Source organism: Halictus rubicundus, chromosome 6, assembly GCF_050948215.1.
Source record: "Halictus rubicundus isolate RS-2024b chromosome 6, iyHalRubi1_principal, whole genome shotgun sequence".
Lineage (NCBI taxonomy): Eukaryota > Metazoa > Arthropoda > Insecta > Hymenoptera > Halictidae > Halictus > Halictus rubicundus.
The window spans coordinates 11714552-11815649 of NC_135154.1; the positions used below are offsets into that span (position 1 = coordinate 11714552).

Genomic DNA, 101098 nt, shown 5'->3' on the forward strand with positions numbered 1-101098 from the left:
CTTGGATTGTTTTAAAAGTTAGGAATTAACAATTGTATACAACTTTTTTACATGGGCCTATGTTCAAAATTTTAAAAATACTTTTTTGCAGATCTGTGTGTCAATTATACATATTCTGAAAATTTCATCGAAATCGGTCAACGGTTACAATTAGTTACAAAAGTTTGAAAATGATGAAAATTGCTGTTTTTCGCAATTTTCTATAGAGGGTCAGGAAAATAGAGGGTCACGTTTTAAAAAATAAGCTGCACACTTTGTAAACAAGTTTATTGCAACCTCACCACTTCTCAATTCAAATACGCTTACCACAGTTTCGTTACGATACTGATAAATGAAAAATGGAAAAATATGATATGAACGTTCATTTATTAGAAAAAAATCAAGCAGTAATGAAATGTTTACCAATGCGTACATACTTTCAGTCTCCATGTATCTATTTACAACCATATATACAAACACGTCTTAAGGTAGTTAGCAGTCTATATGAGGAAGTAGTCCGGGCCAACGAAAGATCCACACCTGGGGAAGTCTTCTGGAGCGGCTACTACATCGCTCGTCTCTCCAACTTTGAGAATCACGTCCAAACCGCGAGTCCAATCAGTAGCGTGCTCGTCTCGCAGCATCCAGTAACCTATATTGAAGTCGATAAGTATGTAATAAACAAACATCGAAACGTATGTCCAACAAGCACGGGAATATAGCCAAAAAGATTTTTGGTACTCGGGGAACTGCCGCTAATTTGTTTGCAAGTGTACGCATGAAGGACACAAGAAGGTCATCTTCATTTTCTTTAATGGAATCGTATAATCTTGTACTCGGTATTCTTGCTTTAACACTGCACAATTAAAAACCGCGGTGTTCCATTAAAAAAAAAATCATAGTGACCATGACATGACCTTTATCCCTTCACTCAAGGTGAAATAAATATTTGGTGGAAACATTTCTTTAAAAATTCTTTGTTTTTTTTTATCGTTTCATGACTTTCAGAGGACTTTAAATTTACTTGAATTGTACAACTTTTTTGTTCGTTTTATTTGTACGGTGCTTCCATTCGCAACTGAACAATTTGGATAATTGCGTTGGAAATCTTACCTGGATTATCTGCTTTGAATCGAATAGCCACAGCACCGAATTTTGGTACAACAACCGTGTCCTTAGCTACCGCGCAGTCCAAATTTCGAGAGAACAGCTGTCCCTTGTTGTCCAAGTTTTTCATTTCTTGCAAGCTCACGCTGCGTCCGAATTTTCGCGCGCCTACCACGTAGAAAGTGTATCCGTGCAAATGGTACACTAAATCGTCGAGGCCACCTTGAACAAGATGTACGTATTTACCACAAAACTGTTAGAAATGTTTTGCTATCTGCTTGACGTCTTAAAGACTTTGAAAAAGTCCGAACACGATGTACGGGAGAATAAACTGAACATTTAATAAACTAGTTCACGCATGAGATCTCTTTTAAGATCGAAGATTTTAACGTGAAATACTGTTCAGTGAAAACATGGAGTAAATTAGCAGATGAGAAATTAGATAGTAGATGAGAAGAAATTTTTCGAAAATTTTAACGTGAAATACTGTTCAGTGAAAACATGAAGTAAATTAGTAGATAATTTTTCACGCGTTCAAGTGGTTTTTTTTCACAATGTTCGTGTCTTGTTTATTCTGAGGAGTAACGCTCGGAGTTGAAATAAAGATCAATGTTCCCGGGCTCTCCGAGCAGCTTGAATATGGATCCAGTTCCTTAACACAAGGTTACGCTCTAACAAGGTCACGCGACTGCGACATCAGTCGTTTGCAAATTGCTTTGTAACTGACGAGAGTTTATAATTAAGAGGATTTACAGTATATGCACGTCTATAATTAAAAATATGTAATTTAACCTTAAGATTCCCGAGGAACATTTTTGCTGAAGATAACGAAACTGTTTTACTTGTTATTCGACATAACCAGATCTCTATCTCTACTTTATAAAACATAACAGCCTTCTACAAAATTATTCATACAATGAATAAAAGAAAATAGTCAAAAAAAGAAATAGTCAATTTTTAAAATCGCAGTCGGATCCGCACGTGGAATAAACCTGATGCGATTGATCGTTCATTTCGATTCACACAGGTGCACTTTAAGTCTAACAGGGTTGCGTCGACCGACCAGAGCGGTGATTGTTGCAAATTGCGTGTTTACCGCGGTGGTAATTGAAAACCTAATTTCTTCTTTCGTTTCATCAGGAACGAAGCCGTAGAACGTTACACATATGAGGTCTCTTAAAGATGACGCGTTAGCTTCTGGATACGGTGACGTGATTCCAGGAGATACGTGGTTTATTTTCTACATTTCGGTACATTTCGGTTACCTTGATCGAGGAGAATAATTTCCACGGTCGCTCCAAGCGGTATGTGTCTCACGTGAACACACTCGCACGTGCTGGCCACGTTGCCATTGCCGAGCCGGCAGCTTGGCTGCGATGACAATAAAGTTGTTCCCTTGTTTTCGTTGTGGGAGTCATTGTCGGCGTCGTAGAGACACAGGTTTTCCTTGGAGACATCATCGCCTTGAGTCAACAGAGGCGACGATGGATACGTGAAGGTAACGTTGTTCACGTTAAGTACTCTCGTTTCTACACCGCTGTCGCCTAAAATAAGAACAAACAATATTTCCTCGAACACGTTCCCGTTAAGTATACTTGTACTTAAGCCCGGCGACACGGTTGGCGATAATTCGATTACCAAAATAAGAAACGTGGTCGTGTCACTTGATGGCAGAAATATTGTGGGAAAAAAGAATTAATTATTAGACGTAGCAGTATCAGATAATTTAAATATGCTACATAATTTACATAAAAGTACATGTAGGTGAAAGTACAAATAATCTGAGGCATAAATGAAGTCCACCTCGGAAAACCGAAACCACTTTGTGTTGGAACGCGTGATACATATTGGAACCGAACCGTAGGAAAAATTATGATAATTATGCTTGGATAAAACAACTAAAGAAGAATTGAAAACTCGAACTTTAAATCGTCTCAGTTTATAAGTATAATAGGACCATTTTCTGCGTTAATTATATTTCCGCAATTTACGAACAAGATGTAATTTGATCGCATTACCAAAACAACCTGTTTCAGAGCTATCGACATGCATTAATGATACCTTCGGACAGATTTTAGCAATTACGCTGCCTCCTGCGAAACGATCATTATATCAGAGACTCTATTTCAACAGCAACAATTGTAAAAGAAACTAATAAATGCAGCAGTGAAAGTCAAACCATACGACTGGCGCAGAACACTCAGTGGATGCGAAGGTATTCAAATATTCGACAGATCGGTAACGTACCAATTATATAATTTGTTTGGAGCTTGTAATTTATCGGTAAGTGTATCGTGACGTCCATCCTCGGCGCAGAGAGAGAATTCGGTATCTTCCGGAACGCCTTCAAATCCGTGACGCAAAGGCTCTCGGGATTTCCGCATTTCTCGGCCGGATTCGTTGTCATAGCCAGCCGTTTGGTCGGTGTCTGCTGCTCCTCCTCGATCTGATCGATAATTTCCGACGCAGATAGCGGCTCTTCGCTCGAGCTTCCCGTATACTTTAAAACCGCAGCGCCGTTTATAGGACTGGCCCCGCACTCCTTCGACGTGTGCACGTTTATCCAATAAGAGCCGACGCGCTTGTTCGCTTTCAAGATGAAGTCTGCCCTTTCACCTGCGTAGACAATGACGATGTCCTTAAGTGCGAGTTCTTCGTAGCAATATTGTCATGTTCATACATTAGGGGTACCCGTAAGTAATCAATTATGTGCAAAGAATTTGTTTTGCCTTTAGTTCTGTACCGATCGTTGAAGTTTTCGGTAAAGCAGCCTGTGTTCAAAATATTCTAAAAAGTACAATTTTCTTTTACAACCCTGTAATAAAATGGCCGCGTCCGTACCTTCCGAGGATCATATTCGTCATTGCATACTTTTTCATTTTCATGAAGGATTTAATGCAACGGTAACAACAAAGAAAATTTGCAAAGAAGGTTTGCTTCTGGTGATTATGATCTCTCTGACAGGCCTCGAAGTGGAGGACCAGTTGAATTTGATAATGACACCATAAACTCTCTAGTGGAAGCTGATCCGAAATTAAGTATACCAGAATTATCGAGAAGCCTTGGGTCCACATGGTCAACTATACAAAGGCACCTCCACGAAATGGGAAAGGAATATGGGTACCGCATCGATTATCTGAGACCAACGAGAATATTCGTCGATCAATTTGCACTTCATTGCTACCCAAATTTCGTAGAGATCCATTTCTTCGCAGAATCGTTACCGGAGATGAAAAATGGATTCTTTATGATAACATAAAGCGTTCCAAGCAATGGCATTCCGCAAATCAAACCGCAATATCAACCCCTAAACCTAGCTTATCACTTAGGAAGGTGTTACTGTGCATTTGGTGGGACTGTCGTGGCATAATTCACTTTGAGTTGTTGAAACCTGGAGAAACAGTTACTGCTGAGTTGTATTGTCAGCAATTACAACAGCTGTATTCAGAACTACTGAAAAAGAGGGCATCTTTACAGAAAAGGTGTAATACTGCAAATTGACAATGCCCGGCCCCATACAGCGAAACTCACTCAGGAAAAAATCAAAGAACCCGTACTCACCGGATATTGCTCCCTCTGACTATCGTCTTTTCAGATCTCTGGAGCATTATTTAAGAACTAAAACATTCGCTTCTGTAGAAGGTGTAAGGAGGCACCTTGGGTCATATTTTGCTTGACGAACCCTGGATTTCTATAAGAGGGGGATTGAAAATTTGCAGGAAAGATGGCAAACTGTCCTTGATAATGATGGGGACTATATAATAAATTAAGAAATAAAAACTTGAATTTACTACAAAGTTTTTTTTTTAGATTTCAAAATAATTGATCACTTATGAGTCCCCCTAACACATCCTTAAACGGATAAGCTTGTGCAGGCGTACCTGTAGCCAGAGTGATCGATGTAAGTTGCCGCGGGTCCACCGGGTGCCCATCGAGGGCAATCAGCAGAAGGGGATGAGCATCGATCGAAATAGTTATTGGACAGGTTCCAGCACCACCGGCGTTCGCCAAACGGAACCTGTGACGACGGCCGGGAACGACGGCGAACGTTGTAAACGGGACGCTCGGTCCGTTTGGCTGACGTCCTCTCCCGTTGATCAGAAGCATCGCCGGTTTCGTGTAACCTTGGCTGTACGTGGTTTCAGTTGTATGCTGCCATTGGGTCACCAGGACCACGTGCTTCGGATCGTCGATATCGAAGAGGGAACGGTGCGGGTCTCGAATGTCTGCTTGCTTCACGATCAACGCGCCGAAAATTCCGTTCGCAACGTCCGCACCTGAAAAGTGTTCGGCGTCCATTATTTTTCACAAATTCTGTAAAATTGATAAACCATGATACCCGGGCACGTCTTCGCCCATAATACACATCAGGGAAGAAAATACTTATGACCGATACCAATATAATCAGTTACAACATTTTATACACTGGGTGTTCCATTCGAAGCGAAATGATGAACGGTATCGAAAAATATTCCAAACGAAAGTTGCATGATTTCAAGGGCGATATGATTCTATGTTAGTGGATTTTTGGTAAATGGAGGAGTAGAGGACATACGAAGGTCACTTTCAATGTTTTCAATGGAACAATGTAGTTTTTAATACGCAGATCAATATTATTTCGATGCCTGGTGTAAATATAGATTGTGAATTACCAGCGTGAGCATGCCATAGATGCGTTCCAGCGGCTGAAGCCCGGAATTTGTACTGGAAAGTAGTGTAACTCGGTATCGGGCATTGTGTGATCAAAGGTGCTCCGTCCATGTACGGTGTCTCGACTTGCGATTGTCCGCGCCAGTGCATCGCAGCTGCTTTACCCGGAAGCCGATTAATCACGTCCACCACCAAGATGTCGTTTTCACAAACCTGAATGGCAGAAGAGCTTGTCGTTCGTGATTGCGGTCAACCGAGCATATCTCGCTATTATAACAACCCGCGAACATTCGCTAAAGCATCGCTGTCGACTCGTACACACAAGCCTGATAAAACGAAAGAGAAAGCCGCTGAAGAATCTTTTATAAGCACACGAGCGCATCACTCAAAAAGACGACCTACCTATATGGAATTTTGCTCGACGAAGCTCGTAATCGTTAGCTTTTTTATTCTGGCTCGTGTCCAGGCAACATTTCAATAACATTGTTTTTACATTTTTCTGCTGAATTATTTTTTACCAACATATTCCTGACACTCTTCTGATTCGAATAACACCAAACGCGACACAAAGGAAACCGTCAGGGATAGAGAAACTCTAATCATCGTAGCCGCGGAGGAAATTATACGGCAAGGGGTTGTTGATACAATATTATCTAAGCGAACAGAAAGTCTGTCAAAATAGCTTGCCGGTGAACGCATTGATGGAAACTTCAGAAGAGGAAAAACGAAAGTGATCTATATGACTCACCGAAATGAAACAAGAACACGAGTTGCCTTTAACGTGTATACGAAATTAGAACGGAGCACACCATATAATCCCTCATTCTTGGGTATTGCAACATCGGTGACAGGTTATTTAAATACGTACTCGTATTATGTAAGTCGGTGTACAGGGTAAAAGTAAGTAACACGTGTTCATCAACGCAGAGAACGTAGCGAAATGTGCATTACGCGAATAACTCCTATCGGGTTTTCCATCTGGAAAATTCGATCCGCTCGCCAAGTGGATCTGCATTTAATATCATGTATGTATAATCTTCCATCGAAACATTCCAAGAAATTTTGCAAAATAACGCGTTCAATGTTGCACGCGTTTTTCCCGATAAAACATCGCTTTCTAATTTCTGCAAAGGGTATTAACATCGCGCAAATTGTTCTTCCAGCGAAAGTTTTTGTTAATATGCCACCATTACTCTTAATGGGCCATTTACGTTTCCAAGTTGTTAGTTAGACGATGTGGTAAAAAGATATTCAGCCAACGTTTATTTTATCGCTGGAAACTGTTTACGGAACCATCCGATGTATTAATCATTACTTGAGATACGTTCAGGTTCTTTCGATTATGTAAAAAGTCACGATGTCGTGAATCGGTGCTGTGCGCGATTTGTCAGGAAACATAACATTTTATATAATGTAACAGGAGTATAAGCGGTTTAGAGATGAAATAATGCCGGTGATGATCGTTAAAGGTGCTTTACTTAGGTGACTTAGGTGACTTTATTTTAAATCGTCCCTATTAGAGATTTGTTAATTATTCGTAAGGCGGAGTAAATCCATAGAAAGCGACGGAGATTATTTTCAAAAATGCATACCCTCGCGGAGTATGCCCGCCAGTGGAGGGGATAGTATTTGGTTAAACAACACAAGGATGTTTGGTTTAACAACACAAAAAGGTACAACTTAAAATAGTACAAAAGTTAAGAAAATTAATTGTTTTCAACTTATTTAGATTATTAAAGAAAGAAAGAACTTTGTTTATTGTGCATAAAGATCCGCAGTCCAAAAATTATTGTAATACAATTTCAGCATTGCTTGCGTAAGACACTTGTGTTTTGTAGAACTTTTACTTAACTCCTCGTTATTGTTGCATTAAACGACTCGTATGGGAGCATAATAGAGTTATGGCACGTTGTAGCAAGTTCTGAAATGAAGGGGGGGAAACATTTCAGACTGTAAAGGGTCAATGTGTACATGAAAAATTTGTAACTGGTTATCTCGTGTTTCCCACGCCTGTTTCGTGTCCCTTGGAATCAGTTTCCAAGTTTCGCTACGAATTCTTGTCTTACCTGAATAGTAGGGCCGGGTAATTGCCGATTGACCGCCAGGATCCCTCGTCTCTGTCCGTCGGCCGACACACAATGATTCGACAAGCATGCCGTCTCATTTTGCGGACAATCGCCGCATGATCTGGGCAAAAAGTTCACGTGTAAGAAATTGAATGGATTACCACCGTGCCGTAAACAGACGTTCGGATAAAGCCATGGCCTGCTCGCTCGGCAAGCTTCCGCGTTTCGACTCGCGGAGAAATTACGTAACGGTTGTTAACTCGATCTATGATTCCAAATAGAGGCGTAGTGGTGTCCAAATTTATATGAAGTTTCATTATTTCATTTGCGAAGTAGGAGTCAGACTAGACCCGCGCTGGGAAACAATTGGAATGGTTCGCGACAAAATACTAAAACTCGGATGAATTCGGACGAAAATTGTAAATGTCACTCCACAAATTCTTTGTCACCAACAACAATTCACTACTGTGCCCCTTTAAAAGTCAATTTACACTAGTAGTAGGGTATTGCAATAAGAATAAATGCACCGCAGTAGTCATAAAAATTGAAAATGTTAAAAATGTTGAAAAAATACTGAAACAATAAGTTGCAGTATAAATGAAAATGTCACGTTACTTGCTAAGCGACTGGAAAACCTCGAGAGTGAGTTTCACTCGGCAAATCATCGGCCAATCCAAGTGATGACATGGTCTCTCGCAGGAAAGGAATATTTGTTCTGCAAAGAAACAGTAAAATATAGTAAATGAACGTGGAAGAGAAGCTATCTTTATTCTTAATGAATAGGTCTGAGTGTTAATTGAATTAATTCCCAGGTGTACCACGTGCCCTGGTCTGAATGAGACAAAAAATTCTGAGAGAATACACTGACCAAGGAACATCGGCCAACTGTCGATCACGGATTTTGATGAAACTTTGCACATTTATAGTGTTCGGCAAAAACTATTTGACACGTATTTTCTCTCACTGGCGGATAATCTGGTTTAGGGGATGAAGCCCCTCAAAGTAGGGGTTCGAAAACGCTTCAAGCTCAATAACTCGAAAAGTAACAGACATATAAAAAAAAATAATGAAAATGAAAATTACTTGGTCTTTTTATCAGGAATAATAATGGGGCATCGATTAATTCAGTTTTTTTTTTGCTATTACAGCGCCACCTATGATTTTACTCCAATTTCGCCTCCGCCATATTACTGGTTATGAAAATCCAAGTAATTCTTATTTTCTTGTGTCTACTGGTTTTCGTGTCGTTGAGCTTGAAGTGTTATCGCGCCCCTATGCCCCACTTCGAGGGGTAATTTCACCCCCTAAACTTGTTTATCCGCCGATAAAAGAAAATACGTGTGAAATGGTTTCTGGCCGAGCTAACAAACGTGGAAAGTTTCATAAAAATCGGTGATCGATATTCAGACGACGTTCCTCGTGAGATGTAACTGTTAGTTCGTGTCTAGTCGCGATAGTCGCGTGATGATGTACACTTACTGGGCCTGTAATTATTAACGTGCAAAAAGGTCGCCGCAGCCGCGATCATAAAAACGACCACCAGAAACCGTAGGCCGTAGGTGGCCGACGTCATCGCGCAATTCGCACCCTTTGCAGACTGCATCGTCTAACCGGTTTGTTATACAACGATAACAAAAGGTGACTGCATTCTCGGTGACAGCAACTCTCTTCCCAGAAAATCTCAAAAGCAACCTTTAGCTGCTTAGACCTCTGAGAATTATGTTCGAGTTCTCCCTATTCCGCAAACAAGCCAGAATCACAGGTTAAACACGGGATGCAAGAATGAACCGTCTGACGGTAAAACTGGATCAACTTTTATCAAATCCATTTTATGTCAGAATTATATCAGTGATTTTCTAAGTTTACATGTATCATATTTTTTTTTTTTTTTTGTTTCGGCTGAAACGAAACATAACCAGCACCTGCGCAGATGGTGAATAGTACATCATTTTCTATACATTCCGCGTATTCCTATATGAGTAAATGTTATATTTGTGACGCCTGGTATTTCCTCTTATTTGATCAGTGTGATTATGTATTAACGGAGAGAAATGGTTCCGGCAATGGAGTTTAACTTGGCAGGATAGGACATGTTAGGAAAGATTATTTACCTATCTGCAGTAATGGCTCGATATTATGCGAAAAAGAGTTAAAATAATCACACAACTATTAAGGTTTTTTCCTTTGTGAGACTTTTACCAACGTATTTGTGGCATTTTTCTGTTTAGAACGAGACCAAACACGGTGCAATTTGGATCGTATTTACTTGTATAATTCACGATTCAGTGTAACCTCGATTATCCGAACCGATGGGACTTGAATTCTCTACATGTAACTAGCTCCATTCAAAGTAAACAAGTTGAACAAGTAAAAACAATTGAAATTGTGTCGTGCTTGGTATCGTTTCAATCAGAAAAATGTCACAAATACGTTATTACAAATTGTATAAAAAATTATTGGAAACTAAAAAGTTTTATTCTTGGTCAATTATGAATGAACCGTGTCTGTACGCTATATCGAGACAATACTGAGTGCAAATAATAGGATTACGAGCCCGCAACGATCCAAATGACCAGGCTTTGGTTCGACTGTTAGATGTTTCGCAATTCGATTATGCGACAGGAAACGGTGACAATGTCAAGATAAAGTCTGACACGTGAGGGATGAGCAAGTTTTGTGTGCTCGGTTGAGAACGCCGACAAAATCAGCGCCGAACGCCGGCGTTTTGACGTCACGAAGTGAAAGTTACTGCCGAAAAAAGCGAAAGTAATCGCTTTGCTGAAGATGAAAGTCACAATAGTTTAATACTTCGATCACCTCGCGACCATACTTCACGGGGCTAGGCGCATTAACCTGCACTCGTTAGCCGCGTTTTACGCGACGCACAAAGAAGTCTTTCGAACAGAACAATTTGCGAATCGAGTAAACGCTTGTGGTGTAACGTTTACGGTGTAACTTTACGTTAGAGCGGCGAGGTCGTTGCCACTAACGGGAAACGACACCATCCTCTCGGAGACGAACTCGAAGATACGACAAAGCGATAAGCAAATAACCATTAACGCGTAACCGAACCGGTAAAGATTTTCTGAGAAAATACATTACAACTAACAGCAATCTTGTCCCCTTTCGTACAGAAAAATTTTCAGTCTTCCAAAACCTGTACGTACTACAAATTAAGACGGCATTAGCATACTCAATTTCACTGCGAGCTTATATAAAAGCGTAGCATGTTCATAAATTTTTATTGCTTCTTTCATTGCTCACAAAAATAATGTGCTCGTTTGTACCTGTCTTTCCTGTAATTTTAATGGTGCATAAAATTTTCATGAATAATAATCTTAATATTTGCTTAATTTTAATATTGAAACTAGTTTGTTGTGTATAGTGTTCAGTACGAGAAAGAAAGTTTATATTCATTGCAGATTTTATGAATTTCTAACAAAAATGAGTAAGGCACGATTTAAAATAGAAAAGAAATGATTAGCAGTTCGAAATTTTCAGATTCCTCGGGTCCATTTTGACTCACAATTAAACCCGTTCAATCTAAATTCTAATTTTCTAGTAGCAAATCATTAGCTTTTTATGTTACGCCCAAGAATAAGAAGCAGTGAAAACTGCTTCACTGATCGGTTGCGGAATTGAAGCGGATCGATCTTCTTATCGCGAGTGAATGATAAACTATCATGCGCCACAGTCAAGCCATGAATGTTCTGTGGAACACCGATGACGTAAGGTTAATATCAGTTTTCCCCGGATATTCTTTCGCGAACTATCGCGAACAAGGGGGCAGGCTGAGCGAGGTTAAATAATGTCTTCTAGGGATGCATGAAGGCCACGCAATCTCGTTCCTGTTCTCCTTTAAACGGTGTCATTAGGATTACGTAAAATCTTGTATAATCCTCGCATAATGCACCCCAGTGGCGTGATTCGTTCACATGGCCGACGCAGAATCACTCCTGGCGCCAGCGTCACGGAATCCTTGCGGCGATTTTAATTAGCCCCGTGCCGTGCCACTCGGGTTGCAACGCTCCTGTCCACACGTGTACCGCACCGCAATTAAAACGAAAATTGTCACACTCTAACGCACAAGGTCGACAAAACGTCATTCGTAAACGAGAAGCACAACACCACGGTCGAGGCAAACGATGGAAACGAGTGAGAATTTCGCGAAATCGCGAACAAATATCGAAAATGAAAACACGTGAAATTCATGTGAAAGAAAATAAGCATAAGGATAGTAATAAATCCACTCGCTAATTGCGTATGGTAAATAGCAACTACGAATGGTGGCTATTAACCCCCGCACACCCCCTCTCTTGCTTTACACTTTGAATCAACTAATTCTGTATTAATGTGATAATTAGACTGCGGATCTTTCAAGACAGAGGAGCCTAAATGTCTTTAAATATACGTCCTTTAAATTGTACGTATTTTTGTCATAAACGCACAAAATCCGCAGTCCAGCGATAATGAAATAAATGGATGAGTTTTCACCCTGAGGTACATATAAGGTTTAAAGGATCATATGATCGAAAGGAGCATCTTCTTCAGCTTGGACTGTTTCGAGAAAATCAGTTTTGCGAAATAAGTGCACAGAAGAAATTCGAAATGGATGATAATAGTACGTCTATGGAAGGAAAGTAGTAGAAGCTATAATAAAGGATACATTCAGTGATATAGATATGGTAATCCACTAGTTGAGATACAACGTTTGTCCAGTTAATTAACCACAGCGGAACTATACAGCTAAATTTTGCCGTCGTCACAAGAATTTGTACTCTCTGTAAATTCACTGGAGCGAATTGTTTAAACAAACTCTGAAGGAAGAACCACGCTGTTTTGGAAAAGACAGAGAGAACTATGGAATAGTAGCTGGCGAAGTACAATCACAATTGATAATCAATTCTTCGGAGCAACACGAAGAAACTGATAATGGAAAACTACTTATTATTAATTGCGTATGATATAGCAGCTGTAAAATATGATCCATAAAGCCGAAAATAATGAGGAATGCCATATTCTACTTCATCACAACTGCCCCAACCTGAACCCAACACACGAAACTCGTAAACACTTGCGCTTTCTCATGAACAACTGAGCCGGGCAACACGAGTCCGAAATTCGTTGCCAGAACACACCGATGGTGTCCTCTCCCGCTTTCCCTTTCTCCTTCGCGTTCTCGTTCTTTTACCGCCGTGATATGCACGACCCGCTAATGCTTCTAGATCGATCATCCGTGGCCAGTCCAATCATTTTGTTTTTTTTTACAGAGAAAATCCGGTCACGAAAGGAAATAAGTTACCTAACTTTCCTTTTCCGCCCTCGGGGCTAATGACTGGCAATTATCTAAGAGAATTTCGATTACTCAGTCTTATCGTAATAATCTGAACGCAGTAATAATCCTACGTAATCGCTAGATTGCGTTTGTTGTGGTAATTAATAGCTGCTGAATTAGAGACAACGGAAAGATTAACGTGTTCGCAGGAAGCATGTTTTAAAAAATTGTTAATTATGCATGAGAATGGCCCGCTGTCCGAGGGTTAAACGTGACACCAGTACGTAAACAGTATTTTCATAGTTATCCGAGGCTGTCTGCGTCCGCCAGAAAAGTTTTCCCAAACTACCGCTTTCGTTGCAGTTGATTTCGTGAGGGGTCAAGTGCAACGAAGGTGTCGGTGCGTGTTCGGCCCCTGGAAACCTCAGACAACTATGTTACATGGACACCATGATGTATGCTGGAAAGTTCTTCGTATTTTTTCTGTTTCGTCCGTGTTTAGATTCAACTTTCAAGACGCCTAGATGTTCCTTTTCTTCCCAGAATGTTTTATTGTATATCGTCACTGAAGCTCACCAATGGCGCGTCCGTCGCGCGACAACAAAAAGAAAAAGCACCTTCTCGTCAAAGTCAACGATTGACAACGGATAATCCAAACCTCCCACCGTAATATATAGCTTGAAAGTTGAGTCGTGTTACACACCTCGGTGTTTTCTCTGACGACCACGTGTACGCAAACAAGTTGCAAATTTTTCCAGAAAATATGCACTTAAAGCCAAAGACAGGTGAAATTCGAAAGAGAGGCTCGAAGGCATTAGAAAGCGTATGCGATAACTTTCAAGAAAACAAAAAGGAAGAGTCTCTAGTCATCCTGCGAAGCGTCGGATGACGATGTCCTATGTGTCCTCGAGCGTCCGTGTTCTGCGCTTAAACTCTCATCGAGGAATAATAATATTCTCTATAATTTAATCGATTATTTCCAAGTATCTGTTCGCTAAATCACTAACCAGTGACGTCGTTTACTTACGCATAAACCTGCACATAATAATTACGATATGAAATATTAAATGAACTCGATCGCATAATTTCGTCACATAGAATTGAGATATCTCCCTTTGCTATCAGCATAATGTCCAAAGGACTCTGAAGGAAAGTGTCCAGTGTGAAATCATGTTCGTCCCCGTCCGCTAAGTTTGATCGATGTCCACGGTTAACCAGCACCAACGGGGGAAACGATTAAAGCAAGCATGGCATCACGAAAGCCGCGGCGAAACGAGAGGAGCTCGATTCGACGGGTGAAAACTGAACACGTCGATCGATCGGGCGAAATGATTCCGGAATGAAGATCAGTAGGGGAACCAGTTTAGAATTTCACTGCACCGTGTACCTATCGACTGCACACGTGTACTCGAAACGATCCGAACCAAGTCACTGTCGCGGTTTCCGTCGACGACTGAACATTTTCGCCAAAATTTCGTTGCCAAAACTGGAGGCGACCTTTCTCTCTCTCTCTCTCTCTTCCGTGACACCGACCCTCCCTTGTGGCTCTCCCTCTAGCCGTGTATCGCGTATATATCGCGAGCTTCCGTGTTCTAGCATTTCCTCCGGAACAAGATTCGTTCGCGATCAACAACCGGTTCCGATGACAATCGACCAAGCCAGCCAGCCAGCCAGCCCCCCCCCCCCCCCGCTCCGTTCGCTGGCAAAACCATGTTCGAAATATGTGTCAGAGGCGTCGAAACGACCGAGTGAAAGTTGCCCAGAGGGCTCGCAGACGGTTCCACACACCCGCGTATCTTACCTTAGGCTTTTCGTTACGTCTAGCAAGAAACTGCACGCATACTTTCATCTCCCGACATTTCTGCGGCCACCCTTTCCCCTCCCTAACCCCCGCCACGTTATCTCTCTCTCTCTCTCTCTCTTTCTCTCTGGCTCAGCCTGCCTCTGCTTTCCTCTGGTTGCACATTATACACCCAACCTCTCGCCGATGATCCGTGGTCCAAAAGATTTCACTTTCGCTGAGAGAGGCTCTATTGATCCTCCCCGACTGGAGAACGGGTACCGTTCCCCTTTGATCAGGCGACGGCGCGCTTTCTAATTGTCGCCAGGATTCGTCTCTGACCGAGCTACGAGACAGCGAATAGTACCAGCAAATTAATCGGGATGCTGGCCATTGACAGGATTTTTTGAGATTGTTGCGCATGTTTGCACGACACAGCTTTCTATAATCGTGTGCTTTCTATAATCGTAGCGTGAGTAATTATACTTCTTACTCGATGCGTGCCGTTCATAATCACCAGCTCCAGCTTATAGGCCAGAACTCTAAAAAGACGCAGGCTGCCAATCAAAAGTTAAACGGATTTCAGAGAATTTTCTCTTAATTGCAACTTGATGTCGGTACGTTGATGTATGTGTTAGTAGATGATGCCAATGACGATGATGATGATGTTTTTTGTGATGATTATTTAGAGCCAAGCCTAGCTGCTGCGCTATTCCGTTTGTGTGTGGTTGGCTGTCGAATGTTCGAGCTCGACTCAAACCAACTTTTTCAGGTAATATTGCAATACGATCGTTTAGAAGCTTGATTATTCGATGGAAAAAGTTACTTTGTTACTTAATTCCAATGTTCGACTCACCCGCACTGCAGGTGTACAGTGTACGCTCGATAGGCGCGTTAATGCGGGGCTCCAGAGCATTCCGAGGAGCTGCATACTTATCGCGCGACCAACTGCACGCGTGTCGTCACAGCCACTGTGCTGTCTGCTTTCTTACTTGAATTACCAGTGCGTAATGATGGCAGCCTCAGGTGAGACCGAAGAGTGCCCGCGCGCGAGTAACGTGTGTGCGAGCAACGACTCTAATTTGTAGGTACATACTTGAACGGTGAACAAGACTTCGAGATGCATAAACTTCGATGGACCTTAATGGTTACACTTTGTCTTGCTGGTATTAGATAACATTTGAGAACATTCTCACCACAAAATGAACATGCATATTCGATCGCGTCATACAGGTTATTGTAACGTGCTGCGCGGTTAGTGTGACCTCGCGTTTACGTTCTGCTAGTCCGCATAAGAAACTTGATACGTTTCGTCGATCTGTGTTTACCGATGATTCGAATGAGCATAAGGAACTTTAATCGCCTGACTCGACGTATTTTCATTAAGTAAATGAAAATAGGGATAGAATAGAAAATTTCCCAATTTTGAAATTCCGGAGAAAAAAATCGTTTTGTTTAACTCGTTGTTGTTCACCTTTAAAGGGATTCTTCTTGACAATATAAGACGATATTCATGCAGAAAGATCTGTAGTCACAGCTGTATTTTGTAGGTATTGACTTTCAGCTATTGAAATTTTTTGTGCAAAATAAATTAAATTTGTTTCCATCTATTGTTCAACTTTCTGTGTAGAATAAAGTTCGCCATTGACGTAATGGCACAGAGAGGGAGGCGTAACTGTATTTCCCTGAATCACCCCTATCTGGCGACAATGTTTCGGGGCCATGCTGCATTATTGGTGCAAACTGTCATCTTCATTCCAGTCACTTTCAAAGACTACAGAGATAAATGTTGCACAAGACTGAAACAAGGACATGTCGTCTTACTTCTCGAAAGTGTACAGCACACCCCTGAAACGATAGAATGCGTTTTCATTTACTTGCGAAGTAGTGAATAAAATTGCATAACCTACATAAGGGATATAAAAAAATGGAAGAAAACTAGAACCAACTGCGAGCAGGTACTTTCTATGAAACTTTCATTGAACCTTATCGAAACACGAGGACACGGAAACTAATTCGATCTTCGACGCCGTCTCGTTTCCATACGATAGAAAGTTGCTCGATAAATGGAACACCGCCTTGTATTGTTTACACGTATGAAATTCCAGTCAAGCACGTAGCACCTGTTTAATTCGCTCCTATCTCGCGTTAATCAATAAAGAAAAAAGACAGAAGCATTCGCGAGTGCGTCCGACAACTCGCATGTGTTTGCGTCAAATATGTGGCCGCTTTCACTTCTATAGGAGGGATTTGCTACAGTTTTTCGTCTTTTCGACCTCACCCAATTCGATACAACTTTCATCTTCAATGATCAGTTTATGCCTCGTCTACATTAATTCTAGCGGGCTTTTCAATTCGCATTACCGGCGATCGAAAAAGAAAACTGCTGAACCGTGTTTTCGTGCCACCGCGATAGCCATGAATCTCAATACGCAGCCATGCGTATCGCAGAATTCAACGCCTGAGATTCATTATACCCAATTTACCCCACATTTGAAACTCGCGTCAGCTAATTTCATTGCTCTCCATATTTTTTGCGTTCATACGAGATTATCGCTGTGAAACTCAGTACACAGGATGTTCCTACAAATCGTAACCAGGAGAAGCTTGATTTCAAATGAATAAATTAGTACGCCAATGAAAGGTCGGAATAAAACTTTTGCATACAATCGATTGACGTGACCCGTCGTCACTAGATCTTCATGCAAGACAAAATGTTTCTACCTGAATTGCAAGAAATTGGAATGGAATAGAAATTTATTTTCTTTCTTAACGTTATTGACAAGTTGAAAATAATGTAATAATACTTTGAAATCGCCTTAATGGTTCGTTTTAAGCGCGCCTGCTGATTTTCGTCGTAAACGCGTAAAATCGACGCATGGTCTGATCATGACCGACCATTTCCGTCGGCGACATTTCCAATTCTAATGCTTTTCGTGAAAGCGAAGACTCGTATGCAAACAGTTGACTGTGCATTAATATGTTTTCAGAAAGAATCACGTTGTTCGTGCTGCCGCGGAGACACTGTTTGATATATGTATAAAAATAACTGCCGTCCACGATGAAAACGTACTTTCTTCTTCTCCCGGTTACGCAATCCCTGGCGAATTACTTTCCCTTGAAACTGGTTTCCTGCGGGTCTCCAAATTGCAGCCGTTGCAAATAACAAAATGTACTTCGGCAAACAAAAACACTTTCCCCGGCCGAGGAAAGACAGTTCGGTTAGCAACTTCGCGAGCCATGCATTTTTGCTGCAGCACGCCGGTTGCGCAACAACGCGAGCGCTCGAGGCCTCAGACCGATTCGTTAAACTTGAAAAGCGTAGCAACATCTATGTAGTTCGACTTTCTTTGATTTTTATTGATGCTTAATGTTGTCGAACAACGGGGAAAGCGTGGCGTAAATGACTCGTCGGGATTTTAAACCGTTTCAGCCGAGATGAAACGCAGCGGGACTGATACGAACACTCGAGTTTTAACTGGCAATTAAACGGTGTCGTAAACACAAAACTGACGTCGAAACGGGCAGGTGTGTTAAAAGCGGAAGAAAGTCGAGCTGTCTTCCTTCTGTAGACAGAAAACTGTACCACGCTTTCACGTTTAACTTTTGCCCGCCGTCAAGTGCGTTAACGTGTTTACGTACGAAGCTTGGCAAACACTGTACCATCAGGAATGGTAATTCAAACAACACGGCCTTTGAAAAAAGTCTATGTATTTAGAATCAAATGATACGTCTATCTCAGAATTAACGTCTTCTGTGGTACCAGATTTAAAAAGTGTTCGTTCATAAATTATTTTTCGTACTCCAAGCACAATTCTATCTTACGAATTTAGAACAAATTCGATATCCCGAAGAACAGTACGTATCTCGTCTAACCAACTTTTTTAAAAGCAATTTACTCGTGAAGAGACGAACACGTTAAGCTCTCACCTGTCAAGTCACTTTTGTTTGAAGTTATTCTAGGAGCACAAGATGCTGCATCACTGTGTCGCTAAATCAATTTCTAATTCTTTTTCCTTCAATTCTCATAACATTACAGAAATTCATTTTATTTTCGTTTATTAACGTACAGTAATGTACAATAAAATGAACATTTGCGAATAAACATATTATACTGGTAAAGAGAAAATATATTTGTACTTTTGCAATAAGTTATTTCTTCGAAGCTTGTACAGTACTATACACATCTTCAGAACTATTGTATTTTTACATTTTTGAGAAAACGCTTTCAAAATGAAATTTGCATTTACTACGTATTGTAACAAGCTGGATAAACAAATTTAACACAACGCTGTCTACCGTTTGGTTAAATTATTCGTTATGAAACGCCATGTATGCAAGAGATACTTCTGATGTAAAGAGCAGGTTATACCGAATCGCATTTCGCGTTCATAACGGTTGTTGTATCTTTGATATAATGCTGCTTGTGGTTGAGTATCTTGAGGTAAAGACTGGTATGAGGAGTGCAATCTTAAACCGAGGTCATCAACCTCCAATCAGTACGAAATTTTCGTTGCGTGAAGTCTAGATGCACTATACGTAACTTAGAGGTAATTCAAATTTAATTCAATAAAATGATATATTTATATCAATTATATAAAAGCAACCTCTACGACATAATTTATACTAATACAGGATATTTCTAAAATTGCTCAAGCCCAGTGCCAGCCAATATTTTCCCCTTAATTTACATTTTCTAATCTCTACTAATCTGTTAAACATCCTCATCAAAAAAGTCTATATTTCCTGTCCCATTCGAAAAATGGATTTAAACAATTTCATTATTCTATGTAAGCCCAATCCAATAATTTCTCGCATCGGTGGCGAAAATTACGCATGCATATGCAATCGTGACGACAGTTTATCGGCTGTATTACATATAAAATTTGTTAAAGTTGAATTATGCGGTGTACAAAGTGTGCATCGTGAGATGATGAAGCATCGCGAATGATTTCGACTGCGGGAGGGTGCAGCGGACACGAATGACGATATCGTACAAAACTGACCTGGTATAGGTGTCAAATAGATGATGGTGGCGACGACGGAGCTCAGACCGACAAAAATCGCGAACCTGAAGAACATGATACTTCGAGTTTTAAGAGAATGATCGGCGCGATCCGGCGAGATTTCAGTGCTCGGCGTGTGCAGCGAGAACGAAACGATCAGGTGCCCGAACTGGCCGGTTGCGTGGTCGCGGGTACACTAGCACGATACCAGCAAGTTCATTGCCAGGGAGAGAGTTGTTTCCTGATTAAAAAGAAAGATCTTTCAACTGCGAAAACACTCGCGCTCCTACTATCCGCATGTCGCGGATCGCGGCTCGCACTTTTGCTTCGTAAAGAACGAACAATTTTTGCTTTAACGCACGAAGCAAATTGCTTGTGCACACCGGAAAACTCTCTGTTTGTTGCTGGAGTAGCTAAAAAACTGGCTGGCTGTAATTTACCGTAGTACATTCTACATGAGATTGTTACACTCATACGTTGCCAGTAAGTGTGTAACATATGTTGACGTGCAGAACATGATACAATAAAAACATGTAACATTATGTAATAGAGAATTTAATATATAGTAACAACGGAAGTCTGTTTTATATGAATCCTTAACTGAGATATATTCTAACGGACCCTAATTTTCTTTTTCATATAATGAAACTTAATGAAATTTTGATCTTTTCTTCAGAAGCACGTCAGTTTACCTTGAATGTTGAATTTAGTAACAGTGTTTGAACTTTATTTACCGTAAGCGTATGCCGATAAATTTTTGCTTGTACATGCATTTTCTAGTACACGAAAAAGTGTGTATTGTTGCTAGAGTAGATGTAAAAATTGCTTGTCTGGCTGACTGGTCAGAAATTGTAATTTATTATAGAAAGTTCTACATGAAATTACATTTATACGTGGTGTGTAATTATGTAAGCAGAACGTATGCTACTATGAAAACATTGTTGATGTAATAGATGAGTTGGACACATTTTATTTGAAATAAGATAACAAATAATCATTTAAAATTATGTATTAATACATACTTGAAATAATTATTTCAAGTACTTTATTATATGATAAATGACATGAAAAAGTATTTCTATTTTCTGCTTGATTCAAATGGATAATTTGGAAATAATTTATTATTCCCAGTACTTAACTCATATCAACAAATATTTTTACACAAAATGTAGAACCAAATTAATTAACTATGGAGACTTTATTTGAAAAAGTGTTCGATCAAATGAAAATTGAAAAGAAAAATTATTTAAAATAAATTCTAAATGACATAAACAACACAATATACACATTAAAATAAGTAATACAAAAAATGTTTGTGTACAACTTAACATATTCAAAAAAGAAATATTTTGAATGTATAATATATTAAAATATATTTAAGACATATATATCCTACATAGAAATATAGAATAAGGGAATGGTGCTATGTACAATCGCTTATCAGAATGAGGTTAGAGTTTCCTATTCTGTATGTGTATATGTATATACATAAATACATAAGATACGGTTATGAACACAGGGTACATAAAACAATAATAATGAATGAAGTTGTGGATCAAAATTTTGAGGAGCTATATCCAGATATAGAGAATAGCATAAAAAATGCATCTTTTATATCAATTGATTCAGAATTCTCAGGTCTACAGTCTTTTGACCATGAACAGAAGTACAGGTTAGCACGATTCTATATACATAACAATAATTTGTATTTTGGTGATGTTATTTACGATGCTTGCTATTTTATTTCAGTCTTTTCGATTCACTCGATGACCGATACAAGTTATTAAGACAAACCATGGAACCTTTCATAATAATTCAATGTGGTATAGCTGCGTTTCAGCATATACCTAATGAAAATGTTTACAAAGGACAGTGTTATAATTTTTACTTGTTGCCACGATCTGTACCATTTAAAAATAGGAAATTCTCATTTCAAGTGTCTGCCTTAGAGTTCCTCTCCATACATAACTTTGATTTCAACAAAGTAAGAAAACAAATATAATTTGCACTTTGATAGTACGAAGATGATCGTAAATGTTATTCACATTTTAGTGTATACACAATGGTATATCGTTTCTAGACCAGATAGATGAAGAGATATTAAAAGAACATCTAGAAAAAGGCAATTTGGATAATAATTTGGAAAATTTATCGCATCATGAAGAATATGAATTAAAGGAGTGCAAACAGATAGTGTATCACTGGCTTACGTATAATCCAAACGAAATCTCTCTCAAATTGGCAACTTCAAGTCCTATTTTACAATATATGATACATAAAGAGTTAAGAAATACTTTTAAAAATATTTGGACAATGTCCGGTTACAAGTCGGTATGTAGAAAGTGATTAGTAAAAATTGTTCACGAGTAGAATGTTTTACAAGATTTTATATTGTTTCTAGGTGATCATTATAAGGACATCACAGGACATGCGTAAAGTTTATGAATTAGATAATACTCTTGCTTTAAAGAAAGCATTGTTGGATTCTTATACAGGATTTTCTAAAGTATTCAAACTTTTAACTTCTGTAGAGAAACCAATAATAGGACATAATATGCTTCTAGATTTAATTTTAATGCATCAACAGTTCTACAAGCCGTTGCCACGTAACTATTCTTCAATTAATTAAGAAATCAAGTGGATGTCAAGCAGATACGCTGAAGAATATAACAGTATTGAAATCCTTTAAAAAAAAAAGAATAAAGTATATTTATATCAATTTCATTTCAAATTTTCTGAGATCAAAAAGGATCACAGAAAATGTGAGAATCTGTAATTCTAAATTACACAAGGCTCATTCAACACCAAATAAATAATTTTTGAAGTTGATGTCAGTGATTTCAATTGAAGTCAAATATGATGTAGTACATGCCAAATTAGTTAGTAAAATATTGGTAGTATGGATCACTGTACAGTGTTTCGCATATATAAACAATTGAGACAATATTCGTACAAAATTTGTTCTTTACTTTTTTTTTAATTAGTTACATATTATGTAGTCCATAAAATATGGAAAAAGTATCTTTATTTATTGTTAAACCAGAATGTGTCTTAATTAGGTCCGGGTTTTTCAATTAGTCTCGTCACAAAAACATTAAACATATGTATAAAATCAAATAGAGCAATCAGAGTCATGTTGCATGCTAAATTAAAATACCATTTTGTGCTCATTTAGTTTAATATTTTCTTAAATAACTAATACTTAACTGTTATAATTATATTAATAGTTATTAATATTTCTAGACATAATTACTTTATATTTATTTCAGAAAAGTATAGTGAATTTAAAAGTAATATACATTCTTTGTTTCCACACTTGTATGATACAAAATTTATGAGCCAAGAATTCAAAAAAGGTTTTACTAAAAAAGAAGGTAATGAAAATATCAGTGAGAGTGGAAAATCAAACAACAACGCATAATAATATAATCATTTGACAATTTTTTTAAGTTTATTGGAAAATGAATACACTTAGTGGAGTATATCAATACTTTAAGTCGATCCAAGGGAATCATTTAGCATTCAATTCACCAGAGATTAAAATGAATGGTACATGTAATGGTAATAATTTCATAATTTGTTCGTAACGCCTTCAATTTTATTTCAAAATGATAAATAACGTTTAAACTCCATTTTAGAAGAAGAAGCTTATCATACTGCGGGTTGGGATGCCTATATAACCGGATATATTTTCGTGAGAATGGGACATGCATTATCTATCCAAAAATACGGAGAGTGTGTTCATTTTTTAACAAATTTCATTTATTAAAAATTAACGCATTTCTAATTATTCAAATTTTAGGGGTTTGGAAAAACGTGCTGTGACTCATTCTGAGATAATGAGCAGTGTAAAACATTTAGTAAACTCAGTAAATGTAGCAAGGAGTAATGAAATATATACGGTAAGAGAAAACTAGTCATTAGAATTAACGAGACAATAAGACGAGTGATTAAGTAAAATTCTAATTGTTCCAGAAACTTGATGGAAACGACCCAACACATACAAGACCACAATGGCTTCATGTTAAATTAAATTCATCATCTCTAAACCTTGAACAGGTATGTTAAAGTACTAATTTGTATGTATAGCAAACTCATTATTTGTTTCTATTATTTTAATGAATAATTTCATTAATAGATTGCTGATAAGTTTGCAACATTTGGAGCCGTAGACGTAATGCCTTATACTCGAAAACGTGTACTGGTGGCTGTTTTGAATCACAGAAGGTTAGTATAACATTAAATATTATGAAATTATATATTTGTTGATATTAGCTTGACATGAACTTGAAACATGCTGCACACGAATTCACAAATTATATAAACGTAGGTTAATCATATATTTTAGAAAAGACAGCCTAAGGTATATCATGAAAAACCAATCTTAATGTTAAGAGAGGTTATTTAACTCAAAAATACTCTTCATCAAATCTAGGAATATGGTACAGTCCATACATATGTACATATGTAAATATTATACGTATACTGTCGAAGCAGATAACTCGTTCGGAGCGAAACAAATTTAAACCCAGTTGTCGTCGAGCACAAATAACCCCAATGCAGCCTGTCGTACTGACATGAAACATGCTCTCACAGAAACTCATATTTTACAGTTCGTACGGCACAGTATCCGGGTTAAGAAAACAATAGGGAGATTAAAGGGAGATACCGTGTACCATGAATCTCTTGCGTGATTCGTGACATATTGAAATTTCCGTGACGATGACCGTCGATCGAGCACGCCTATGGGGAATAGCCTACACATGCCTACACATTAGTAGCAACCGTTTTATTTACACATTATACTTTCGTTCACGCACCAGACAAATATAATTAGGTATTAAGTACGCAGTTGGTATTTTAGTATGAAGCTGCTATGAAGTAAGGTGGCGGAACTATTTTGGATCATATCCAAGGGCAACCACGTATACTCTTCGTTGCACTTACAAAGTGTAATATCAGTGGATGCGATTTTATACGAAGTAACTAATATATACGCCCGTTTTGCCAGCATTTGTTCTGGTTAACCCTATCCTGACCGTTCGACAAGATATTTTTTATAGAAATTCACTGCGAAATTCGCATTAATTGGCTCGCAATCACATGACAAATGATCGTTAGTAATTTTGAGGTTGAGGCGCACGCTTACGAATACAATCAAAGAAGACTGATTACCTGTTCGCAGAATGCAATTAGCATAGTGTAAAAAACAGGAAAACAGATTAAGTATAATTCTACAACTTGTTAGCAGCGCATCAACAGGAAAGCTATAAATATCGGCGGGAAAGGTGAACGACCTAAGATCCCTTGTAGATGATTTTCACCATTAGAGTTCGCATATAAATTTAATTCTATAATCAATACGGTGATGTCATTTAGAATTATATATTTGGAGCTTGTATCAAAATTTTAATTGCGATTAACATTAGACACTTTTCTTGTGTATTTATATATATTATGTACCATAAATAATTCTTTGATGTCAATTAATTTTTAATCCGTAACCGAATACCTAAATTAAGTTTAATATACTTCCAGCGTTCTCTAAAAGAATAATTTCGATTAATTTGGATCTTTCATGAATGATTTCGTGAATTAAGAATGAAGATGAAAATTGAATCAAAATTATACGATAAGAATTTATTTAAATAAGCATCATTAATACGTTAACGTGCGCTCGGGTAAACTAGAAAGAGTAATGACTAGAGCTGAAAGCGCAAAGCTCATTATAAATAATCGCTAACATGCCAATGATGTGAATCCCGCTGCACGAATCGAATCACCACGCACAGTCACAATAACCCTCACACACAAGTTTATTTCTTCGAACGGTTCGAGTGAACAATCGATCACGTTTTCTGAATTCAGATAGCTTCGAATCACAAACCGCCGCCAATGAAATATCGAATTCTAGCGAATCCATTAAAATTGGTTTACTTTTCATTCGACGAGCTGTCGAAACAAGGGGCACTTATATAAGATCTATCGTAACCAGGAAATTGTTGCATTCTACCGTTGGAATTTCATTGAAATTCGCGATGAAATTTAAACGGTCGATGGAGAAATAGTACAGAAACTATTTTTAAATTTATTTAAATTTATCTTTATTTAAACCATTTTTTTTAATGAAAAATTAGAATACCCCTTAAGTGTAGCAACTGATTTTGTGGGAATTTCAAGGATTGGTATTTCTTAAAACTAGACGTGTTAGGGAACGATTGGGCATATTTCTTGCGATGAAAATTTGCATCGTGGATGTAGATAGGAGTATGGCGTTCGAAACTGCAACAATAACTTCGGTTAGGAACACAAAGGGTATCGTTCAGCCCGTAAAGCTCATCACGCGTATCGGGGGTACGCGAGTCAGGTGACTTCATCATTCCCGAATTAGATCAAAATGAATTATCCGGTGCCCCGCTATCAAGTATGCATTTTCACGAGCGTGATGCATTCTCTTTTACGTTCACCATCCAGCACAATTCACTCGCGGCCTACCGACGTTCATATATTATAAGTATCAGATTTTCTTCAGTGCTGGCATTGTTCCAAAGTCGGTGTATCGTTTCTAACTGACGCACTTTTGTATTAGCGCCGCCGCCGCCTATCCGAATTATGCAAATCGAGTCAACCGCAACACAGTTTTCGTTGATAAGTATAATACAACAATAACCGCGGCCAGTCCAAAAGGTTGATTTCATTTGATCGCATTTTCAGCTTACGCATCGCATCGTCCACATATCGTCAACATCCTCGGATCGTCAACATATTTTTAATGATCGTCAGTAGACTGCGGCTTTTACGCATCTATAACAAACGTGAGCATATCAAATTCAAAACAGTGAGAATATTCTAAGAATTTGACAATACTTGTTTTCGACTTATAAAAATTATTAAGAAAAGAGATACATGTAAATGTAGCTCCAGTATTTTACAACGAATACAGACAATTTTTATTTTGCATAGAAATCCGCAATTTAATCATCAGTGTCACTTATTTATCGATTTCTCGGTAAATAGTTTCAAAATTCTAGGATAGAAGTAATATTTTTATCGCTTACGTAACCGACAGAGTGGAATAAAATTTACTTGCAATTTATTTTGTAACTTCCTCGAACTTTTGTTACAAAATATAAGGATCGAAAAAGTACAGAGTCCCTCGGGACTGTTTATTAATTTTATTGGTTCTGTAATTCTGTTTCGCACTGCGACAACAGTAATGCGAGCCAGTTACGTTGCTTAACGTAATCGATACAAAATTATTTTTACCCAGGTGTTATAATTGTGGTCGCTTTAAAAATCTTGTTACAGTGCGGACGACATATTGAGCCATTTCCAGAACAGCAAGGAAATACAGGTGGCCAGATACAGCTCGATAAGGCACGCTCATCCGAAGAAGATTGTTTTATGGTGCGTAATTCGAATTGATTCACTTTGCGTAAAAACATCCGAATATTTTAAACGGATACTGTTATAATATTCCCAAGCTATTCAAATTATTAAGCTGGTCGACACCTTTTTATTTAATGCGTAGTTGTAATTGCGGTAGAACATTTTTACCTCTTAAAAAAATCCACATTCGTTGCTATTAAATACAATGACATTTATTGTCCGTGGCTACAATGCCTCGGTAATTGCATAAGGATGCATTAGGATCAAGGCGCATGGGGAATGTTCCTCTACAACTTTATTATCCTTCTTACACTTTTACGATCGCTTGGAACCGTTTTATTTTTTGAAAGTACAGTTTCAGTGTTACCACTAACACTAACAGGCGGCACGTTTCAACGCGTCTCGTGCGTAAATATAAAATTGTCGGTGTAAGTGATTTAACGGCGGGCGACATTTATCGCCGCATAATTTACCGCATTATCACACGGTCCTAAAATTACATGGACCGTGCGCTCTTGCGTTCGGTATAATGGTTATTATACACGGTGGAAAGTGTGCAGAATTCGAGGACCAAATATTTTACGATTAGAGCGCCGGCGACGATCCCTCGATGCCTGGGAGCCGCCGCCACAGTGATCTAAAATTGTATTAGGCACTTGAATAAGTTTCTGCCGTTCGTTTGATAACTAAAAACCCTTCGCTTGAACAGGAAAACAGAGAATATTTTATTCGAAGTATCCTCCATCGTTAGCCACAACCTTTCCTTTCGCGATGGTTAAAGCAGCGCTTAATTTCCTCATTTTGTATAAAAAAAAAAGCTTATTCATTTTCACGTTGATGTCTTCATTACATATAACAAGTTGTATCATTGCATTTGCCTTTTATCGTCAAAATTTTCCATTAGACACCAGATTTGTTTGACCATGATCAAAATTTCGTACATTTTGGAAGAAGTTAAAGATTTTGAATTTGGTCCGAGTTTTCACGATCTCGGGCCGCCGTGCACCGTTCGCGTACCATTTTCCCGAGGTCACGCGGTATGCACTGATTCGGTAACGTTCTACCCCAGGGTGTGCGTGATGTAACCGGAATTTTAAACGGGCCGTTCCGATACCGATACGCGCGGGTTTAATTCAATCCGTTGCATTAAAACGAGGCTATCCGCTCGTTGCGTCAAACAAATTAATGGCCCCTCTTAGCGGGGCCGAAGAGCCGCTGTGCCTGCAAAATCTCTAATTAGCACTAAGATTGCCGTAGATGCATAAGTACTGTTCACGGTGCCAATTGTTGCGAAGGCAGCCGCGCAGCGTGGCACCCATCGCGTTACCCAACACTAAGGTAAAACATTGGAGATGCTCCGATTTCGATTGCTCCTCTTCGACGTTTCGCCGAGAACCCTTGCGAAACCTTTTCTTACGCAATTGTTTGTTTCCCCTTTTGTGGAAACCATCGAATGATCGCCTTCCGTGAATTCGCTTATCGGGGATTATGGGGCTGCAGACCCCACCCCACCTGTACCTTTGGAAAGTTGACAAATAAGAGGAACTCAACAATTTCTTAAAGTATAAAATTATGTTTCTTTAACCAACCCATATGCGCATAAAACACCATTTGTGCTACTAGACATACAGGATGATACCCCCAGGTCATAATGTCTCTGTAACTCAATTCATTTTTACTCAATTATCGCTTATATGAACGATATATATGTGAAACCTGGAAAACTGGAAATATTACTGAATCAATTTCCTCTGACTTCTTTTACTGATGTACTTTATTGCAAGATAAATAAGAATAATACTACCGCTGTTACTATTGGATATTGGATTATCTCCGTAGTTGCGCCAAACGGAGAACAAAGAGTTGTAGGGAAACCCGTACAATTGTGTGTGGCAGCTTAAAAACAATTGCTTTTATTTATAGGAGCAGCTTGATCTTAACGAGTGGAGTGGTCGCCTGGGTGATCCGGCGTGTGTTTAAGAATGTGCCCGATTAGGGCGAACCTCTCCTAGTGGGATCGCCATGGAAGGACTGGATGAAAATGGCGCAGACAAAACGTAACAACGAAACTCTCGTATCGAAGAGAGGGAGAGATGACAAAACTGTACGTTTTACACCGTCTGACAACGATCATTGTAGCGAAAACTTTTTGCACGATCCAATGTAAAATAGAATGGTCAATCTGTGAAGATGGGTGATCAGGGTGACAAATGAAAACAAACTTCGATTCAGTTTCCAGACTACCGATGTATTTGCCTCCGCGCACCGTTCCTCGGCGAACCGCGGCCCGCGGGATCTATTTAAATTTTCGATCGAGAAATCATGAGTGGAATCTTTGCGTGAGCTGTTATTATTATTTCACGTTCGAGCCGAACGCTCGATGTCGGGGCCAGCGCTCGTTTTCGCCAAGGAAGTATTTCCCGCTGCCAAGTCCGTACTCTTTTGAAAAATACAATTATCCCTGCCGCCCCGACCGAGACGCGTCGATCGCCACGCACGTCCATCTATCATACTTTTTTCCCTCGACGCGTATTGCCTTTCGTCGTCTGCGTCACGCCCGATCCGTGCCAAATAACACGAGACTGACGTGACGTCACAATCGACGAAAATTCCTCGGAGACTTTCTTGCTGGGAAATCTCGCTGAAAACTATATTAGGTTGTTGCATGTGAAATATGGCCGATTTTCAACGGTAACGTTAACCCCTCGCCATTCCAATAATTAGAACTTCTGTTGTCTTTACTCTAAGTTGGAATACTGAAATACGACTGTGTATAAGTAAAATATTTGCTCCCGTAGTTTCTATTTAATCCGCTTCAATAAAATGTTTTAAATAAGCGTTCTTTAGATATGTTAGGTCGAATTTGTTGAAATTACTTAAAATATTTTATAATAATTTATAGACTGTGGCAGCAGTTCCTGATCAAAAGGCTTCATGACGTTTGCGTTCGAAAACCGAACATTTCACATTTGCAACAACCTATTCATACAGTAAACCGTTCCTTACCAGCGACCAAAAAGTTATGTTATGTTTTTTGATAGGCTCTGTTTTAGCTACGAACTGTAAAACTTTTTCGAGAAACGTTCTTATGTTATCAATTTCGTAGTTTAAGCAGATTGTTTACTGGAAATAAAGAACATTTCTAGGAAGTAGTTTTAGTTTGAACAGAGTTTTTATATTGCAGAAACAAATATTTAGTTCGTCAACATCGAAAGAGTTAAAATTTAAAATATCAATGATATTCGATGGATGGATGTTTTTTTTATTCAAACAGTCGCCAGTCGTCATTTCTGTCGCGATTATTATGCCTCAATGGCCAGCAATATAACAATGTTAAATAATTGTTACAGTTAAATTGACACTCTGAACATGTTATTTATTTATAATATTTCTGTAGATGTGTCACGGTTCAAACATTGTTAACATTTCTGTAATGGAACTGTTCTTAATAAATGTTTTAAACTAATTCGTTTTCGTAGAACTTTTACTCTCCATTTTTTAAAATAATATAATTGTTGAAATGAAAATTTAGCAGCGTTTTTAGCTATGTATAAGAGTATAAGAAAAATTAGTAATTTAAATGAGACAGTTTATTACATTCCTTGACTTTCACTTTGAAAACTAACGTTAATCTGCAATTACCTTACAGAATTTTCGCGTTTTGATCGTCGATCCCGCGGCACAGACAGTCGGGTAAATGAGAACGTGCAAGCAGCACGTGACAAAATATATCATAACTCGGTTGTAATCTTGGCTGACAGTCAGTCCGGTCATCATCGGTATCTCGAGGAGGAACGCAACGTTAATTCAACGTCTGATGATTTACGATGAAGTAGACATCGCCCGTATCAATGCCCACAAATTACATAGCAGTGGAATAAAAGGGTAAATATTGTATAAAAGTTGCAAGGTTTATGTCAAAGTCCAGTATGTCAGGGTTTCGTCATGAGGAACGGACATTTTTATCGCTGAACTTCGAATTTTATTCGTTTATGACGAAAATGGCTAGATCGAACACAAAACAATAACAATATTTAAAGAATTTTCAAATTCCATTCAATTATTTATAACTCGTGAAATAGTAGCAAGCATAGTGCAGATAATTTTTATTTTACATAAAAATTCGCGGTTTAGCGGTTTATTAACCTGGACATTGCTTTACTCTGTTTTCGAGATGCAAATCATATTTATAATCAGTGAAAATAGCATATTTTTTATCGAACAAGTGGATGACTAGAATAATCTGCAGTGTCGATGAGTAAAAATTGGTATTATAGTACCACAGTTTCGGGAATGTCCGTGTACGCGTTCATGGCGTAGACTCGTTGCAGCTACAACTCGTGAACGCTCGGCGATGGTCTGTACTTATCTTGAAACCCTGATGGCCGAGAAAGAGAGCTCGCGAAGCGTTCCCCGATATTTCAAAAGTTTTCTCTGGCCGCCACCCAAGGCTAAAACACTCGAAATAACGCAGTAGCAATTCGTGTGGGCGGTCTGCCGGACGGTCAGCCTGGTCACACTGGTGTCCGGTGGCAGGTGGAGCAGCTTTTGAGGTGGATCCCTCTCTATCTCGGCTAGTCAAACCAACAGATGTAAAGGTCGCGCGCGCCCCGAGAATTAGGTCTATGGAACTGGGTTAACCAAATCGACTACTATTTTCTGATTTTCCACTTGCCGATACGTATCGCGAAGTCTCCCTAGGTCCGCACAAACTTTCGAATCGACCTTGACCTTTGTGCTAAAAATGGTGGAGCGCCAAAGACATTTTGAATTTCAAGTATACTGTCACGTTCTGTACAATTTATTAAAAATGTGAACGGCAGAAGTACATTTTTCTATAACTTCTGTTTCACGTGGTGCGTTTAGACCAAACGAACGAGCGCTCGTTCGGCCCCCGCTCCGAAAAGATTGAAATATAAAAGAAATAAATGTTTGTGTATTTATAAAAATCTTATCGTTTCTATTTCTATAGTACTAAATAGGGTATTTTTATTTTGTTCGGCTGATATGAACACAGATGCGTGGCAGTGAATGTGTTAAGAAAATTGTGGCTGCAGTCTAGCGATAGTAAACCTCGTATTTTCTATTCTTATACTACTAAATAAATTGTTTTCCTTTCGTTCGGATTTTACGGACACTGCTGTCGGAGTGGACGCGTTAAGAAAATTATAGTCGCCTGTGCTACATTGTCTGGTGGCAGAGAACGCGGCTAGCGCATGGAAATAAATTCGAAAAACTCCGAAGTGCCTTGTGCAGATCGTAAAATCTTGCTTCACGTGCCCGCCAAAAATATGCCGTGGAGCAAATGCATTCGGTTGCCTTCACCTATCGGTCCGGCCAGGACGAAGAATTGCTCCGAGGGGCAACCGAAGGCACTGCCAGCAAAGAAGACGATTGAAAATACCTCGGGGTTTTCGTTTCAGTTTCGAAATCCGTGCCCGAGAATTGTAGTATCCCGCGGCGGGACTAGCTAGCTAGCTAGCTGGCTGGCATGGGCATGGGCACCTGTCGCGCGTCGCCGACAGTGGAAATAGCTGTTTGCAACGAGAAGAAACGTGCGGTTTGCTATCCACTGGCATAGAGCAACGCGTACGTGGGTGCATCGAGATTAATTGCTTGCGCCAATTACTGAAATAATTGTAAACGGCCCGCATCCCCGCAATCACGCCAGCCGCCTATCCAGCAGTGCTCGCTTTGCAAAGTTCCGGATCCGGAAGTCAAATTCTTGCGTTACAAGGTAGCTTTTTCAGGAGTTGACTCGAGAGCACAGCTCGGAGAAGTAAGGAGAATCCATGTAGCGAGCGGAAGCAAGATAGACGATAGTGATAAGGCTCCGCCTGAGCTCGATGCGGTAGGGGAAGAGTGGGGATGGGTCGTGCAAATTTAAGTGTTACAGTTTTAGTCAAAAACCGAGCACTACTCATTTCCCCATTACTCCTCACAATTTTTGTTTTATAACTCTAATAGACAAGAAAGTTGGCATATGGTCATTGATGCTGATAGCGAAATTTCTATAATTATTTTTAGTGAGATTTTTTAAAAGAAATTATTTCTACCTTCCGAGCGTCTTTCAGAATTTTGTTAGACAGCCGAAGTGTTCGAAGCTTATAAACTATAACAAATTATTGCAAGTCGTTTTCTTCAGGTAATGCTGATCGAAGCAGATTGAAGTCTCGAGTATATAGCTGTACTGAGCGAGTTTACGGAACGATGGAAATTCATAAGTTATCGCGGAGAACTTCCTATAGCGTTACGTAAAAGAAGATAGGTGTAGCAGGTTTAAAGAGCTCCCACTACAGCGGCGGAAGTATGGAAATCATGTTTGTCTGGTGGCGGGGCACAAGAAGTCCCAGCGACTTCTTACTCGAAAGCTCTCTAGGACTATTTTTGTCCATAAGCTGAATAGCGGAAATAGCTTAGCCTAGCCCCTGGCCTAGAGCGTAGGCTTTTGACCGGCCATTTTAGCGTCTCTTTCAAGGATGTATCGTGACGTCAGGTCTTCTTCTTCTTCGCAAAGAAAAATGTGACTTCACTGAGTGCCGACATGTAACTTGTCAACCCCCCTCCCCCTTCGTATCTTGTCACGTCTCTTGAAATGTCCTGTATGTATGCGCACACTGAACGAAGCAGCTCTCCTATCCGCAAGCTAACCGATATTTCCTAAAATACCCTGATTATTAGACTGCAGATTTTGTGCATTTATGACGAAAATAAGTCGCTAAAATTTGAAACAAAAGAGATCAAGAGAATTGAACGGTATGAATATATTATTTTCGAATATTTACTGAAATCATCAACCGAATTTAGATCAATGTCTACGCAGCCCTTATTTCTCGAGGTTGAGTTAGAAAATTCTTTGGTTCGCAGTTTAGTATTTCAGCTAGTCAATTTCATCATAAATGACATCATAAAAAACATACTAAAAAACGCCTAAAATCTGTTGTCTAATGGGTTTCTAGTTAAAGTTGGGCATCTGTTAGATAATCGAGCGTGTTTTCGATTTTCCCGAAATAACGGAACGCGTGTTCGACGACTTATGGAGGATGGTGTGTACCAGCGATTATGGTAAGGCGGCTTCGCAGCTCGTACGGGTCCCGATAATCCGCGCACCCTTGACGTCGTCCACGTCCAACGTCCACGTCCACGTCCACGTCCACACTCGCCAAGTCCGACCTCGGTGTATCCTTGCGACTATTTTTGCGTTACGCGTTTCGACATGATAGATGGGAGTTTTCTGCGTTTCCTCGACGTCGCGCTGCTCGAAACCTGCCAAAGATTCTCCCCAGTGGCAGAAAACGTTGAATAATTTAGGACCGCGGACAATACCTGTCGTTTGCTCGCATATCCCACGAGCTCGGACCGCGTCGCCGCGGGCTTTCTGGCCTATCGTGAACGTCTGCCAAGCAGATTTTGCTCCACATCTCGAAACGATCGCGAGAATTTCGGTCCCCGGTTTCTGCCTGTAAACTCGCGCCGCCCTTCTCTGTGCCTGTTCCCACTCGACGCAGACCACCGAACCAACGCCAACGCGAACGAGTACCGGACAGGTCCGATAAGGGCGAGCGGGCCTTCTCCAGTTGGCGCGTGCTCGATTACAGACGGACTCCGCCGCCATAAAAATAGATTTCCTCGCTGCTTTCATCGAGTCATAAGCACGTGTAATGAAAGGCAACAGCAGGCCTTACCGTGACCCTTTTCCTTTTTTTATACAGAATGAGGCGCCCAACTGTAACCACTCCGATAACTCGATGACTTTGGCAAACTTGTTAAAATAGCTTCGATACACCTTAGATTACGTTATCACGAAGCAAACGCGACAGAGCTTCGTTTATACGAGCCAATTCACGCTGAACCTCCTGTATACGAACTCTTAACCTTTAGGAATTTTCTTTTTACGACAAATTTCCCAAAATTCCCAAGTTTCTCCCTGGCCACTATAGTCTCTGTACTCGAGTCTCTATTATAGAAACTATTAGACTGACCTTCGCCGATTCCAAAAAGGAGAGAACGCGGTCTGTTGCGGTCGGTCGCGCAACCTCTATGTACGAAACAAACAAACTTTTACGAACGTCGACCTCTGTTATCGTAACAAATAAGAGCCGCAGGTAGTTAGCGAGCCTCGGTTATCTGAACAGCCTCGTGCCCCGACGTGTTCGGATAAACTAGGTTCCACTGTACAGAACTCAAAGAATATTTATAGGGAAAAGGTTTTGCGTTTTTCTTCTTTCTTTTTTCAATTTATTCTTCCCGCCATATAAACATTTACAGACCACTGAACGGATCGAACGATTTTCTTGGTGCAGGATCCGGCGTCCTTGGCAGCATCCCGCTTCAGAGTGAAAAAATTCATAACCCGGAAAAAGGATACATAGTATTTACGTATACGTATGTATAGAAATCAGTGTGTTATTTATATTGGATTTTCCTTGAGAGTTAAACACAGTCTTACACCCTTGGTGTTTAGAACCTTGCACGAACCATCGACGACGCGACGTCCCGGGGAAAATGGTTTCCCGTCTATATCTATTGGCATTTATAGTTCGCGCGGCGAAGCATTTATTACAGACTACAAACTTCAACGACCACTATCACAATGCCATCACCGTTCGGTCGGTATCGACGTATAAACAATCGCATGGCTTTTATTTATAACCCTTCCACGTGTCGTCGGGGGGATTGAATTAAAACAAACGTACAAGAAAGTGCGTATGAATCTTGGCAGCGATGGCGGTCCCGAAGTTTACCGGCGGTGTTCACAGCGGAATACCGTGCTATACCGCGAACTTAAGTTTCTGGCACGAATCGGCTTCGAGACGGTCCACGGTAAAATTGATTCTTCAACTCGATAACCTACTCCAATAAAAGATACGGCGCGATCTAAATTATTCTAAGCCGTTCCATCCCCGAACCTTGCGTCCCGAGCGACGTCTAAATCTGTAAAAGCCGATCTCTACGAAACGAACGTGTTATCGTACGAAGACACGTACGAAGGGATAAAAACAGAGGAAGACGAGCACTAGCACGAGGCGGCCGATCATCTGCGCGCGTATCTTCGGGAACGACGCAACCACTATACCGGCCGCGATCCAGAAATCGCCGAATACGTGTACGATCAGTCCTTGATATGGAAACGGCGGATTCCTTAACCGAGTTTCGGAAAACGTAACTAAAATTAAACGTTAGAGAATCGAGCGGTTCGAACGATAGCCGTGTCATTAGGGAATCTTGGTGACAGCCGCTATTATACTCCTCGGTGCTCTTGCACTTTGCTGCGGATGCCAACTATCGGCAGTCGCCTATGTAGAGATGTCGGACTATATTTGGGACGTTGAGCTACGGTTACTTCACTGGCCCAGTTGGCCGTTGATCGGACCCCACGTATTTTTAGTTTAGGTCGTAAGCACCTAAGAGCAACTGCATCGCAAATTACTCGAGCAGCGTACGCGCAGGTAATGAACGTGTACAGACCGGCCTGACTCTGCCGTGTTTATAATTAGACCAATGTTACTCGCACATGATTTTACATAAGTGGCACCGATATTCCGGTTAACCCTGAAAATCGCCTGCGACGCGACGCGACAAGACGGCGGCACACCCTGCGTACGTCCACGGGCCGATCGTTCTTGATCCACGGCTGTTAGGCTCGCTTGACAGACGCGTTGACTCCGTGTCCCCAGACTTCCTACCGGAAAGAATGTCACTCTGACGCAAGCCGGCTGAGCCAAAGACCCGTTGTTGTTTTTATGCATGCACACGTGGCACGCTCCTCATCGCAGGTGATGAGCATCGTCGCGGAACTGGGTCTCTGAAATATTTCGGACCAGCAGGCTTCGCATCCCTCGAACGTGCAACAAGTAACGTTCGCATCGCACTGAATGCAAAACGAATCCCTTGAACAGGATCGCCTCTCGTGATACAGAGAAAGGGAACCGAAGGACGTCTTTCGTCGAGGGTCTATCGTAGCCTAATAAACGCGCTATGCGTGTACCCACCCGACGCTGCCCACTTTTCTCGATAGGTCGAAGCGTCGTGGAGCAACAACCTTATCTCGTCCAGTGAAACATCTCTATGTTTAGAACATATTCCGAATGTTCGGTTCAAGCAGACGCCAAAGTTACCGAATATGCTGCAAAAGAAGAAGGCGTTTCTGCTTGGTTCGTAGAAAAGTCGTTACGAAAAGACGATGGCGATCTTGAAAGCTTCACTATTACCGAGATCCTTGTCACGGTGAACGATCGCGCGTGCATGTAGCACGGCACACTGTTCTTCGGGGATGGTCGGGTGGCGGACGCTTCCGAGGTTCCGCTTCCTCGTGAAAAAGTGAACGTACCCACGCTTCACATCCGTGTCCCGCGCATATTTTTAGGAACCGACAGGATAATACGAAATTAGAACTGGCGGCCTTTGTACGGGACGCGTCATTAGTTGTTTGCGGGACTACACGGGCGCGTGTTACACCCAATCCACTCGCCTGTCCCTGGGAGGCATTATCGTTGCCAGAATTCAGAATAGACGTATCTTGCACGCTCTGCTACTCCCTGTAACCCCTATCTGTCATACGAAATCTCAACTTTGATCCTCTTGATGCATCCCCTTAAAATCTCGGAGCGGCGTCTTCCATGTGATCGGCGATGATTTGTTGTTGGCCGAACGCGAGGGCCGGCCGAGCTTCGTTTCACACCCATCCCTCGCGCGCGCGAACCGGCCACGCCGGGTTTTATGAATATAGATCACTCCGCCGACGAACTTTCTATCGACGTTCCGATTTGTCCCATTTAAAGCACCAGGCAATATTTTAGTCAAGGCGTCCACTCGCCCGTCTGGCGCATGCTCCGCTGAAACTGGTGCGTGCGTGCGTGCGTGCGTCCGTGCGTGCACGCGTGTGTGTTCTTTATCAAATCTGAAAAAAAGATTCGACTCGGAACGGTGGTGTTACGTTCTATCGATCACTGGAGCTGACACGCTGTCTCATCACGAGTGTTTAGCACTTCGTTTAGAAAAACGTCCATAAATAAATAGGACTCGGGCTGCCACGCCGTTGCGACTAGGTTGAGGCTGACACGCTCGTAGCTCTATTTCGGGGAGGGAGGAGTGGGGGGTCTGTCCATTGAAATTCACGTTAGCGCGGAATCAAAAATTGCCAGAACACGTGTTCCGCTGAATAGAATAGGCGTCGTTACAATGTACGTCGTCGGCCGGTTTCGTAAACAGCGGCGTAACAGGGACATCGAAATTAAAACAAATGAGATAATACTCGCTTATATCGTTCACGAGGACGACGCTTTTAAAAGTGTCCAGATCGATTTACATTCTTCTCAACGGTTTATAAAGAACACGAGCCGCCGAGAAACTATTTCCGTTAATGAACGTACGATGTTCGACTTTTCTCGGTGGCTGTGCAGGACAAAAAAGAAAAAAGAAAAAAAAATACGGTTCGCCTAATGAATCCCGGAACGTCGGTACACGGGGCTGTCTTTTACGTAACACTTTATGTTTTACCTAAAAATAACGTGATGCTTTGAACCGCGACTACCGACGAGTTACCGACGAAATAACGACGTCTATTTTCGTTTCATCGTAATGAGAGAATGCCCGTAAATGTTACCCGACGCCTATCACGGCAACTTATTAACCGATTCCCGCGAAAAAGACAACCTCGGACGGAAGAGAGAGAGAGAGAGAGAGAGAGAATTTTCGCTCTCTCGATGGAACTCGTTCCGATGGATACATTACGGACTCGGGATGGCTGAGACTCTCGTGACACGTACAATCAAACAACCCGACGATCCCGTTTCATTTGGCCGGCTCAAGGGAACGCGTTTCCCTCGATTCGTAACGGCATTTCCGAAAATAAGCTCGCCGCGATTGCACCCAATATTTTCCGTGACTTGGTGCACGTTTATTTTTAATTGGCAGCCGACGCGGTCACTTCCGATTCACGGAATTTTTCCGGGAGAACCGCCGTTCCACGGACGACACGCGGACCGAAACGTAGCCGGATATTAAATGTATTTAGAAACCGAGAAAGGAGCACAGAACGTTGACCGTCCGTACGTCTTCCTTCTTCTCCTTCATCCCCCATCTGTTCCGCGACCATTCGCACGCGCGCCGCTCCCGCCTGATCTTATGCTTGAAGCGTTCAAGAAGCGCCGACGCGTGGGCGGCTGATGCTTCTTTTCTGCACCTATTTATGAATAATGCTCATGCCGCTTCTCCGCTTGAATTCGAATGCACGAGAATCGCTGATCGAGCTGGGAGAGTTTGGTCACGCTCGCTATATCAGTCGCTCGTCTAATCCGAGGTGGCAGAGTTGCAAGGAGATAGGCGGATTCCGTTCACGTAGTCGAGTTGGTAAATCTCCTTAATTGAATTCTGGAGATCGAGAGATTCTATGTTCCAGTCGCGAGTATCCTGTAGGTAGAGTCCGTCTAAAAGTAATGTATTTTTGGAACTCATTACGAGTTTAGGTGTATCGTGCAGGAGACGATGTCAAAGATCTCACTCCTGGTAACAGGCGGCAACTTATTTTAAATCTACTACACGCCGGATCACGCGTCACGAAAGGAAAATTATATAACGAGTCGTAGTCCCCCTCGAGACGATCAAGGTTCACCGCCTCGTGCCTGTCAGCGCGGAGACAATAACAGAACAAAGCGGTGGAGCTTAATCGGTGGCTTTGCCTTGTTCGGCGTGATAATATAAATGATGTGTCCCAACTGGCGAAATAACAAATTTCTCGGACAAGTTCGGTCGTTGGGGGTCGCCGCCGATAAATTACCTTTGAGGTTGTACCTGATATCGCATTTGGACAGTAGCCAACCACCTATTTTCGATCTTATGAAAAATCCGTGTACCTTGAACATTTCCAATAAGAACATTGTACCGAATCGATATGTCGTCGGACGATCGTCACGAATATTATAATCTTACATATTTACGTTGATTCTATTGCTCCTCGAGGAGACCTACGATCGGACCGATAAAAATGTTCGATGTTATGCTCGTTAATACCGTTGCGGAAAAGAATGTTTTTTTTTTCTTCACGGCGAATTCCTTGCGGAGAACCCGACGATTCGCAATGGCGGCCGAGGCGTCGTGGTACCGGAAGTCGATGGAAGAAGGATCGAAGCGAGGCGAGCCGTGTCTCGTGTAATTGTTGCCGGCCCGACGGTGAACAAAAGGCGCACAGGGGTGGTCTCCACGCGTTGTTCCGAATCCTCTCGTGAGCGTCGGCTCGCCGAATTCGAAGGTTAAATCGAAAAAACTGCGACGACAGCCACAGGAGGCTGTGCAGCAGCCGCCGGGACCACTGGCTTCCGGCCAGAGTTTTCCCTCGTTCGGTGTCTCGCCGCCAGGTAGCGACGCCTACGGACTATTTAAAGGAATTTCGGCGACGTTCGTTGCTTCGTTTCGTTCAGCAGCGCAGGCGTTGCCCTTTGAATGTTTGTTGTTTGTTTTCGCCCTCACCCTTCCATGTAAAGAGTAAATAGTAAGCACGCGTTTCGAGCGATGCTCACGGAGGAGTAGCCGATCCGGATAATTCTCTTCTAGACTCTCAGTTACACAGTGTTCGACGACGATTGTACATTTACCGTTCGCAAGCCAGCTCGTACCGAATTCGTGCCGCTTGACCAGTGTTTTGGGACCGGGACCTGCCCACGGGTGCCGGTGCTTTTTTCCACAAAGCGTCGAGATTCGAGCGGAGAACGGGCCCCTCCGCTGAAGAAAGAAGCATTGGTAAGTCCCGGAGATCACCGCCGAGTTAGTGTTTTGTGATGGTACAACCCGCCCGACACAAGTGAGAAATAATGGGAACGATAGAAGGATAGAACGCCCGGAGAGAGAAATTCGAACGGACATGGACACCGGAAAGTGATTGTGTGATTACAAAGCTAAAAGGAACTAGCCGCACCGTGGACTCTTGTGCAATTTGTTACGGGATCGTGAAAAGTCCTGCGTGTCCAGTGATCTCTCGTATCTTTCCCTTTAAAGATCCATTCGATGGAATCGACCGGAAACGGGGGTTGGCCATAGGAAATCGTTTGAATATAAAGCTTAACCGGAAGCGTCGTAGTATCGGTCTAATCGCACGGAAAATACCTCGAATTTTTACTCTACTTTTCCATAGTTTGCCGAAAATTTAAGCTACGAAATGTTTTGCCAAATACTCGTAGCAACGATACAGTTAAATTTCCTCTTTTTCAAATTGTACATTACCGGAAGTAATTAACGATTCGGAAAGGGTTGTTCGGTACAGTTAGTGTGATCTTAGATTAGCGTAACATACCCAACTTTGAGCTGGACTAACATAGTGTATTGCTTCATCGGATGTGTCGATGTGAGGCTCACGTTACATACAAACACGACCTCCACTTGTTTGCCAACAAACGTACTACATTTCCTATCTTTATAGCCCGTCCACCATGTTGCATCTCATCTTCAAATAGAAACCGTTCCGCCGCGCCGCAACGATTCGAATATTATATCACCGCCAGTCGGTTACCTAACAATATTTTGGCATTAGCGTTTCGCCCCTTTTAATTTAAAATGACTCATCCCGCTTACGTCTGTACCACCGTCCTCACTTATTTGCCGTTTTTCTTTGCGAGTACGTACTCGTATTAATAAAACAATGAAACCACGATAAAAATCTCGCATGCACATGCAAGAACTCTGATCAGAAAAGCGAGGGAGGGGGAGGATGAGGATGACGTTGCTCGGTTGCCGGATAAAGTAAAAATGCGGAACGTGTAAATCTAAAAGTAGACGTCGAGAACGTGCTAAGGTAGATCGTAGAAAAATTTTGTACAGATTGGAAAAAAGCAGAGAGATGATCTTGGTCTAGAGATAAGGGAAGAGACGACCGCGGGAGCGGGAACATAGACGCGCAGCCAGTGATAGAGCGAAACGAGAGGGAGGGAGAGAAATCAGAGTGCCTCCTGAACATCTCTGCCAAAATAATTAGGAAGTCGTCGTCAGAGACGTGCTAAAATCGTCCGCTGGGGCACGCGCGATTTGGCCGGCTAGTCGCGTCCCGGGCGTTTGAACGAGCTGGTCGACCGGACAGGTTTCGCACCGGTTTCCAAGTGTGCCCGTCAGTCCCGTGCGACCAATCGTCTAGCCGCAGTCGTCTGGCCTTTTAGCGCGTGCCATTGCTCAAAGTTTGCCAAACCGACTGATATGACCGTTCGCATATTTTCGTTGGTGCAACCAGACAGCCGACTACATTAGAAAGGGTTAGTTTTACGGGCGTTTTCTAATAATTCGTTGTTCGTTTGAATGCGCTTTAGAACGCAGACTAAGAGAGGTAGAGGTGGCGGGAAAAAGAGGTGGAGTCCTTGACAAAGATTCGATCGGAACGTCACTTCGGACCCAGGTGTCGCTCCATCGGGATCGGCTATTTGAGGAGTTTTGCTAGTCGAACGGATTCGGGTCGGGATGAGAGATCATCCCCGGGATCGTCGGGCAGGTTGTGCCTTCTACGTGGTTGTCACTTGTGACCGATTTTGGTGACCGTAACCCCGATGGACCACACCGCCCTTCCCATTCACACTTAAGTTCAGCACCTAACCTTGGCTTCGACGTTCGCTATATCGGACCTTTGAACTTGATACGAGTCTGAAGTTCGCCGATCGTCGACCTTGAACCTGCAACCGAATCGATCGACATTGACACTTTCGATCGTGCAGTGGTTTTTTTTTTTCGGCGTGCTTACGTACTAACACCGTTCCGCGGCTGGATAACACATAAACGGGACGGGATCTAGGTCCCTCTTAGAACTCTGCGTGATACGTACTTATTGTGTGTCATCGAATACAAAACGAACGTTCTGCAAAATTGGAAGGGAAATTTTGCCGACGTTGCCGATTTCGTGGACAAATCGATGTCGAAGATGTTGATTTAATAAATGAGTTTTTTTAAGCATTTGTCTAGATTCTTATTGAAAGCATAGCACGATACATTCCTGGTACTCGATGGGTATACAATAACTTGATATTTCGTTCGAGCAATTTTATAATTAACGTTTACTATTTTTTTTATACACGTGTATGTATGTTTTTTTATTATACGTTTAATTACAATTACACATAAAATTATGCTAATGCTTATATATTAAATCTATATATTAATACGTATGAATAACAGTGTAGTTTTGATCATATTTTCTTATTGTACAATTGATTTTCTTATTTTATAATATAATCCAAAATTATCTTATACATACATATATGCTATCATTGTCCAGTAAAAAGAATAAAGAATTCAATTGAACAATATATGTATACACATGTCTGTAACATCAGCGGAGCGGACGAAAACAAAGTATGAGCGATCAAAGTCGACCAAAGTCTTTCTTTGTTACATAACAGTATCGAAAATGTTCATACAGATTCCAGCCCCCGTTACTTCACTTTTACATAACTAACAGTTCGCTGTTAAACGAGCCTGCTCTTATTCGATTTGCGTTTGACTTCGGATCGCTAATCAGCTGAGCGGATTGTCGTTGCGGAATGTTAATTCGTTCACCGAAATCCCCGAGATGAAATAATAAGTGTACGAGAGTAACAGTTACATAACGACAATATAGTAATGTCCTTTGAATGTCTTAAAATACGCGCCAAGGAAATAGACTAGCAGAAGACTGAAAATAGCCGAGCACGTCATACTTCACGAACGCTGTCCAGCCAATGGCGTCGTTCCACATGCTCGGTCCGTTCGACTTGCCGCACTTTCCTGCGGCATGGCGCGCCGATCGTGACGCGGGATTCGCGAAATAATGCAATAACGGTAAACGTCGTTGCTTTATCGCGCGATATCCGCGACACAGGAAACGAACGGGGATCGAATTACGAGAAACCGGCAGTCCGTTTAGCGACCGCGTACGTATTTCTCTGATATTTACGTTCGAAACCAGTGAATCGCAGACGGCGCGGTGGCAACTGCGCTTTGCAACTTGTTAATGGGGCATTCCGCAAGGTGGCGCGCGTGTGCAATGATTCGCCGTTCGCTGCGTCAGTCTCACGGAAGAGGAGGTTTGCTTAGCAGTTAGGGGAAATATATCCGTTAAGAAAATGACGTGCGTCTCGAATTTCTGTGCCCGCGTATCGTGATACGTCGTGTTCCGGCCGCAGGACTATTATTCTTAGCGTCCGGCCAGTTTTTCCGTGCCAATTACGTTTCCTCGTTAGTTTTTTTGTGTGTGCTCGAGTGCAACTTAGAGACTTGTAGCTAACCTAAATATTCGGCAACCGTAACGTAATTTTTCTGTGACACGTCGTCGTCGTCATCGAACGCTTCGACACCGTTTCTGGTGAGTTTCGTTTTCTCGTTCGGACCTCCGTGTCGCCCCGTGCTCCTCCGAAAACAAAATCGGGGAAAAAAAACCGAGCCGTATACGTGCCACGACGAAGTTATCACAGTTCGAGCAGGTTTTAACCTTTAACGGGCCCGCGACATGGTCGCGCGAAGTTCGTACACGCGGTGCCCTTTGCGCGCACTAATTTTCTTCTTTTTTGCCTTCCATATTCCTCGAACGTTTCCATTATCATTTTTGATAATCATCCTCGCAAACTTTTCTCCCTTCCTTCTCATTTTCGTAGGGATTTCAATCAAAGTTACATAGACACACGTTTCTTCCATTCTACTTGGGAGTGCCTGTTCCCTAGAAATTTTCTGCTGTTACTATTTTTTTTTTTAACTTTTGCTCATCCATGCATCTCACTTCTATTACTTGTTTCAGTTTAGCGTGAAACGTGGTTTACGATTATTTGATTTGGGTCCTCTGGACGATCCAGTTCTAACGCAAGGTATCTTTGTATTTCAGAAACTGCAGTGTGAATGAACGTGGACAACCATTGAACAGATAAGATTAGTGACGTACTAATACGAAAAGAACCATGGAGGACGGCCATAGCAAAACCGTGGAGGAGGTAGTAGATTATTTTAATGTCGATCCGGAGAAAGGATTGTCTGCTGACCAGGTCAAGAGGAACCAGGAGAAATATGGTCTGAACGGTAAGTAAATGCATAAAGATATACTTTTCATCTCAACACATTTGCGACCAGCGGGTGTCGCACGGGATGATTAGAGGAACGCAGAATATAATGTCCAAAAGTCTATAGCTGAGTACCGTAATGGTCTGCAGTATTCAGCTACTGATTTTGAAATGACGTAGTACTATGCTCGTGCGTGCGACAGACTCAACACTTTACAAAACTTCATTTCAGCTCTTTCTCGAATCCATAGTTTCAAGTATTTTTACTTTCCTGGCAGCACCAAAACATTGCATCTCAACCGAGTACGTGGTATCATTCTGATTAGATTGTGGATTAATATCATGTACAGATACCAGGAATACAATAAAGTACAAAATCCAAGTTCCCGTGTTAATCTTGCGGAGTAACCGGTGAAAATGGTTCTGCGTAGCTCGAGCGAATAGCACAGAGTAAATTTGATTTAGCATAAAAGGTCCACAGTCTAGTCACGGTGTATCGGAACCAGTACGCGTTTCCGTTCTGTGTATACATAATTAAACGTCACGTGACGCGCCCCGCCGCTATCTGATGAGCAAATGTAACATTACGGGGTTCGCGTAACGCCGGAATTATGACTTTCTACTTGTTCGTGATTGGCAAAGAAGCCACGCACAACCTTCGAACCGTCGGTTCCGAGGCGATGTCGTCGAATCGAGTCGCGCTCATTGCGCGCGTACGACGGATACCTTTGTACGCTCGCTAAAGTCGAGTAGCGCGGTAAAAGTGACTTTATCAAGCTGCTGGCCTAGCATTGGCCTATACACGGCGCCGCACGGTGTTTATCCCCACCCGAGCTGATTCCATTGCCAATCCGTTGGTACACGTGTTCGAAGTTCTCTCAATGGCCCGCATCACCACAGAACATCCAGCCCCTCTAGTTTCTCTGAATTTTTCTTCCTCGATATGCGGGCTCATTCTTTTTCAATTGTACGACAATCAGAAGTCGTATCTCGAGTCGTCTCAACTGGAGCAGTCACAATGTTCGGTCGCTTATGGGAGGCGGCAGAAAATTAATAACTTCCAAACTAATCCTTTCTCCACCTGAGACCCCTAATACTCTTTTTGGATAGGACACGGGGAACAATGTTGCTAAGAAAAATTGAAGTCATCTTTATCTCTTTTTTTTTTAATGAAATAACAAATTTTTCGCTAAGTTTTTTCATTGCAATTTATTATCGTATAATTACCGACCAACTTTTGTTTGAAAAATTGTCTGATCAGGTTATCGGAAACGCGTTAAATGCACGTGGCGACTTCCATTCGGGCGAAATTGAGCAAATACAATCAATTGCTATTGACTTAAAGATTTATATAATTTTTCTCTCGAAATCTTGATACTATCGTCCGATAATTATCGCAAATAGAAACAACAACGACAATGATATTGACCGTTGATATCGGAAGCTTTGATAAAAGTGAGATAAGTTACTGGAGTCGTAGGTATCTACAAGTTGTCCGATCAAAAATATTATCAGAAGAAGTGTGCGCGATGCCCTTGAAGATTTTACCTGTAAATTCTGAAGAGGGTCGTCGTCTGGTTCGTATTCTAGTGGAATGTTTGGGATTGTATTGTTTTACGAATTTGTATTATCGCAGCACATGCTTGAACTTTTTATTCGTCTGCCTTCAGTGTTACAAAAATATTGACCGCCATTGTCTACTGTGGATATCATGAAGTATAATTACCGTTAGAAATATGTTCGCGACTCGTTCGAAGCTGTTCTTTTTATTCGTTATAAATGTAGCTATAGTTGCAATAAAAAAATTCTTCTTATTTTGACGTAGATGGTAAATGTCTTGCCACGTGTACCGTTTTCGTGCCAAGTGTTGCCTGCCAAGATCATTTCCTAGTTACACGGTAAATGATGTTTTGAAAAAATGTAACAATAATTCTGACGTTTTTGTACACATCCTATGCCGTTTCTTGAAAGATAAAAGTAAACAAATTGTATCCGCTTTTTGGCCAAGTAAAATTGTCTACGTACTACGCTATTGAAGAGATGAGTTCAACAGTAAAAATTGATAGAAAAACAAAAGAAATTATCTATACATCTCTGTATATTATTAGTCATTATAATATCGCATGATAAATATCTTATCGCACGATTCGTCGAAAGACTGGAAAGCGGTAGATAAGAACCGTGCATTCTACTTGAGAAACGTAACGTTACTCGAGGAGTTTCATTATATAAATAACACAAAACACTTCGCTCAGAAGATAGATAAATTCTCAAGAAAAATTTCCTAAGCTCCGTGCGCAGAATGCGTAAACAAAGAAGGCGAAACGAAATAAGAAATAACTCTAGGGAAATGGCTGCCGCCGCGTCCTTCCAGTTTTTTTTTTATCATACAATAATATGTACATATCGATCTTTCAAAGAAAAATAATTCCTTATATCAAAAAAAGGTAAAATGGTTGAATGTCTCTTATTCTCGAACCGTTCGAAGGTATGCGACTTCTTCAGAGTCGCGCGACGAACAAAACGAGAAAGAAGATCAGAAGCGCAAGGTTGCGATCGCACCAAAATAATAAACAGTAGGACGTAGACTGTCAATAATGGCCTTGGATTCCAGTATCGTGGCATTCATGAACAACCAGTTGGAAAATACGCGTTGCTTGCATCTCACCCCGAAGAAGCGTCGTGGAAACGCGCGCGGCACGTTGACGTGAAATCAATGAAACGCGTTAATCAAGAAAGAGGGAGTTTAACGTGCCCGTTGCAGCGAGAACGGCTCGAAATTGATGAAACGATTAATGAAACCTGTTAACGTTTCGCGCACACGACCTACTTAGAAAATCTATCACTGATTCCCGTCCGGGCAACGACTTGTCGAATTCTACAGAGCATTTTAACCGCGTCACACCATTGTTCGCTTTCATCTGGCAGAGCTTTCTATTCAGTGCGTTTTGTTATACGATCATGTCAAAATAATTTAAGAGGGGGCTACATCCTCTAAATATTTCCATTCCTCCGTGCGTGATTACAGTTACTAGATTTTATAATAATATAAACATTCGATGGAGACTTTTCATTTTATTTTTAATCTTTTTATATATGTCCGATGCACCTACGTGCCACGTGCAAGCCATATTTTTATTTCGAACGTTATAAATATATTTACAAAGTCCCTTTTCTTATGGATCATAGTTGTAATTATTTGTTTGTTACAAGCAGACTGCCGATTTTAAGCATTGATAGCAAAAATGAGCAAATAGAATACGTCAGAAACGTCTAAAGGAATTAAAGATATCACTGTATTATTTTCAACTCGCTAAAATTATTTAAAAAGGAAATATATGTCTATACCGCTCCTACGTCTTGTAATTATGTTCGAAGAAAAACTACACTTCTGTTCCGTAGAATTAAAAGATCGGGAATAGGATTATAAAAGGCTTCGTTAACAGAAGGGCAATCCCGTTAGGAATCCGCATGAAAAATTTCAAGTATTTGAACGTGGAACGACCTTCAAGAACCGTGCGGTTTAAAGTCATAACTTCTACACGAGCTCCGTAGTATTTCTAAAATCCACGAATACGCGTAAAATAAAATTGACTTGATCCAATTTCCAAGCGCTCGTGTTCCGTTGACACAGCGGGTACCGCCCGGGACCGTTCTTCGACGTAATCCCGGGATCCGTGAATGAACTCACAATCATCCGTCAAACAAAGTGTTCGATTACGTTTTCGATACGCGGCGAACGGTACCGTTATACCGACGAACGTCCGTTTTTTATCAATTTCACGGGCCGTGCTCGCGCGCGCGCTCCTCGCCGATTCTGCCAGGCAATCACACGTGGCATCAATAGTTTATTTTCGCACAACCGTCAGTCCGACGGCTTGGCACACCGGCTACCAGATACCTACTTTATCGTTCGTAAGAATCGTCGATGCGAAGAATCCTCTTGATCCACGGAATCTAAAATGAGCGATACTCGTAGAAACTCGTATCCGGAGAGATCGGTCGGCTGTTGCGGCACTCGTCGCAAATGACCGATCGGTTTCGATCGGCTCTCCGTTATCGGCCTTTTCGATCCGTATCGTCGGACAGAATTTTCCTACGGTGTGTGTTCGCCAGTGTTTACCCTGATCGCGTCGACGAACGTCTACTCGAGCGACTTGTTTGCCGGTTCAAGCACCGAGAAACCTTCCGTTGCTCGTTTGCTTTCGCGATTCTCACTGTTATCGGTTGCGGATTCGCAGCCGCGGAAGTACACGCGTTGATTCGCTTCAGATTTTTCGCCAAGCTAAGTCGTGGACCGTTAAGAACGTTTCTTTAACACTAGGTTCACGGAGCACTAGAAGCGAATGTTTTACATCACTTTGTAATAATAAGAAGAATGTGTCTATTCAAGTTTTTTAGCCATCTTTTAGATAATATATACCTAAAGAAATAAATTTGTTGAGTAATTCCACGTAGGTGGATCTTCACAATCTCAATAATCGTAAATTAAGAATATTAGAATCCGCCATTTTGACGGGTCCCGTAAACCTAGTGTTAATCTCACTACTAGGTGGAAAATCATATAATTCTTTTAATCTTTGCACTGTGTCAAGTTGCAAGCTACTGATTATTGTCATAAACGCACGGCATCCGCAGTCTAATAATGAACCTGTAGACTATACAATGTTTACTCTACAGTGTTTACTTTACTAGCCGATAAAAGTCCAAGAACTATCCTCACTGCCGCGGGGTGTAACCCGTGAGGGGCCATTTCGTTGTCTTTTTCTACGTTCGGCATGGATCAGAGAATAGTATCTCCTATTCGATTTTTGTCCCTGGCCAGACCCGTGTTTCGGACATATATCGGGTAAACATTTTAATCTTGTATCTAGATCAAGAAACAATTTGCATTCTGAAATTGGACATTCCATACGCACCAACCAAACAGCAAATAATTCTTTGAACAATCGTATTCGCTGGGATGCCAGTGAACTGAGCATTCCTGGTTTACTGTTGTAACGCGGTGCGATTACGAGCTCCAAGAAATAGGCGAGCACGCTCTACAGTATCGTCTTTCGTTTACGAAAATTAAATGCGCCGTGGAAAGTTCGATTGCATGTCCGTGGTTCGCACAACGGGACTGTTTCCTCGATTTGCATCTCGTTGAACAACCCCTTTCTGATTCGGCTTTCGGCCGAGAAGCTTGGAGATTCGGTGCATTAATCGGCGGCGCGGCGGTCAGTTAAGCGTGCGTTAGGTTGCTCAAAGGGACACGTTTCCGCAAAGGAACCAGACAATCTAAAATTGGTACCGTGTACACGTACTAGCATTATTCGCAGTGTCGTTAAATTCACGGTTCGGCGGTCCTGGCTAGGTGCTTAAACTCTTTCGAAGCTGATCTCATTTTCCTCGCTCTGTCTGTCTCTGCTATTTATACGAATTTTGCGGAATATCTTTTAGGAGGGTTCGACACGCGGCCCCGGGCCACTTCGCGGTATCTTGTATCGGCTTGATTATCGGAATCGCTGGAATACTCGACACCTAATCGTAGGTGGCTAGCCCATAGATCGCATTCGACAATTAGATTATCTACTCGTTATGTTGCTAATTTGTTTCGATAATCGCGGTTCTGATGTAACACTCGGCTCGCAAACAGAATGTCGGATCGTAACGACCTACATCGATTATGGCCAGTATAAACTTGATGAACGATAGCGTCGCAGAGCCGGTGTGTGGAACCGGGGTTATTACACCATCAGGCTCGAGCATTATCGACAGTTGCCGTTTGATTTGCCTTCCACGCTCACGTTTAATTATCCCCCGTCGACTTTGCAACGCTGCCGAAACGATTAGTCGGAAACTCGGTTATTCAGACCGATAAATCGGTCGTCTCCGAGCGTAGATGCAGCTCGAGCCTCCCGTGACACGCTAAAAATTAACCGATTCTTTTAGGGAATTACAGCACACACGACTGTGAATTTTTTCCGAATTTTTGACTGCAAGATCGATTTTTACAAAATTCTAGAAGCTTCAAATTGCCGATTTAAAATTAAAAATCCGAAAAAATGCAGATTTCTCTTGGAAGCTTCAGAGATATCAGTTTCATATAAATTCAGTAGTGAGCTATTGCCAAAACCACAGGTTCTTAATTTTTTCATAGCTAATAAAAATCTTTCTTCGATCGGTAATTGTGAAAGAAACAATTAGGGACGAGTCGTTTCAACTGGGACTCGGTGGTTCTATTATTAAATTGAATTCACCAGTCAATAAATTTCTCGCTTAATTAACGGATGGTCGATTGTGCGAGGTATCTGTTTAGGGCCGTTCGCAAACTTTACAGCATCATCACACTTCGCAGTCCGTTCATCCTGTTCCAGAAATACACATTTCTCGGCCGTTGATACGTTCATCTGTTCGTAAACGGCGTTTACCGCTCGCGTTCTCTTTCATCGCTGACGACTTTTCGTTTTCGTTGATGGCTCGCCGTCAACGTTAAGTTGCGCGGAAATATTAGGCAAACAGGACGGCGGAAGAAGATTGTTTCGCGGGGGGCGTCGGAGCACAATATTCGAGGGGAATACATATCCAGTGCCGCGGAAACTTGACGCAACCATGTTTGTTTTGCTTCGAGTTATACTGGCCTCGTGTATATGATTTTTTTCGGCCCCGAAGTTGTGGGTTTCGCGTGTGTATTCTTGTTCTATCGACGTAAGAGATTTTGAGGATTTTTTCCTGGTGAATCGACGGTTCTCCGGACAACGCCGATTCCTTCGAGAGGAATCCAATGTTTCAACAGTAATGTCTCGATAGATATGAAAATTTCAGTGTACGGACACTATTTCTTCGTCACTTTCGCCTTTACCATCATATTCGTGACACTTTTCTGCTTAAAATGACTCTAAACACGACACAATTTGGATCATATTTACTTGTTCAATCCACGATACTTTGCAGCCTCGATTATCCGAACTAACCAGTGAAACGCGAGCGTTCGGACAGTAGAACAGTTACACAGCTGTAGCGTTAGATTAAATCGTTACTGACACTTTCGAATAAATCGTGATGTGTATGTCTACACGTGGAGAAATCTGATAGCATCGGTTCGGATAATCGAGGTTCTACTGAATCGTGAGTCAAACGAGCTACTGTGCTCCGAACTGTGTCATGTTTGGTCTCATTTTAACCAGAAAAATGTCGCAAATATGTCGGTAGAATTGTCATAACAAAAGAATTAAAAACAAACAAGATTGGATCTCAGTCTCAATAAATTTTTCACAAATGTCGTGCCCATCTCTTTCGCATATATCGAGACATTACCGTACTCCGGACTCGGGAGACGTGGAGAAAAGGTCGCAGGGAACGTTGCAATTATCTCCCTTTCTCTCTCGTTCTCTCTGGGGAGAGTCTGCGAAGACACCATTGACCACTCCCCTGGAGGAAGGTCAAGGGTAGCGTAGGATTTTTACTTGCCCGAATCCCCAGAGGTGGTCATTTCTGTATGCAGGCGCATTGACCGTTTTCAGGTTCTAAGAATTCTATGGGAACACCTCACAGACCCCTTCGTCCCCTCGCGCTTCTATTAAAACTCCTTGGGACCAGAAAGGCTTCCTCGCTATTCACTTACCCATGGCGAGAGGGTGAGTATAGTTCTCTCGCTCTTCATCCCGAGAATCTTGTGCTGACCCCTCGCTTTAGGGACAGGGAGCATGGGCAAGGTCTTCCCGTATCGCGTTGCAATTCCAACGTTGTTATTATGCATAGGACAGAAATGTGTGGCTGACGATAAGGACTATATTTCTCTACACGGTAGATCAAATGAAAAATAGTGAACACGTTCAGAGAATTTAAACATTCGCAGGCTAATTGTTACGTCTGATTGTTAATTTCAACCTCGTAATTTTTAAATGGCTCGTAACCTCTTCGGGACGTCTGAGACATTGTACAACGACGTACGTTTCACGTAACGAAAAATAGAGAAATCGCGCGTGTCTTTACGTCTATCAGGTTCTTCCCTATCGAGTGTAATTAATGTCGCAGATATGCGCTGTAATTGCTACATCAGTCCCACCGCAATTAGTCAGCGAACTGTCTCCATCAGGGACCGACGGCCGCTATTTCCCTAATACGGAGGATATATGGTAACCGATATTCTCATAACCGTTAGAACATCATTTCGGTTCTTCATAACTGTCCCAATCAGAACCGAAATACATAAACCAGTTTGAAACTGTTATTTTCGGAACCTTTTCAGTCCCCGAGTTCATATCTTCCTTCTCTACGGTTTATTTTGGTTTATGTTGCCCATCGTGCTACTGTGGTACTTTTTCACGAGCTGATTGTTTGATCGTACAACGGCCCCCGACACATTTCGTGCTTCCTTAACACCTTGTAAAACAATTTCGAAATTCACCGACGCGACATCTTAGATTATCTCAAGACCTTAATCTACGTAGCTGAGTGTTTGTGTTGTTTGATTGTTAATCGGAAACAGCTACTGTATATTTCGGAATTATCTGTCTAGATTTTATCGTTGCGCAGTAACATCAGTGTTTAGAGTCAGTCGTTAATTCCGTTTATTTATTGCGAGAAATCTAAATAAATCCAGTCTTGTCATATTGTATGAAACAACGTATACCAGTCATATTTTATGGTACCTGTTAGTACTGTTAATGGACAATTGACATTGCTATTGACAAATTTACTTTAACATTGATAAAAACCATTTAAATTAAAAAAAAAAAGAAAAATAAATCATAAAAATTTTTGGTCCTTGAGTTAATTTGTAATTTGTTACGGTACTTGGGTCAATGTGAACAGTGTTGGCCCAGGGCCCCAAAATTAGCGGTCACCCTGTATACTTCTTCGAAAGGTCAGAGAATTTCGTACTTGGCGAGGAATTGCGTCAGGTATTTTAATTACTTCTCGTTATATGCACTCATTGTTTTGCCATTTTCCTCCCAGCCGGTCGAGATATACCTGACGCGAACGAGTTAGAGCGTAAGCAACCACGTCAGAATAATCCGTCGCCTGATTCATTATTAATAAACGGTTGGCAAGGATAGTTCGTTTCCGTCAACTCTTTTCATGCGTTCATCGTGGCGGAACGCTAATGCTTGAGCAGCGATAATCCTGATTGCCTCAGTGGGGAATGCGTTCCGTGAATTAATATGCGATATTTATACGTGGCACACAATAATTTGATCACAGTGATTAACTCGTAATTGACCACGTGACTTTCAGGTCGCTCAGAACACCGCACAAACTGAACTTGGTAATTTATTCCTTTAATACATCATCAAATGCAAAATACAAAAAATAGAAATACCGAGCCTTAAATGCGACCGATGTGTATTGCTTTATAGTAACGACAAGACTGCATTTATTCACGTTTAGTACAAATTTTATTGCAATGTGCACTCCAATAAAGAAGTCCACTAAAAAATTTCAATAATTGTGTAAGAAGATGTCCGAAACGAGTCATTTTAACCCGTCGGGTAATTCTAGTGTTAATTGCGTGTGTCAATGAAAAAAGATAGTCTGGAAAGAAACAGGTAAATTATGTACACTTGCGCAAACAAGTATATCGCGAAAACAATACTTTATTTTCGAAGGTTGAACAGCATGAGCGATCGAAATCGTTCATAGCGGAAACTTCTTTGAGCATCGTTCATTGAGTGTCGTTTCCAAAGTGGACTTCGCGTCTAAAAATAGAAATGGCTACCGTTGCTTAACAATCGTTCCTCTGTTTCCCTTTGAATTAAATAACGCGACCTGGTATTGGCACTTGGGGGGTTGTTCAGCGCGAAATATACCCTCGACATTTAAAATAAAATTCCCGCCTACAAAGGGTTAACATGCGCGATCAGAAAAATCAGCCGTGTCGGACGAATCGTGTGCTTTATGGTGAAATTGCATTAAGAGTTATCGCAGCAAATGGGGTTAATTCGTTTTAAGGCCGCTCTTCAAAGTTAAAGCGTCTTGTTGATGCTCACAGTGGTGTTCCGACAGGCCTTATTTTTCGTCAACAGTTCGCAGGAAGTCGAAAAAATAGGAAGCATTTCTCGCAAGAGACGATCCTAAAGTGATACCATCGCAGCTTTACCCTCGGGTCCACTTTGACCCAAAGTTATAAGTTGACTAGACTAGAATTTTGAATAATCATGTGAGGGTGCAGCTTGATATTTCTTTTGGAAATCGTAGGTGCAACTGAAACATTTTCCCATGTACTAAGAACTATACTGCTTTCAATTCGAGTCTCTCGCAATCAGTATAAATATTGTCTTCCGTAACTGTTCCTGCTTATCATGCCTGTTATTAAACATTATTCAAATACTGCGTTCGCAGTACTGCGATATCGTGCATAGCGACGTACCTCCATGTTGAAATGAAAGAATTCGCATAAACGAAGGAAATGTTAATCAACGGCTAACAATAATTTTGAATAGCTATTGTATTAAAAGGTATCACAAAAGACGTGCAAGTTCAAATTAAATAAAACTTATGTGGTAGAGGCTTCAAGCTTGAAAATGAGTCCAAGCTTATGATTGTAACACTTGCTTTTACGAAATTATCACAATTTTTTTGATAATATGAAATCGTTTCATAATTCATAATCATAATAGTTTTTATAGTAAAAAATTCTCGCATAATCAATACTTGAGAGTCAATTGAAACTTATTGCACGAACAGGTACTATATTGTCAGGAAATATCTCGCAATAATTATCAGTGTTCCAGAGCTAATTAAAACAAATATTTACCGCAGGAACAGGCATTGTTGGTAAATCTCGGTGTACTACGTAAATTTAAACACGATCGATCCCCGCTGGAAAATGTCATCGTTCCATTGGATCTTATCGAGATCCAGGTGTCCATTAGTATTTGCATAACAGTGGATCTTGCGATTAGAACCCGCGATTTGTTAACACGATCTAGTCGAACGTCATGGGTTCGACGTAACGTTTTCGCCGAGTGAGAGTTGCACACGTTCAAAGATTAGCTTCACGGATGACCTTAAGCTGGAAAATGGACTTACGCAGCGTAGCGACGAGACTCGAATGCAAAGTCGCCATTTTTCTTTTTGGTATGCATTCTTGCGCGCCACCGAGCCGCACAGAGCCGAACGGCTTATTAATTTCGCGAGAGTTCCGTTTCATAATGGTACTCGCTTTTACGTCACGGGCCACCTATGTATAGTCACTTTTGCTAGAAAGCAGGAAATATTTGAGAAAAAAGAGAGGTTTCGCTTTGGTACGGTTTTCTTGGAACGTGAACGTGCCTATATCGAACACCGCATACTAAACCGAGCCGTAAAGGTTAAATAAGTAGACTGCGGACCACATTTTCGACATTTATACCTGGGGATGTTTATTCAAATATATACTGAGCCAAACGCATCTAAACAGAAGTCTTCACGGTCAAGGATTTTATTGAGTTTGGAATTAAAGGGAAATCTGCTAAAATTTCTTACTACACTGTAGTTTACATTTACTATAAACACAGAGAATCGTATTTGTTATCTTGACACTTTATTGGGAAATGAAATTGTTGCGACACCTTGCAGTTATTGTAGGAATAACTGTGCACAAATTAAAATATCATTCGATTTCTCGAAACCAGTTCGTAGGAAACTGTATTTGCCTAAACGCTCGCAGTTCGATGATAACTGCACTTATCGCGCTGTCATTTCGTAACAAGTTACCAACGTCAGACGCGCTTTCGTTGTTGATAGTGTTACTTAATTGAAAGTAGATCGTTAACTTATTCAACATTTTTGTCGACTCTTCTACGAACTCGTGTGGCACGAATCTACACATAAAATTTGAAATCTATAACAACGATTACAGTCCGATCAAATTATTCGTTCACTAGAGTAAACATGGATGCTAATTTCTTTTACTATCTACTAATAATCGAAATAACAGAATACAACGAATGAAATCTTACAAAAATATAATGATTAGAGAATCTAAAAGTAATTAAAATTGAGGAAATTCCAGGAATTAAAAAATATATATTTCTATAAACGTTAAAAGAATTCTAAATTAACGTGATTGAAAAAGGGTAATGATGTTGAATTAAGCGACTTGTTCATGTTGCCTGTGTTCTACCGCATCACTCCTTAAAAATACGTTTCGGTCATTAGCGGCATAAAGGCACGATCTTTTCCATGAGTCAGAGTGTCGTTGCACAGAAGCATGATCGAATGATAGGGTCAGGATTGCCGTTGGAGATGTTGATATTGTCTGTCGTCGCAGAATCTGTCCGCGTCCATCTGTGGCAGACAGTAATTGATTGGTCATCATAGAGCCGAGCTTTGCTATTTGTGCGCTAGGAATTCGTTATTGCAAATATAGCTGGCGATGACGGTGCGGCGCGCGCGTCCTGAAACGTTTCATTATCGTGATTCCACGTTACGCGCGGCCCGTAATTGGCGTGCAAAAATTCACGCGAATGACCCCGTTTCTGCGTTGCACCGCGGATTCCCGTTGCCTGCGACAGAACCTGCGCTGTTCCGCGGATGACGAACGGCGAAATATTACCGTTTCCCATGATTGTTCTCCAGCGATGCGTTTCGTTAGGAAATAATAACGCGTAGGAGTCGTCTCGATAACTACGGGTATCGCATCTGCCGTTGACGCATCTGTCGTTCCATCAATGCCGGTCGTTTCCTCAACTTCACACTCCGGGCACGTAATTAAGTTAAGCCAATCCAATTAACATTTCGTCCGTAAGAAACGCGGCGCCCGCGAACACGCAAATCGATGACCTTTCTTAACCGAGCAGCTCTTAATATGCTGATTTAATAATTCTCAGAGGAAATGTGAACCGTATGCATACGCGCATGCACCGTGGCGCAGAATATCACGTTGAACTATACAGAAACTTAAATCACCAAAATATGTAACAATCGCTGCTGTACGATAACTGCAAGCACCAAGTTTCTTTAACATGCTTAGAACATTTGGATTATTTAGACTTAAATATACTTCCTAGAAAAATTATGCTGAATTTCAAGTTCCTAAAGAAGGGTACAATTTGTAACACTTAAGTGCAGAACGCAAGAACAATTCTTGTATAGCATTCGATTGCAACTTTATGCTGGCCCTAATGCATTATAGCAAAATCGTTAGAGAAAAATAGGATACGCTAACGAGTCTCCTTGTGATGTAACACGTATCGCAAGCCGGTGGAGTTAGGAAAATTGGATTGTTATTGGATATTGTCCATAATCCGCACAATTCCGCTGTTTATTGGTCCCGCATACGAGACAGAGGCCCCGCGCGCATGCTAATTGTAGTGCAAGCTATTATTACGCGGCTCGCGAGTTAATAAATAATAATACGAGCGCGGTATTCTCGAAACACAAATAAATGTTCACCGCAGTTGCCAAAACTTACGTAATTCTTTATCAGACACTTGCATTTGTTAGCTTTCTGTAACCTACATTTCAGAAATACACACGCTCGGTATCCGAATCTGTGGATGGTACACACGCGAAATGTTAACGATGCGAATGTAAACGATCCCTGTGTATTTCGTATATTTACATGCGACCCCACGCTCTCCCCGAGTATTCGAACGAATTTAAAACTCGAGCCAATAAACAACAATGCGTGTCTAAAAATATTTTCAGCAGTTTTCTCGTTGTCCGACACGGCTCGCGGCGAAAACGACTGTACGCACATACTGTTTTCGAGTTTCGCCACACGGGGTTTACAGGCCAGTCTGCGTCACAGTGATACAATCCGAAATTTACGCGAGGTTAAATATTATTGACAACGCAACACCGTGCAACGCTCTCTAGCTTCGATAAGAACGAACGCGCCGATATATTTATTGCAACGTTGTTATGGTTATCTAGCGGAGAAATGCCGCGGGGAAGGACAACCCGGACAACGCCGTAACGGTGTCTGTAAAGTAAACGGAAAGCAATCTTGATTTTCTGCCGCAATTTACGTCGGATTTGAAGGAATTGAGATTTTATCGCTTTCCCCCAGGAAGATCCCTCGCGGAATTCGCTTTGAGATAGAGGCGAACTGCGACGAAAACAGGAGAGGAAAACTTCTTCTTTTGATACTTCGGAAAATTGCTATTTCTACATACAGAACTATAGCGCGAGGAAATAATATAATTCAACGCTTTTCATTGAAAGTCTCAGAAAAGTATTCAAATCTTCACGTAACAGAACTACTGCTGTCATGAAATATAAAGAAGGAGCCACAAAATATTCACAAATTTGTTAATATTTCAGGCTCCTATACCCGAGTGCTGTCATTTTGTCCTAGATTTTCCCAGGGATGTTGTTTGTAAAATACAATTTGATCTTGCGTGTGCTGTAATAGAAACTCTTTGTCTAATTGAGTGGTGTTCATTCACTGGCCAGGTGGGGCTTCTTACAGAAAATCATTTCGCACTAAGCGAGAATATATTTTTCATACTATCCGTTCCCCGCGACCAACTCTCGTCCTCTATCTAGACGAAGCTATCATCCGCAGGAATCACTCATCCTACACAACAATACGGCTCTTGAAAACGGCGCGCCGAAGGCTACATTTTTTCCGAACTGTAGCGAGGCTTCTCCCGTCGCGCGAAAACCGCCCGGAGTGAATTACGAGCGCGAATGATGAAAAACGTCAAATCCCCTACGGTTGTCAAACCCCCGAGGATCCACCGGGAGTGGCTGGTTGCCCGGCGGTGGACCCAGAAGTGTGTCAAATGCAGCACGTGCCCGATCAGAGAGGCATCAGTTTCAGCTATTCAGCGGGGTTTCTTTCGCGCGGCAAATCATCGGGCCGAGGTTTTTCATAATTTTTCCCCCCGTTTTCTGCCGCGGCCCACTTTTTTCTCCGTGCTGTCAGGGGGACACGCGTCAATGAGCCGTCACCGTTGTAAGGGCGTTTATTATCGTCGAGAAAAATCGTTGTTTTCGATGTCGGTACACCACGATGCTTCAGCAATCCGAACTAGGCCAACTTAAAGGCGATGCCGCCAGTCCCGCGGTTCAGATTCCGCGCGCACGAGCCTAACCCTCTCGGAAATTGTTGCGAACAATAGAATTATTCGCCGAGCCTATCCGACGAATGTATACTGAACCACTTTTGTTTTTCTGTTTCAGAGTTGCCAGCCGAGGAGGGTAAGTCGCAAAAACCGTTTCACTCTTGCAAAATCCGGTCGGTGAGTCGTTCTTCAACCCTTTCCAGTACCTCATGGCAAAAATGGGCGAGCGGGGAACAGAATCGCAGAGGGCTGGAAGAATTTGAGGATGTTATGAACTTTTGTGGAACTTTATAAAATCATTGAAAGGGGAAATACAGTTTCGGTCGACTTAGAAAATTTTTATTTTCCATTTTTATGGATTTTTATCCGCAATCAGCTTTCGGACTATCAGAAGTACTTTGAGAAATATGCTTTTTGGAGGTATTCGTTAAGCTGAACACGTTCTCCTTCAAAGTGAAGAAATTTCTGTTCTGTCAGGTTAAATGAGAGAAAAAATTAATTCCATAAACTAATATGTTCGCTACCAACCATTATGAGTGATAGTCACGGTACTTGAATTTAGGTAAAGAAACTCAAATTATTTTTGCACGTATTGCTATTTAAAATTGTAAAACCTGGCGTTTGAGGAACTCATCTTGTGATAAAATTTTTTTTTATATTTTATAAAAAGAATGAGTCGGTTTTAATGGAATTTTATAATTATGAATTCGCTGGTAGCGAACGTTTTAAAGTTCATAATAAATGACCGAAAAAAATATTCTTTCTCTGTGGAAGTATTATCTTTTTTGTACGAACCTTTATATGCGATGAAATACTAAAGGATACAGTTTTCCAATTTAATTAATATAAACAGAAAGCACACGCGGCTTTTTACAATATTTGAGACAAAGCTTGGCAGATCGAACATATCGTGGTCCAGTGAATGTATTTTCCATTATAGAAATGCAATTTTACATTTTTTAGATTGTGCTAAATAGTCGAAATATCGATTCGAGGTATCAATATTATTAAAAACGAAGCCTATATATTGGTTCTGAGGTACTAAAAGGGTTAACATTTTGAAAATTCCGACACGATTTCAATAGCCATGGGGATAACTCTACGGTATTCAAGTGGGTAGGGCTGAATATCGATTTATAATATTTCTCACGTAATATGCAAGGGCCTAATTATTTTTAGCTAACCGTTGACCGTCATCACGATCACAGCTAGCAAAGATGAAAATTCTGTTGAGTTTATCTTACGTTTTAATCGAGGAATTCGGGTTTGCCTCGGGTCGGAAAATTTTTGAAGGGAAGCTGAAAGTGATTGTTAGAACGATAGTACAAGTTGTGTTCTTTTTCCCAAATCGTTCAGAAAAATATTTTATGTTTTATGTTCGTTGTTAATTGCAGAAAGTATTCGATGGAAGCGTAAACGTGATCGCTGTGGGAATTGTTTGCTCTTATATCGGATAATTTGCATGTTGCTCGTTTGTACTTTTTACTGATCAGACCACGACACACGAACAATGGGCGTATAAACGTATGCCTGATCTCTGGCAGTCGTAGGTTCTCCTAACGAGCATCGGGTCGTGCAAGATCGAGGAGGCTTCTCCCGCCGTGTGTTGTTTACGTACTTAACGCATAATCCGGCGCACTCTTTCGTCCCTTAAAAATAGACGCACTTGTACGTAGTCGGTATTCCCCGTGGGACAGCGTTGACCGCCGCACGACGAGGGAAAATACCCGAAAACATGATACAATGAATTCTCGGTATATGTCAACAACACGGGCCTTGCCAGCGTCGTTTATCGTCCAGAAGACATACCCTACCCGTGTTATGTTTACATTCCTCGGCGTCCGAGGCCTCCCGCGATAGTGGGGATAATTCCGCGACGTTTATCATCCAGGCCTTGGCGACATATACAGAGAAATCACTGTACAAAAAACTTGAGATCTCATTTTCCCGTAAATTGATAGAACTAATTTGAAAAGATGTATATAAATCAATGAAACACAAACCCATTTATACATCGTGGCATAAACTTTGTTAACGTCTTTCGTATTATTTCGTCTTGCAACTCTATCCAATGTCAATGAAAACAGCATTTCGAAGCTTATGTCAATAACCACGACATTTTACGATGATCAATATGCTTGAAACGTTTTGTGTATCAAACGTTAGCCGTATGTTTTTATAACGCAGATACAGATCAATGTTATTCGAAGAATGGGAATTTGGAGGAAGTGCGTGGTGGATACTCGTTTATTGACATAGAGGTTAATAAAAGACTCAAAATAGATCAACAAAACATGCACGAGTTTCAGTTACAATTGCGCGTGCTTCGAGGCTGTAAGAGCTTAATTTATGGTTCGGTAATAGAACACTTTGCGAATAACTCGTTTGCGAAATTTTGCTCCGCCGTACATCGTGCCGCGTTTCGTAAAATTTGTTGTTTCAATGTCAACTTGGATTGAACTCGTTTCACGAAATATTAATGCAACAGCCAACCTGCGCGACAGTTAAATGACAGTTCGATCGACTCTTCGTCGAATTGTTTCGTAGGCGAAACGACTGCCAGAATGCTTTTTATGGGATGAATAGGTATTAAAAAGATTTGGGACAAATTTTGCAAGATCTGAATAAATGTAGCCTTGCCATATTTAGAAGGTGCCACGAACAGGGATGGTAACAAAAAACAGTTTAGAGTTTGAAGGTAGTTAACACTTGCAAGATGAAAGAGAAAGAGAATATTTTCAGAGCTATAAACAATACTTCGATAAATCGAGCGAGCGGGTCTGTTCACTTCTAGTACGTCAGTAAAACAATTATCTGCGCTCTTAGGATAATCTTGCGATTGGAATGAAAAATTAGATAAATGTTACAACTATGTTAGAAGATATACAATACCTCTGAAGCAATTACAGCATAGGTAGGAAACGTTCAGAGTACATAATGGCACAGTAATTGGGACATTTACCCTAGTTTTACCCTTCTCTGGTGGTCAAGATTGTGTAGATAATCCCTATTCTAATCCACGAAACCGTATTCTAAACCGAGCTGCGCAGCCGCCAGCAAACTGTAGTTGCCGTTGTTAACATTAGCTTTACGAGGTACTAAAAGTGACCGTGTTACATTACTTTATAAATACAACAAGACTGTGTCTATTCAAATTATTAGTCGTTTTTCAAATAATATATACCCACAGAAATACATTTGTTGAATAATTCCTCACGGATGCATCATTAACACGTTAACTGCCATGTCAGCCACATATGACTGACAGTGATTTTTGACTAGTTTTAGTTACTCATTTTTATTGTGACATATCCATATAAACCGAATTTTATTAAGATCTTTAGAATTCAAAAGGGTTAAAACAGCATCCCCTATCCCCATTTAAAATTTCTAGTTTCCCTTTCATTAACTAAATCACTCCGATTTTGTAAGAATCTCTGGGAACGATATGTGGCGGTTAACGTGTTAAAATCTCAATGAGCGTAAATTAAAAATCGTAGAATCCGACATTTTGACGGGTCCCGTAAACCTAATGTTAACCCTTTGCACTCGGCGCTGTTTTCAATCTAAAACTAAATTTTTCTTCCGTCTTAGAATATTTTCATTTTATTCATACGAAACTGATCCGATTTCTACGTATAATATTGAAATGTTTAGTAATCTATTAAATACAAATTTTGTAACGTAACAAATATGTTGTAATATTTTTTGTAATTTCTTTGAAATAATGCCACAACAATTTCTAGTGGTGCTCCAGAGTCACCACTCGAGTGCGAAGGGTTAAAACGGCATTTATTTTTCCACGAACCGAGTAGAATCGCGACCGTCCACGAATCCTGTGTGTATTGCACGTCGAGCGGAGTATTGGGAAACTCTCGTATCGGGGAATCGGGTGGTCCCGGATGTTAGGCGTCACCTGACGTCAGAGGGCCAATCGATCATCAAAGCGCGCGAAGCGTAGGTGGCCGGTGCATCTTCGAAAATGCGATCCCGGCGTTGGCCAGAACGCGTTAATATGCTAGCACTTAGGCAAACGGGACGTGGAACGACGTTAAGTCGGCAACTAGCGTCCGGGGGAGGGGAGGGGGAGGGGAGGGGGAGGGGGATAGAGAGGAAAAGCCAGTTGCAGATGCCGTCGATGATGGAAGGCGTCGCTATCAAAGCAGGCCAGGCTTCGAGCGCACACGAACCTCGACGGTGCATGTGCATTACCGTTTCACTTGCACACGTGTGCGCGGAGTCGGTGCTGCTGCTGCTGCAGCGAGCGTGTCGGGCCAGGTCTGTTGCACGATCGTCGCGTTCCGTGCCACTCGATTTCCGAGTAATTGCATCGGCATTACGCTCGATGCACTCGAACATAAACATAAGGCGCCGCGTCGCCTTTCAGCCCCGGCCTTCAATCCCGCGCGTGGAATCGACGCGTGTTCCACCGTTGCTCTCGATTTTCAGCTATAACACCACGAGCCGCTGCACGGCCAAGGACAATTTCTAAACCCCTGGTCTCTCTCTCTCTCTCTCTCTCTCTCTCTCTCTCTCTCTCTCTCTCTCTTGAATGACACGTGTTGCATAGTTGGCCGACGAGCAACTCACTGCTAACGACGTCTACCATAGTTTCGGGTTGAACGGTTTCCGTCGTTGTCGCTTCTTGCGGACCGGCGCCAAGTGCTGGCTACTTCCGGAAGCCTCAAGCTTCCGGTTTAACTCGATCACGGACTTTGTCGGTCCTGTCGTTCTCAGTTAGTAGATGTGCTAATTTGGTACCTTTTTAGTTTTCAATCTCCCCCCTCTGCCCAGTTTTTAGTATCTATTATACGGCATTCTAGTCGTTTTATTTGGACGTCAGTTTGTCAAATGTACTATTGTAAACGGTCTAGTAGATAATTAGATCTTTCTTTCTTTCTAGATTTTTCTTTTTATGAAAACCAGGATGAGGAACAAGTTGAATTTTGGCAGCTAGAAAATTCCTTATGGCAAGAATATTGAGTTAATGTTTGTTGCTGTCCCGGAAGAAAGACTACGTCGATCGTGTGGGAGGCAAACTTGAAACTGTCAGGAGTTAGCACGCATAGTAATCACTGGTGCCGAGTTTCGGCTTCTTCCGGAAACCATAAGGCTTTCGGTTTAACTCGATCTTGTGGCTTTGTCGCACTCGATCCTGCCGTGCTGAGTTTAGTAGGTGTAGATGTTAATTTGGCACCCGTTTGAGGGAAATTTATAATCGGTCCTCGACCGAGCTAATTTGTTGAGGAAAACGAAATAACAAAAATTCTCTTAGATTTCTCTAAAGTGTAAAATCACTTTTAACACTTGGATAGGCCAGAAAATGCTACCTACGGTCATGATAGCGTCGAAGAAATGAAAAATGAAATGGGCGAGTAGGAAACCTAAGAAGGCAACAAGATTTCCGCACGGAAGCGCAATAAATGTTTCCCATGAAAATGTCGAAGGAAATGGAAATGCAAATGGCCAGAAGGAAACCGAAGAACGGAACAGAATTTCTAGAAAGGATCTTTGTCTTGATCTAGGAGTGTGCAAAGTAACGTATGAAAATGTACATAAGGGGGAAAATCTACAGTATAGTAACGCACTATACTAACGCAATCTACGGTAACGCACGCGATCATGGAAACGGTGGTAGACCTCATAGCTACAGCTCATTACGTGTTCAAACGCCATTGATCCCCAGCTGCAATTCCTGTATTGCGTGGACAAACATGACGACGGAACGTCATCGAATGGTACTAGGAACGTTTCGCATCAGCGCTGTCGAATCGAATATTGTTGCGACGGGGGTAGCATGCGTAAAAAAACCAAGGAACTTATAGACCGAGGAATTATTGATCTAAACTGGAATTATTTTGGTCTTCCGAACGTGACAGGTCAATTTTACGTTACTGCACTGTAATTTTATTTATGTCACTACATATTACACTAGAATCATATTTAGTTGCTAAGCTGACAGCAATGTCTATATGAATTTTGCATTAGGAAAATGACAAATTGGTGTACAGATCCCATGGATTACTCTGGCATTTCATTATCGTAAATAGATTAAATTTCAAAACAAGTGATATTACAAGGTCTTATATTGTATGCACAAGGTACAAAGTTTGTGGACACACTTTATACTCGAATTAAGTAGCACAACAGCTTACTAAGTTGCTACATACCGACGCATCTTAATATTATCGGAATGATGACATTATGAAAGTTTTCGGGAGTCGTAACCATATTTAGCCGAATATCTCGGAAACAATTAGAACTAGAGGGGTGGTCCAAATAGAAAAATTCCGTATTTTTTATACAGAATGTATCTGCGCAAACAGATTTCTAATATGAATATTTGCTTAAACAGTATCTTGCAAAATAGCAGTTTTTTCTTAGTTTTTCCTATTAAATGTTAATCAAATTTGCTCATAAATATTACCTGAGAGGGCGGCCAACATATTCAACGGTGTACCATAAGAAAACGCGAAGGACGTAGAGAAAACAGTTTGCTGATATCTTCGAACAAAAAGCTGGCCGTATAAACAACGACGGTCGCGCGCTTCGCAGTAATAATAGCCGGAAATCAAGGCTACGGAAGATTAAACGGAAATTGAACCGCTGAAGATGGGCGTCCGAAAGCGCGACAAGGATGCCCATGGTGAAACCTGTTCCTATAATTGGCTAGCAATCGGATTTTCACTCGTCTCTCTGGTCGTCGTCGTGGATTACAATTAATGAAATCGTCGACCGTAGAGCACGTTGGTACGACCGCGACGTGACGTCAATCGCATACTGGCAAAAGGCACTTGTTATCAAGGACGCCATCGCCTGGCCCCGATTACTCTTAGTTCCGCCATTTTTATTTCTTTTTTGTTTCGCACGTGTACAATGTCGACTGACACGCGTCTCCGCGATACAAACTCGAATTCCACCGCCAGAAGATTCTAATTTCGAATCCGCGGGTAGAATGTTTATTTAATCCTGTTCGTAAGTATGCGGGCCGCCTAGCACATTGAATCGTGTATTTATGCTGCAAGAACAGTTATCGCGAAGGAGGATAAAAATTGGGGAGAGTTACTGAATTTAGACCTAATTTATAAATCGTAGTTAATTAGCGTTACTAGTAATACTGTAAATATTTTTCTTGTTAAGAATAAGCATAATTTCTAATAAATTAATTATTATTCTCTTTTGAATATTTTTCATTCTGAAAATACATGGTGGCTCAACCAAAGCGTGCACTCACACGTTCTCGTGTTATTTAATTAGAATATTTCCAATGAAAATTATTTGTCTTGAACATTTGTCGGGCGTAACGACTAATCTATTATATTTTTATCAAATTTTAATTTAAATTCGTTATACCCTTTGGCTTGATAAGAATCATGTCGGTGCGTTGAATGGATAAAAATGACGATTTAAAAATATTTTCAAGCACTGTTCTCGAAACTACTGAATTAATTTTTTCTGATTTCAGGAAAATCCATATGGCAGCTCGTCCTGGAACAGTTCGACGACCTTCTAGTTAAGATTCTTCTATTAGCCGCTATTATTTCTTTTGTAAGTATACATTCAATTGACACGATTTCACACTCATACGTTCGTTCGACTCCTGACCGACCACGTATAATCCAATGTCTATCATTAGGAAAAGCGAACAAGAAAAAAAAAAGAACGGAATTCTTAGAACTCGACGGTAACAGAATTTAATCACCCGTTCCTGCGTGTGAGCGCATTAACGTAAAATGTTTATAAAACCGTCGGGATTACCAGAACGTGTACAAGCAAAGCAGAGTTTTTCACATGATCCGTGGCCGATTAAGAGATAATTGCTAGATTATCTCGGCCACAGTTTATTATGACAAAGAATGTGCGTCAGATGCTTGGGGAATGAAAAGATTGCTGCTCGATGAAGATTACTTTCTTACACAAACTTATTTTTATTGCTTATCGCGTCGTCAACGATGACGAAAGTCGCGCGATCGCGACGAAGAAACTTTCTTTCGTTCAGTCGGTGTCGTTCGTTCACGCGACTGACGCGAATGCATGAAAACCATTGAAATCATTGGAACGCCCTGTCGATGACCGTCCTTATTTTTAGACCTGACGCGCGAAACCACATTAATTAATGAATCGAATCCCCGTATTATTCCCTGTGAACGCCGCCAAGTAATGATTAGTTGGTCAAAGTCATACTACGTTTACAAAGGTTCAAGGCTCACTTATTATAAATACATCTAGTTCCAAAGGTGGAAAAATAGCGTATCGATTTCTCCGCGCTATGAAAACCTCATTATTTTTCACGCACGTGTAAAAAAATTCGTTCGGAACATCATCGGAATAATTTTATATTCGCGTGACAGAGAGGATTAGATTCTCTGCGATACCCGTGCATTTGAATACATTTGAATAGAGTGGTGTGCTGCGAACCTAGAAATGCAGCGTGGCACTCCAAGAAAATAGATTCTTGACATTTTCCTTGAAACACAATGTCTCCTTAAATAACGACTCGAATTATTTTATCTCGAAACATTTTATTCCACTTTTATTCGATTATTAGGAAGACTGTTATGACTGTTATGGAAATGGGTCATTGTCAACCAGTATTTTCTTGCGTTATATCTATTTTCCGTGAAAGAAAATCGGATAATTTCACTTTTCGAGACGTTAATCGAGTACGCAAAATAGTCACTTTTAGCGCTGCGTCTAACGTTAATTGACGAATTCATCGAGCAGTATTTATTCAGGGGAACGTTTCGAGCACAGGTGTGTGTAGTGAATCGATAATGATATTATATGGTGTTCTGTTGCAGGTATTAGCTTTATTTGAAGAGCACGAAGATGCTTTCACTGCCTTCGTCGAGCCCTTCGTCATTTTGCTCATTCTTATCGCCAACGCCGTGGTCGGTGTCTGGCAGGAACGTAACGCCGAATCTGCGATCGAAGCGTTGAAAGAGTACGAGCCCGAGATGGGTAAAGTTTTACGAACGGACAAGGCCGGTGTCCAAAGAATTCGAGCCAAGGAGATCGTGCCCGGGGACATCGTCGAGGTGTCCGTCGGTGACAAGATCCCGGCCGACATTCGTCTCACCAAGATCTACTCCACCACCCTCAGGATCGATCAGTCTATCCTGACTGGTGAATCGGTCTCGGTTATCAAGCATACCGATCCCGTTCCTGACCCACGTGCTGTCAACCAGGTGGGTTTTTCCTTGGCGAAAAAATGTATATCCAGGAACCTCAATACCAACGACATATCAAGGATTTTTATATTAAAAATGAATTTGCAACCTTCACATTTTCCCCGGTCTTAGAGGAACGTGCTTTTATCGCGCAAGATAAACAAAGTAAAGTTAACGGTGTATTAAACACTCGAAGTCCGAGCATGAGGTATATGATTAATTTGGTAAACCAAAATTATTGTCGCCTGGTGTGCACAAGCGTTATACCTCACTTATCCCAGACCGCGAGATCAGTGTCTCGAGAAGTAGGGCACCTAATTACCGCATGCTTGGGTGGATCCTCGGTGAAATTATTTGATCACTTAGACCAAAATGGAGCAACCTCGAATATACATACCATGCCTAGCCGCTACCGGGGTCCGACAGCTAAGTGCGATTTGACCTACATGCAGAATATAACAAAGTTATCTGCTGGTGAAAATAAAATTTTTTATTCTTCGCTTCATTTATCTTTATGGGAGTACTATCAATATTTCAGCCGAGTGGTTTCACTTCAAATATGATGTAATTCAAGACCTTATCGTCTGAACAATTTTGTATTTTACTTTTTAAAAAAAAAAACATTGAAATCTTAAGAATGGAAAAAATTGTGAGAAACGTCAAAGGTTTTTCGACTTAATTTTGTTCCCGACTGTCAGTTAGAAAATGTTCACCGAAACTCAGTCTGTTTCAGGCTAAATATGTAAGAACTATTGTGGGTTCTTGGGAGGCCGCAGAACGAACTTCAGTGAGATTAACGAGGCTTCATTCTGGTTTCAGGACAAGAAGAATATCCTGTTCTCTGGTACCAACGTCGCCGCAGGTAAGGCTCGCGGTGTCGTCATTGGAACCGGCTTGAACACAGCCATTGGTAAGATCCGTACCGAGATGTCCGAGACCGAGGAGATCAAGACGCCCCTGCAGCAGAAGCTGGATGAGTTCGGCGAGCAATTGTCGAAAGTCATTTCCGTAATTTGCGTCGCTGTCTGGGCCATCAACATTGGACACTTCAACGACCCTGCTCACGGTGGATCTTGGATCAAGGGAGCCATCTACTACTTCAAGATCGCCGTCGCCCTTGCCGTAGCCGCTATTCCCGAAGGTTTGCCGGCTGTAATCACGACCTGCTTGGCTTTGGGAACCCGTCGTATGGCCAAGAAGAACGCCATTGTCCGATCGTTGCCATCTGTCGAGACTCTTGGTTGCACATCTGTCATCTGTTCAGACAAGACTGGTACTCTGACCACTAACCAGATGTCTGTTAGCCGGTATGTCGTCAGGATGCAATAATACTTGGTCTAGATTAACATTTAGGATTGCATCAGTGTCTGTAATACGCGTGTCTTCGTTGCTACTTGTTACAGAATGTTCGTCTTCGAGAAAATCGAGGGTAACGACAGCAGCTTCCACGAATTCGAGATCACCGGATCGACCTACGAGCCCATTGGCGAGACGTTCTTGAGGGGGAAGAAGATCAAGGGACAGGACTACGAGACTCTCCACGAGATCGGTACAATTTGTATCATGTGCAATGACTCCGCCATCGACTTCAACGAGTTCAAACAAGCGTTCGAGAAAGTCGGCGAGGCTACCGAGACTGCTCTTATTGTCCTGGCTGAGAAGATCAATCCGTTCGGCGTTCAGAAGAGCGGACTTGACAGGCGTAACGCTGCCATCGCTGTCAGACAAGATCTGGAGACTAAATGGAAGAAAGAATTCACCTTGGAGTTCTCCCGTGATCGTAAATCTATGTCGTCTTACTGCACACCTCTGAAACCAAGCAAATTGGGCACTGGACCGAAACTGTTCGTCAAGGGCGCTCCGGAAGGTGTTTTGGACAGGTGCACGCACGCCCGTGTTGGCTCTATCAAGGTTCCTCTTACCTCCACTCTGAAGAACCGTATCTTGGACTTGACTCGTCAGTATGGTACCGGACGAGACACGCTCAGATGCCTTGCCCTCGCTACCGCTGATCATCCGATGAAGCCCGATGAAATGGACCTTGGCGACTCCACGAAATTCTACACATACGAGAAGGATCTGACCTTCATCGGCGTCGTTGGCATGCTTGACCCGCCTCGCAAGGAAGTATTCGACTCTATCTGTAGGTGTCGCGCCGCTGGTATCCGAGTCATTGTCATCACCGGAGACAACAAGGCCACCGCCGAAGCTATCTGCCGGCGCATTGGTGTCTTTGAGGAAGATGAGGACACAACTGGCAAATCATACTCCGGACGTGAATTCGACGACCTTTCTCCGTCTGAACAGAAATCCGCTTGCGCTAGAGCTCGTCTCTTCTCTCGCGTAGAACCGGCCCACAAGTCCAAGATCGTTGAGTACTTGCAGAGCATGAACGAGATCTCGGCTATGGTACGTTCTCTTACTGTGGTTTCCTCGGAAGAAGAGACTTTAGATTCATTGACTGAATATGGTTATTACGATGCAATTGTTCCCGAAAATGTATGAAATTTTTCCTCACCTATATAGACTGGTGATGGTGTAAATGATGCCCCAGCCTTGAAGAAAGCTGAAATCGGTATTGCTATGGGATCTGGAACCGCTGTGGCGAAATCCGCCTCCGAGATGGTGTTGGCAGACGACAACTTCTCTTCCATCGTCGCTGCCGTTGAAGAAGGCCGTGCTATCTACAACAACATGAAGCAGTTCATTCGTTACCTTATCTCTTCCAATATTGGTGAAGTCGTGAGGTTTGTTTATCCAGACGTTCCCTGGCGACGTAATAAATACGTGATGAGCAACAATTGATTGGTAACGTTCATAATATATCTTGATTGATTACAGTATATTCTTGACTGCCGCTCTTGGTCTTCCCGAAGCATTGATCCCTGTACAACTTTTGTGGGTCAACTTGGTCACTGACGGTCTTCCAGCCACTGCTCTTGGTTTCAATCCTCCTGACTTGGACATCATGAGCAAGGTAATATTCCTAATATTGTATTTAGAGGTACGCGAGAACTCGAAAAGGTCTCGCCTTTATCCGATGCCTTCCCGACCCGTCCCGACCATCGGGTACCCGACTTTTTCTGGGTTCTCGACCACCCCTAATTGTATTAGAAAGCTATATTAAAATGTTACCATTGTATCACTTTATTGTTACATACTGTGCCAAAATTAAAAGAAAAAGAAGATAATTTGATTGTAATGCCATAGCCTCCCCGTAAAGCCGACGAATCCCTTATCTCTGGCTGGCTGTTCTTCCGTTACCTGGCTATTGGTGGATACGTAGGTGCTGCTACTGTTGGATCAGCCGCATGGTGGTTCTTATACAGTCCACATGGCCCGCAGATGAACTACTACCAACTGGTAATGATTATTTATACAATCGTGGAGAAGCTTTAATATTTATGTCCTGCACACCTTTATTCCATTGCTTTATGTTTGCGTACAATGTGTAATATATGTATATGTCTTAAAAGATTAATGAAACTTTATAACACTTACAATGAATAATACTGCAGCGCCAAGTGGCAGAATCGAATGTTATCCGAGTTCTAATTCCGAGTCTTATAAATCACAGACTCATCACTTGGCGTGCTTGGGCGGTGGTGATGAATTCAAGGGCGTCAACTGCAAGATTTTCACGGATCCTCATCCCATGACGATGGCTCTGTCTGTACTTGTAACCATTGAAATGTTGAACGCAATGAACAGGTACAGCGATCTAAACAAATCTTTTCAGGGATAGTCGGATTAGCATGAATCTATACTTTATTTTATTCTTTTATTTCAGTTTATCTGAGAATCAATCTCTCATCACTATGCCGCCCTGGTCTAACATGTGGCTCATTGCCTCTATGGCTCTTTCTTTCACACTCCACTTTGTCATCCTTTACGTCGACGTACTTTCGGTATAATAATCTTTGATTTACCCTCACCACGGAGTAACATTGTTACAATCTAATATGTACTGATTAAATTTCGTCTGTTTCAGTCTGTATTCCAAGTTACCCCCCTGACGGCTGAAGAGTGGCTCACCGTTATGAAGTTCTCCATCCCAGTGGTACTTCTCGACGAAACCCTGAAATTCATTGCCAGAAAGATTACAGATGGTGAGAATCCCATTTACACAGTGCATTGGATCGTTATAATGTGGGCTGTGTTCTTTTACCGATGCAACATTTTCCCCATATAGAACATCCGTGAAATAATAATTAGTCGAACAGACGATGTTTTTCCTATGGAAAACATTTGTAATTGAGTTCTCGGACTTGCGCAATTGCATTTAAAACTAAAGTTCTTCCCCGTTGCCCGGGAAGATCGAGAGATAAGTTATTAACGAAGTGCGTTTAAGTGAGATTTTAACCAGTTTGACTGTTGTGCATGGTGTTAGTACAACCATACAAATTTGCCATCAAGGCCCACCATGTCCACATCACACCGTATCCTGACGTCGCTCTACAATCGTACGGATTTCAGTGGCTCCGAGTGATAAAGACACCCATCGTAATCAAAACGAATTGTGATTGTTGAATTATTTTCTACGAGTGCCTTTTAAACATTAACTTTCCTCTGCAAGAAAATACCCGTTGATGTTTTTTCTAATCTGATACGTTTACACATCAATCCTACTTCTTCAAAAAACAAAAAACTTGCATGCTCTTTCAGCACAATGCACACTTAACCGCCATACGTTTTTAGATAGCTGTCGTTCAAAACCTATGAATTCTTTGAATAGTATAAATGTACTTACTGCTACATAAACGCTGATATGTCTTAGATGCGGCTGCCAAAAGTAAACACACTGAATATCTTTCGCAAATCCGAAGTAACTGTCATCCAACGTGTTACAGTCCAATTGCTTTTAATCCAACAACACAATGTTTCTAAAAAGTTAGTCGATACAATGACAGAACACAGGGTCCTCCTAGCATGCCTAGATTTTGTTACAGTTGTAAATCCTGGACACTTGATTTTAACGCACACACATACACACAGCAAACTCACGATACATTTTTGGTTGACTTACGTTAAATGTTTCCGCTCTTCTAATTTATTAATTTATTCTTCGCTCCTTCTAATCGCTTTCACTGTTGCTTATTAAAGATGGTATATTAATTAATTCTCAGCCTCCAGAGTGTCTGCTTCGATCAAGAGGTCAAAACCGGAACTGCCTGATCCGTTGGTGAAATTTCAAGACAAGCATGCATGAAATTTTAAATTAATGGATCTCATTTTGAAACCCGTTTATTACGTCTTCCTTCCCGTAGAGATAATGCATGCACAACTGGTATCGTTAATACATTCCCGAATTTCACCATCGAGAGCAATCATTGTCGATAGTTAGCGAATATTTCTGTGCCCCATCGAACAAAAATCCAATGATCGTTGTGCATTCGAAAATTTCACAGCAGAATGTAAGAAACAACGAAGAAGAACAAAAAATGGAAAGAGAAAGAGAATTCGTACGTTCTTAACGGGCACAGCAGAATTACTCTAACATCCTGCAGTCTCATCGCATTCACTTGGTCTTTTTACATGTACCTTATCTCTGTGTGTGATTTCCATGTCGAATGATCGATGCCACACAATAGATTTTGTATACCACTAATTTATGGGTACGGATTGCGAAGGCTCGTGTGTGTAAGTTAAGAAAAATGAAGAAGAAAAAAAAAAGAAAACAGAGGACATTGAGAAAATTGCTCGTTCCCAGCAGTCCGTATCACATTGTATTAACCCCCTTTCTCATCCGGATAGCGGTCTGAACACGAGAACGCTCGGTTTCGAAGTACGTATTCCTCGGTTTCTAGATTCCGAAACGGTTTGGTTGGATCACGGGGGGTGCAACAATTGCGTCGCGACCGGTGACACGCGGAGACCGTACCTGAGAGAAGTATCTTTCCCGATGCGCATCTTCTTTTTGTACTTGTTCCTCCTCTCGGTACACCGTGCAAACAGGCAAAGTCCTTTCTATTCGAAGAATCGAGCGAGTATCGCGTTCAGACACCGCGCCGAGAGTCGAGTCGGGTCGATGTCTAGAGAACAATAACACGCGCCACGCAATGCGACAACGAGATCGGGTAAGAGAAGGGGAAGAGATCGGGTGTCGTCACGAGTACATACTACGTGGGCCTTTTTAACGCATCCGACTGTCACTTAGTCAAATTTCGATATCGGAAACTTTTTCGAGAACGGCGCGTAATGGCAGCCGAGTCGTTGCGAACCACCCCTCGAACCCGTGCAAACGCAACAAGACTGACGATGTGGTTCGAGGGGTAGTTCGCACCCCCGTCGTTCCGCCGTATACATGCAAATTCGCTTGATTTGCGTTAGGCGACTACGCGGCAGAGTCTCGTCCGCTCGACCGCGTTCCACACCGAGATAGCATTAACAATAATAATTATTATTATCGGCTAGGGCGTGATACTTTCGTTTACGTTTTTTCTCTCTCTCTCTCTCCCTCTCTCTCTCTCTCTCTCTCTCTCTCTCTCTCTCTCTCTCTCTGTTCTTTTATTGTTTTGGTATGGGCATAACTAAACTTAATTAGGCAAAGGCAAACTGTGTGAGAAAAGGCGTTTGTACCGTGCATGTGTGCCTGGGCGGATCGCGCGGTTTCGCGGAAATCCGTGCGATCCGCTCGTCCGATTCCGCTTGAACGTACCGGAACGCAGCACTAACGTTGTGTGTGTGTTTTTTCCTTTGTTCGAGGCAAATAGAATTTGACTTTTGTAGCGATGTCATGAAAAAAAAAAGAGAAAATAATAATCACGATGATATGTGTACCAGCAGATTCTCGTCGACCGATTGGCCACCTGTGCGAATAAGACGAATAAGAACACGCGCGTTTAACTGGTTTCCTTTCTCAATTAAATTTTTTTGTTACTTTTTCTTTATTTTGTCTATTATTTTACTTTCTCTCTCTCTCTCTCTCTTTCTCACTCTATCTCTCTTTCATTCTTTCTACTTCTGTTTCTTCTGTGTGTATTCGTTTAAGAGAATTCGAGATCGCGCGGAGATCATGATGCAGATACAGAGAGAATAGTTTTGTCGAGATCGATCACGAAGCTCGTGAAACGTTCCGCGAAATTGAATCGTCGAGTCGTTGCGTTCGCTCGTGGTAATTACCGTATCTTGTAAGTACTTGGTTTGAATTGTGTGGATTGTGCTCTTAATCTGGAACCGGAGAAAAATACCGACGGAGTAGTGCCATCGACGAAACGAAAAATACCGACACTACGGTTATGGCAGCGTTATGCAAAAGAGACGTAACACCGACCCTTTATTCCCGGATCATGTGTGTCGGAAGTGTTCGCGGGTGCCTCGCACGCGCGCACACTGCACCATATATCTTCTGGGTCGTTTGGTAGAAAGACTATTTTGGAATTACTCGGAAACGGTGATCTATGTTGATCCATCGAGGATGATATATTATGGAGAGCCCGACACGCGGCGTGGTCCTTTGCCTAACGCTCTGTATCTGACCTAGCACGGTAAAAGATCCAACGATGATGAGAGCCACGGCCGCATCGTTCGTGCAGGAAGTACCTATTTCTAATGATAATAAGATAATAATAATATTATTAATATTAATAACTTATATAGAGTGCGATTATATTGAATGATTTTTGAGATGCATAATTCGCCAGCACGCACTTGTGGCGAATCACGGTGTGATCCTAATTAATTAATTAGCCACCAACCCCCATTCTACCCCGACATGCATATTACGGTCCGACGATGTTGCCGGCCGATTCGACGTAGAAAGAAGAACAATGAGAATCGACGTCGGAGATTACCGATACACAATCGAATTCGTTGCATATACCCGTTCGAGAGAAAAGAAATTGTAATTACACGAGAAACGCGGAGAGGTCCCACGCAATCCGACGTATTAGCAAAATGTTTGTTTATTTATCGCGTTTTATTTATCTTTTAACCGTGTATTCGAAACCAGACCGGATATTATAACAAGTGAGAGTACCGCGACGATTAGCGACGGTCTCTTACAGTGCATTACTTGTTATAATACTAATAATAAAAAGGAAAAAAAAACAAAACATAAGAAAACAGAAACACTGAAAAGTATATTACTTATGTTACTAATGCGTGTTCAAAGTCAATCGATCGGCCTACCTTGACGCGAGTTTTTCGCTGTGCACACTGGTATATCTGTCGCGTGTACGAAACATTGAACACTTAATACAAAGACAACGTAATGAGTGTTTGGTCCAATCTATTTCCAGCAACCTATGTGACTTCCTCTTTATGTCTTCAGCACTTTCTCCTCTTCTCTCTCTCTCTCTCTCTCTCTCTCTCTCTCTTTATCTAGCCCCGTACCCGATGGATTACCTCCGAGTATGTATATGTACCTTGTCACCTCATCAATCCATCAGATTTATAAAAATACTACGGAAAACGTGAAGTTGAATTTTTACGACGAAGGAAGTGCCGTCCTTGATTCACCCTTCGCGGCTTAATCGCGGAGACGGAACCCGGAGCGGTTCGATGATCTGGCAAACGATCGATGGCGGATCCCCTGCGATCGTCCACCGTGGTATTTGCGTCGAGCTATCATGCCATCACACCATCACCGCCATGTTCTGTGTCCCCGGAGTTGTTGTTTGAATTTTTGCATACACCCTCTGGACAGAAAAATCAAATCGATTTGATAACTGTCGTGTCAAGCCTGGAATGACCCCTGACCGGGTCCACGCCCGTTAATGTATATGTATATATGTATAATAACAATAACAATAATAATAATAACAACAACAACACTCCCGATCGAGGAAGTTGTCCCCGACACCGCAACCCGACACACTTGTTTTGCTAACTCCTGCCTGTTGGTGTGCGAAAAAAAAAAACAATTCAGTCGAAGGAACGCAGACCGGCCGCCATTGTTGCAAACACGGAGGAAATAGTCCGAACGAGACTGGGATCGATCAGGTAATCTTTTTTTGTACCTGCAATTGTTATTATATAGTTTAAGCTAAGAATTGTTTAGTATCTTTACCGTTTTACGACATACGAGACGATACGGACGATAAATTCATGACTTTGAACCCCGGAACGGACGCCATACGTCACGGTGGACATGTGACGTCGAGTTTGTTGTGCATCGGACGAAAACGAATTTAGAATTCGCCGCCCCTACGGTCGACTCCGTTACGGAACGATCGTTGAGAGTTTCCTCTCCGTTTTCATTCTAATTGAATTTCAGGGCGGCGAACTACGAGCAAGGTTCTCATTGACATGTTACATATGGTTGCCTGCACCACATAATTACGTACTTGGAAGAACAACGGATTGCACCGGTAGCGTTAGGACGGTATTCTTTAGGAATTTTTGATCAGTGGAACTACTAAACTTTTGGCATTTGTGATTTATGGGTATTTGAAGGACATAAATTACCTTTTTTCTAAGTTAAAACAATGAAACTATTTGCTCTCAAGATTTTTGTTTCGGCAGTTGGAATAACGGCCAGAACGGTAGCAGATAGCCATTTAAGACAAGCAGTCGGTTATCTCAAGCGTTGTTAACATTAACATGCCTAATCGTTCACATTATTATTATTAATAGATCCAAATTTTTCATATGGGGACATATTTATACGTTTCAATGTGCAATAATTTGTTAGTAGATATTTATTTGAGTTAGACTACTAGGTAGAGGCTGAAATAAGGCACAGTTACCACCCTACAGTGAAATAATAATCTCAGATTAAAATAGCATGCTAGTAATTCTAAACTGCAAATCGTTTTCATACCAAATAGCTATCAATGTTACTAAATAACTAATCTTACTGAGATATGAGACCAGCGTACTAGATGCAACACGTTAAGGAGAACCAAGTATGGCTAATATGAAAATATACATGGTACAACCATGGAGGGGGTGATTCTACACGAGAAAAGGAGAATATGGAACGAATTTTTTTTTCATTTAACTTCTAGTATTTCGAGCAAAAATCGAATTTGAAAATTCGGCGAACTCGCGGGCCATTGAATAGAAATCCGACGTGTCTGATCATGACCTACTGATTCTACTTACAAATTCCAGGCACGCGAACTTGGCCTGGATCTTCAAAGTCGATTTTCTCGAAAACAAAGTCTCAAACCAAAAAGAAAAAATAAATTCCATATTTTCTCCCTCCACGGTTATGCCATCTCTACCGAGACACTCTGAATAATATAATATGGCCAAGTATTCCGATCAGACGATACCTAAATTCTGTATCGATGGAATAATTGAAAAGAGCAACCAACACGACATCACACGATCAAAAATAATAATAGCCGTTGCGTTTTACGCGACGCGCAACGGAACAGACTTTGACCGACGCCGCCACCCGTTGGGTAGGATAACAGGAAACTGCGAATGTTCCGTCGTGAGTTCTGTTCGCCAGGGCTCCGCCGGCCGACACGCCAATAAATAATCGAGATTCCATGCTATGTTTACAGTGGCACCGCCAGTGACGCCGACGAAATAAAGGTCGGGACGCGTAGGACGAATGCGACACCTGTCCGGACACGAGAAATCGTCGAAAGGCACTTAACACCCACCCGCAACAACCCGCAAGCTGCTCGATGGGATCAAACGACAGAAAAGAAACAGAGTCACAGAAAATACTATATCGACACTCTCGAATAAACACACATACATACACACGTATACTCTCACACGTATCAGAACCGAAAAAACGAAAACAACAAAAAAGCAGAAAAAAAGCCGAGTAGAGAGAGTCTCTATATTTCGATACGTTCGGGGGAACAAATCACCACACACGTATGTCGTACCCTTTTCTTCTTTTTTTTTTTATTTTTTTTTCTTTCTCGAATCGTGGATCTATTGTGTCGCCTCGGAAGGGTAGTTCAGGGGGATGTTAACGGAACAGTGTAGAAGAGAACCAAAACCAAAACGAAAAACAAAAAAAACACAGGACAGAAGAACAATATTTTTTTGGGTGCAGAGAATAACGTTTGTCAAACAAAAAAAAAAAAAGATAATAATAATCGAGAAACGGTTTCCAGCTTTTCTCGGGGCCGTGTAAACCGCGTGTGTGAACTTTAGGAGAGGGGGAGGCCTCTCGGACAGCCAATGAAAAATAATGCGTCTAATCGGAGCGGCTTGCTGTTTTCGCCCGCAGTAGTTCCAACCGACAGTATCCACTAATGGCTGTATCTGTGTTATGTTGCAGTCAATGAAACGGTCGTCGACAAGTGGGCCTAGGCTTGTCTCACTGTGCCGCCGGCGACAGTTCCTCTGCCAAGCACAGAACACTTACAAACAGACAGACAAACAAACAAACAAAAAGAAAAACAACAAAAAAAAAAAAATACAAAAAATATCTAAACCGAACAAGCTCAGCCCAAAAAGACAAGACGAACAAGCGGGATTCTTAGGCTCTCTCGCACGCATCCGCTTATTGCGCGAGCGCTGCGATAACAACCTACGGCAGAATAGCAACATCTCTCGATATCAATAACGTTTTTAGTCGACGTCGCTGCAAACAGACGAACAAACAAAAGGGGGAGATCATAGGTCGCCCTTCCCGCTGGCCACGCGCTGCACCGCCCGTTGCTGCTTTCGTTCAATTGATCGACCGCCGCAACAGAACAGAGAACAAAAAAAAAACAAATCACCTCTATTTATTATTGTGTAGTCTATCGTGTTGTCGGTACGAGAGAGAGAGCGAATTAAAGACGGGATTGGAAAAAACAAATACCATCAATGAAACAGACACCCACACGGCTTTCTGAGAACTTTTCATCTACTGTCGAACGTTCCTCGGCGACGAAGTTTCGTTTTCTTTTCTCTCCCTGCCCCCACCCCCCCACCCCCATCGATCGTCGCGACCGTACACGTATGAACAACGGAAGCAAGTAGTTGGCCACCCTGAAGACCCTCTAACTGTGATAGACGCTTCGAACTCTCCTAACCAAGGTTATGCTTTTATTTCTTTCATCAACACACCGGTCACGAGGATATCGACGCCAGCCATTATCGTCGATCAAAGAGAGCTCTTTCGTTTCACTAGCATCTAGTGCACCTATCTCATTCTCTATTCTCGGACTTGCTCTTCACCTCCTTATCTCTGTCTCTCTCTCTATCTTTCTCTCCGTTTCTTCTTCGTCCTAGACTAACTCGTCACCATTCCCCGCCGGGATTAACGATTACTATAACGGCCAGCGAACAGTCTGTCCTCGAGGACGTCTAACCCTTTCATCGGAGTTCTGTTTTTCGAAACCCTCGAATGACGTTCGACTCTTCGTTCTCGATTTCCCGCGAGAGAGGATCCCGTCCGACGCGAACCGGTTGACGCGATCGGTCTCTGTTCCCCCCATCTGTCGTTCGACCGGGAGATCGAGCCAGGTAGCCAACACGATAGCTTTGGCGTTGCTCTTCCCGAGCCCATGAACGCGGCGGACGCGTTCAAGACGTTCAAGGACAAGACGAAACGAAATGCAGCCGGGAACACGTTTTTCGCGCAATCGAAGCGCGACCACCGGGGACAACCGCACGTCGACGAATGGGAACGCAAGACGAGAGATCAGAGCGAAACTGCGGGAATGAAGCGGAAAGCAGTGGAACGAGGAAGCGTTTGCCATTTGGTTCGAGCGGTATACTTCCTAGGACGAAATCGAAGGAACTGTATTTTCTGATCGGTGACGTAACTCTCACGGGGGCTTCTGCGAGCGTCCGCGCTGCCGAGTGGTCATGCGAGCCACGACCCGGCAGGATCGCAAAAGAAATATATATATATATATATATATATATATATATATATATATTTCACGGAAGCCTTCCTCTCGCGGTCACTGCGCGCGAAACTTACGCCACCGGAGACATCGATCAAGCTCGCGACTTAAGATTTAACCATTGTACATAATACGTAACACGCGCGATGTTTAAAGAGTAAAATTATTATTATTCTTATTATTACTATTATTATATATATATATTTTAAGAGACATTAAATATATATATATATATATATATACACATACGTATTTTTTCGTAAAGAAAGCGCACAGACACGGAGACGCGCGAGAACGGCGCGTCCTTCGAGACCGGACCTCAAGCGAGAAGGATTTGAATTGCCTGGATCCTCTTCTAGTATTTTCTTCCTTTTGTTTTGTTCCAACGATTTTTGCTTCGAATCCCTTTCACGTTTGTCGCCCGTGATTATGCCCTGCTAGCAGCGCACGGGTGGATTTAGCCGCCTGAAGGCTCGTTCTGATTGTTACTTAACGGAGAGAAACTCGACGACGTATCGACGAGTCCTTTTTTCGAGCCACTTCCTCCGACTCTTCGCCAAGACCGATGAGAGAGATGCCGTGCTTGCCAGACCCGGGCAGACATTGTTTGACGCGCGCAAGACGAAAGTGAAAACGCCAGATGATTTGTCGCTCGAAGCGACTCGACAAGTAACATTTCCTCTGGAGTTTTCGACAGCGAACAGGAATGTTGGAATGCTTTGGTCAAAGTGTCAGAAATTATTTGGAGAATTGTCTAGAAATCAGCAGTTTTCGCGGAATTCCTAGCACGAACGTGTGGGAACGCTTTGTCAAGATCAAAGTGTCGGAGATCATCCGAAAAAAGATTCCTTCGAATTCTTAGTTAGGATTTGATGAGATCCTCCGTAAAATTGTCTAGAGGTTACCAATGGTTCTCAGCTTTGAGCTGGGAACGCGACGAAATTCTCGAGCGAACACTTCCGGTCACTTTCCTGTCGAATAATGCTCTCGGGTCCGGCACCACAGAGTCAGACAATGATTTCGAGAACAGCGTTGGCCGATTCGAGTCTCGTGTCCCGTCTCGACGAGACGATCCGCTATTTGTTTGTCTTTTTTTATTCTTCGTGACCGAACCTTCCTTGTTCGTTACTTAACGAGTAACGATACGGAAACGTAGGCAGAAAACACACAAAAACAAAAAATAAGAAAACGATTGAGAAATCACAGCGACGAGATGGCTGGCCGAGTCTCTCAACCGGGGAGTTCGTAACGAAAAGAATCCTTGTCGGGAGAATCGAGTTCGAACCTTGAAGAGCAACGTCGCTCGCGTTCTATTTGTTAACGTTTCAGCGAATCTGCGAGCCTTATCGTATAGCTGATGGGTTGCACGTGGACCTCGGTGACGTTAACGACAGCAATGAAGAAGAGAACTACTTTGTTGTTCAGTGATTATAAATGTAAGATAAAGAATACATTTGATCTGTTTTATTTTTCATATTATTCCCCCACTTTGTTTTCTCGCGGTTACACACCACACCCCGCCCGAAGCGATTAGAGTTTAGCTCGAACGACGTTCCTGTAACAGAAAGACAATAGGATGCTCCTTTTTAATAAATTCGAATGAAAGAAACGGAACTCTGTCTGGGCTCCTTCGGATCACTTTTGTTACGAACCCCCTCGATCGTTCGCGGTAATTGCACTACATTCTCTCTCTGTCTCTATTTCTCTCTTTCTCTCTCTCTCTCTCTCTGAATCTCTTTCTCTCCGTGTCTACTTCTCGTCGTCGTTTTGTCTCATTATCCAGTAAAGTAAGATCATTTCTTCTAATTAGCAACTAGAGACTTACATGTACAGTTTACGATCGTCGAAGGAGAATGTACTGCGCGTGTACCGGACGTTCTAATTTTCACGTTGAACAGTCTCGGTTCGAGCGCATCGTTATTCGCGACGATCCTCTCATCGAAAGACAACCGGAGGTGCGAAGTGTTCTTTTCTTTCCTTCTCAGTTTTGTAACTCGATCGCCCTGCCACACAGTTATATATCTCGTCGAAGTTATCGAAACAGCGTGTAAACGTTGTTCTCTCCCGTGTATCGCGTTTCAGTTTTCTCTTTTTCGTTTTGTTGTCCTTTTTGTATGAGATTGAATGGCCGTGCGGACGCTCCAATCGTTCTCGCTCGAATCGTCCAGAATTCGAGGGAAAGTGTCGGAGAGCAAGTTTCATTATTTTCTTCTAAAACAGCGGCAAACCTTTGCGTTATTTTTAATGTTGTACGCCGACAGATCTGTACGAATAAAAGGTTTGAAAACGATGGAACCATCCCCCTCGTTTTGACTGTGCGAACAAGTGTCCGGGTAGAGAAAAACGACAACGGACTTCTACAAAAGCCTAATTTTTATTTCTAGTATCCTATACAATATCACATTTTTAGGTATTCAATTTCTTACGTCGAACTATCTATACGTAATCTCACGCTCTCACCGGCTCGCAATCACTCGGTTCATCATTCTCGAACTCAAACGCAAGTTACATACTATACAATGTGGTCAATTCGCGTTGGTTTTACGGTCGTGCTTGTGAATCAATATGGGACAACAATGGCGAAACAACAACGCGTCAATAATCATTCGATGGGTCGGGAAGATAGTGGGGAAGGTAAGTGTTAACTTATTGGCATCTCCTTCGCCATCTCTTGTAGCCGCTGTTTCAACATCTGGCGAATTTCGCCGATCGGTTTTATCAGGAATATCGGCACGTCGTCGTCCCGCCTCTGCAACAAATTAGCAACAATTAATGAGACCGCAGTCTACTGAAATGTACGAATAAAATAAAGTACCATGCCAAACATTGTGAGCTTAACTATGATTTATTAGAAGGTGCTTAATTATTTGGTAGTGCCAAAATGACCATTTTCACATTTAATGGAAACGAATAATTCTTCTTCAAAAAGAGTCAAAAATTAATATTGTAACTCATGGCAAGCAATCTCTTAACTAACTTCTCAATTAAGCAAAAATTTACAAGATCTTTAGTTATATCTGACCACGTGACTAGAATTACTCATCTCAATTTAAAGAGACTGTCGTCATTTGTTCACTGCGGGACACAAATGGCCAACTTGACTAATAATACTATCATTTGTGTCCTGCAGCAAACGAATGACGCTAATTTTTTTTTTAATTCGAAGCGAATTAGAATGCACGAATTTGTCATTAGCGTGTTTTTCGATTTTGCGTGTAGTCGTGCTAACTAGGTGCTTACCTGGAAAAGACATTCCCCTTCGAAGTCAACGAACTTCTGTTTCCTGGCCCTCAGTAGGAGGCCGACGCATTTGTCGTTGATGTGGGTGTAGAGATTGAACAAATCACCGAACGTGATCGCGGTGATTTCAGGATGGTCCCGACACGGTGTGCCCTCTTGGTAGATGATCTCGCAGAGTTCGACTACTTCTTTGAGAATATGCGCAGCTGCTTTGCGGCCCCGAATGTCCGTCAAGGAGCCGACTTTCGGTCTGAAATCGAAACAACAATAGTAAATAATTACTACAATTACAGTGATATTGTGACAAATACTGTTCGACGAATATTAATATTAGCACCACGACAATATTAAATAATTGCCACAATGAAATTAATATTCTGGGTGCGTCATTCATCCGCGATATTTCCGTAGATAATTAACAGTTCGAAGCGTGTTTCTTTTATGAAAAACACTCCAAATACTGATTTTCATAGAACTTTTACTACTTTTCTCTATAAAAGTATTTTTATAAAACATTGTAAAATGCTTGTCCTATGAAAATACTTGTTAAAGAATTTTCCAGTAAAATAAAATTTGGCAGGAATATAACAATATTTTGGCAAAATATATTTAGCTCGATCTCCGGTTAATTTTATTCGCAAAGAATGTTTACCTGCCATACTCCTCTTTCGAGAACGTCTTCTTCTCCAGGTTCAATCCGGACGTAAACGGATTCTTACTTTGCTTGTCCTTGTGTTGGTTCGCAACTTGGTTGAACATCGCCACCTTGTCACTTAAGGATTCCTGTGACATAAACAAATTATGTTACATCACGTAAGCCGCACTTATTTAATTGTTCGTCGACGCGTAAAATGAACTACAGTCAAGTAAAATGTGATACACAGAAACCTATTTATAATAAAATTGCACGAAATCTGAATAAATTCAATCTTGCCACTTTCATATGACATACCAGTTTAGTGTTAAGCACTGAGAACAATTATTTTGACATTTCGGCCAACGTATATCGAGTATCGAGTCTGGAAATTCTATTATCCGTAGCAATTTGTGCAAAGCGTTGTATAGCCGGCGTTTCATTAGTGTAACGATTAATTAGCGTAATGTAACACGGCATCTGATTGCGACAATATGGTGCATGCACGTATAACCATAACACGAGGATTGCACGACGAAGATTTGCTTCTATCAATGTGTTCCACGAATGAAATGATTCGACTGGCATTTTTCGTTCGTTCATCTTTCCGTTCTATCTCTTATTTTCTAATAAATTCTGGTTTCATCTCTCGTTCATGTATTACGGATTATTTGAGTTAATTTGTATTTGAAGATACTAGAGTCATTTATTCACTGGGAGACAGAAATGATTAATATGACTAATTTTATCCATGCGATCGGATATTAATTTACATTAAAAATCGCGAGATTTATGCTAGTAATCTTACTTCACAGTCGCAAAAGACACTTCTTAAGATCACTAAAGAGGAGTTTCCGTTCACGTCTGTAACCTAAACGGCGCGTCTTCGGACTAACACTGGTATCGTTGGTATAAATGGCGTCAGAGAGAACAATGGGGCTTCTAATCCCCTAGTGTCATCAAAATATGCGCTTGAATTACGTATTTGTCAGTCGCAGTCTTCGGAAACACAAAATTGTGCAATCGTCCGCAGTCTATAGATTGTTAACGCGTTGACTGCAGAACAATTACTCCCAAAAGTCCCACAAAATCGACCTAATCTGATCATTGTAATAAAAACTGCAGATTCGCAGTTTGTCACTTTTTGAACTATTGTTACATCGTACAAATTCTAATACAGTTATATGAATATTTAGTGCATGTCTGCATTTACGAGTCTAGCTACTGTACGGGAAGGGGTTAGGTTAATTTGCGACGGCGAAAGCGAAACGAAAAATTGACTTATTTCGGGGAGAATGCGACTTTTTTTTCTCGAGCACGATTTCTCGAATATTTTGGCCCAGACGCTCGAAGGGGCGCAGTGTCTCCGCGACGTCAGTGTCACGGTGCGCCTAATCAGCGCGGAATGTTGGAAAACAGCCAGCGTGAACCATTTAACCGGCCCTGACCATAAAAGTCAGTCTGATGGCATTCTGTCAAATTTTCACCCGCTGTTACTACCGCGCCATGTCTATACAACCATCGTCACGTTATCCCCGCACGAGATTCTATCCTCTACTAGTTAACAACTAGACAGCGAATTTTATTCGAAAACATCGAAGGTGTTCAAAAATAATCTTACATCTTTTTCAGCTTATTAAAATTACCAGAAGAGATACATTTTCATTTAATTTTATGCATCGAAGACATTAGACTTATTCAAATCGTCAGAAGATGGAATACATTTTTGTTCAATTTCGACTCCGCGTAATTGACCTGGAAACTTTTTTCAAAACAGATCAGTCCTTTTTAATATTTCTGTTCTCAGTACCATTGGTCTGTTATTCGAACCATGTGTAGATATATCATTCGCAGCTTAGGAAATAATTGTTCTTCTGCTTATAAAATTTTTTTCTTTTCTTATCAATGTCTCTGATATGCGTCGTTGTTCCTCGGCTGTCAGTGCTATCGACTTTTATGGTTTGAATTGTTTGCGAAAGAGTTGATCGTTGGAATGAATAGACTGCGGATTTCATGGAATTATAGAAACATTTTATTGAGTTTTTGTTCCAGAAAAACAAATAGACGAGTAACGAAACGTAAAAGAACTTAACAAAGTCGCAGCTGCACTGTGGAGTTTATGCATTCGTAAGAAAACTGTGTAGATCAACTGCAGAACAGTAAACAAATTGAAAGAATTTAAAAATATTGCATTATTTTTCACCGATTGAAACGATCAAGAAAGACTGTACATGTCTATACAACTCCAGCATTAAGTAATTAATGCAAACAATTTTAATTTTCCATGAAAAATCCGCAGTCCAGGCACAGCAACAGGAGCGAGACACTAAAAGTGAAACGAAACGATTTTGATCGGACAACGAGCGCGAAGAGATTGTTATGGTTGAAACACCTAGTTCACACTTCGGCTAGATTAGGATCCAAACGATGCATGCATACACTGTGTCCTGCATATACTCACATACATCACTGAAGACATTGTTGCACAGTAAATTAAATTAAAAAAAAAGAGTGAGAGATGAGGCAGGAAAACAGCCTAAACTATTAATACTGTTCGATGCGAAGGAATCAAGTGTGGTAAACCGAATCGACTCGTCGTAGACTTTCGCGATATTTTATCGCGACGTCGCGTGTTCTATAATATCTTGACGACTATCGCTCGATGAATACGGCGTCGCGACGCCGGGCACCTTTTTATAAGACAGGACCGACGTCAAAAAGCTCCCACCAAGAATTTCCGGAGGGCCGGCTCAACCGAAATATTTGCCGCTTTTACGAGCCAATTCTGCGCGAATTCGAAGATTTTGATTGGCTGCCAGCAGCCAGCTTGTTCGCCGGAAATGATGAATCTTTGATTCTGTCCTCATCGCTTTCGGTCACTGTCGTATTCATTCATGAACCGACGCGGACTCCGCTCTTTCCACGGACGCTTCCGAACCGTTTGTTTGTTTACACGGAAGACCTCGCGATATTCAACCTGATCCGATTGCGACCACTGTTAATTCTTCGGGAGCATCTTGGCTGGCTCCAACAAAAGCTTTCTGTCAAATGAATAGAACGAACGTCGATTCGGAATAGTACTCTTGTTTTGTTCGATAATTGCGGATTTTGCAGAACTGTGAATCGGAAGGATTTAGAAACGTTCGTACATTATTTTTGACTTGTACAACTTCTATTTCTTGCTTCTGACACATTTTGACTCTGGCAGTTTTTATTTTGCATGAAAATCCGCCACTTGATGATTTTTTTCATTTTATGTCGCATCAACTTGTTCCTTGTTTGTTGAATGAAAAGAAATTTTAAACGTATTAAACATTTTCTTTCTATTTTTTTAATAATTCGTATAGTTTTTTTATGACTTTTTCAGTGAGAAATTCAAACAATTATCACGTTTTGTCCATTCAATTTGAAAGAAAACCTAAACACCGGAATACGAGGCGTTCACTGCAATGTATTTGCAGTATTATTTACAATATAGTCCACGATATTTTAACTCTTCACAATGGGATGATAATGAATACTTCAAACAAAAGCAGACCGGTACTAAATGAAGAATTTGCGTAACATTTTGTTCGAAACATTTCTTTGTTAAAGTAATTAGAAATAGATCAATACATATCGAAATAATTTCGTTAACTGTAATGTTACAAATATGCGTTTCCAGAAAGATCTAACAATGGTTGATATAACTCAATCTCACAGATTAGATTAGATGCATACAGATGCAGCAGATTGCAAATACTGTAAGTTTTATCTAATCTGTGGAATTGAACTGTTACGAAACTTTTTCACTTGTTTATATTTACTCTAGTTTTACTCCGTTGTTCTAGGAAAATTACATTGACCATTACAATTATCGCGAATAAGTAATTAGAATTGTTACATCCAGACTGCGAATCTCTATGGAAAATAAAAATTGTTGGCATCAATTGTAAGACCGAGGAGCCAAGTAGAAATTCCTTTCTTCTTTTAATGATTTTAACAAGAAGCTGAATTAATATTCTTAAATACTTAAATATACCTATTATACGTGAATATAACGATTTTTAAATAATAATCTGTCTACTGTTTTAAATTGCATCTATTCGTGTTGATCATGAATGCACAAAATCCACTCGTTATGCATTATAATATTTATAAATAAGCAAGTTTCGCCTTGAAGAGGATGTACACAACAGCGCGATCAAAACTTGGTTTAAACCAATACGCAGGAATCTTCGCGCGCATTCCGGGCTAAATTTAAGTATCAAGATTTCGATGAAATTCCAGTCGTTGCACATGGCCATAATAACGAATTCTTTCCACCACTCGACGAGCTTGATTTATTTTTCATGGCGAACGCCGAAGAAGTTAGATTGAACAATCTTAGAGAAAGAAGTTACACGCGAGCCAGTGAATGTTAGTTTCTGAAATAAACGATGAGATAGTAATTAGCAAGAATACAGTCCGAGCGATAGAATTTCGTGTGTCCTCACTGCCTGCCAAAAGTTTGGAATCTCTTGTCGATTTTCGGTGTAATTATATCATGTGACAAATTTCCTTCTCATTCAGAGCTAATATTTTTAGCAACGGGTTGCGTGTCTCGTACTGCTGAATCAGTGCAATTATTTGCAATCACTCAAATTTGTTCGCATAGTATTTATCTTGTTTACTTTTGCTGTGGAATTCGAAAATTAAATTCTATTATCTCAAGTATGTATGCCTTTTCATAGAATCATAATTTGATGCAATGGTTGATTGAATTTTTCGATCTCGCCACTTTTTCTGGTCACCATTTCCGTATCTTTTGACTCGGGCAGTACGAGCAATTTTCCAAGAATGTTTGAACTTTTCACAATTCGCGCAAAATTCCGCAATCTCAAGTCGCCTCGTAACGTGACGAACAATATCCCCTTGATTCGTGTTTCTGTCGGAATGCATGACTCAAAGACCCCCGCGTTAAACTTTTGAAGAACTACGCTGCTACCAACATGGCGCCTCGTGCTTGCCAAGAATTCTCGATACTAAACTTTTGGTGCTTCCTTTGGCGCACAAAATGGTATTCTCGCTCGAAAGATTAGCGTTCGAGCAAGCCGAAGAAGAAAACGACAGAAGTTCTTGCATTTAGAACCAGCGAAACTTGATTTATGCGCGAACCTTAACGCGTCCTCCATGTTGGAATCGTTCTGTGTAATCCTTGGGGCAAACTGATCGATCGAAGGTTAGTTTGGTGGATCCAAAAAGTACGGTGTTCGCATGCAATTTCATTTCGCAGTCTGCCTGGCAACGCGACCGTCTGCCGTGATTTCCTAAAATGTCATACTATTGTCACGCGGATCGTACCGAATTAGAAAATGTCTCTTCCTCTTGAATAATTGTCACGCCGACGCCTTTAATCTTGTCGGAAGAATAGGCGACGCCCGCCGTTTGTCACCATCTGATATAAGATGACGTATACATGCAGCTAGACTGAGCCTCACCTTCTACACCACCTTACTTTATTTTTATCAATTTTATTTATATTGCGAGCGCGCTTTCCATCTTAGTCGCAAGAAAAGGACGGCTTTCCAGACACGCTCTAACATGGATTCGTTAAACAATATAGAAGAAAGCAGTCCCCTCGGTGCTTTATAAAAAATTGATTTGAAAACATTCATACTGAATTCCGGATTTATACGGAAAATTAAATTGCCTGCATTCGTTACAGCATACAGGAGTTACATATACATTTATTAATTTTCCTAGTGATTTTAACAAGTCCAAGACAATATTGGGTTGTCCGGAAAGTTCGTGCCGATTTTTAAGGGAAACTCAAACGCAGTACATTTAAATTTCGATATACATTTATTGAATTATTATAAGTGTCATTTTGTTCATAATCTTTCACGCAACCTGGGTTTTTCGGCGAAAAACTTTTAAATATGATTTTTTATGTCGACCAAAGTGTTAAAGTTTTTGTCATTATGGGAATTTTGTATTGACCTAAAAAGATGAAAATCTGAGGGTGTAATGACTGGTTAATATACAATAAAATATAATAATCAAATGCCTATAATTCACTCTCTTTCCTTCCATATTTAAAAGCGTATAAAACTAGAGTACTTAATGTACTCTAATCAAACTTTTTTCTAAAAATGCCTGAAAGATCACCTTTTTAGACTATGTACACATTTGTTTTCAATCATTCTGACATATTCAGACCTATCCTGATGCCACCTACAGAAAAACGGCACGAACTTCCCGGACAACCCAATAAAACAGTATTTCTAGATCCTTGGAATATTTTCTCAATTTTGATCTACCCAGAATTCAATTGGCTAGTAAGAAAGTTTTCAGAAAATATATCTCGGTGACCTCTAATGTCCAGCCAAAACGAAAATCATATTCGAAGTCAGCATATCAGAGGGAGTAGAACGACGTGCAACGGGGAGTTCAAATATTAGAGGTTCTACGAATCAAGGTCCTATCGATTGCACTGAACTTTCGGGAATCCTCCTATTGAACTCGCATTGTTCGAGCAGTGAATCAGCCTCTACGTATTTCGGCGTCGTGGAACCCCGTCGGGAAACAGCCGATTCTGACGCATCGCAGGTAAATTTACGTATACGACGTCCGTGAGTATGCCACGGTGGAATTCGGGTTTACTATTATAGTCGAGGGCATCGCGGCGGCTGACGTAGTCGTTCATTGATGTTCGCGACGGCGGCATTGCGTTCGACGACGCAAAATCGTGTCTAATTCCGCGTTTCCGGCCGCGGTGATCACGCAGACCGGCGGGAGATGCTCCTTTTATGGTATCACAGACCTCGATTCGCGGTCTGGCCGCTTGGAGCGGGTCCATTCTACCTGACCGACGGTGTTCTCCTCGTCGATGTTTACAATTTTCATCGACATTCTGTTCCCACCGAGATGTGCGGTTTTGTTTTTTTAGGGGCTGGGGGAACGCCTTTATGCACATCCCCCTCCGTACTGATCAAGGTCGAGATCAAGGTCACTAAACCCCTACCCCTCTGACCCCATCTCTGACCCCTACTCACGCCTTCCGGGCCAAAGTCTTGATCTGGCGACCCTGGGCGAAAGTTTGTTTATTTACCCCGATGGGGCAACCATTTCGGCTTTCGCCAGATTCGCCGAGCTACAGTCGGGGACAAAAATAAGTGGACAGTTAGTGGAAGTAGGTAAAAATGAAGTTTAGTCGAACTAACATGACTGTTACAAATTTAAGTATTATATATCCTTGTAGCATATAGATTATTTAGTCGATAATTGAAGTCCATATTTACGTCTTTGCGTAAACCATATCGAAAATGTCAGCTATTTATCAGGGGACAAAAATAAGTGGACACTTGGTTATAATGTTATTGTGAGGTAAGAAATGTATGCAAACATTAGACACGCAGTGATCACCATCAATCTTATTAGTACCGATTCAGGCTTCGTATAAATAAGAACATTTATACAATAATTGCAGAATGCCAGTGCTTGGCAGTGGAAATTTTCATGCTAATATTGTTTCTAAAAGCTGGTGGTAACCATGATCATTTGCATTGTGCGAATGGTTCCCTTGTGCTCGTAGTCGCAATTTGTATTTATTGTTCAACAAAATGCTGGTGTGCGCAAGAAGTTGGCAAGCTGCTGAAGTTTAGCAAAAGATACTTTTAAATATACAGGATATCCTACCTAAAGCTACGTGCACACCGAAGCAACAATGAAACAGCTGTTCAACACTTTTGGTTGAACTTGCACAAGAAAGAGGAAACAAAAAATCGCTCGATGTTGCTTCAGTATGGACGTAGATTAACCTGAGCATCTTATTGCATATCTCGCTTGTTTTTTATTGTAGAAATTGTTCACTGCCATCGCTTATTTCAGTAGCAGTTTTCATAAGTGTCTCATTCTAATAAATGCAACGTCTGATTTTCTTGGTAGTAACCTAAGAAAATTTGATTTTCTTAATAGATTGTAGTGAAAATCGATTTTCAAGTTTGGTAAAAGATCGTGTCATGCGAGTGGCACTGGAGGTGTTAATCTCGAGGGTCGGGAATGAACGTTGACAGTCAAAGGAAAAATACAGGTATGCGTGCGACGAAACACCTCGGAACGTGCGAACCTAACGTAACACGTCGGATCAGGGCCCGAGCACGTGCGAGATATAAATAATTCCAGAAGCCACGAGCCGAAGCTCGTGCGACGTTCCGTTTCGTTTGAATGAAGCTGACACGCGTCCTTGTAAACACCGAGCGAAGCGGTACCAATAAATTTCTTGACAGTTATTGGCAGGAATTCTTCCCGGGGCTGGAGACTTCGCGTTCTTCGAATAATCGAATAATTCGATCTGGTAGGGGCGTGCGAATCTCGGTGTCACAGGAACGGTGCATTCGCAGGATCTTAAGGGCCCGGGAGAGTCACGTGACTTTTTCAGTGTCAGCAGGTCGGTAACTGCTGTATAATTTCCATTCACAGCCTTCAGACACAGACTTAAGATTAAGATTAAAATATCAGTAAAATATTATTATTAGATTAAAATATTCTCATATAAGGACGAAAAGTTGAGGCACGTAAAACTATTTTTCGCCTATTTTTGTCGGTAATGTGGTCACTCTAACTTATCGCGAATCTACGAAGACCCAGTCTAGCCACTCCATAAAACGATGGTGTTTGCTCCCTTCGCAATGACGAAACGTGAAATAATAGCGCATATACCACAGAATTTTACGCATTTATCAAGGATCATTCCGGCACACTTTGAAATTGAATAAAATGGCGGAGAAAATTTGTACGCCAAGATTCACGAGTTCTTTGTAATCGGAAGACTTCTTCCATCTTCAAGTCTACGGTAGTGTCGGTTCGTTAAAAAATTTGTCAAAGTCAGAGTCTAGTTGAAAGTCAAGATTAATTTTGCGGATTTTATGAATGTATGACAAAAATGGTTAAACACAATTTAAAGCAGTGGACACGTTAAAATGATTTAAAGCCACCAGCGTATTGTTTTCAGCTGAATGAAATAATTGAAAGAATAAAGAAATTTTTATTTCGCCCCTGCGTCTTCCAATCGGTGGAAATATTTTTTATTTTGCATAGGACACATGGTCTAGTCAGGACACATGGTCTCTTTACACCCTGTGCAAAAATGTCTCTTTTATTTGTCGGTTTTCGAATTCTTGGATTCTCAAAAGCCTATAGGCTTTCGTTTACCTAAATTCGTACGCATTGAATATCGATCTTCGATTAAATTGCGTGTTCATTTAGGCCTGTAAAATTTTCCTTTCACGCGTATGCCAAAATCTGACCACCTACAATTCGATGAATGTACAAATCCGAATTTTCGAAATGGACGCGCGGCATGGCCCCGCACTTGATCTGTGCAGAATCAGCGCCAAACGCGCGCAATTCCTCGCGAACACGGTTCAAGCGGTTTCCCACGGCCTAAAATTACATTACGTTTCGAGGCGGTAACGATTTATGGTGCTAATCATAATCAGACCCTGCTCAGACTAATTAGGGAACGAAAACGAGATTACCCCGACGACGGCAGCGGCGCGGTCTCTTTTCCGATGATTATGAACTGCGCAGCGAGCGATTCGACAGCCGTTGGCACGTACCGCGAGATCCCGAAGTAATTAGGCGAATCCGCGTCAACGGAATTACATAATCACGGCGGATTTGACTCATAAAACTTGCGAGATGACACCGGGCCACGATTTAGATCGTCTTTCTGTTGGCGACACCCTGCCCCGGGGAAACGCGAATGACGAAACAACGCACGCTATAGTTGTCCCGAGGACTATAACTGAGGTTATAGCTTCCGAACGACGAAACGGCCGAATTCCTTCGCGAAGTGAGAAACGAGCATTATAAATAAAATCTCTGGTGGCGGGTGTGTTGCCCGGAACGAAAAAAGTCTGCCGAGACTCGGAGCCCCGACAGAAAATAATAGCCCGCCCCGTGGCTTATTCGAGGCCCGGGGCATTTTTCTATGAGGCTTTATCAGCAGAAATAGCGCTCTATATTCGGCGGCGTCTGATATATTACATTCCGCGGATGGTTCTAGCATTCTTTCTCGCGCTGCGTTTATTTTCGCGCGTGTTTATAGTCGGCCGCGAGTACGCGAAACTTTTCGGAGATTATGATGTTGCACCGGCGCGAAAGGGTGAACGGAATTTGTCCCGAAGTTACTCGGAGGAGAGAAGTTTATCGAGGACTCTTGAAAATAGCCTTTCGACGTATATTAAATGCATATGTTAAATCCGAAAGTTGGGGGACACGGATTTTGACGGGAACACGGTTTTACGAGTCGCTCGGTTGCAAGAGTCACCGCGGAATTCGATCGTGTCAGCCATTCGACCGTCTTCCATACAATGAAAAAAGGAAATTATGTGCTGTCTGGATGAGGCTGAGCGCTGGCGCCTGACCAAGGTCACGGAGAAAGAAATTGAGTCCTTCCGAGTGTCCGATGACCCGCTTTTGTGCACACGCTCGAAATATCTTCTATACACTTTCGACCTCCCTTGCACTAAATCGCACAATGCGAACGTTTGCAGAACAATTTTCCCGCATTTTCTTTGAAGTGCACAAAAGCATTTCTTTGAATTCATGAAATTAACGAGAGAGTATAACTCGTGTAATTTTGATTGCTTTCACTTGAGAAAAATAATTTATGTGCTTCCAATGCCCGTAAATATGTGTGCAAAATTTTAATGCAAAATGTTTAATGGTTCTTCTGAAAAAAATTCGTAAAGATTCGTTAAAATAGCGTAGCTCCACTTGCGAGTAAAAAACCAGTTAAAAATCTTGTATTGCTTCGAACATGGTACAAATTGGTCAAGTATTGTTGCAAATAATATGCAATAATTTTACAAAGATTTTACTGTACGTTCCTAGAGCATTTATAAATATTAGCCTGGCCACAAAGCTCATGTTTCTTTCTAGTCTATTGATAGCACTATTATATTTATTTTTCAATATAGGTCCGCTCAAAAAAGTTGTGAAATACAGCTTTTAGTAGTTTCTCTGCAATTCGGAGGAATTGCGATGTTCTAAAAATTTCTTTTCGTATAGTAAATTAATTATTCTAACTTCTAAGAAAAATCCAAGTCACGTGGTTCAACATTAACCTCTTAACTTAACAATTATTTTGTAAAACTGTGTATTACATTATATTATAATACCGGAGTGTTCCCGGGCTTTTAAGTTAAGAGGTTAAACAAGAATTATCGTCTCTTTGAACTACTTCGAAGAGGGTCCGATTATTATTTCGGCTGACGGTGTATACCCGATCCGAGCGTTTTATTCGTGCAAAAAGTATAGCCGCTGATGCAAACGGCGGATGGCATTCGCGCCGACAAATTCACGTGTGCGGCGAGGAAAAAGCTCAGGTGGAATTGCCTCGGAGAAAGAGAACATAACACTCTCCGATTTGAAAGCGAGTGGCCGCCGTCCAAGAGGGAAGAAACGCTGCTCGCGAATACCGCCCCGTGACTAATACGCCCGCGACTGCCAAATACTGCGAGCGGTCAGACTACCACGAAGAAAATCATCGTATTCTGATGGACAAACGTCAACCGCGTGTCGTTGACACTAATGTTGCAATCCGTTGTTCCCGCATTCCTCCCGGCGAGCTCCTCCTCGTTGGCGTTCGTGAATCGGCCGAGATCGCTCGTTGTGTTCGTAACTGCTAAATTGCACGCTCACACGCGGCCCACGTGCGAATCTCGTGCCCGAAGAAATCAGAGTTTCGAAAGAGGCGCTTTTATTGTTGGACCGTTCATAATGTCCGACCGTTTGCGCGCAGAGTATCATTCACTACACCACCGCTTCAAAACATTGCGTCGGAACATGCTCGCTGAACTCTTTTTCCCTCTGATCTAGCGTTCCATCGACGATCATTAAGTAGATTACGGATTTCGTGCATTATTTTTCTGATCAATGGGTGGAACAAATGTTAGAAGAATCCGTGACACAAATTAGTGGGGTAAGGGACCCAATTACTGTCCCTACATTAATTATACTCATTTTTAAAGCACAATGAATACTAGAAAAAGAGATATTACATTTTTGCTTTTGCAACTTTGCAACTTTGCAATTTTGCAACTTTGCATATATCTCTTTTTTGATATTCATAATGCTTTAAAAATAAGTATAATTAATATAGGCACCCCTACATTGATTATGGAGGTAATTGTAGCCGCAATTGGTACACAGCTGGGTGAAATAGTATTTTAAATATTAAATAGTAAATAATCTTATTCATTTTCATGCAATAAGTTTTTAAAACAGCATTTCAAAATAGTATTTTGTTTGAAGAATATTAAGAAGATTTCATCTCGAAATATTTTATTCCTTTTATTTTAAATATTCTTGCTGAAAATAATGGTCCGTATTCAATATAAGTATTTTATTTTATGCCAGACTATTGAAATAAAATATCATATTTTGTGTTTCAAATTGTTAACTGGAAATATTTTGATTCAGATGTTTGTAATATAAGTATTTTATTTCATGGTTTAGATTGTCAAAATAAAAATATTTTACTGTAAAATATTAAACAGTACTCGAAATATTTATTTCGCCAAATATTGCCCACCTCTGAACTGGTACCCCCACGGTAATTGGGTACCTTAGATTAGGTGCAAAGCGGTGAAAACATTTAAAGAATTTGAAAGTATCTACTTCCATCATCGTTCACAAAATTATTATAACAAATTCTTTTTCCACACTTCAAAGTCCGCATGTGATGAAGACCAGTAAATGAATTTTTTGTTTCTTCCATTACGTTTCCGTGAAAAATTCTCAAAATTAGACTTGTTTTTGTGCTCCGGAGCGACTTCTCGATCAAAATTGAACTCTTGACATTGCGAGGAGTTCGCTGTGCTCTGGAGGATTTAAAAAATTCGGTATTTTCTATGGCGGAATTTGGTGCCGGCGACGGATCGACGGCAGAAATATCAACGACACGTCAATCGCTCGCGTTTGTCGAAATAACAGATGAATCGCGAGAAGACAAACGGACGTCGCGTCGCGTCGCGTCGCGCCGAGCGGACACGGAAATCGCGGCGCGCGCTCGGCTATTTCAAGCGTGTGGACACTATTTTCGTCAGTCCGCGTCACGACTCCGGCTTTCGCGGAACGACGAATCGGCGAACGTTCGCGTGGCAAATCATCCTCGACCGATACCGAGGTCCCCTCGCGGATATCCGCTCCAGGGAATAAACAAATATGGCGTTCCTCGAAACGCGAAGGCGTCGTCGACACGTACAGTGACTACCGTTAACATTCGGCCGCTCTTTATATGGAGGGTCTGCTTTTTTCTCTGGAAACAATCGATTTTGTTGCACTGAACTTTGTAGCTGTACTCCCTGGAAATGCCTTCGTAAAATTTTAAATTGGAATATAGATTTTCAAATCTGTTGGCTATTGAACCGTATGCGGATCGGTATTTCGAGTGTTCCATTGCAACAGATACCAAAATCGATTTTTTGCATGTACCGAAAGTACAGCATTTTCGAAACATGTTCCCAAAATTTTATAATCTGAATTTTTGAAATGTTCTCAATTAAGGAATTGTAAAAATTAGGCAATTCTGAATTTTCTCCAAGCAATTGCACTTTTTTAAAAATTCTTTTATTCGTTATCTAGCGAAGTAATCAGTCGGGAGGGACGTATTGTGTTGGCATTATTCTGACATTTATATTGCTTTTGTGATGTCGTATACGTAGTTAAAAATACATGAATTATTAATATGTAATTGCGTTGCAGTATGCATATAGATGAGGATCATGTAAAAATATGAATGCTTATTACGCAATCGCAGTTTCAAATATTTATGTACGCACGAAATTTGTTGTGTTCATTATCATTGTAATAACAAATTTTATACGTTTTATGAATATAACATAATGACAAAGAGAGTAGATCTTTTCAACCGTATGAAATTATGTAAAAATGAAATGAACGTACACGAAGCTGCCGTCTCTTCCAATTTGTACAGATAATTTTTATTTTAAATATTGCGCACTCTAATGATAACTATTCGCACACGTTCCTATTTCGCAATATTTTTATCTACTCATATTTTCTTGTAAAAAAAAATACAAGAACGTCATTTCCTAAGAATCCTGCATTAATAGATAAATGAATGGTCAAGAATTGAAAAATTGACATGTGCACCTTTTTGACTGGCTGTGCACTCGTCCGGCAAGAATCGTTAAATCGTTGTTGCACGTTTACAGGAGTTCTGAAATTCTCTTGGAGCATAGTGATGGGTCTCAACTCGTATGCACGAGAGGAAGTAATTAACTCGTACAGAACGCATTGTGGGAGTCGGCCGAACGGAGAAGGATTTTATTATCGACATGCGGTTCGCCCGTAGCATCGCAGCTTCGCCGAATGACGTTCCAAAACCAGACGGACACGAGAACAAATTCTAAAGCTGGCACTGACCTCCTCGGAATCGCTATGATGGCTTTGGCTATCCATCTCGTGTCCCACGGAAAAGTCAATCGATCGAGAAACGTCGGAACTTTGGTTCGCTCGTCGGCGTGTCCGCGAGAATGTCAAAATAAGGAGGTGGTTTCGATTCGAGAGATGCGTTCGCAGTGTACCAGTTCTCACAGCGATCTCGTTGAAAGTGCCCTTGCGCTAACGGCGTAACTCTATTTCTGGTGGATAGGAAACACGTGATTCGGTCGACATATTGCTACGGAAATTCAAGTTGGCGCGCACAATAACTTCCCGCTTTCTCGCGAGAGGAAATCGATATTGAAGAGAAAGAAGGTGAGACGTCCTCCAGCTGATTCCAGGCAACGTTCGTGCACCCTACCGATTCCGACTGATCTCCTGAAATCGATGATGCGTGATCAGTAGACTGCGGATTTTATGCATTCATGACAAAAATGAGTAGGTGCAATTCAACACGGTAAAAAGATTCAAGGAGTTTAACGATGTCGATACACCATTTTTAACATATACAAATTATTAATGAGCAATATAAGTTTTTACAAAGCTACTATAGATTGCAGTTGATGTGTAAACATTTTATTTTGCATTGAGATTAAGTCCGGTGATCAGATTATTGGAGAAACTTTCATCGTTG

The 101098-nt window shown here is 41.4% G+C and overlaps 4 protein-coding genes across 13 annotated transcripts; 2 read left to right on the forward strand and 2 right to left on the reverse strand.

Annotated features, from left to right (window-relative positions):
• Positions 1-299: 299 nt before the first annotated feature.
• Positions 300-20315, reverse strand: LOC143355237 (uncharacterized). Of its 4 annotated transcripts, none has more exons than XM_076789892.1 (10): positions 19864-20315; positions 9282-9536; positions 8418-8517; positions 7803-7923; positions 5739-5949; positions 4968-5363; positions 3334-3702; positions 2352-2630; positions 1093-1308; positions 300-631 (listed from the first exon to the last, which is right to left on the reverse strand). In XM_076789892.1, the coding sequence occupies exons 2-10, from the start codon at positions 9403-9405 to the stop codon at positions 480-482; spliced, it is 1968 nt and encodes a 655-aa protein (XP_076646007.1). In that variant the 5' UTR covers positions 9406-9536; positions 19864-20315; the 3' UTR covers positions 300-479. The 4 variants fall into 4 exon arrangements, with proteins under 4 accessions (XP_076646007.1, XP_076646008.1, XP_076646009.1 ...); XM_076789893.1 differs by lacking the exon at positions 19864-20315 and adding an exon at positions 14465-14486; XM_076789894.1 differs by lacking the exon at positions 9282-9536 and having other exon boundaries at positions 19864-20313.
• A 1051-nt stretch (positions 20316-21366) lies between these two features.
• LOC143355247 (pre-piRNA 3'-exonuclease trimmer) lies at positions 21367-40492 on the forward strand. Its single transcript, XM_076789921.1, has 14 exons — positions 21367-21535; positions 21613-21847; positions 21916-22194; positions 22265-22469; positions 23133-23237; positions 23314-23424; positions 23502-23598; positions 23666-23765; positions 23839-23922; positions 24002-24090; positions 27172-27270; positions 29176-31137; positions 34212-34317; positions 35556-40492. The coding sequence occupies exons 1-12, from the start codon at positions 21402-21404 to the stop codon at positions 29246-29248; spliced, it is 1611 nt and encodes a 536-aa protein (XP_076646036.1). The 5' UTR covers positions 21367-21401; the 3' UTR covers positions 29249-31137; positions 34212-34317; positions 35556-40492.
• A 184-nt stretch (positions 40493-40676) lies between these two features.
• Serca (ATPase sarcoplasmic/endoplasmic reticulum Ca2+ transporting SERCA) lies at positions 40677-82104 on the forward strand. Of its 5 annotated transcripts, none has more exons than XM_076789915.1 (14): positions 40677-40989; positions 45077-45267; positions 60348-60365; positions 67695-67777; positions 69031-69417; positions 70219-70706; positions 70803-71808; positions 71926-72146; positions 72241-72376; positions 72610-72762; positions 72977-73110; positions 73190-73307; positions 73391-73508; positions 74526-76586. In XM_076789915.1, exons 2-14 carry the CDS (start codon positions 45150-45152, stop codon positions 74606-74608), a joined length of 3063 nt encoding a protein of 1020 aa, XP_076646030.1. In that variant the 5' UTR covers positions 40677-40989; positions 45077-45149; the 3' UTR covers positions 74609-76586. The 5 variants fall into 5 exon arrangements, with proteins under 5 accessions (XP_076646030.1, XP_076646035.1, XP_076646031.1 ...); XM_076789920.1 differs by lacking the exon at positions 74526-76586 and adding an exon at positions 79857-82104 and having other exon boundaries at positions 40678-40989; XM_076789916.1 differs by lacking the exon at positions 40677-40989 and adding an exon at positions 42274-42488.
• Positions 82105-82166: 62 nt separating this feature from the next.
• Positions 82167-100633, reverse strand: LOC143355250 (actin-binding Rho-activating protein). 3 transcript variants are annotated; one of them, XM_076789929.1, is made up of 4 exons: positions 100447-100633; positions 86047-86177; positions 85395-85644; positions 82167-84903 (listed from the first exon to the last, which is right to left on the reverse strand). In XM_076789929.1, the coding sequence occupies exons 1-4, from the start codon at positions 100480-100482 to the stop codon at positions 84796-84798; spliced, it is 525 nt and encodes a 174-aa protein (XP_076646044.1). In that variant the 5' UTR covers positions 100483-100633; the 3' UTR covers positions 82167-84795. The 3 variants fall into 3 exon arrangements, with proteins under 3 accessions (XP_076646044.1, XP_076646045.1, XP_076646046.1); XM_076789930.1 differs by lacking the exon at positions 100447-100633 and adding an exon at positions 88490-88712; XM_076789931.1 differs by lacking the exon at positions 100447-100633 and adding an exon at positions 86837-86855.
• Between the last annotated feature and the right edge of the window lie 465 nt (positions 100634-101098).

Bases quoted from the DNA above. Each gene is read 5' to 3' on its own strand.
- LOC143355237 (XM_076789892.1), bottom strand. From the start codon at position 9,405: ATGCAGTCTGCAAAGGGTGCGAATTGCGCGATGACGTCGGCCACCTAC. The intron at 8,518-9,281 runs GTAAGTGTACAT...GTTTCTTTGCAG, and splicing joins CGTTAATAATTACAGGCCCA to AACAAATATTCCTTTCCTGC. The intron at 5,950-7,802 runs GTAAGACAAGAA...TCTGCCATTCAG, and splicing joins TACCCGGCCCTACTATTCAG to GTTTGTGAAAACGACATCTT.
- LOC143355247 (XM_076789921.1), top strand. From the start codon at position 21,402: ATGAATGAAGTTGTGGATCAAAATTTTGAGGAGCTATATCCAGATATA. The intron at 22,195-22,264 runs GTATGTAGAAAG...TATTGTTTCTAG, and splicing joins CAATGTCCGGTTACAAGTCG to GTGATCATTATAAGGACATC. The intron at 23,238-23,313 runs GTAATGAAAATA...AATTTTTTTAAG, and splicing joins AGGTTTTACTAAAAAAGAAG to TTTATTGGAAAATGAATACA.
- Serca (XM_076789915.1), top strand. From the start codon at position 45,150: ATGGAGGACGGCCATAGCAAAACCGTGGAGGAGGTAGTAGATTATTTT. The intron at 69,418-70,218 runs GTGGGTTTTTCC...TTCTGGTTTCAG, and splicing joins ACCCACGTGCTGTCAACCAG to GACAAGAAGAATATCCTGTT. The intron at 73,111-73,189 runs GTACAGCGATCT...CTTTTATTTCAG, and splicing joins ATGTTGAACGCAATGAACAG to TTTATCTGAGAATCAATCTC.
- LOC143355250 (XM_076789929.1), bottom strand. From the start codon at position 100,482: ATGGATAGCCAAAGCCATCATAGCGATTCCGAGGAG. The intron at 85,645-86,046 runs GTAAACATTCTT...TTTCGATTTCAG, and splicing joins TCGAAAGAGGAGTATGGCAG to ACCGAAAGTCGGCTCCTTGA. The intron at 84,904-85,394 runs GTAAGCACCTAG...AATTTGTTGCAG, and splicing joins AAGGGGAATGTCTTTTCCAG to AGGCGGGACGACGACGTGCC.